The sequence below is a fragment of the Diadema antillarum genome, unplaced genomic scaffold, assembly GCF_040938485.1.
Source record: "Diadema antillarum isolate AM-2024a unplaced genomic scaffold, OU_Dant_1.0 seq00001060_RagTag, whole genome shotgun sequence".
In the NCBI taxonomy this organism is placed as follows: Eukaryota; Metazoa; Echinodermata; class Echinoidea; order Diadematoida; family Diadematidae; genus Diadema; species Diadema antillarum.
In genome coordinates this window covers 176,588-307,077 of record NW_027271887.1, presented here as the reverse complement: position 1 = coordinate 307,077, position 130,490 = coordinate 176,588, and the positions used below count along the sequence as shown (strand labels likewise).

Here is a 130,490-nt window from a genome sequence, read left to right as displayed (position 1 = left end):
TTTGTAGTTTATTTCAATTTTGTAGCCATTCAAGATACCCCTCGTCATTATGTACTTAAGGAAGTCCTAAGTTACCAAATATGACTGTTTCTGCAGAGAGAATTTTTAGGAATAAGTCTTGAATGATCAATCAGCAGTAAATCATAACATTGTCTACTACATTAGAGTGGGATGCAGAGGTACTTCGATGCCCAGCCAAATTACTCCAAGGAAATTCACTGATGTTTGCATTCCTATTTTATGGGACTGAAATGTTTGATTCAAATGATTATATTAGGAATCTTTTTTTGCTAGTGTCAGCTGCTATCCAAATAGATTTGGAATTTTGAAAATTGGTATTGATCACACATGTGGCATAAGAGCTTGAGTGATGCAAAATATACTGGAAACTCTGATACCCACATTTTTAGTTATTAAGGCCTCACTCAAATAAAACAAGTGACAGACCAAAGCGTAGGAAGTTAGTGTATCCCAGGAATCCATTATTTATTTATTTATTTATTTATTTATTATTATTGTTGTTGCTGTTATTTTGTCTGGAGAGCAAAGATCAGTCTGTTGCGTACGCAAGGGAAAACATTACATAATGAGAATAATGGTTCAGGTGTATTATCTTTTAAATCAACACATATCTGTGAGCATGTTGGTTGAGTTGGTGGGCAGTATTTCTTCATGGCATAAGGCAGGGAAGGCGTTTATCTGCACACCACCATTATTGAAAAATAGTAATTTTCAATAAGTTTCCATGAGAGAAAGTTAATTCAATATCTCTGGAAAACAATCTGAGCACTGCAACGAATGCATAGTTGACGAGAGGTGAATGTCGATTGTGACAGAACAAGGAGCAACATGTACTCTGTGATTTTATGAATTGAAAATTTGTGTGTTGTCAAAACTTATTGTATGTTTTTTTTAACACTTAACCCTGCATGTTTCCAGAATCCATCCATCACGCATGGGCACCCCAACCTTCAAAAAAATAAAGATAAACTGTTCTTGAATAAATCGACGCAAGGTCAACAACTAGGAGCAGATGTAAAGCCCAGGCAAAGTTAAGGTAACAAAAATTAATTCAGATAGAAACAGATTAAATCTTTTCCTATTTGTTTATCATGTTTTAAAAAAAAAAAAGAGGAAAGAGGAAAGAGAAAAAGCATAATCCCACAATTGTCATTTGCATGGATAATCAAATAAGGTAGTTGTGAGTGTATGAGGGCTATGCAGCACGGGTGTTGCATTAATCTTTTTGGAGCTAAACACACAAGGTGTTCTGGGCGAAGTGCAGTTTGCATCGCTGTAAATGATCTCTTGCACTACATCGTATGGATGTAACCAACTTTTATCTGAGCATTGCTTGAGTCATAAGACAGGTTTTTTTCATATTATCATTCAAACATGGCCAAAAATGGTGTTTACATCATAACAGTTACAGGTAGTTAACTGGATTATTACATTATGTACTGCAGTACATAGCAATATCCAGTATTGCACTGGCTGGGAACAGTGTTGACCAACTGCAGCTGGCTTACATGTGATACACAGAGAAATGTGTATCTTGGCTCTATTACATGTAATATGATGTTATCAGTTATATATTACATGTAGTATCACATGTTGACAATTAACTCATTAATGTTTTGTGCCGCCGCTGCACGAAGTGTAGTTTGCATAACATTAACGCATGTCCCGTGACCTGAATATGCATTTACAATGGAGCACATTCTTGACCCTGATAAGAGAGGTCACATTGTACAAGCTTTCTAGGTGCTTGTGCTACTTACTATTTACGATTCACAGTGATTGCTTCAAGAACAGGTATATATATCTTCAGCGAAAGTCAATTACTTTTAGAAAGCAGACTGTGAACAAGGAGTGTAGACGCGGAGTATGGAATGACAAAGATGTACGTTAGTAAGTTAAAAGAATGTATATCATAAATATAGATTTATCATGGTACAGTACTGGGTTTAGGTATTGCTTGTACATACTAAGATGCCATTGAAAGGCCTGAAGTGAACAATGTGTCTATCATTTATTTTATTCTTCTTCTTTTTTCTTTTTAGCTCACCTGAGCCAAAGGCTCAAGTGAGCTATTGCGATCGCCCTTCGTCCGGCGTCCGTCGTGCGTCGTGCGTCGTGCGTCGTGCGTCGTGCGTCGTCCGTCGTGCGTCGTGCGTAAACTTTTTACATTTTCATCTTCTTCTTGAAAACCCCAAGACCGATTTTCATCAAACTTGGCAGGTAGCATCCCTAGGGGGTTAGGAACTCAATTTGTTAAAATGGGCACCATGCCCCACCCAGGGGGCCCCCAGGGGGCCCAAACCCCCCAAAATTAAGGAATCTGTAAAAATCTTCTTCTCTAGAACCAGAAGTGATAGAGCTAAGTTAATACTATGAGTTAGTACATTGATGACTGTAGTTTCAAGTTTGTTCATGGCAGAATCAGGGGTGCCCCCCTTGGGACCCAGGGGAGGGGGGTGGGGAAGGGTTCTAATGGGGCCTAAATTGTACATTTTCATCTTCTTCTTGAGAACCCCATGACCCATTTTCACCAAACTTGGCAGGTAGCATCCCTAGGGGGTTAGGAACTCCATTTGTTATAATGGGCACCATGACCCACCCAGGGGGCCCCCAGGGGGCCCAAACCCCCCAAAATTAAGGAATCCGCAAAAATCTTCTTCTCTAGAACCAGAAGTGATAGAGCTAGGTTAATACTATGAGTTAGCACATTGATGACTGTAGTTTCAAGTTTGTTCATGGCAGAATCAGGGGTGCCCCCCTTGGGACCCAGGGGGGGGGGGGGGGGGTGAGGAGGGGTCCTAATGGGGCCTAAATTGTACATTTTTATCTTCTTCTTGAGAACCCCATGACCCATTTTCACCAAACTTGGCAGGTAGCATCCCTAGGGGGTTAGGATCTCAATTTGTTAAAATGGGCACCATGCCCCGCCCAGGGGGCCCCCAGGGGGCCCAAACCCCCCAAATGAAGGAATCTTTAAAATTCTTCTCTAGAATCAGAAGTTATAGAGCTGAGATAATACTATGAGTGAGTGCATTAATGACTGTAGTTTCAAGTTTGTTCATAGGAGATCCAGGGGTGCCCCTCTTGGGGGTAGGGGGGGGGGGGTGGTTGGAAGGGTCCAAATGGGGGCCTGAATTGTACATTTTCATCTTCTTCCTGAAAACCTCATGATGGATTTTTGTCAAACTTAGCAGGTAGCATCCCTAGGTGGTCAGGATCTCAATTTATCAAACTGGGCACCATGCCCCACCCAGAGGGCCCCAGGGGGCCCCAATTCCCCCAAATTAAGGAATCTTGAAAAAATTGGGCCCTTATTGTACATTTTCATCTTCCACTTGAGAATGCCTCGTCAAATTTTGGTAGAGCTGTGAATAATTTAGATTAGTGACTGCGTGAAAGGTGAACTTGCGATACTCAGGTGAGCGCTAGACCCGCGGGTCTCTTGTTTTTTTCCTTTTTGGCCATTCCATGCTGCCCCTTTGGGCTATTTATTAACAAAATAAAAAATCGTCTGGGATCTTATTTTCCCAGGTATGTTAAACCAAGAAATCAAAGTTGTAAATATTTGATGTATCCCGTTCTTTCTGGCACTGTTTATGCTGAGCCTGCTTCTTTGTTGCGGCAGACAGATGCAGTGTAACTTTAATTTCACGTAGTTATGACGTTGCTTTGGTCGTTTTTTGTTTTTTGTTTTTTGGTGTGACTATCTCTGATTTTGAGATTATACTCAAACCAACAGGCAGTTTTAAACTAGCCACAAATTCTCGAGAGGATCTAAATTCTTTACTTTAAGCTCCACTGCTGCCATTGCTCCGACCTCTACAAATAGTATGACTATTACACTCCCAACTCAAATTATTCAGATGACTTTTTGTGAAAAGACTTCTCTCCTGGGTGTCATCTACATCATTCACTCATACGGGCTGAGAGGGGTGTAAATCCACCAGTTATACTTTCTTATCTCATCTGGAAAGATGAACAAGAGAGTAAAGGTATTTGGTATACTGTAAAACATGATATATATCCGGCATAAAATTTTCACGAATTGGAGCCAATGGCCTTTCTTGCGGCACGAAATTTTTGCGAATTGCCACTGGCATTCAAGCCATATAGTGTAGACAAGAACTTTCGTCTGCATTTTAATTTCACAAATCCTAGCTCTCGCGAAATTCACGAAATTAAAATGCACTCGAACATTCCTGGTTTTACAGTACATTTTTGTATTCTGTATATGAAAGCAGTATACACAGATATGACTTGTTCTTACCTGCCAGCCAACAGCTTTGTACATGTACATGTATGTCATGTTTTGATCCGTGCAGGTTGTCTTATGATGTTTCAAACCTCTTTTCTGTACTATGTCTACATGTAATAGTGTTGTTCAGTTGATGGAAGTGTGACAGGACTTTTAGAAAGAAGTGGATGTCTGTTTAAACACCACTGCAAATGATATGTCACTGTAAAACAATATTTGCGTGATGACTTAACTCTACTTACTTTTAAGTGAGTGAAAGGTGCCCTGATATATTGATAAACATTGAAAGAAGTTCTGGGAATATTTCTGCAGTCTTATTTCTCAGCCAAGAGGCTGTACAGTTTGAATTTTCTTGTTTCGTATTATTCCTATACCACATACGAATCACATCTGAGAACCGAAAGTCACTCAGGGACCGTGTGCACATAGAGACTACTGTTTGACAAACTGAACGGACGACCACGACGTTTCGTCCAAGTTGAGCAGGAGGTGGCTTGAAATGATTGCCCCACATGTGGTGCAGTCTATGACGGCTTACTATCCTGCTCAACACACCTTGTCAAGATCCATGATGCTCGTTCAATCCCTATAATCAGATCTGTGTACATTGTACCCTTTTTTATCCCCCACCACCATAATAAAAAGTACTCCATATAACTGGGTGGTTTATTTTGTAAAGAAAAAAAAAGAAGCATTCAGTTATGTAGATACCCTGTTCTGCTCAAAGGCTGTTACGAATACTGTAAAAGTGCATGTTTTGGCACGACTAATTTTCGTGCTCGGCCCGGTAAGAAGAGTTTCACTTGTTTTTAATTCCATAGAATCAAGACGTCAACTACTAGAACATAGGCAAGCAAATATATTTGCAGGCTTTTATTTTCGCACTAGTTCCTGGTTGCGGGAAATGCGCGAAAATTTCCACACCACGCAAATTTCCACTTCTGCGGCAATATGGGATTATCATCACTATGGTGTAAGTTCAAAGTGTGGAGAAAATATGTAGTTGCCTGTTCTGTTCCTGCTATCCTTCAGTTTTAGTTGACTTTTGCCAAAAAAGAATATTAAAAGTGCCGGTCTCTCGCACACTTTGATTTGTTGTGTGACTAGTTTGTGTGAGGGTACTGATAGAGGAATGTGAATATCAGTTTAATGACTCTGTCTACAACACACACACACACATTCGTAGGAACGCACGCACGCACACACACACATATATACACAATGACTTTGTTAATACTGTCAAAACACAGATACGAGGTTTCATTATTGCAAGATGATAAATATTCCTTGTGTACATTTTTTTTAAAAAACAGGTTTGTCTACGGCACAACTCACTTAGTATAGTGAACTAAATATGGAAACACATCACAAGATTTTGTTTTTAAATGAGAGTATTTTTCTGATATAACAATCGGCGTTTCCCATGCTCCGTTACCAGATAGATAGAAAATGTATGCAAATTATTCAAAAAATAAATGCTCGCTCTCAAAATCAATTTGTATTCAACATATTATTGATACTGCTGGTCCTTCTAAGGCAAAATATGAAATATTAAACAAAAAATGCGCACAGAGCTGTATGTTTGCAAAACTTAACTCGATTTACTGGAAAAGAGGTTGCATGCAAATACCATCTCGTAGTCAATGGGAAATGATTTGATACACACAGAACTCAAACATGTGGAACATGCTGCACCTCGTCACGCCCAAAACAGACGGGTAACAGTCGCTATGTGGTGTTTGTAAATTTGGGGTCTGCAGCATGCGGTATACAGCATAACACTTATCTGCTGATTTACTGACATGATTGTAAAAAGTATGAGTGACATTATTCCGCTTTGATTGACAGATGCTTTCACTACTGTACAGATGGTAGGAATCCATTGAAAATTAGCCACTGAAACTATAAAACATTCTCTCCTTTCTCCCTGTCTCTCTCTCTCTCTCTCTTTCTCTTCTTATAAGACTTTTCATACTTTCAGATCTACCAAAAAAAAAAAAAAAAAAAAAAATGACAATTTTTAGTAAATAATTGGAGGGTTTCAGTGTGAGTGTACAAACACACATTTACAATTGCAAACATATGCTAACAAGACAACTTTCTCATCTGCCAGTGGGGAATAATGTGTAGCAAGTGTCCAGTCTTACATGTGTGTATTTATTTAGCAACCTACAGGCATCTAGTTTGACAAGTTTGAGTTTGTTTGAGTTTGAGTTTGAGTTTATTTATAACAACAACATATGTACAGGAAAGTTTGAATACATGTTTATACATCAATATTAATACATACTACATGTAACTATCTAAACGATCTAAACAAAACATATTGAATATAATCTATAATATAAAATTATAAATGATTATGTAATCTAAAACTATTAATCTAAAAAAGAGCTACAATATGGCAATGTTGTACACAATGAGGTTGCTAAAAGAACCAAGAGGTAGCACAGGTGCTAGTAGGTGTTGGTCCTTTTAAACACGTATTACATAATGAACTATTGAAATACATTTAAAAATACTGTTATAATAACATTATTAATTTGTAGTACCATTGTCTATACAGATTTAATGTGTTTTGCTAAATCACTTCGGAAATTTTTCCTGGTATTAATACTCCTTAATTTTCTTGGCAAAGCGTTCCACAATTTCACTCCTATATAAGAAAGTGAGAGTTGGCCATACATAGTTTTGCATTTTGGTAGATAAAGCAAGCCTTCTTTTTTACCCCTTGTTGAATAAGAATGTTGGATGTTTTGACAATATTCTACTAGATCATGTGGCATATTTCCCTTTGATAAATCAAATATAAATGTACAGATGTAAAGTTTATGCAGTTCAAATACATCCATTACTCCCAGTTTTTGAAATAGGGGATCAGAAGGTGTTCTGAGTGGACTGAAAGTGATAGCTCGCATGGCCATTTTCTAAGATGAAGGTAGTTTAGATAAGATTTGCATGTACACTTCAATTCCATATGTTATGTTGGACTGGATAAAGGATTTGTAAAGTAGAATAAGTGTATGTTGGGGGACACAGTGTCGTAATTTAAACAGAATACCAACCTTCCGTCTTACACATTTATTTACAGCTTGTATGTGACTTTTCCAAGTCAAATGACTATCAATGCATATTCCAACAAAAGATGCCTCATTAACTCTACTAATGACATTATCTGATAATTTCATTGTTCCTTTTACTGTAACTTCCCATTTTTTACTTTTTATAATCATATAATTTGTCTTTTTCAAATTAATTGTCACTTTATTAGAATTGCACCAGTGTTGAATTTTCCCTAAATGCAGATTGATAATCCCCATGTCAACTTCCCTCTGGCCAACACTGAATGTATGAAATATATTTGAATCGTCAGCAAATAGTCTAAAATTAAAAAATGAAGTTGAATTTGGTAGGTCGTTTATATATATTAAGAATAGCGTTGGCCCGAGAACTGATCCTTGTGGTACAACACACTTTAAGGTATTCGGACTACTGACTGTTTCCTTGTAACATATTACTTGTGATCGATTCGCAAGATAACTCTGAAACCATTGTAAAGGTTTGCCGCGATTGCCATAAAAACTCAACTTACTTAAGAGGATCTTGTGGTTTATTGTGTCGAATGCCTTTTGGAAATCAATAAATACACCAATAGTGTGTTTACCTTTATCGATAGATGTTAGAAGTGAATTCACAAGGTTGATAACAGAGAGAAAATCTGCATGGTCCAGAGTATCTCGTATTCAGCATCACTTGCACTTTTACTGCATTATGTCAGAATCTTGACACATCAACTATGCACACAACTACAATAATCTGAAACAACTCCATGTTTGATTATCAATATGAATATTTATTTCAGACTACATTCTTTACAATAGTGTCCTTCAAAAATATGAACAAGACAAGGGAAGCAGAGTTTAAGCTCTTTTATTCTGTTTGCCTTTTTTCGCATATCATCATTGCTACACAAATGTACAAACAATATTAAAGTTCACATAAATAAAAGAGGTGATATTACAAGAATGCTCCATAGTAAAAGTATAATAAACCCTGCCTATAAACATATGAATCCCTATGATGTATACATAATGCCAACATTGTCATAACCACCCAGCCATTTTACCATTCTTCGCAAGAGAATGTCCAGACTGCTACTGTGGCGCGCAACCTGTTCCGACATCTCTTGCAAACAAATTATACATGACTGCACATGGCCGTTTCAACCTGCTTCTGATGTATGAACATATATATACTTTATGCAATTTTGTATTCATATATATATTTATATGTATATGTATATATAAACAAGTGAATAAATTAAGCAGAAATATGTGAACAGGTTATGAATGTACAAAATACAAAATGGTGATTACATACAGGTCTCCATACCTCTGCCTGATGCATGTCGCACGAACCATCATATCACTCAAAATGTGGAAAATCAATTAATGCTACACTAACACCAAAAGACAGAAAATAATGGCTTCCAGTGGTCTGTTCAGCCTAATAAAATAACTTGAATACAGACATCCATGGACTAAGAATAACGCTGATGATCACCACGTCGTAATTGCATCAAAGCCAATGAACTATGGTGATTAAGAAATGCGGGTAACTACACATCCCCCAATAAAGTGAGAATTGTGAACTGTTTTCTGAACTTATGTTCAGCAAAAGCAGTGAATAGTAGTTTGGATATTTTGTAAGGATAATTACCTCCGCCAAGGAAAGAGGTTATGTTTTCATCGACATCTGTTTGTCTGTTTGCAAAATAACTCAAAAAAGTTGTAAACAGTTTGAAATGAAACTGGAAGGAAAAGTTGATAAAGACACAAGGAAAACATGATTAATTTTGACTCTGATCCAGGAATTTTTATGGATTTTTTATCTTTTGGCCGATAGGATCCATGAATTTGGGAGTTTAAACTGTGCGTATTTGAGGTTTGCATACGCGCTCTAAAGTGGGTGCTCTGCTCAGGCAGGCGCCGCCCAGCTGGAAGATGATGACCTAAACAAAAGGCTTCTATATTGGAAAATTGGGCGACTTTCAGCATGCATGTATGGGCGAAAATGAGCTGCTTGGCGGAGGTCTGCACTCTCCAAGTGCTTTTCAAGTTTGAAAGTAATTAAGTTACTAGCAATGACACAAAGCTAGGAATCAGGGTCACTTTCTAATGGATTTTGACTGTTTTCAAATAATCTGAAGCCTCACAAAGTAATGGTCACATTGCAGAAAACCTCCAGATTTTCTTCCTTACGTGGGATACGTGGGAATATAGGTGGGGTACTAACTAAACAAGAATTATAAGCATACAGGATCAATGTATAATGTCCCCCGCCCCCCCCCCCCCCTTACACTCCTACATAAGCACAATATGGTAGAGTAGTCCTGACACAACATGTAATTCATTCAACACTTGACAAATCTGATGAATTCATCAGTCATACCTAATAGCTCATCAGCCTCATCTGTGCACACTTCAAAAAAGAGCAAACAAACACACAAATCAAAAGATGAAAAAGAAGATCAATCCTGAACAGGTGACATGGAACCACCATCTACCTGCTGGAAAGGAGTAAAGTCAAGTCCTTAACCCCTCCCACACCCCTTTTCTCATTCATATCATGGGCATGGTGAACCAAACACATCTCACTTTGACACACAACCACATGCTTTCACTGGTTTTCTCCAACATCAAAAAAAGAAAAGGAAAAAGAAAAGCAATTAATACGTAACTTAGTCCTGTACATTAAAGGCACAATTCAGGACTGTTCATTTGTTCATGTTTTCTTTTCTCATAGCAAGATGCAATATGAGAACAAGTAAATCTTCACGTTTGGAACATACAGACATCATGGTTGCTGGGTCTTTAGTACAGCATGGTATTATGAAAAATAATAAATTAATTAATGAATAAAAAACAGAACTGGTACAAGATAAAGGTTAGAGATAATGATTAGGTGTGCAAATAAATTTTTCTTCAAATAGTACACATAAAACAAATTTTTATGGAAATCTATACTTTGAATTCAGAAGAGTTTTAAACATGCAAATCTTTTTGAGTATTGAAACAAAGTGAGGCACATCTGATAATGCTGAAATCCTGTCTGAACTGAAATTTGACAATATAGGGATTTAGCCGACTGCTTGAACACCAGCAAATCTGTTACCTGCACGGAGTTTTCACATCCAGAATTTGGAGCTAATAGTTCATATACCAAAGTTTGCACATCAGTGGGTAAAATGTAAACATAATAGCTATAGCCCTGCTATTGCTTTCCAGATGTGAATATAATGCAAAAAAAAAAAAATAGTTTTTTCAAACAAGTTCACTTGCAACATGTTTGAATGCAGTATGGAAAGAGTTCATTCTCTCCGTTCGATCCATCACAAGTTAGAGAGTATAGAGAAAATAAGTCAACAGATCTCTGAACATGAGCATCATGTACACACAACATGTTTATACATCTTGCTCACTAAAAATAACAAATTTCAAAGGAAACATATACTCACAACAGATATTGTTACATTGAAGTTAATACTGACAGAGTTGAAAAAATACTCTCAAAAACCAAACCCAAGTGGCAGTGAAGAGCAAAAAAATCATTTTTGTCCTTTTTTGTTGTTGTTATAAACAGAGTTCCATTAGGGAACAAATTAATGCAAAGATTCTTTGTGATAATATTCATGTGTGATATCACTGTACAACACATTCTTAGACTTCAAATCTTACTCTAAAACACAGGTTAAATAAGAAAGTACATCTGGTTCCTCTCCATCCCAGAAATGCTGTTGCTCTAACTGTCACACATATGATAATATTCCTTTGGTAATATCTCTGAGAACAGATCAACCGTGTTGAAATATTGGAACATGTCGAATATATTCTGCTCTTGAACTTTTTTTGTGGGGGGTGGTTGGGGAGGAGAGGGTAGGTTCTCTCGATATAAAAAGATAGGCTTCCAGAGAGAAAGTTGGTAACGAGCAAAACATCTGGTGTGTGACAGATTATTTCTACAAGAAGTATAGTTCAAATACTGTGCCAAATAAGTGTATCACGAGTGAAGCAATGAAAACAAAAGAATGCAAAAACCTGGCTACTTCTGAGAGGAAAAGCTGCTGCACATGTACCTCACTGTACATAGATTTTTGTTTGATATTTTAACTTGTTCAGTGTGAAAACACAACAATAAGAGGAGTGTGAAACAACAGTGCTAGTCAGTCACAATGCTAATTCATATCAGACACTTCATCCTTTGTTGCATACACACACAGACACACAAACTCACAATAGGTACATTGTTGGAGTACCCTGTTGCTTTCTCCCATAGACTAACACTCCAACAAAGTCAATTTTAACCCCCACAGTGCTGAATAAATAAACTGAAATATCAGATGAATATCCCAATAACGAGCCTCTATCTTGTTCATCCACCACCCAAACACCCATACACACACACACAAAGACAGTGTATGATGAAGCAAAAACTCTTTATAATTGCAAAACATCTGCACTTTTTTGTGTGCAGCAGTAAACAGTAATCCAGTTAGTCTCTAACCTCTTCAGTGCACCTCAACATGGGCTTGATGGTCAGGAGGACAAAGGTAGATCACATGATCTGTCATGTGACCAGCTGCAGACCTAGCTGTCCTATGGGGTGTTGCAAGAAAGTTGCAATCAATTGCAAATAATTGCTAATTTTGAAACAACCATTCTGATTGGCTCAGGGTCTGCCCTTTTAAGAAGACATGCATGCAGCAATGATTTTGATTGGCCAGTAACAATCAGTTGCAACTTGCAATCGATTGCAACTTTCTTGCAACACCCCACTAGACTGAGCAAGTATTTTGTTTGTTTGTTTGTGGAATTCTTAAAGCAATTAGGCTGTTGAAGATTAGTCCCAAGTATCCTCGGGCACATGTCTTTGGGAAATGTGTGTTGTAGCAAAATCAGCCTGTCCTCAACGGGTTAAAATCAATGGACTTTGTGTTACTTTGTTATAACAAGCTGAAACGGGGAACCGAGCTATTTATCTGCACCACTTCACGGAGATTGCTAAAAACATCACAACTAATACATAACCTAAACTAAACATCCAGCAAACTTTTTCTGGTGACCTGTCTTCACAAAAGCCTGAAAAAGTTGTCAATCATTGATTTTATGAATATATCATTCTTATCTTCTCAATGATTTCCAACATACGTTCCAAGGCTCTATGATCTTATTCACCTTATTTCAAAAAGCCTACCACAGACACAGTTACAAAGCTAGTCATCAGATAAAATAGAAGGTCATTTTTCAGGTTTAGAAGCAGGGAAGTGTGCAGGGTTCAAGTATTTTGAAACATCAGGACAATTAGAAAAGCACCACAATGACATGCTTCAAAAATCTAACAAACAAAAGTTTCAAATGTCAAAATATTCTTAAACTATGGTAACAACAAGAAAAAACAAAAACAAAACATAGCTCATTTGGGGGCTGGGCAGGGAGTGTTTGGTCAATTTCGCCTGGGCACTGCTCTGTTGCAGCTTAAGTTTTAGCGCACAGTTAAACTTCTGGTCTCTTCTCACTTGTCCTACAAAAAACACTCCAGGGCCCCGTTTTATCAAAAGATAAAATCGATTTTAAATTTCCTTACTACACATGCTGCCATAGACTTACATTTGAAATCAACTATATAATCAATTTTAACTCTTCATAAAACAGGGCCCTGGACTGAGTGACAATTTTCTGGGCTCCAATCTGATAGAGTGGAGGCAGTCGAGTTGATTTCTCCTCATTACCACATGATCACTACTCCTGAATGATGTACTCATTCCCAGCATCCACTGTCTGATGATGTGTACATCCAACAGGATGCAATCAAAGAACTCTTTGTCCTTTGATGGCCTAATTTGAAAAGCAGTCCCTCTCTTGGGCATCACTTCCAAATAAACTTATAAAAGAAATGCACCAAGACACTTAGCTAATCTCATTCTATTTTTGCACTGGGTAAAACAATACCATATCAGCCAGAAGTTTGCTTTATAAGTGTCAATGCTACACATGGTGTAGATAAGAAACTGGGTAGCTACATGCATCTCTAGTCTCTTTAAAGGCACACTGACCCAGCATTACAGTTGGCGCTGCTGGATTATTTCAATGCTTACATAGACAGCATGATCTGAACGTCTGAATAAAGCCGATTTGTACAGAGAGCATGTCGAAAACGGTAGAAATGTCAAAATCACGTTGTCTGTTGATTCGGCAGTTGTTTCCGGCTGGTTCAGCGTGCAGCAAATTATGCATTGCTATTGAACCTGTGCAAAAGATAGCACATGCGCTATCCGCCGGCGATCTACTATGATTGACAGTTAACTTGCTTTACATCGACAATCAACAGCTCCCTCTAAAATTCAGGCTCTATGTGCCTTTAATGGCCACTGGGTAAAACCATGGTCCTGTTCCAATCAAAATTCATCCATGAGCCTCATGAAAAAAAAAAACCAGAAAATAAATAAATTAAAGCAAATCAAAATTGAAATTAATATCAAATGATAACTCTCTCAGAAGAATATCTATTATCCATTCAAAAAAAATCACTTCTCATATAAAGTTAGCAGACCACTTGTCTGCTCATGAAATCTTCATGTTTTTTTCTTGAACATTCATCCCTCAATTTGCACCAGATGCTGGTCAAAATAGGAAATATTGGATACAAAGACTGAACCCTTCCTTATTTCACTGTCTGAACACATCACCTGGGAGTCTTCTCCCCTTCACTTCTGGAGGATCAATTCACACCAGAAAACTGATCTCGACAGAGGAAGCACATCTAGTCTCACAGAGAGAACAAGCTCTGGCAATCCACATAGAGCAACACGTGTGAACTCTCCCTCTTTAAACACGACTTAAATGGCGATCAAACCTGTCAGGAATACAAAATACAACCGACGACAGCATTAATGCAAAACAAAAACACATGTCAAAAGAACTGTTCCGCTGTCTGATTAAGGAGCACTTCATTTTGTGTTGTTTGTTGTAGTGTTCAGTTTTTCACAGGAGGTCGCACTTGCTTTCCTTGAGAACGCACCACTTGCGTGTTTTGTCCACACATTTTCACAGCACGTGATTACATGCTATGAGGGTTCTCCCTTTTCCGTTTCCCTTCGTGCCTGGATTTGAGGGCAAGCCATCACTCTCCGGTGAATCCACATGTTTCTTCCACTGCACACGTGAGCTTGTCCAGAAACTTGGAGTAGTTTTCATACGGTGGGATGTCCAAGCGATTGAAGCTGGGTAGGATACCAAAGGGAGATTTGTCAGTGAGGCAAGCATTTGTACAAATTGAGACAATTCTAGGCATATCATTGCTAAATCATCTTCAGATTCAGGATCAATTTAAATGAGACACTCTTGGCATCAAGTTATCAACATGCATTACTCAAGCTGGGTCTTTTTGCCCCTCACATCACTTAGTACAACCGATTCTATTATCTAACTAGAATTTGATATTTAACACTGCGGCCACACCATCTTTCATTAACTAAGTTTAAATTTTATGGTCTTTGGACATCATGCACCCTATATGAAGTCAGGTCAGTCCATTAAAAAGAACATCTAAAGTTTTATTAGCGATGTGTCTTCTTCTTTCCCAACTTGAAATTATCATATTTATATCCTACGATCTGAGGCTACCATCTTCGACATGTTAAGTCAATAATGGCAGTCTCATTGATGCATGCCTACCGCTGCATGAACCTGATTTCACAATATTGTCAGAATAAAGAAATATCTCTCAAAACTGAGTATCACTTAAGAATGAAAGAATTGAAAATAAGTCTGTGGTATTTTCTTGTTCCCAGGGATACCAGACCTGCTCATTTTCTTTACTTCATCTGATGTGGATTGTGCCCCTACAGAAATGCCCGCTCTCCTTCCCCTCCCCTTACTACGTAGATGGTCAAACTGCAAACTTACCACGTGTGGGCCTTAGGGAGGAGGTCTGTGTTTGCATCTATCAGGTGGATGGTAAAGAGTCTAGGACTCATGGCACCTGTGGAACCTGATAAAAAGGGGAGAAATTGTCTTAGTGACTGTCTGATACTGTATACATCCTGAGGTTTTAATTTGCACGAATTTCACATGTCGTGTACTATTCGCAAATTTACAAACAAGCACATTATTAACTCTGACTTTCACATGAATGAAACTTGCAGGTCTCTTTTCATTGCTGCGCTCTACGATCAAGAATTTCACCGGTCATGAAATTGTCGGGAAGTCCCCACTTTCAAAAAATTAGACTTGCAAAATGTATGGTGTATACAGTATTCAACTGTGATGTAGGGTTCTTCACACACATTAAGTGGGCTAACTGTTGATGCACAGATTTCATAGAACACTGATAGGCACATCAAAATATTCACTAATGGGTTGAAATTGGAAGCATTTGTATTGACTGCAACATCCTCTTTTTCCTAAATCTTTTGAACGCTAACAAACAAAAGATTTGTAAAAGTCACCTCTTAGAGCAATCAAAAATGTTGGGAAACTTAGTGGTAAATAATCTTGTTTCACTTGATGGCCCTTTGTTTCTCTGAATGTTTATGAAGAGGGATTTACCATGCCTGCAACTAACACACATTGAAAACACTGGACTACTGATACTTCAATGAATTTTACAGCCTGTTGCAAACACAGACAATCATTGTGATGTGGGTTTTGTTTGTTACCCTTTTAGACTAAAATCACAAATATTAGTTCTGACAACATACTGCCTACAGTGACACTTCCTGGCGGGGACATAAAAAGGGAAAGAAACAAAAAAGTTGGGAAAGATATCTACCTTGTAGAGCCTTGAATCCCTCTAGAGGGACTTTGGATGTTCCTGTGACAAACTGGAGTAGCCGCGCCCTCTTTTCCTCATCAAAAGAATCCACTGCCTGCCAGAACCATTTGACAATGCTGGTGTCTGGTGAGCAGTTCTTCAGTCTGGTGTTGGCCTTCCAGTCCTCAACATCAATCTTGCCGAGACCGTTGATGAGAAGCTGTGTGGCAAAATTATATAAAGTATTCAATGATGAGAGAGAGATGAAGGAGCATGAGGAAGATATGAGGGAGAGATGAGAGAGAGGTAGATGTAGGAACATAAGAGAGAGATAAGGGAGAGATATGGAAGAGATGAAGGAGAAACATGGAAGAGAAGAGGGAGAGATATGGGAGAGATGAGAGAAAGATGAGGAGAGATGAGGAGAGATAAAAGGCATGAGGGAAAGATGAGGGAGAGATGAGGGAGAGATGAGGGAGAAATGAGAGAGAGATGTGGGATGTGGGAGAGATATGGGAGAGATATAGGAGAGATGAGGGAGAGATGAGGGAGAGATGAGGGAGAGATGAGGGAGAGATGAGGGAGAGATGAGGGAGAGATGAGAGAGAGATGAGGGAGAGATATGGGATGTGGGAGAGATATGGGAGAGATGAGGGAGAGATATGAGGGAGAGATATGAGGGAGATGAAGGACAGATGAGAAGAGATGAGAGGAAGAGAGATCAGAGAAATACACGAATGGAGGGAACATTTGCTAATGTCATGATAATCACACAAATGCCAATTCTGTATGAGGTCTGCAACCTGAAAGACTTTCAACAGATTTTGGGCACAGCTAGAATGACAACACTTTGAAGATATATAGCATGTTATCCGCCAGACAGGCAACATGGGCTCACCTCTAGCTCCCTCTCATCAAAGGGTCTGAGCAGCCTGGGTGGGATGAGTTCATGGAAGCCCTTCTGCAGGGCCAGGAACTGGGGTTCAATCCCCCGCAGGAAGCGCCACTGGACAAAGAGTCTGTGGGCAAAGAAGAAAACATTGCTATCACATTTATGATTAACATTTTTTAATGACAACATATTCATTTGAATTAGGATACCTGGGAATATAGGCGCTAAAGAATGCAACCACACACAAAAAAGAGGCATTAGATTCAAGTCAAATAAGACAAGATAAAGCCATGACTGCTTAGTTTTAGACACATGATGGGAAAACAGAATAAAATGCCACAAATTCCATCACTTCCCTAAAATACAATGATCATAGTTTTGCTCCCAGGCTCACGAATATATGGCCATGTCTAGAGTGTTTCTGCACATTCCATGGGCAATGAATATGATGTTTTCTATACATACAACAGTGCTAACCCCAACACCAAATTTGAAATGACATGTTGATACTTCCTGGGGGACGGTGCTAGCCAATGGGGAAAAAGCATGTAAATCACCAAATAATACAGTGGAGTTTGGTTCAGAAGACGACATTCAACACCGGGCCCAACCCCAGCTAGTGGACCTTCCTCATAGTTTTGAGGTCAACCTAAATACACCACCTGACCCCACTGGTGTATTGCAAGTGCTAGTTTTGAAACAACACTAACACCAGCACTAGCACCAAGCTTGAAATCATCCATGGTCTTTGTGGCCTATTTTGCTTAGCTGGTGATATACTGTAAAGCAAACAACATTCCCGGCAAGAAATTTTCACAAATTGGAGCTGACAGCCTTTTCCATGGCATGAACTTTTTTTGTGAGTTGCCAGTGGCATCCAATTCATTATAGTGTAGACAAAAACCTTGCATGCATTTTATTTTCGCAAATCTTGGCTCTCGCGAAATTTGCAACAATAAAATGCACGCGAACATTTCTGGTTTTACAGTAAGACAGAGGGCAGACTCACTTGACATATTTCCTCTTGTTCTCCTCTGTGACTGGGATGCTGATGCCGTTGGGTTTGAGTTCATGTACCTGCATCTGTCCAAATGAGTTGTGTTCCACTGCAAAGGTGTTCTCTAACACATCCGTAATGTCGTTCTCCCTGTATTAGTATGACAATGTACACGAAACACACAATAGCATTGTTGAGTACGAGAAAACACCATCTAGGCAGGTGAATTAGGATTGGCTAATACTTGTTGACCTGTGAGGATGACAAACCTCTTCCATTGAGAAATTTTGCATAAAAGCATATTTCAATTCAACCAGATGTGATCTTGCTCTCTCATTTACAAGAGTTGAAATTAATGTAGATCCATGTTCCTCTATCACAATTTTGCAATATCTATTTAACTCATTATATCAAGACTTACTTTCTTCCTTCTCTGATGTCTTAGTTGTAGTTTACTTTCAGCATTACTTTACGAATATACAATCACAGCTGTGAACATAATTCACTGGATATATTCACTTCACTTGCTTCATTTTGCACACATGAAATTATCCTGCTCCTTACACAGTTTGATTGATATCAAAAGTTGTGCTGCAACAAATTGTTATCAAATGTCGCCCTCTGTATTTTCAAAGATCGCAACTGCCGATTTGAAATTTTTACAAACATACTGGGGAAAAAAAGAAACCATTGGGACCGGTGGATCAGCAGTTGTAATTTTCAAAAATAACAGGGGATGACAATTAACAACAATCTGTTATATCTCATCTTTCCCCCTCTGCATTTATAATCTTTTTCTGATAATAATAGTTGCTTTAGCAAACACCCCTCAACACTGAATGCACACAAACAATAATCTTTTGGATTCAAACCACATAGGGCCTACTGAACTCGGTAGCCCCTCTGTATGGGGCTTAAATCAAGAAAGAATGTTGCCTGTTGGGCAGAATCATGAGAGAATGTCGCCCTCTGTTGGCAGCTACTCACAGCATCCAGATAAGGCTGCGGTAGACCTCTGGGTCCACCGTCTCCATGTCCTCCAGGCTGACTGGCTTGCCCAACAGCTGCTTGTAGAACGGCATGGTGAAGCCCCCGTCGATGTAGTGACCATGGAAGATAGCCAGACCGATGACCCGCCCGACGAAGTGAAAGTAGGACAAGTGCTCCTGTGTGGGAGAGAGAGAGGGGAGAGAGGTGTTGACAGAATGCAAACTGAAGACGTGTCAAAGACCTACCACTCCAACTCATTCATTTCATATCCAACAAAGATTACATTTGCATTATAGTAGGGCAACATGTGGAGAAAAAATGCTGAATAAACTACCCACTAGACTGGATACAAAAGATGACGGTGCTACGTTTCAATACTGTATAAGCTGTAATTTTCGCGAGGGTTTAATTTTCCCGAATTTTGCGAATCATTGTTGTACAGCAAATTTAACAACACGTGAAAATGTTACTGTGCGTCATGGTAATAGTGCACTTGTCATAGATTCGGTGTCATTTGCAAAAGCAACATCTTGCGAAAATGTCCATGACCTCCTCATTCGCGAAAATGTCCATGTACGCGAAAATAACAGCTTATACAGTATTACACTGGTATGCACATCTGGAAGCAGCAAATTTTTCCTTGTCTCACTGATGAGTAAATGTCACAATAAACCTTAGATGGTCAACAGAAGGATGATATTCAAGAGGATGAATTCACATTCTTTGAACATGATGATAAGTCAAGGGCATCAATTACAACTTCAAGTCATCTTTCGCAAACAGAGAAAAGCTTGCCGCAGGTGACCAACGATTCTTACCGGGTTGACACCTGAATCAGGGTTGATCTGTAGGGTGTAGATGTCATCCCGTGAGTACTGGAAGAGACCGTAGTAAGGGTTCAGCATCTCGTGGGAGAGGAGGTAGAGCCACTCCCTAGTAATGCCCCCATAGTCCAGCCCCTCCTCCGACTTGAATTTGATGGCCAGCCTCTTTCTCAGGTCCTTGGGTTTTAGCTTCATGATCTGCCGGTATGACTCCTGTATGTGAAAGAGAATCATGATAGGGCCATAGTATTAATAAAGGATCCAAAGATATTACCATCAAATTTATACTTTTCACAGGAAACTCACTTTTATCATTACAAACAGTCACATAAGTGATATACTAAGGCAGGTTAACTGATAATAATAAACATGGAAACTGAAATATATGTATCAAGGGTTCCCGGCAACTGCAACATTCCATGACTACTTGCAGAAACCAGTGGGAGGTTCTGAGCTAAAATTTGACCAGCACTCTTCAGATGATCATATATATATTATGTTATCTTCAGAACCAAACTTTGTATAACCTCAGACAAGTTAAAGAAGAGGGCTACCACCCTCACAGAGAAATTTAGCAGAGTCATACCCCTGGGCAAAAACACACTTCTGTCTGTTAGAATGCTCACCTCAAAGATGTTTTCCCTGGACACCTCTATCCTGCAGTGACCGGTCTGAGGCTGGACTGTGGCCAGTTCGGCATGCAGCAGCTTGATCTTCTGGACCAGGTCCCGTTTGTATTTGGGGACCGGTGACGAGTCCATGCTATTGCCATTAACTCTGTGGGCCCCAAAAGAGAAATATGCATTATGATGTCAATTCAATAGAAGCAAGTGTCCTATCTATAATGGGAGTGCATGTACAAAACCAATGCCAGCAGTGACCGGCTTTAGAACTGCATCATACTCTTGCTTTGAATTTAGCCATTCTTGGACTGACTTTGCATCTAGCCACAATATCTGCCATTGAATATTTGGGAGGCATTTTCTGTAGAGCAAACAAACAAAAAAATAATGACTTGCCAAACTTCCCACGTCCATTCAGACACTCAGCATCACGTGTCAGGCTCAATGGTTTGAACTCATTACATTTTCCTGTAACATGATCAGGTTTATGACGAAACAAATGATCTATTCTGTTCATACTACTTGAAGAATTTGAGCCAAATGGAGAAGCTGTAAGATGAACTCTAAACTAAATGGACGGAATCTTCCACTAGAGATGTGAAAGTGGAATAAAAACATAATGGCTAAAAAAAAACTACTGGTAATTCAATAATATTTGTCTCTCACTCTCCACATTACCATTTATTACACAGCATAAATATTTCAATTGGTTGTTATTATAGGTGACAAAGGAGATTAATGAAGCAACAAAAACATGCAGTAAGTGGTACTCTTGTAGAATTCTGAGAACCAAGCTTCATAGCTGTGATATCTCACGTGAGGAGCAGCACTCAGGCATAGGACTTACTTTGAAATTGCCCTGTTGATGATGTTGGCATCTAGCCGTGGGTCGGTGAACTGCGTGGTCCTGTTGTTGTGGTCCACGAAGTAGACGACGCCCCGTTGGCAGTGTGGCGTATCTCCCAGCCGGACCGGCAGACCTCCAATGGTCGGCCTCGTTGATGTGGAGGTCGCGGGGCATCCGTGGGGGGTCGTGCCACGTGCTGACCCCTGTACTCGTGTCCAGGAAGTATTACCTGGCCCTGTGCAGTGGTTCTTTGCTCTGAAAATTTTAAAAACATGAATGACAACTCCATCATTACTGGTGATATGTCTGTACACGTGAAGACACACAACAGATTATATGCAATGCCAGCTGAGGTTAATACATTGTATAAGGTTGCACAGTGTTAAAGGGATCATTTAGTTTTGGTTGAGACCTAATTTCAGGTTTCTAAACATTTTTTTTGATGAGATAATGAGAAACCTCTTCTGAAATATGAAAGAGCATGTAATTCTATGAGGAATTCAACGTTTATTTGATGAAAAATTGGTTTTTGAAATGGCTGAGATATCCAAAAACCGAGCGATTCTAATAAAGTGTGGAACCCACATTTTATTACGATCGCTTTGCTTTTCTTTGTTTTTTGAATGTTTTCAGTCATTCTGAACCCGATTTTTCATCAAATAAACTTTGAATTCCTCTTAAAATGGTATGCTCTGTACTATTTCATAATTGTTTTTCTTGGTATTTCGCAAAAAAGTTAAAAGCCCAATTCTCATCTCCACCAATACTGTACCATCCCTTTAACACACAACTCTGTCCTGAGGCAATCTCCTACCTCAGCTGTAATATGTCTACAATAAACAGTAAAAATATTTACTTTTTGTGAGCCCCAACTTGCTTCCCTGATCATACTTTTTGTATTATATGTCAACTGTATCATTACATGTAAATGTATGTTATGTAACTGTTATTGTGATTTTCATTTGGCTGAATGAATAATAATAATAATAATAATAGCAATAATAATTATTTGATTGGCAGCCATGTCACTTCCACTTCCATTCTTAGAGCATTTCATGCTCCCACAAACATCTACATCACACTTTAATGGGGATGTAGGGGAGAAACAAAACAGTGCTGGTGGACTTACCGTAACCCTCAGGCAAGTCAATGACGCGGTGCAGGGTGGAGCGGTTCATGTAGTTACGCATCCGAGAGGACTGCCGCCGGTAGTGCCTCTCTAAGGCCTGCAGTGCTTCTTCCCCGTACACATCCCGCCGACTCGCCGCCCCAGACCGCCCCCTGGGACCCTCCTCACTACCACTGCTGTTACTAACCCCCTTTCCTCCCCCTCCCCCTTCACTGCTGGAGCTGGGTCGGCCCTGGTGGTGGTGATGGTGGTTGTGGTGGGATGCTGGGCGGTGGTGGTAGTGGTGACCGTTGGCATGGGCTGACGTTCGTGATAACGGAGCTTGTGAGTACTCTGTGGCAGGTCTATGGAGAAAAACCACAAAGCCCACAATGATGAACAAAGAAAACACTCACATATGAAAACTACATGTTTTTCACCTTAACCTGTAATTACAACAACCAGTCTATAAAAACTAGGAAACTAATTTTACGATTTACTGTGAATTTTTTTGTCATCATTTACCACGTCGGAGAATTTAATTAAAAAATCTAGATGTATGAAAACATAATACACCAATAAAAAATTGCTGAGGTTTTCATATAAAACTAAACTGACATAAATATTCCATAATGAAAATGAAAACCAGATTTCCAGACAAGGGACTACATTAGGTACCACAATCGATAGGCAAATTAAAGACAGACACAAATCATAAAGAGGAAATAAACTCAAACCTGTCTACATTAGTCAGGAAGAGAGCACATTACAGACATGAAGGAAGAAAAACTAAATGTGAATTGCTTTGAAGAGATCAAGTTTAGAAGTCCTTCAAGATGTAAAGTGGTCTCAACAGCTACGTAGTCTACAATAGGATGATATGACGGTAGTACTCGGAATCATTCATCTTCATCATACCTTGTTGGCCTATCCCACTGGGTGGTTCGTGTGAGGTGATTGACGTAGTATACTCTCCCTGAGGTGGATGTTCGCTCTTCCCATCTGAAAAAAAAGCAACGCAAGCCAGAAAAACGAAAAATTGTCAACGATCCTGGAGCACCAAAAATGATAAGGTATAAGAAACCGCAGTATATGCTGAAGTTTCCCTACAGGATAGAACATGACCTCAATAGAAAAGTATAGCCAACTTACAAAGACAATGAAGCACTTCAAACTGATTTTTTATGTTAGTTTTGAAAACCTTCAGCCACAGGGCCCTGAATCTATGCTGCACATAAAAACAAGCAAGCACAAAAGTAGCAAATGTATTGAAAGAATAGAAAACAGTCATAATTTGCTAGTTTGTTTGTTTGTTTTTTAACACTGAAGAGCCTTTATTATCACATTCATTTAAACTGAAAGGTTTGCAAATATCTTTTGACATTGATGAACGCGTCTTGCCAGACTCTTTGTGTGATCTCCTTCTCTCCTCTTATCTCTATGGATAAAAATCATTTGTGAAAACATCATGTTCAGTTCCAAAACCAACATACTCATCAGAGTTGTTAGACAGGGTTCTTCAAACACAATCTATATCTACAGCTATTCAAGAGGAAGACATGTACCTCCCTATAGATATAGAATTAATATGTAATTCCCTTCAACTTTGTACCTTCTAAAATTTGATCTTGTGCAAGTCAAGTCAAACTCAGTGAATATCAGGATTAACCTTCCCTTTAAGTTCAATGACCTCTTTGTTTATGCATGAACAGTTTACAGGAACTGCCATTTTGTGCTAGTATGGTAAAATTTTCCCACGGTGTTGCTGTCAACAATAAAAATGGCTGTACTACCACAGAAAATAAAAGCAACAAATCATGCTTCACAAATTGTGAAGATGGGGAGGCGTGTTTGAAGACAATAGTGTTGTGAAAAATCTAAAATTCTATGTTCTTTGAGACTATCAGTTGATTTCTGTAGCCTGCTCTTCCCTTTTCTAGGTAGGGGAAATGGAGGTGGGGATGTATGGTACCATGTGGCAGTATTCTCAAATCACAATGCTGGTATGATAGTACATGCTGCTTACATGATTGGCTCATCGCATTAAACTTATAACACAAGATTCACTTCCTCCTTTCAATGTGTCTGATAAATATCTTCCAGGTTTAAAACAGAAAGAAAACATAAAGTTGATTACAATGAATACAACTGTAGCTTCCCTGAAGGAACTACATGTATGTGAAATTTTCTCACGGTCTACTTGATGTACATAAATACAGTATGACACATGCTTTAGACAGAAACATACGCAAAGAAAATTATGTTCCATGTGTCTTCACAGTGAAATAACTGACGGTCCTTCTCAGTCAGTTACCCACACCAGAGGTATATTTCCATATGAAAATGATGCAAGAACATTCACTTTCGCTTTTTTTTCCTCCTATCATTCACAAACACTCCAAAGTAATCATTTCAAGGATTCTGCACACAAAGGCAACAGCATACTGCATATGCCATCTATTTTGCAAGTATAATATTTTGCAAATTAGGACATGCATGATAATTTTGCCAGAGGTTCTATTCATCATCAATCATATGAACAGAACGAGAAAGAAGTAAACGTATCATCAATTTTTTGCTTTTTTTTCAGCAGAAAAATAGGATTTCCCATTCTGGAGATGACGGTGACAAGACATTTGCTCCTGTGACAATTGCTCCGGTCTTATTTTCACCAAGGAATTAGGTTAGGGTTAGGGTTGTGATATTGTGATTTGTGGTGGTTGGTTTTAACAGCATGCAAATTTTGACGATTGGGTAAAAACATTCAGTCAAATTTTGATGACCTTTGATATTGACCTTTCATCTGTCATCTCTGTGAAACTGATAGATTGATTCATTTCTATCTCTCTAACCAAATGATATCACCATTGTACACACATAAATGAATACATGGCTAGAAAACTATAATGTTCAACTAGAGTACAGTGACCTTTGACCTTGAATTCATCACCACTATCATGTTCATGCAAAAAATTGGCTCATTATTTCTACGCTTCCGAACACAATTCCATTACCACTGAACTGTGCCTATCCATCCTCACTTTCTCTCCATGCATGGCAGAAAAAAAATCAACAATGAAAACAAGACACAAAAGAGGAAAAACAAATAATATATACAGCCAAGAGGGACAATTCTTGGTGTAAAAGGCGGTAACATCTGACAACCACCTAAGTCATTTAAGTTTTGCATATAGTGTGTCAACAAAGAGAGAAACCAATCAATAACTTCAGTAGTTTGCAGCAATTTGCCTAGAATGTCAGGCAAATTGTAATTTGATATGATAGTTAAAACAAGTGTTTCCTGTCAATCCAGCAATGGAAAGAATGAATTAAAAATGAAGTGGGTGATGGAGCCGCGCGGCACCATGAGACGGTCGGCAGTGACATCACCAGACGGTGGTGGTCACCGTGCCGTCATCTCGGTGCAACCACTTCAGGGAAGGCCGGCTCCATTTGGCACCAGTCGCTGTCTGATCATCCCTACTTCACACAGGCCAGGGTGAACACCCTTTCAGTTTGATCTCTAGCTAGCTAGCTGCTAAGCCAGCTAGCTAGCTGCTAAGCCAGCTAACAAGCACAGGGCTGTCCACAGTCAGTTTTGCAGCCCACACGGCAGTGGCGCGGGCCCGCCGTAATCCTCTCCCCACACTTGAACCGTGGGCGCCTCACGTCCCACCGGCGGTTAATGCCACTGTCCGTAGGTGTCTGCTACTTTGGCCGCAGGATTACTGCTGCTACTATGTCATAACATGTGCATGCCAACACATGAGGAAGGTGACTTGTGCATCTACAATGCAGGAACCAGAATATTCTGGTTACGGTGTGACAGAGAACTTGGGGGCCATGTGCTATAAGCACCTTACAGTATGCACAGCAAGTGTATTTCATTTCATATCCCATTTTTTGTCCTTATTTATTGTCTCTTATCCACTACAAAAATATTCATCGCTGACTGCAAAAAGGTTTTTAAAACTCATATTTGGAAGACTCTTTGTGGTTCAGGAGAGATGCTGTTGCCAAGATAGGCAAGCCAGGAGCAAATCAACAGCAACAAAAAAACAGCTCATTAATCATCCCAGATGATATTGATAAAGGCAGGATGAATGAAGAGTGACTAGACTCTGAACTATTGTGGTAAAGTGACAGTAAAAGTGAATTGATTATCAAAACAAACAAAAAATGTTTTGTATCTCATCAATAATGCAGTGTACATAGCAAAGGCCAAGCAGTATATAAAAAAAAAACCTAACATTAAAAATGAGCAATGACTTCTTGCTGCTATACAATGACAGTGTAATGTGTCATGTCTCAGTGATTCTACGGATTCAGTGCCCTTTAATACATCCCTTGATAGTACAACGTACACACAGAACTGTGTCTCAGTACCATCTGGAGTTTTCTCACTATGCTGCAACACTTCCCCGAATTTCGTCTGACGAGCACACACACACACACACACACACACACACACACACAAACACACACATACACTCACACATACATGACATGAAGGTTTTCTTCCAGCGTTCTCTAGCCAGAGGCTAGGCACCAATTCAATTTAGTGTGGCCCCAATTAGAGGCTACAGCTGTTGTTGACCTAGGGGAGCAGACAACATCTGAACATTACTGTAGCTGTCACTATTGTATGCAGGTTGATGCTTAATGTGACTTCCACAATATCTCGACCTTCTTTCGACTCATTACTGAAAATAGTGACTGGTTTTAGTCCTCAAAGGGGCTACTAGCAGGGTCCAGAATTCGGACCTACCATTCCTTTAATATCATCGAACATTTTTGGTAAACAATTGTATTACTGGTCATATCATGAACTGTTACATATTGTTGGCCATAGGCCTATAGCACTGACATCATTTTTTTTTTCTATAGATTCATGCTGAGCATGGGATGCCTATTGCAAAGAAGAATGCGAGTAAAAGTCTTTCTAGGGTATCATTTCATAAGATCATGAGTAGTTAAGATGAAAACAGTCAGTGATTGGATAAGGATTAATGCAAAGCAGCAGGCCATTCATTAAAATGTTTCACCATTTTCTTATTCTATGTAATGCTGCAACAGGAGTATTTGTTGATTTGCATACTGCATGGAATAATGATTTGGGAATGCAGCATGTAATAAAATTAGGTGATACAAGGTCGGGTGGGCACTGTGCAAATGAGGCTCAAAAACTCTCATTAAATGATTTGTGCATAGCTGTGGGCTTGTTTGTGGCCCTGCCAAAATGGCTACAACTGATTCAAATTCTGGCTGACGTGAAAAACTCTAGTGCTCTGACTGACCTATATAACAGATTATGACTTCTATTGTCTGAAGAATATTCTACTGGTAATCTCAGGGTTTGATTTTAGAAGCCATTGTTCCCTTGACTTTGTTAAACAACTTCTTTCCTCCCTGATGAGCATGATCAAACCTTTTGAATGGATCATGCTGTATATTCCCTACCATGCCAGTCAACATCTACCATGGTACTCTGGCTTACAAAACTTAGGTGGCCATTGTTGCCTTGGTCAATTGAAAAGTCCACAAAGCACTTTTCCCAAAATGGGCAGTGATCTTTACATGAAGAACTTTTCATGTAGTTTGAAGGAAAAACATGCCACCAAGCCACTGTTGTTGTGTACTTCACAGTAGTTACTATTAAGTTTTGATACTTACCAGTATAAGGTCCACGCAACTCTTGTCGGCGGGGAACCAGAAGGGCTTTAGTGGGTTATTTGTACCATGTTGTAAAGATCGATCTCCTCTACATTACGGTATCCATTTTAAACTATTTTCATTTTCAGTAAAATGTTAAAAATTATAAGTTATAACCACAAAGGCGGTATTTTACCTCATATATGGAACAAATAATTTACCCACTTTTGATTAAATGAACTTTTTATTTCACGAAAACTGAATGTTTCACTTTTATTTATGCTCAAATCTTAGAATGTGATCTAGTGCCCTTCTGGCACTCAGCTTATGATATCATCATACATCCTACGGTCTCTTGGGACTTGGCACTCATTTCACTGGACAAACTAGGTCAGAGAGATCCACTTTTGGCAGACCTTTCATCAGTTTGAAAGCAGAGTCAACTCTCCTCATAACTGTGACTAATATTTGGACTCCGGGAGAAATTTGTTTACAGCCCATTTAACTTTCTAAATTAAAGTTTGAATTGGCCGACTTGGATGAAGGTAAAAGTTACGGTATGAATGCTGTCAAAGTTAACTAACTTCCAGTTAACATAAATGCTCTTCACCACAATATTCTCTATGGTTTAGTTATTGGAAAAGTAAATAATCACCTGGCAGAGTGTCAGAGTTAGCAGACAGTGCTGGCATAGTTAGTTTTATTAATCAGGACATTAAATCTCATCTACAATGTATGACTGTTAGATTAGGAGTTAATTTGCTTCCACCAGGCATTGTAAACATACAGCCAAGCAACCACCCACTCACTATCCAGTAGTCTAGACAGTTATTACATCATCTATACATCTCCAATGACAGATCTGTTTTGTATATTGTATGTCAAACCTCATTTCTCTGTACTGGTGTGCATCAAAGTCCAAGTATTGTCTCACCGGGAAAAAAAGAATGTTTGGCTTTTTTTTCATTTTCTTTTTCATCTTCCCATAAGATGCAGGGTTCTCGCCAGGAATTTCTTCACGCTTGTCGGCATTCATGCGCGCTGTTCTGGGGGTGGGTACGGTAGGGGGGTTCCCCCTCCCGCGCGAAGCGCGGAAGCCTTCGCTAATGCTCAATACAACACAGATAAATCGCCGCTAAAATGCCACTAAATGCGACATTTTCACGGAGATGTAATGAACGTTGTGAGGGGCATATTCTCACAGAAACAATGCAGAAACTCCATACCTTTTGTTAGCGGCAGTTCCTAAATAATAAATGAAAGAGAAGTAGGTGCCGATGGTGGAGGTTCCGATTTCTTTTAGGCCTTTCCTGTTTCACTGTTGCACTAATTAGCCGTCTCTGCATCGCAACAACGCGCGCCGTGTTGCTTTCTCGCCGTCTGCTCGACCACGTGGTAGGCCTATTGCATGCAGATGCGCGAGAAGCGATCGAGAACTTTCGGGACATGGTTGCACTTTCCTTTCTGGGTATACTGCGGTAGTTTGGCCGTGACATCAAAGAGATATCATACAAAAATGTAATGATGGTCATTATTCCGAAGGTTTGTTTAATCATAAAATGAAACGATTCATGAGTACTTTGAAGGTTTGTAATCGAAAACAACAACAACACCAAAGGTCGGTACTACAGATGAATGTTCAAAATAAAACTGATTTCGTTCGAAGATTAACAAACATTTTTTCTTTTTTCTTTTCCGATCAACGAACCTTCAGAAAGGAATCTATCATCTATCATCGTGATTGCTTCAGAATAACAAACCTTCAGAATAAGAAAACACCCTTTTGGGGCCGTTGTTGTATTCCGAAATTATACTGGCAGAACATTCGAAATAACAAAACTGATTTCGTTTGGATATAAACGAATATTTTCTCCTTTATAATTTTTCTATTAACGATCATTCAGAATTAAGAATGTAGAGTATTATTTTGCCATTATTCTTTCGGAGCAACGAACCCTGAGGGTAAGAAAACTGTAACCGTTTTCATTTCTTCTTTATCGTTTTCCGATTAACGATCGTTCAGAATTAAGAATCTAAAGTATTATATCGTTATTCTTTGGCAGTAACGAACCTTCAGAGTAAAAGAAAACTGTAACCGTTTTGGGGCCGTTGTTTTATTCTGAAATTTCACTGACGGAAACGTTCGAAATAACAAAACTGATTTCGTTGTGAAATGAACGGACATTTTTTAAAATCATTTTCGGATTAACGAACTTTCAGAATAAGGAATATAGCATTATTTTTTCATTAATCTGTCGGAGTAACGAACCCTAAGAGTAAGAAAAGTGCAACTGTTTTTTGGGCAGTTTTATTCCAAATTTCACTGGCAAAACGTTCGAAATGACGCACTGATTTCGTTTTGAAATTTACGGACATTTTTCTTTATTCAATTTTCGGTTAACGAACCTTCAGAATAAAGAATCTATTATTATTTCATCATTACTACTTCTGTCGGAATAACAGACCCTTATATAGAGTACGAAAACACGCTGTTTTGTGCCATTGTTTTATTCCGAAATTTCACTGACAGAAACGTTCGAAATAACAAAACTGATTTCGTTGTGAAATGAACGGACATTTTTTCTTAATCATTTTTTGGATTAACGAACCTTCTGAATAAGGAATATAGCATTATTTTATCATTAATCTGTCGGAGTAACGAACCCTAAGAGTAAGAAAAGTGCAACTGTTTTTTGGGCAGTTTTATTCCAAATTTCACTGGCAAAACGTTCGAAATGACGCACTGATTTCGTTTTGAAATTTACGGACATTTTTCTTTATTCAATTTTCGGTTAACGAACCTTCAGAATAAAGAATCTATTGTTATTTCATCATTACTACTTCCGTCGGAATAACAGACCCTTATAGAGTACGAAAACACGCTGTTTTGTGCCGTCGTTTTATTCCGAAATTTCACTGACAGAAACGTTCGAAATAACAAAACTGATTTCGTTGTGAAATGAACGGACATTTTTTCTTAATCATTTTTTGGATTAACGAACCTTCAGAATAGGGAATCTAGCATTATTTTATCATTAATCTGTCGGAGTAACGAACCCTCAGAGTAAGAAAACTGCAACTGAGTGTTTTGGGGCAGTCGTTTTATTCCCAAATTTCACTGGCAAAACGTTTGAAATGACGCACTGATTTCGTTTTGAAATTTACGGACATTTTTCTTTATTCAATTTTCGGTTAACGAACCTTCAGAATAAAGAATCTACAATTTATTATTTCATCATTACTACTTCTGTCGGAATAACAGACCCTTAGAGTACGAAAACACGCTGTTTTGTGCCGTCGTTTTATTCCGAAATTTCACTGGCAGAACGTTCGAAATAACAAAACTGATTTCGTCGTGAAATGAACGGACATTTTTTCTTAATCATTTTTGGATTAACGAACCTTCAGAATAAAGAATCTAGCATCATTTTATCATTAATCTGTCGGAGTAACGAAAAAAAAAAAATGAATCTTGGTGGCGATAACTGATGCTGGTGTAGAGAAAAACAAAGACAGCTCGCTCAAAAGATGCTTCCTCCTTTCAGTTTATTTTCTCCCCAGTCATTCCTATCGTTCTCCTCCCATGAACCCCTGCCATGCAGGGACGATGAACAAAACAAAATGTTACCGATGCTGCAATGAAAAAAAAGAAGAAGAAAGAAACACGTCCTCAAAGCAAATTATCTACACTTTTCAAGTTGAACAAATTGATGTTCGTAATGAAGAATAAAAAAAAAACACGACCTCAAGCAGTGGGGAAACTTGATATCATGGCTTGTGGAAATTTCCATGAAATTTCCACGAAAGCCAGGTGTCAGATAAAGAATCTCGCGCGTACTGCCACCTTGCTTCAGTGGTCGTAAACAGCATGTACATAGCATGTAAACCAACTGGGAACATTGATGAATGATCATCATTTATTTTCTGCCCGTGAAGGCCCCCTAACCCACCTTTTAACAAACCCAAGCCAGAAGCGCGTGGAGCATTACGTATACGTTGAACTTGAAAGACCATCATGACAGAATTACTATAAATTTCGGCCCGGAGAAGGAAAATGGAATATTCACGAATGACGTTTACAAATCCATAGAAATTGAAAAGGCTAAAATGGAACGCATGGCTTTTAGATTTAAAAAAAAAATAACCCACTGAAACTACCAAAACCTAAATAACAATTTGCATTTGCTTACTCCATCGCAAGTTCTTTTTTCTTTTCTTTTTTTAACGAAAAATGGAGTTAATTTTCTCTCTGCGGCAATGCTTTGAACGCATCTAATTTTGCGTCATTGCCGATGGCCAGCTTCCTAAAGAATTGATACGAATCCTTTCACATATACGAAACAAAGTCTAAAGATCCTGGATCCTGGCGGTGAATTTCGTTGGTATTATAAATCCTGCTCACTATCAAAATTTAATCATCTGTTCATTGCGCCATTTTACCAACCAACTGTTCCTGAAAATTTCATCCTAATCTGTTCCCAAATTTTGACTTATTTTGCGAAAAAAGAGACAGACAGGCAGACAAACTAACAAACAAACCAAAGCAGCCAAAACAAAAAATACAACCTTTGGCGGAGGGGGGCATGCATTTCATATCGTTTGTTTTTGTGTAACCCGACAACAAGCGTGACAACAAGCGAGCACGTGTCAGCCTTTCTCAGCCTCCTTCGGCCTCCAACCCTCTCTTTCCGTCCTCTCTCTCCCTCTCACAATACACTGTACCGTTGTACACGCACAGGCGGCTGTAAGTGGCCGGCTGGGTGCTTGTGCATGTGTGTGTGGATCCCAAATCAGAGCGCATGTGAGTGAGCAAGTGTGTGATGTGGTGTGTATCAGCAGGGAGGTGAGACCTCCCTGGTATCAGCTAGTACGTCGCTCTGTTGAGCCGCGTTGTTGTGATAGGTGCGATGACTGCATGGGTAAATTTTTGCACTTGTATAAGTATGTAAACTGCTGCTGCTTTCAACATCTAGCTTCCTTTCTAGCCAGATAATAAAGACTGAAAAAGGCGAGAAATTGGTCCGAACTTAGCTCTACAAGCAAGTTACCCTTGTCGGCAAGTTCACGCGTGGTGTTACCCTTGTCGGCAAGTTTTAGCCTTGTCGGCAATTGCTTCTTCAAACCGCACGCTTGTAGGGGCCGACAAGGGTGATATACGCTGGCGAGATCCCTGAGATGGAGTCAAAATTTGATCTGAATGGTAAATGACTACTCAGACACCATACTGAATATGTTGAGGCTACACATTGTACATGTAGATATGTATTAAAACTAGGAATATTTTTATTTTGTTCAAAAAACAAAGACATACACAATGAGTAATGAGTAAAACAGTAATGAGATGTCAGAAGTTTGTTCTGAAAGTAAACATCTCATCTCAAGCTTTCATGTGATTTCAATATATGCAAGGTATACCTTTCTATGAACTGCAAATTTGGGTCTGTACAGCCAAAGACCTACCAGACGTTTTTCTTCCTTTCTGTGCAGCCTGTAAATATTCATACTACTCATTTGAAGCTTTGTTAAAAAAATAACAACAACAAAGGCTTTTGGAAATGTGTTTTGATAGTGGGTATTTAAACATGTTCCAATCATGGAAAGATTATAAATGCAACTCATCAGCTGAGCAGCATCTCATCCTCTATGCAAGAGCTTTTTGGATGAGATAAATATCACAGCATTCGTGTCCTTACCTTAAAGGACAAGTTCACCTTCATAGACATGAGGGTTGAGTGAATGCAGCAATATTAGTAGAACACATCAGTGAGAGTTTGAGCAAAATCGGACAATCCGTTAAAAAGTTATGAATTTTTGAAGTTTCTGCTCAGTCACGGCTGGATGAAAAGACTACTATAGCTTGTGATGTCACATGAGTACAACGATATAAAGAAAGAATAAAGAAAATTCAACATATTTCCATTTTTCTAGCATAACAAAAGAACACTTGACTTCTCTCTTTCAGAAGGTAGGGGAAATAATATTACCCTTAACATACGTCAGTTGCAAGTCGAAGAACTGTGTACTTTATTCAAAAAGTAAAGTTTTGTGAAATTCTCTTTTTATTTTCCTTATATAGTTGTACGCATGTGACATCATACACTGTAGTAGTCTTCTCTTCCAGCAGTGACTGCACAGATACTTAAAATATTCGTAACTTTTGAACGGATTGTCCAATTTTCCTCAAACTTTCACTGATGTGATCTACTAATATTGCTGCTTTCTCTCAATCCTTATGTATATGAAGGTGAACTTGTCCTTTAATGCTTAGTATTTGTGAGATAATTGCTGTGTTGTATTAAGATTTTAATTCGTAAATTTTCTCACTAGAAAGGCATAAAAATGCACGGAGAATGATGTGTGCCAGCCCATGTTCAGGTAACAGAGATTCAGATAAGCGGTTGCTGGATAACCGAGGTCACGCTGTACTTTCTCTTTTTAATGGTCCTCATCAGCATTGTGCTTGACAACATCTCAAACACAATGACTGAAGCATATGGCAGGCTGCGACCCAAGGAGTGGGGATGGAGACAAGCTCGTACGTTGGAAGGGGAAATATTACATCATTCGGCAGGGTGAGACTTTTGATTGAATTCTGAGAAAGAGTTCCGGCCGGACGGGATAAGGAGCTGTCTAGACAGGCTGACTTCTAGGCCACTGACTTAATCACTAAAGATGAACATGGGTGCATGGTAACTCAGATACATTATTTACTCCTGAGAATATGTTACCACACAGGGCATATGGGAAGTATTGTCTTTGGTGGTACGGAAGGCAGGGGAACAGAGGTGACTGATGCTACTAAAATCATTTACTGCTTTACGGTGGAGCCACATCAAGATCCTGATTACCATGTACTGTCGCATTAAAATGAAACAAAAAAGGCATTTTCCTTTTCTATATAAATGTGGAGAAGGCACTCATAATTAGTTGGTGACTTAAAACAGTAAGGAACTCCCCTCTGAAAAAGCCCTTACTTCGAGCAAAAACACTAAATTTGAGGAGTTGCTGGTTGGCTTCATTTTATCATGCTTTATCTTCATACTAATGATCTCATAATGACTACAGCTTTTTCTTTTTAACTACGTGTATCGAAGCACAAAACTTGTTTATATCAAGACAGAGTACATAAACTTGAAGCAAGAGGACACTTCCTACTACACGGAGAGACAGGAAACTCTTCGCAAATATGACTGAAACTAAAATCCCAGCAAATCAATCATTTGTGGATTCTGCCAGGCTCTCTGTCTCCACAAAGCTGGAGATCCATCACTTATTTGGCGACAACAAGCAAACGATGGATTAAAAGTTATGAAGGAAGCTAATGACACTATGAAAGCAATAAAATAACAGATGTAAACAGCAGGAAATATCGTGACACTACGATAACAATAAAAGCTGCACAAACTTTGCATCGACCATCCCACAATTCAAGCAAATTACTTTCACAAAGACATGATTCCTTCCTGAGTTTGAATATTTCAAGACAATTTTCAGTCTGCATTGCAGTCACTAAAAACAAAGTGGTTAACCAAGCACAAGACCTGCATGTGTGGTCCCTTGTGGAATCCAACACAGACAAAACAAAATAAAGGCAAAATTACAATACTGCCATATAACTGGCATGGACAACTACAAGGTTTTAGATGAGCACTACCAATATAACAGGTCTATATTTCATCTCAACATTAGTGGAGCCAGGAAAGCTAAAACAGAAATCTCATTGTGAACACCTTATTACATGCTTCCTTCCTGCATGGAGACAAATATACTCATGTCAAGCTAACAGAGTAAAATTAGTACATACAGCAGAACTTCTCATTGAAAATGATAATGCCCTAATTAGATTAGTGCCACACAATAATTGTAGTGAAGTCACATGAAGTAGGAAATGAAACTCTTTAATTATGATAGCATATGATAGGTATTTTCTAGCCTTGACAGAAAACCAATAAGATAGTGAGCTTATGAAATAAAACAAAACAAAACAAAACAAAACAAAAACACTCTCACAACATTCCCAACTACAAATTGAAATAAATTCTACCAAATTACAGTTCATAAACCAGAGAGAAATCAAAGCCATAGCACTTAAGATATAACTAGATAGATGAATACAGGAGATAAACTTGGAGGGGGGGGGGGGGAGGGTAACAATTAAGATACAAAAATCTTTTAGATGTTTGATCTTAATCTCCTATGAGTCCTATTCTGCATTTGTATTTAGGCCGTATGCTATAGTGCACTGTCACTTAAGCACCTTGGTAAAGTGGATAGAGCATTACACATTACTCATTGTTACCATCAACAATAAACTTCAAATACGGATGGAATACGAACGGGGGAGCAGACAAGGAGACAGATTGTACTAGGTTAGGGCGATAGATCATTACATCCGTTGGACAAAACTAGAATATTTCTTACAAATAATGAGGAAAGAGTGTTTTTATCATGTGACAGGCATGAAGATGAACAATCCCTAAACATTGTTATTAGCAATAACCAACTAATCTATCTGATATTTGCTGATTTTGCACTGTCTTAAACTTCTGTAGGGCCTTTCTCACTGTGGACTGGATTATGGGGAATACCCTTTGGGGGAAAAAAAAGGGGGAAAAGTGCATTCAACCCTTGAGACACTGTCTGACTTACAAGCACCCTCAGTAAAAGTGAATAACAATTTAGACTCTAATTGACCTTGACACATTGGCTGAGCAAATTCAGAGCATTACTAATGGACCTATTTTGTCACCGCAATCTAGGAAGTCAGCATTAAAGGTTGCACATTGTTTGGAGCATTCATCAGAGTCAGACGAACAAGTCTTGCTGAACATTTCAGATATGATGTAATGCAGAAATTGTGCTGGACATCCAGCGAATTCAATCTGTGCAAGTGTGCAACCTATGTAACTGACTGTTCTTTACCATGCGAGGTAGAAGAAAATATATTTGGTATCAAATCTACACACACTTTCTCCCACTACCCACTATACTGCATGCCCACCATGAGCCTCTTTATGAATCATGAAATATGATCTTTGTGAATATGAAATCAAGTCAGGCTGAAACAAGTAATAAAGATAGTTATAGGTTTGTCATGCCCCTCTTCCACAGAGTTTTTTGCCAATTGGTCACTCATTGAAAGCATAGTCTTTTTGTGTGTGTGTTCAGGTCACCCTCTGAAGTGTCTCATATCAGAGTCCAATGTATCTGATTTGTGTTGGTCGACTATCAGGTCAGTGCCAAACGCATCGGGTATGATCCAACGAGGCAAGATTCTCTGATGAAGGAACTTATGCTCAGAGCTTAGTTCACCATTGGACGTCATTACCAGTCACAAGTCAAGTCAGTGTCAGACAAATGTTGAGTCAATCTGATGTGTCAGATTTGTGTTATGCGGCTATCTGGCGTGTCCAGCTGACGTCCTATGACAGTCTGTTGAGTGTCCAATGAGTAACAGTCATCAGACTGGGCAACTTGGGACCAGGTCCTACAGCCTTTTTGGCAATGATATCACCATTGATAAGCCTCCGTGGAAGTCTCCAGAGCTTGTCAGCTAATATTTCATCGGAACCTACAGGAAAGCTGAAATTTTTGCATCTTGGGAATCAGGTGAAGCGTGAATAAATTAAATATCTCACACTTAAACTTGTGGAGGCGGCGTGGTATAATGGTTTCGACAGTCAAACCACAACCAGGGAGGTTGTGGGTTTGGAATCCAATCAAGGACTGTCATATTTGTCCTTCATCAAGACAATTAGCCCCTCTACCCAGGAGTATAAATCGGCACCTGTTTGGAGAAGGGCAATTACTGGTAGATGATTTTTCCAGAGAGCCATGATAGGCAGTAAGGAACGAAACCTGACCCAGAGATTGTGTCCTGCGCAGTGCGAATGCTGTACTAAAAATTGTATAACACAGGTAATCACCTACAGCTGTACGTCGTGCCCTTTAAAACATCATAAAATGTTATGAAATTGTCAGTTATACACAGCAGATATAAAGAAGCATGTTTACCCTTCAGTATCATCTGCGTTATTTTGATATTGGGTGTCAATGCCAGCCTGTAAAACCACCCTTCTAAAGTGATACACTTTTGCAAAGAATGCAAAACACACTACCTCTTTAATATACTTGCTACTCAAAATATGCAAATAATCATAGTAACATTAATTAGCGCCATGATATCCCAGACTAATCCATCAGGTAACGTCGCCTCTGATGGCGGAGAGGCAGAAACCACACACATTTCTCTGGTTTAAGGCAGGATGCAAAGATGAGTAATAATTAACATGCTCTCTTGCATGCACTGACAAAAAGTAAACCTCACCACACATGTTATTGCAATGCTACAGTTCCAGGAAAGGCATGTGCAAATTATCTCATCAAAAAGTGTGTTTAATATTTACAAGCCTATCTTTGTGAATACATTTCACTCTATTAAATCTAAAGCCATCAACGTTTGATAACACCTAACCAAAGAAAGCCATAAAGTCATAATACCATATCATTTGGAAAATACGACTGTACCGCACTTGTTCTTGGCCAAAACAAGCCATTATTGTACCCAGTTTTGAGGCCAACATCCCTGGGTTAGTTCCAACAATCACTAGTGACCTGAAAAAGGTCTGAAATATCTACAGCTTCTCTACAGATGGATTTATATCTTGGTAGAACCTCACACCCTCATGCCTAATATATCTAATCCAATCTATGGCAGCAACAACTTGTGGAGGCGTTTGCTCATCACCCGACAAATTCTCTGCAGCTATACATGAATGACTGACACTCCGAAGGTCAATCGAGTCACGCCTCGTCCTATCAGTGCCATGCTTCATTGAAGGGGAGTGATCAATGATTTAACCGCTTGTACAAGCTATGATACAAAATTACCTTGGCAACAGGTGAAGAAATCTATTAACACTTCTGGTGTTTTTCTTCTATATTGGTTCAAAGATTGCAATCAATTTATCATCATGTCAATAACACTCTCAGTATAGGTAATTTTCCAAATCCTTGTTTTTTGTTTTCCAGTTGGGCTGAAAAAAAAAAAATGTAAGAACTTGGGTGATCATATACCCCCTGCAAGTCCAGGCTCTTCTTAGTTTGCTAAACCTCAAGGCACATTTCTGATGGAACATTGAACCATCGCAGGTCATCAAACCAAGAGCTTTGGTCATGAAGTGTTGATAAAGAAGGCCTTAGTCATGTCTTATCAGAGATTTGTAACAGTATGAAAAACAATATTTTAGCTGTCCGAAACATAAATGTGCAGAAAAATATTTCTTGTAATTCTGACTACATTGCAAATTGTTGCTGTCAGAATTGTAGAACATCTAATTCATAGCCTGTTATTTGCTTGCTGTTAATTTCAGTTCACATGTCAGCAGATTTTACAACCCTATTCCTATGATGGACAGAAGTCATTTCAGATGATCATAAAACACACTTACATGAAAAGACTCTTAGGCCCGAATTCACGAAGGTGGTACAATTGAAACCATGGTTTAAACCATGGACAAAGATCATAGTTTTTTATGGGGCGTCAAGTGTCGGATGGCCTATTTCGTCGACGAAATGACTGATTTCGTAACAAAATAGGCCATGCGACATTTGGCGCCCTTAAAAAAATACAGTCTTTTAAACCATGGTTTCAAGTGTACCACCTTCGTGAATTCGGGCCATAGAATCTACTATAAATGTCAGCTGGTCTTAGGCTCACTATTAATGTAACAACATTCAAAAGCCTACAATTCAACATGCAAAGATTGACTTTGAAGATTAAGTCTCGCAATAAATTTTATAAGAGAAAAAAAAGGAAATATTTGAAATCAAAAATAATTCCACGGAGGAGTATACAAATATGTCACACATCTTGACAACACAGCTCGTATTTGGATACTTCTGCAATGCGTGGCTTTTACATTCAGCTTGGCAAATTCTAATGACTTATCCACTTGATGGCAATTTGTTCCCAATCTCATGTATTCTCAGTAGAATCCAAGGCCATGTGCACCCAAGTGCTGAACAGTCTGACACATAAATTAAACATTCCTTGTCATCTCTGTACATACATGAGCAAACTCTCTCCATATGTACCCTTGATCAACAGTCCTATTTGACGGACACGGCGTCTCCGCCTGTCAAACACGTTTACATGAAGACTCCATCACTGAATGCGAGGGAAAGGTGTGTTCCTGTAATCAGACAGTAAATTCTTCCTGTTCATCTTAAAGTGAGAGAGGAGTGTTAGTACAGGCTACACTGCAAAGCGTCTTCTCTGTCTTAATGACTTGTTCAAGATATTACCCATGTGATTTACTGTATGATGGTGGGGTGGGGGATTGAGGGTTGGGAGAGAAGTAGTGTGCTAAGATTATCTTCCACACATTTCAAGTGTAAACACATCATCTGCCCACATGATGTTAATTATCCTGAGAATCCTCACAATTCAATGGCATTCTTTTCCCCCCAATGAAGAGAGCAAGACATCATGAAACAGATTGTCCTAAGGTAAACGTAATCCGAAATGATGATAACAACCGTCTGGACTGGCTTGTAAAAACTTCCAGGAAAGTCCAATGCCACTTGGATGCTCTGTCAATAAATTTAAACACACTTTCTCACAGAGTTTCTCATAAAGTGGCAAAGGCCTGGGGCTTAGTTGTAGTGTAACAAGTAAGAAGGGGGAAAAATTACTCTGGAAGAATGGGAGTTGCTTTTTTACATAATGTATCCCACGAAAACACAAATCACATAGAGTACAGAACGTAAAATGTTCATGTATTACGCTTTGATGGCTAACAATGCACTGTACCACACAAACCCAGAAGCTAACAGCCACTTGGTATGAAATGGGACAAAAGTTGGGTCTTGTGGTCTTGGTCATTAATATCAGGTCTGCTTGGGTTATTCTACTCCATACAGCACTACCAAATGTAGTGGTAGATACTTTATAAAAGTTTTTAATCATCATGATCACTTTAAGGCTATTCATGCAGTGATGTGCTGTTGTGGCTTAGTGGTGTAGACCACTGACTAGTAATCTTGAGGTTCCTGGTTCAACTCCCCTGCCTGCAGTGGTTGTACCCCTAGGCTAGCTCTATCTTCATTGCTTGGGTCTTCTGAGGGGACTTGCAGCCATCAGTGCTGTGGTTGCTTGCTTAAAACCATTCAAGTGCTTCCTCAGTGGTCACATAAAACTAATCATTATTCAATATCTAAATCCAAATCAATTGATATCTGGCATAAGTCTGTCAATGCTGGCACAAAGACTGACGGTTCTACCCACGTCCATGCTCCCTCTTCTGTTGATGAGGAAAGTGGCAGAGATTTGGGGAATTGAGGGAGAGGTTTCTGGCATTCTTTTACAATTTAACCCTTTAACTGCCTCGTAACTGCATATCACTCGCTGTGAAGTGCAACTGGTCTGGAATATCGATGTACCAGTGTCAGCTAATACTTCAAGAGTCTTCTACTTACCATGTAGCCATGAACATTATCTGGGCACCAAGAAACATAGTACTGGTAGATGCCTGACTTATTCAGGGACACGCCAGCCATGACTCTCTCACCAGCCGTTGTTACAAGTGATGCACACAAGCTACACTACCCTGCTTGTGCAATAGGCCTGGGTGCATGAAACTGAGCAGCTTCATTGACCAGGAAAACACAAAGAAATCCATGACACTCTCAAAAAATGTCTGGAGGTTCTTACCCGTCCGGTAACTCGTTGGGATCTGACGGGAGCATGGGAAGAGGGTTGATGTTGCGCGAGTCGACCACCGCCCCACTGGCGGAGGAGCCCACCCGGTCCCGCGACGTCAGGCTGATGACAATCTGGCCACGAATGTTGTCACCATCCTCGGGTTTGTGTTTGCATAGATCAAGTCTCTGGTCTGTGAATAAGAAAGATTACACATTGATACACACACTGTGTTTGATCACAAGGTAAGTGGCTCAAATTCACCCATACAGCAGCTTTAAATGCACCATCTTTATTAAGTACTCTGACGAAAACATATCCTAAGAGCTAATACATCATACATTTCTGTCCTGCCTAATTTTGAAAGAGCTTACGTGCTAAAGTTGGCATTTTTTCTCAAACCATTTCAGTCGTGCCTTCATGTAGGCCTAATTGAAACTTCATTTCCTACATTTGTTTGCTATTGCTATAGTATACCATGCAATCAGATGAATAATAAATGGGATTTCTAAAAGATTTTTTTCTTCCTAGTATATCGAACAGATTATACATTCTTTCTTAATTACTAAGAATGCACATTTTCTTCAAGAGATAGAAGCCAGTGCAAGTCTATGCTCAATATGCTATTTTTACACAACAGGTGACCTTGCTCTAGTCCCTTGTACAGGCTCTTCCTAAGCGATGCAGTTTGACACCAATGCAAAATTAATGACCCCCTCCCCTTTCCCTGCCTACCACAATCATGACACAGTACATAGGCCGACAGGAAGTACTAGGTGTTTCAAAAAACATTTCCCACTTTTGATACTTAATAATTCATAAACTATATGTCAGATAACACTGTCATTGATATGAGTGATAGCTGAATAGTGTACAATTTTGCTGAAGGTGGTTTAGATATGAAAACATAAATCAGTTTCATGAAATCTATGATTAATTTCACAGTTAGGTTCCAGATTTTGCCCTATTTTCAACCCTCTGTACAAAACTTTCACTTTGCACAGGGGTCAATGGGTGTGTATCTGAGTGTGTGGTTAACAACCTGACAATGGTCCTGAACAATGGCCAGGGTTTGAATGCTTCATTATTAATTCATGAAAAATTCCACTCTCACAACTAGTCTTTATTCAGCCTCTGGCAGTATCTGAGTAAAGTCAAACGGCTGCCGATACCGTCGTTGAGTGGTCTCCCTACTTCTGAAAAACGAAATTACAATGAATACCTTCTGTTCTGTCGTAAACATGGTGACAGGAAGCAAAGAAAATCAATCAGAGTATACAGTTGTGTATATGGAGCCTTAAATAAATCTACTCTGTAGCAAATCACCCTGATGAAAAATGCTGCTGAACTCTTCACCAAAAATGATCTCTTTTATCGAAAAAGCGACAAATTTGTCAGACTATTAGTAGACAGTTGTATTAAAATGAAGAACTTTAGATCATTTATGCTTATTTACATCCCAGATTTCGTGATAATGTGAAGCAAAATCTGAAAATGATTGCCAGCTGGAATAAAATGTGGTGTTTGCAAGCACATGGAAGCATGTGCTTTAAAGTACTTTTTCCATGTGCATGCATTTCACCCTTAACCATGCATGAATTCAGACTAGCAGTGCCCAGGGCAATCCACATGAATTATTGATTAAGCATTCATGTGCCTGGGAGCGCGAGACTGACGCCTAGTCAACAGGTGGTTCAGGCATGTCCATTGTTCAGGGCCATTGTCAGCACACACTCACATACACATCATTGGTTCCTGTGCAAATTCATTTTTGTGCAGAGGATTAAAATTTGACCAAAATCTGAAACCTTACTACGAAATCAATTTTAGATTTAATGAAACTGATTTATGCTTTCACATCCAAATTACTTTCAACAAAATTGTACACTTTTCAGCTATTATTCATATCAATGACACTTTTATCGGATGAATAGTTTTTGGACTATTAATGATCAAAAGTGGGAAATGTTTTTTGAAACACCTAGTATGGAGACCCTTCACATCAAATATAGAAACTAAGTGATGTAATGCATCCTTCTTATGACAAACTGGTTGCAGAGTAAGTGCCAGCCCACTGGGTTTATCTGGTCAGACTTTTTCTTGGCACGCTTCAGGCAACGCGCTAACGTCTCTTCACGACAAACTTTTCTCTATGGATGACATGCACAATGGCTTCACCAATGTGAAGATGGAAGGAAATTGACCTGCTCTGGGTGTGTTTCGGCACTCTTGCAAGAATAGAGTTAAAGGGATTGTATAGTATTGGTGGAGATGAGAATTGGGCTTTTAACTTTTTGTGAGATACCAAGAAACTGAAATAGTACAGAGCATACCACTTTAAAAGAAATTCAAAGTTTATTTGACGAATCGGTTTTGGAATCGCTGAGACATCCAAAAACAAAGTAAAACGAAGCAATCCTAATAAAAGATGGGTCCCGCTTTTTATCAGGAATGCTTTTTGGATATCTCAACCATTTTAAAACCGATTTTCATCAAATAAATGTTGGATCCCTCTCGGAATTATATGCTCTTTCCTATTTCATGAGAGGTTTCTCATCTAACCAAAAAATATTAGAAACCTGAAATTATGTCTCAACCAAAACTATACCCTCCCTTTAATAATAGTGATAATGCTCTCCTAATTCAGCATCACATGACTGGAAAGGCTGCCAACTGTTTGATATTTAACCCACCTCTCCTTAGTATAGATGATTTCAGCTTTAATCTAAAAGACAAGGGAAGGTACTGTAAAAGTGGTTTCTTTCGCGTACAGAAACTTTCGCGGTTTCCATCGGTGCCGACTTTTTCGCGTGTGTTTAAATTCACGGTTGGCAAAATCTGTGAATTCACAGTTGGCAAAAACTGTTTTATTTTGCACATGAAAAACCAAACTATAATCCAAATATTGTTTTATTTATCAAATAGAAATTAAAATTTAACGCAGGCTTACCTAAAATCCTGTCTCTCGAGAACTTTATAACATGCTTGTACCTATTGCGCGGTACGCTGTGTGGGTTTTGTTGACCATCAATACTCTCAATGCGCGGAATCTTTGTGCGTGCATGTGCGCAATAGCGTTGTAACAAGCAGCGAGTTCAAAACATTTTCGCGTGATGTTAAATTCGCGGTTCAACCTCAAAGTGCGAAAATAAAACCACCGCGAAAGAAACCACTTTTACAGTAGTAGCCATAATTTCTCGACAATGGTCGGAACTTTGCGCCCCTCCCAAACATCCCCTCCCATTCCTCGATCTTCAAGCCCTTTCGCAGTCCCCCCCCCCCCCCCCCTTACCCCCAGCTCTAACCCACTCCCAATTGATTCCCCCCAGCGGGCTGGGTGAGCCGCAGCGGATGACGCCACGTATGCCATGCCAGTGGTTCCTGCCCCCGGATGGAGCAAGCAAGGCAGACGAGGGATTAACTTACATCCTGTGTCTTTGAGTCGCTGGATGGCGTGCGCCAGTATTTTGACGCAGCCCAGAAAGCCGGCACCCTGCTTCTTGTGGATCTTCCGGTGGTTCCACACGCTCAGCGTGATGCTGTCATTCAGGCTGAGAAATCTGAAGCAGTGAAAACAAAGGATAAGAGAAACATAGATCAGGAAATACCCATCTCTTGTCTACATTAAAGGTATCAGTTCTCTTCACAAATCATCCTCCTTTCAATCTCACTTATCAGAATATTGGATTATGTATGAAAATATCATTCACAAAAACATCTATACTTTTATTGATATCTATTTATCATTTTGTGTATGAGGAGAAAGAGAACTTCCTGAATGTGATTCTTTGACACCTACAGGCATTTTGCATTTACTTGCAACATGATTTATCTTTCACACAAATAATTCTTATCATAATTTGAGTAGTACTACATCATTCCATTCACTTTCAGCTACAATAATCAAGTACTTTGACAACAAACCATTTATAAAATGAACTGGAAAAAAAAAACATGAAAAAATGAAATAACAATCCACATCTGACAAATGTATGACCTGTTTATCAAGATGTATTGAGGTGAAATATTCACATGATCTACAGCCAAAAGAGTTCTTACAGTCCTAGTTTAATCTATGGGGAGTTATTATACAGCAAGATATTTTCACAGCATGAAATTTTGGTGAATTGGAGCCGACAGCCTTTTCGCCGCATAAAATTTTCATGTGTTGTCACTGGCATTCAACGCATAGTGTAGACAAAGACTTTCATGTGCATTTTAATTCATGAATCTTAGCTCTTGCGAAAATCATGAAATTAAAATGTATGCGAACATTCCTTTATTTACAGTAGGCCTATATGGAAAATGTTCTCGAGCTTTTCATGATTGAAAATATGCCAGATGACAAATCCATAAAATTGATTTTATATGTAATAAACAGTGTGTTAAATGTGTATTACAGTATCTATTGAAGGAATGCATGTTATTATCAAGCCTGTTTTTTTCTGTGCTCGAATTCCAGAGTACATAGCGTATAATCAAGTGTAATCCACACAAGCGAGGGTCAAATGTCAAGTCTTCATTTTTTATTCTCAAAATGATAATGGTTCCCATATTGTCGAATTGAAGTCTAGTTTCTGCGATATAGACAAAATATCACATTGTTTTATACGGTAGACCTACTGGCTGCGATTTCTTTACCCATTTGTTTTACTGGATCCACATATTTCCTACCACAGAAGCCGATTTATTGGGCTAATGCATGCTAATGGCACATGGTTGACAAATTTGCTTCAGATTAAAGAATGACAGAGCCAGGTGGAGGAGCAGTGTAATAGAATTGTTGATGGACCGCGCGGGTCAGGCATCGGTCACTTCACAATTGACCACATCCCATCCCTCCAGAGAGAAGACTCAACTCCTGACCGCCTCGCCTCGCCTTGCACAGACACCAAGAATTGAGAATTGATCGCCATCTCTCCTGTCAGCTAGCCAGCGGGGCACGCATGACGGTGAGGGTGTGAAATTGTTGGTGACACAGAGAGTGGTGGCAAGTTATGGAGGGCAAAGTGAGTTTTATGGGGCTAGCAAGTGGCGCTGCTAGATACATTACGGTGGCAGGCGGCTGGCCACAGAGATTGAAACAGAAAGCTTTACAGCTTGCCTGAATGTCTAGTGGGATAGCCTCATACCAGACCTGTGGACCCCATACTCTTGCATTGCCTATTCAGTTCAAAAGTTTAATATCAAATGCATAATTCTCTGCAGTCTCTATAATATTTTTAACCTTGGTGGGCTCCACAAAGACTTCCCATGGGGCTGATTGTGGCCCCTTTTATGAGTTCTTAAATATACATTTCCGATTAGAGCAAACCTTTTAGAAAGCAGGGATCTCCTGTGAAAAGTTTATAATTTCACTCAAAGTGAGAACAGATGGGAAAACTATTCTTCCCCACATATGTTCATATCATACTATCATCCATCTTTTAATACAGCAAACAAGACACACTGAAAGAAATGTATACTTGTACAGTGTACATATTTGTACCAGTGTATAATATCTTTTAGATCCACCTTTAAAAATCTCTATCAAGTTTGCATACTGGTACGTAAACAGAAGTGCTGTTGTTGTCAAAGCAATCTCATTAATACCTGCAATAGAGCGCATAACTTCTCTACGGCACGGAGCATGGGTACAAAGGAGAGATTCTTGTTTCTTTTTAATCTCTAACACCTCCTTGAATGGAGTAAACTACAAATCATTAACAATGTAACATAGTCACACTGACAACCAAACACAAGTTTAAGGACAAGTTCACCTTTAGAGACATGTGGACTGAGTGAATGCAGCAATATTAATAGAACACATCAGCAATAGTTTGAGGAAAATCGGACAATCCGTTCAAAAGTTATGAATTTTTGTAGTTTCTGCCTAGTCACTGCTGGATGAGAAGACTACTACACCTTGTGATGTCACATAATGTGTACAACGATATAAAGAAAGTATTGAAGGAAAATTCAAGATATTTTCACTTTTCTCGCATAACAAAAGAACGCTTGACTTCCCTCTTTCAGAAGGCAGGGGGATAATATCACCCTTACCATACGCCGGTGACAAGTTGAGAAAATGTGCACCTTTTTCAAAAAGTACAATTTTGTGAAATTCTCTTTATATTTTCCTTATATCGTTTTACGCATGTGACATCATACACTCTAGTAGTCTTCTCATACAGCAGTGACTATGCAGATACTTTAAAAATTCATAACTTTTGAACGGATTGTCCAATTTCCCCCAAACTTTCACTGATGTGCTCTACAAATATTGCTGCATTCACTCAATCCACATGTATATGAAGGTGGACTTGTCCTTTAAGTAATACATTGCTATGACATCACTGTGAAATATTTGTCCTGTCCGATACTTCCAATACTGATTTTTCCAATAAACATCAGCTTCAGTAGAAAGTGCATGTCAACCTTTAATCTTGAGTGAAAGTCAGACAAATTCTAATCAACTTGTTTTTTGATGTGGAAAAAATTTTTGACAAACAATAACATTACATAATTTGATAATCACATGACCATACATTCCAGTTTCTTAAGTGAAGATAATAAGAATAACTGTTAAGCCTATCACTGTCAAATACATACAAATGACCTCTATATTGCCCTTCTTAACTCTATCACATACCCTTATTTTTGCAGCATATAATAGCCTTTATTTCCTCTTTGACTGGTTTAGTCATGTCTGAACGCAGTGAATTCTTTTTTTATCGGTCTCTTTTTATCTCTGTCCCCACTCCTCCGATATAAGTTGTCTCTCCCACTTTCACACAAGAAAATACAAGATGAAATATGACATTACTCTGGGCAATTTGTCCAGCTTTCCGCCGCCCGGGCACTTGGCCCAGACAGGCTAGCAAGAGTTTTCAGAGGCAGGGCACAGATTTTGCCACGCTTTCCTGTATTGATTTCTTAATGGCTCGACATGTCCTCTTACGCATCAATGCTAGCCACATAGGCATGCCCCCTGTCTAGACCAGAGGCGAGGGCGCAAGCCCCTGGGTTAATTGGCCCTACAGACAGAGGGGACCCAGGACAAAACCACTCTTCCCTAGGTACCAGGACAGATTAGACCTCATCAAGGACAGCGGCTGAGCGGAGAAACCTAATTCTCACAAGATATACTTTTTGAGAACATCAAATGAAAACTTTTAGCAAAGCCCAGGGTCCTGTTTCATAAAACTTGTTATCAGTGACAACTGCTACATTTCTGTGACAAATATGCTCTTAGCCAATCAGATGCAAGGATTTCAGTAGCTTATAACAACTATGACAACTTGTCACGTACAACAAGTTTTATGAAATGGGGCCCCGGGCATACATGTAATGAAAATGCACCTTTACTGCCTCACATCAAATGTCTTGTTTGGTTTTTTTTAACCTCAATCTTGAACCTCCATGGATTTGCAAGGTGTCTGTCTCTTTTATTAGCTGCATACAGCTGTTAAGTCATCTTCCATCAGAATGTATGTGCCTGTTCAACCACATTACATTATAAAGTATACATGACTGACTCGCCAAAAGAGGGATTTCTACCCCGCCCTGAAATCCTACGGTCTTTATGTAGCTGTATTGACTGTGTAGTGCGCAGACTAGGAAGTAGGCCTACATTCATCACTCAATATACAACTTAATTAAGGGCATTTAACAGTCTGCAATCATAGTCTATAGCCATGTGATGGGACATACAATTGTAGTGGTTTTTCTTGGTCAAATGTTGGTAAGTTACTGGTACTTCTTATTTCTATACGCTTGGAATGAACTGTACATATAATACACTTGGAATGGACTGTATACAGAGAACTGTTATGCTGTCAATTTTGTGGTTTTATTTTCCAAAACTCCGTATATTTTTTAAATGAAATAAACAACTCGCAAAGATATTGCCTAACGTAACACAATGCACTCTATAGAGAGTAACACAATGCACTCTATAGAGAGTATCAAAGTGCGATGTAATAGCCATTGAAACTGTTTTTAAACAGCTTCACCTGGCTCGAGTGTTTAAAGCCCAATGCCCAGTATGCCCACTGTGTGACCTGAGCCTGCGAGCTGGTGCAAGCTGTATGGGGCACCTAGTGTCCCATGGCCTACTTTATTGCAAAATCAGTCATTTCATAATGAGATGTTGTCATTTCATAATGACATGACATTTCGTCGACGAAATGATCATTTCATTTCGTTAACAAAGTGGTCATTTCATCGACGAAATGACTGACGAAATGACTGATTTCGTAATGAAGTACGTAGGCCATGTGACACTTGCCGCCCCATATGGTTGCAACCCATGCTATTTAACAAGATACTGTAACATAATCACTTTACTCTATTATTTCCAAGGAGGGAAATCACAAACTTTTCTCCTGAAAAAAAAGATAAATTTCTCATTCTATCGACATGGTTCTCAAGCAAGAATTCAACCAACCATGATATTGTCAAAATTACATTGTACAAGTCCCCCAATTTGGGAAATATCATTGTCGTAAGACATATGGCTCATACAGTATATGCATTAGAGTAACAGTGCCGGGATTACATAGTAAAAATTTGACACCACTTTGTGCATTCCTCCACCACAATGAAGTGATTGAGCTTATGCTTTCCCAGACAATAATGTGCAACTGTATTTGAGGAAATAGCTTCAAATTAAGCTGAAACATTCAAGAAATACTGGCATAGCTGGTATGTAGAGGACAAAGAACTTCTTCACTGTCTGGTCCATGCATTATCCATACAAATAATGTGTACAGGAGATTAAAAAAAAAATAAGAGAGAAAAAGAAAAATACAATGTATATTGAGCTCTCTGCTACATGTAGCTTGTTGTATGTCTTACTACAAGGTTGAGTAATATATCAGATTTATATTTCATCCATCCAATATTCCTTCTCTGACCTGCCTTTGATTTTACGCCTCCTTATTCATCAATCACGGGATATATGATGGACATAATGAAATCACAATACAAGTGTCATCCTTGAATTAACACTCGCTCACAAGATATGGTCAATCTAAAGCAAAACAAAGCAAAACAAAACAAAAAAAAAAAAGAAGCAATCTTGAAAGCCGTGCATCCATTGCCCCCCCCCCCCCACCACTACCACCACCTTATAAATTCACAAATCTTTCCTCCCTCAGTAGGCCATGATAACTGTTGGCATACAATTTGCAGCAACATTCGTTCTCCTGTTGCATTCCTTGTGACTTCTTCTACCCCCTCTCTGTCTTTTCTCTCCTCTCCTCCACTCATCTTGCCCCTGGAGCCTCCACTCGCTGCCCCCTCCCTAATTAGTCTCACCCCAGACAGTATGCCCAGCCTCCTCATTTAGGCTTGGCTTAGTGGACAAGATTCCCCTTTTCCTGAATTGGTTCCTGAATGGCTCATCGCTGATAAACCCAATTTAGCATCTTTCTCATCTCTTTCTCTTCTTCTCTCTCCCTCTTTCTATCTAGAAATCAAAAAGAAGAAGAAAAAAAAAGCTAGAACTTTGAGCAGCTGGGCTGGAAAGTCGCGTTCACACGCAGCTCTTCCGAGACGTGCAACTAATTATGTCCCAACAAGATTGCGTCGACAATTAAAAACGGTCAGATTTGATTTTACGGCAGGCATCAAGACGTTTTTCATTTAGTCTGTGTGTCTGTATGTCTGTCTGCCTCCTCCATCTCTCTCTCTCTCTCTCTCTCTCTCTCTCTCTCATCTCCATTGTCACATCCTTAATGTGTAAGACCTGCAAAGACTGATAAATTCTGAATCTGTAAATGAACAGAACGACATCAGTCTGTAGTAGCACACCCCGCTTGCGCTGTCATTAATTACATTGCCAAGCTTCGCATCTGTGTGTGCGTGTGTGTGTGTGTGTTTGTATGCATGTGTGCAGTCAGGATTGGCTCCTGGGAAATCAATGGCTGGCAGAGTTTAAGGCATGCTCAACCCTCAAACAGATGGTCCTCGGAGCCGTAAAATCACCCACAGCAATCACAGAAATGCACGCGACCTGAATGTACATTTGTAAGAGATTAGCAATTACGGCATTTCCAATTACCTCCTGTTTGATTGCAAAAACTTTAAATCACCTGATGGCTGCCCATGGGGAAATTGCATGCAAGTTTCTGTCATGCATGGAATTTTCCAAGCTCAGACTATTTTCATCCATAACTGATCTCGAGAAGGAAAAAGGTGGTTAAGGACCTTTCCAACATCTTATAAAATGCTTCCATGAAACAAATCGAGATAATCAAAATGGGAAAAAAAACAACATTCAACTATGTATAATAAAACCCAAGAATGACAACAATGAAAAAAACATAAACCAACATCTCATTGCACAATAGTAACCTTCCATACTGTAAAACCAGAAATGTTCCTGTGCATTTTAATCATGTGAGTTTTGTAAGAGCCACAATTTGCGAAATTAAAATGCACACTAAAGATTTTGTCTACACGATATGCACTGAATGCCAGTGGCAATTCGCGAAAACTCCATGCCACAAAAATTTCTTGCTTGACAGTATATAATGCAGTGGTAGCAATGACCAGTTAGCTCACATGATTTAATGTTAAACTGACCCGAGTTACTGTACATATACAGGATCTACAATGTATCTCTCCTCAATTCCTCTATGATGAAAGTGTCGCTAACTTCAAATTTTACCCCAAAACATTTGAACTTTATTTCAAACTTCATCCCAAAATATTCAATGACTGTTGGAAGGCGTTGCTCAAAGAATGTCAAAGATATCCTACCATTACTTTTCTTATTAAAATGATACATATTCGATTCCTTCTTGAAAGCAAATCAAAATTGAGTCATATTGAGGTCTCTTTGGAGGACAAAACAAATGTCCATGCAAGTAGATAGAGTGCCAAACTCAATGTCTTACTCATATTCAAACCCAATGAAACATTGTCATTTTATCTTCTTCTATTTAAATTTGTGGTCAAAACACTTGTAATCTCTTGCTTTCAGTCCATCAACCTCAAGCAAATCATTTTTCTGGGGAAGAGAAATTCTCACACTTGTTACTCATCGTTGTAAGAAGCAGTTGCAATAAGAAAAGAGTAAACACCCTTTAACAGACTCAAGTACAAATGCTACACGAATACATTTCTACTGCTTTTGTTATTTTCGTATGAGGCAACAGCACAGGTGACATCCAATACGTTTAAAATATCGAACTTTGCCGACAAATCTGTAGGATTCCTTCTGTCAAACTTAGCAAGCTCTGCCTGGAAGCATACTTGTTCAATTTTACTGTTGCACAGATTCAGGATTTCTCAGTTCATCTCTTCCATTGTTCTTGAGCTGTGGATTAAATGACACTAAACTGCTCCCTTTGCATCTAAAGCCCTGTGTTAACAGACCTTACTGGGACATCGGGACAACGTCTGGAGAATAAAATTCCTCTAAAATCCCAATAAAACCGAAGGAGAGAGCAAGGGGCTCCATTTTAATGGACGGGTTGTCAGGGTAGTATTATGGTAATGTCAGGGTAATGATAGGCTAGAATATGACATAAGTTACACCATGGCAATGCCTGAGCAACATCTTGCAGGGACCATTTTAATCAAAAGGGTGAAAAAAGATTACCCTGACGTTACCTGGACCTTGCCACAGTAACTCTAGTTTGAAAGGCTCTGTTACAGTGGGGCTTCACTTTGTGAATTTGGCACACTATAAATTTCCAGTTTCATTCTCCTTCAACAAGAGACTTACTTTTCACATTATAGGATCTACAATTCAAAGGGGCATTCCAGATCATTTTCATAATTTCACATCATGTAATAAGTACATAAATCGACAGCTCCATGTATAAATTTGTGGAAATCATTGTGGTCCTTGAGCAGAGAAACCAATACTCTGAAAATCTTAAACAAATTACACTGAACAATGTTGATGACATACTGTAGGAGCCTCACATATTTCAGAACTCATCATTCTGCATCAATTTGCCCGCACATGTAACACCAGCTTCCGATATCAGATTCAATAAGATAAAATATGTCTATGGGCATGAACAAGGAAATAAATTTCATTAATTGATATTTGAAGTACCAGTAGATAGAGTATATCAGATTTCCCTTGCATGCGCATCAAAGGTAGATGTCTGACTGCAAAAATAAAATATCTACAATCACTTTTTCATCCTACATAAAGAACAAAGACAAATTAACTCACTCTGTGAAATCACAGATGGTATGAGTAATGATATAGCACCTGCCAGCATACACTTCAGCACATAGTGTAATAGCTATTTAAAAGCAACACCAGAACTTCGCTCACCAGACAAACTTCTTAATATGATAAACTTTTCCAGCCATCACCATCCAAAGACTACCCCGCCACTCATTTCATTTATCTCAATGTCATTATCAGTAACTTACATGTATAACTTTACACCCACTACCACAATACCGACTCAAATCATATTACCCCAGCATCGCTTCGTAGATGACACATTATATATCTGAAGAATACATAACAGAGGGAAAGCTGTTCAAATGTAATCCATCTTTAAAACCCTCATGAAAAGCGGGTCAACCATTTGATGCAGGCTGGTGCCAACGGTCCACTGATTAATCACACTCCGCTGCGTATTATGTGTGAACACACCCCCACTCCGTCTCGCAGCCCAGCCCTCTCTCCTCGTAAGGAAATCCAATAGGGAAATGCTGTTAGCCCACACTTCCTGTGCGGCCCGTTCAGACCCTGCGCTGACGTCTGGCCAGGAATCGTGTTCCGCAGCACCCCACACATAAACATTCCAACCAGACGCTGAGATCTACATCTTCAAGCTTGACTAAAAAGGAGCCATGTCTGGAACTGACCCGTGGGATACCAGCTACTATACAAATTGTACACTAGTCACTCTCATTTCTACCACAGTCATTAGAGCTCTACGATCTCTCTATGCTGTTAAATTTCTCTTCTCAAATACGTCATTCAGTTTGGCAGGCTAAAATGATGAATTATGATGAGAGTGATAATCAAGTTTTCTTTCTTGGTATTTAAAGAAAGGGCAAGTTTTGTCTCCCCCTCTTGCCATCTGGAATGAAAAGCATAAAAGGGATTCTGTATGACCCGACAATATCTTTGATATGCCGACTTCAAAACAAGTTTTATGACACAGACAATGGGGACAGCATATGTCTTGAAATGTGAAACAAAATATAGGTAAAATTAGAAGAAAATGAATTGGTAACTGATCTCCTTTATAGGATGGTGGCAAGTCTCAGTGACTAAACTTTTGTATAGCAGAAGAGTGATGATGACATTAATTAAATGTATTTCTATGGGGGGGGGGGGGTTCTCACAATGGATTTTCACATTCATTTCATTGCTCTGAGCCTTGTCCAACAGAAGAACGAAAATGGCTGCTTAAAAATCTATGCTTCATGTCAGAAGACACACACCACAGGTCAGATGCAGAGATGCATCAAAACATGGAAAAAATCTGTTACACTTGTTACATTGCCATTTGTGTTGTCTTCTGACCAAGCTCATTCTGGGCATATGATGCCTTGACACTGGGAGAGAGTATATTAAACAATGGCTGACAGTGTGAGACAAGAAGAGACAAAGAGAGACAACGCAAAACAAGGCTTTCATACAGTGACAAAACCACAGGGGATCTTTTTGCCACAGTCTTTGACACCAAAGATGAAGGTGAAAGTCCAATGATACTCCACAACCAAGGGTGTCATCTCCCTGCCAAACCAAAGGCATGCACCATCTGCAGAGGTTTTTTTAATCATTTTGCTCAGTTTCAGCACAAAGTTGCAAACTAAATTATCTTGGTGAGCAGTTTTGAGGCCCACATGACTTTTATCTCATGCAACACAATCACCTAACTGACTTCTCGAGTGGGAATGTCAAATGCAGGAGATCACTTCCACGAGTGTCCATCTCCTAAAACTTTGAAAACCTCTAAACTATGACATGCAGGAACACAAACACACATCAAATGTCAAAGCACAGATACCAAACAAGCATCATCCTTGTGAGCAAAAGTCCCTTATCGTCTTATTCCACGCCACACAGAGCCATCGTGTATTTGTCGTGGGACACAAGTCCATCAGGCAAATTGCCCGCCCTCTCTCTCCCCCTGGTCGTCTCCCCCTTCAAGAGACTCTTGGCTGGAAGCATGGAGAAAAACAATCAATCATTTCACGGGGGCAGAGATAAGAAAAATGGAGGAAATGGATCTTCAATCAAAGATATGATCATCCCCTCCCCATGATATATATCAAGAAGAATGCTTTTCCAGCAGAGACAAAGGAGAGAATCATCCCTCCCATCCTTGCCCCCTTCCAAACACCCAGTCAATCAGTCTATGAGGGATTAGGAGCGTGGCAAGTCGTAAATAGCGCGCGGGCACTGCTCCGTGGCGCAGTGTGTCTCCTGCGAGTCATCCACATCATGCGTTTTCACTCCGACGAGACCTCGTCTGGATTAACACGATCCCAACCCGTTCAGCCCCCACTGACGTTGTGATGCAGCAAAGTAGTGGATTTAGAACCCAACAAACTTGCACTCTTTTCTTACGCTTTGGGCCTCCTTTGCAGCTCCTTGTTTTTTCCGACATCAACAATTCATACAGAGAGACACTTCTGACATAACAGACATATATTTATGCTGTTTTTTAATCCAAATTATGTCATGTCACCCATGACTCCCACAAAGTTGTTTTGCATGACAACAATGCAGCAACTTGAGCAAATTTTCAGAAAAAACAAAACAAAGGAAACCAGAAAAATAAAAGGATGTGGAGTTTATTTGATATTGGCAGATCATCTTACAAATTATGGCATCCTAAAAATTGCATAAAATAGACTTACAGCAGAAAGAACAGTTTTAATCTAAACTTTGCTCAAAGGAAACAACAGAAGCATTGCCCACGACAGGAATGTCAATTCACTTCTTTTTTTTAAATGAAGAAAATCTTTATTTTTCAATATCCTTTCTTATTTTCACTTAAGCTCAGTTGAATTACAAAAAGGGAAAACTTACATTGCTGCTGAAAGAGCAACTTTTTAGTTATTGTAATCTCACTGCAATTTCGAATTCCAACTACTATCCTCTTTTAATGCAACACTGCAGTATAAGCCTCAGAATATGATATCCCAAGGCCTCATTCCCACTATCAAAGTATGATGAGAGGTCATCCCTGATTCCATCTTAATAGATGCCAATGTCCTTGTGGTTGTCAAAAGATACCTGAGGGCAAGTTAGAAGATAATTAGCCCAGAGGTCATGGCAGTGTATCTTCTATTCCTCCTCATCATCTTTGCAGGTGCTCCAGCATTGGGAAGACCATATAGCGAACCCAAGAATGCCAGGAAATCAGTCTTCCACCACCAATGGGTCTGCACGTGCACATCACTGCAGCCCCATTAGCCTTGGTTCCCATGGCAACAGCATCACCTGAGACTACCTCATATGTTAACATTGGTATGGCATTACATGTAAATGTATGTAGACAAGGAAAGTTGCAGTGTGAAAATGAACAAGGAATGCCGCTCAACCAGTCCTCTGAACTGCTTTCAAATCAATCCTTGGTGGTGGCTTTGTTGTTCGTCATTCTTTTCTTTTTTTTTCCCCAGGAGGAGAATGGGGCCACAGCTATTCACAGAGTCATACTTAGACATCTTTGATTTCAAGAGGTCAGATTTGCACCGAGAGAAGAAAGGTTATCCGACAGCTGATTCTCTTCTGAAAGGAATGTTGTCAGAATACAAAAGTAGCCCTCAGCGGGCAAATAATGGCCAATGCGCCCAGCCATGGCACAGAACAATTGTTATTTATACAATTTGTACATAGGGATGCATTTGAATAATTAAAACGCTCGCTGAAGGAATGCAAGGCCAGGGAAAGAATGATGTTGCGAGTGAACTACTGAGACTTTAACTCCATTTTACAAATACGGTCCAAGGTCCGTCCCTGTCTGCACAGCTCTGGACTGCACCAAAGCTGTTGTCACTGAGCGGAGTCACTACCCTAATCCAAATTACCCTGCTTTAGGCTACAAGGACCTGCTGACTTGTTCACAGTCTCACAAGTCTGTTTGGCACCAGACGGCTAATTCCTGCTCATATCTTAAGGGGTCAGTGGTATGAAGTTTGCTCAGTGCCAGGAAAGATTATCTCAAGCCATTCTTGTGTTGCTTAGTTTCCAAGAGGGAAAATTGGGAAAATTAAGCTTCACTGACCCTACCACACTTACAGGAAACATTCTACAAAACTTGTATGGCATGTTCCAGTCATTCTAAATAACCTCAAACGGGACCTTTAAACATTTCATTTGTTCTATATCCATTTTTTTAAAGACTCAGAACATACAAATGAATGATTGCGCTTGTGATTTTTACTGAGTTTTCAGATAGGAAGTCTTTTTTTTTTTTCATCATTCTATATCAAGTGCAAATTGCCACACAAAATCATCACAGCAACAAGGAAACTTTTCATGATGAGACCTACCAGGTCATATGAGTCAAATTTATGCTCTGGAATTGCATCTGACAACAGTAAACTACATTTACTCTCATCGCTCTCTTAACTTCATATCTTGCTTACTACCAAACTCCATTTAAAACTTGCTTGACAACACAAAAACAAGCAAAGAAACACAGAAGAACAAAAGACCTCAACATCTGGCCTGGAAACTCGAGTCATTAGGTCATGCACAGTTGGTGTGTGCACACTGTTACGGCTGCATTATGCTCACACAATGTACAGACATACTGTCAATACGAAGCAGCTGCAGTTTAGTCCTATCGCGACGCAATTAAACAGAAACCAATAATTAATCAAATCATGTGGGGCTTACCTACAAGTGTAATTAAAATGAGTAAAATGAGAGAATATCAACTTCAATTGTATATCCCCACTGGCTTGACTTCTGTTAAAATACTTTGGGTGGTACTTTCATGTTGATGCCATGCAAACGAAAGGCTAAGATACAAAAGGTACAATATTGAACAGACAACATATCTGAATACCTTTTCAATGCAGACTGGGTGAACGAGGACCCACAAGTAATTCAATCTCTAAAAACCTCTCCTCTTTGTTCCATGACAAGTATAAAAATCACAGGGTCTCATGACAGTCTCAGGGTGTTCAAACACACACACAAAAAATTATACTAGAACGGTATAGCTATGCTAAAACAGAATAGCTATACAATGAATTGATACGTCTGAACGCTGACTGACAAAACAATGTATAACGAAACGACGGTCAGAGCATCGTTTCGAATTAGAATTCGATAACGAATCAGCATTCCATTGTGCGTCTGAATGTATGGCAACCATAGAACAGTATAACTGGGCGGGGCTTAATGGGAGCGCACATGAAAGGTGACCCCATAGCTGTCACTCATGACCATAACAGCATGCGCAGTGGGAAATTGCACATCTATACTATGTTTTCCAGAACGGTCGAGATTAGCGTCTAAATGGTCTGACGGCTATACAATGATTCTTTATACGTTGTTTCTTTATCAAGCTTTGACATAAACTGGCTTGCATCTGAAGAGGGGATCTATGTTCATTGTTGCATAACCACCATATCACCTGCAGAAAAGAAAGACCCATAAATTTCTCTAGCTCAAGAGGATCAACCAACCCAAGGAGTAGAGGATAAGTAGTGTACCCTTGGTACCTTCAGATAGAGACTGGAAGTATACTGTAACCACATTTTCACCACTGACTTTGGACAGTTCACTTACAGATCGTAGTGCTGGTTCCACTTGGGGTCCAGGGTGCTCTTGCAGAAATCTGTGGAGTGGCACTGTCCGGAGCCATCCACGACCACTTTGGCAAAGGGATCCGGTAATCCTGCAATGGAGAAGAACAGAACAGAGATACACAGAAAGAAAAAAAATATATTATACATGAGCATATGGAATGTAGACATACATTGATTTTACTGGCCAGTTTATTATAGGATGTTTTCCAAGAGCCCAACTTTGAACAGAGTGGAGTGTCATATGGCACTTAATATCACTCATTATTTTGCAACAGTTTTTAAAAACTAGTTTAAAAGAAATATTTTAACTAAAGATAAAAAAGAAAAAGGAAGATATATGGTGTTATAGGTGAAAGATTTGATGGCATTTATAAGCAATATGGAGCCCACATCCTACAAGCTTTGCTTTTTAGTGGGTTCCTCATATTACACGTTAATTATATGTCCATATACATTTGTGCATTATTGATTCAAACTGACTATTGTGTGAAAAACATTTCTGCTTCAAATCAAATGGAATATAAAACTTGTAGGAAATGTGGAATATGGAACATGAATTTAAAAAAAAAAAATGTAATGTATAAAGACATGATGTTTCTAACTGATGTATTACAGCTCTACACATCATAAACAAGTGCCCGTATTGCAAAATTTATTTTTGTTTCTCTATCTTTCTCTCTCTCCCTCCTTTCCCACCCCTTCTCTCTCTCCCCCTCTTTCTCTCTCTCTCTCTCTCTCTCTTGTAATCTCTTCTCCCCAAAACAGTCAAGAATGTGTAGTTACTGTGGATTATTAATGTCCTGATGGTGTATGTTTATCATGCGCACTCGTTTACTTGATGATGTAGACAATGAGTGTGAACGAAGCAGGTACTGGTACTCGAAACCAGGGGAAGCATGGCTCCACAGGTCTCAGTGTACCCAGTCTCCTCCGTGGTGTGCCAGTGACCTCCATGTGTTGCCACACATTTTGTATCCCTGATACACAAACATCAGACTGTCTGGGCATTTGGGCTCATTAAAGTTACACTTCCAGCGATGCTATTTTGTTGGTGAAAATTAAGGTAAACTGTATCTTAATGTATTTTCCCACAGATACTTTTGGTCTGAGCTAGTAAAAAGTAGTCTAGTTCAGAAACACCTTTTCCAGAATGAGCAAGAATCTGTAGTACTAAGAGCTTCAACACCATATTTTAGATCACATTTGCATGATCTGGGGGTTATATGATATTCTTAACCTTTCTTTTAAACTTAATTTCTCTAGTAAGATGTTCATAGACTTCAACTTGTCCATATTAAAAGGTAAGATTACTGCATTCCACATCAATATACTAGTTCAATGGCGCAGGAATGGGCTCATATCTTTTGTCAAAACCTACGGAGAAGTAAGTACTACAAAACAAGACTTTGTTTTGCTGCAAAGAGAGAGATAGATATAGGTTATATGGTATATATACATTTTTTTTATTGTTTTTTTTTTGCATTTGAGACTCTTCATTAAAGATCAAAAGAACTTATTCACCATTAACTACTGCTCTCATCACGTCTTGGATTATGTTTTATGGATGATTACTTCATCGTTGGCAACTGGTTAGAGATATCTATTTGGCTACATCCTGGTGCCCCTTTAATATCATCAACCATCCAGGCGACCGGCTCCATTGAAAGAGAAAGACGGGTATGCATTCGGAAGTGTTTCCTTATTCTTGGAGCCAGCAAGCGTCCATTTTTCTCTCATATCTCCCTCTTCATTTCCTTCCTACCCTACACCAGATATTTGATAGCCTGCAAACAAGACTTTTATGGGAGTATTGGCTTTCTGAGAGAATATTACTCTCAAACTGTGTTCTTCAATCTTAAAATGTCAAAACTAGTTATGCAGGAATATGCAAGAATGAAGTATTTTTTTTCTATCACTGTAGCTTGAAAAGACTACTTTTCCATCATTTCAAACAAATATTGAATCATCATACTTAGACAACAAGAGAATAATATGTTTTAATGACACCTAACCCCTAAAAGACAGATAGTGTGAATAGAAGAGATATACAGAATAATCTCTAGACATCCTTGCAAATCACAGACATCACATAACTAAGGGAAAGCTGTGAAATCCATGTGATATCAAAAGCAACATAGTGATGGCTACCACCACTTTGAAAATCAATAAAGCAATTAACAAGTTGCCCTTCAGTATATGGAACAGCCTTCCTCGCATGGATGTGGCCATCATGGTGTGTGTGTAAAAGCCAACATGTCATTAAATATGGAATGTAAAACCTGTTCCCTTTTTTCCCAGGCAAAACATTTTCAGTCGATTGATGGCTTCAAGCATATTTGGGGTATTCATTGGAATATCATTTAGATTGTAGGCTATCTTCCTTCCCATGCACCAATTCCTTTGCATTCCTGTCAATGCAATGTATTTATCAGAATATTGGACATAAATTTTACAAAGATACCAAACAACATGAATTAGATACCAAACGAATAAAGCCAATTTATGTTTGAAAATTCCACTGTTCTATGGATGAACTACCCTGTTTTGTAATCCCTCTCGAATGAAAAAGAACACCAAAAAAAAAAAAAAAAATGAAAATTGATAAATTGTATATCACGTATGTTCATGCATACACACAAACATATGTGCCTGCTGTATAACTGTATGTCACATCACAGCAAAATATTCATTTGATGTCAAATGACACTGTTTTTATTGCTACCCTCCTCTTTTCATGAATTCACAATTTCCACATCTCATTACACATTCTGCATGGTGCAAAGGAAACACAATTTATTCAACACATCCTGTGAATGTACAATGTCAGTCTCACCCAACAGCATCTGCTTTATCTTCAATAAACACACACCAACACACACACACACACACACACACATTCATATACACCAAAAGAGCCTCACATACACCAAAGGGGGACAACAGAACAATTGCAGACGCAATACGCGTCAGTGTCTGAGAACTCGACAACGAACAATAAGAATCCTCGGCTGGAGCCGTTCGGTTTTGTGTGATTGGCTCTTGTTTGTCATGTTTCAAATAATGAAATATATAAGAAAAAAATTTTGATTCATTAGCTCCCTGTCATCCTCTGTGTTTATACCAGCGACGACCTCAAAACAAGAGCGGCTCCAGCGTCACATGACTCACAACTCGGCATGACTGCACACAGACAACACGCCAGCATAGCGGGGATTGCAGGCCGGCAGACGAGAGGAAATATGAAGAATTTCCCTGCTCTCTGAATCGTACCATTTGTATTTAAACGCTTGTGCCGACCCTTCAGTTTCTACCATCAACCCGGAATTACTTTCATAATCAGCTGCTTCTCCTCTGCTGGCCAAGAAGTTGTCACCCATACAGGTTCACGAATTTAATAAATCAGGAACAAAAAAATTAAGATGAACGTTTGGCAAGGCTCTGGGTATAGTGCGGTGTTAAGTGTGTGTGTGTGTTTGTGCGTGCATGTCTTGGGAATGGGTTTTACACTAAACATGATATACTACCATTTTTTTTATTTGTTGTGCCATTTTCATTCTATTTGTTACAATGAAAAACGAAATATGTCTCTCGATTATTACTTTTGTTAATTTTTATTTCCAAGTGCAGAAATGTTACCTACAGAATTTTTATTACTTCATACAGAAATACCAATTTGAATTGCTGTTTTTAGCATCATTTGAATGGAAGTTAATAAATATTACAGAAGAAAAAAATGGTCAATATTTTTTTTACGTAATAGATTGTAACTTGCAAACTCCCTAGCAGTTTTTATATCAATTTTGAACTGAAAATTGGCTGCCATGCACCTTGATATCACCTCCGACATCAAGTAAAAGTAACTTGATGCCCTGTTTCAATATTGTCTAAGGCATAATTTTGTCTAGTATGAGTCCAGCTGAAACTGTCCAATTTACATATTTTTTATACAATGATAGAGGAATGGAAATTATGCAATGACTAATAAAGCCAAAAAAAAGAGACAAATTATCAATTAAAAGATGATAAAAATGAGGGAGTAAAATATGTAAAGAATGATGACAAAGAAAAAGATACAGAAATATTACCACACATGCATAGGCATGTGAAGAAAGAAGGAATTACACAACAGTGTGAGACATCAAAACTAATCCTCTAATGACTGGACACTGGCTTTAAAAAAAAAAAGAATAGCTCTAGGAACAATCCTTGATCAGTACCAAACCTACAGCGAAATTTGACATGCATTATTGTGATGTCAAAGTTCATCATCACACAAACTTTATCGAAAATTAAGCTCACTTGTAACTAAGGGCATGTCTCTTCAGACATGTGTATAAAATGGAAAATATGTGACAAATACATGAAATATGTCTGGCACTTGTTGAAACATTATCATTCAGTCATCAACCAAAGTTTGTTTGACGCAAAGACAGCTTTACATTGTAATGTTACTTTCAAAATTATATCAGTCTGAGAAAAAGGTCCTGAACACTATAGCCTTCTCGATTAAAAAGCAAAGTCACACTGATTTCTAAAGTACATGTGTAGCCCCTGAATTCAAATGCATTATCATGTATTTTCTCTGATGGGGGCCCTGCTGTGGCTTACTGAGAGCAGCTTGTGGTTTCACATTAATAAATCTTTGAAAACTCTGTTGGATGATTGATATGAATGATTTCAGGATTAATCAAGAGAATATGACAGAAAAATAATTTACAACGGATAATCTATCAGAAGGGAATTCCACTGCTCTGTAGCCTATGCACAGGTTTCAGAACTTTTGAAAAGGCCTTTTGCAACAGGTAACTAACCCTCCCCCTATTAAAACATTGCCACACTCTATTGAGAAAGATTATCATAAAACACATAACCATGAGGTCGAGGTTAAGAGTTCAACAAAAACTCCACAAAGACCCTCATGGTCTAATTGAAGACTTGGTAACACTAATCTCTCTCACCAGATATATTCCCACATATGCACATGTCCCAACAGGCAACTTCTAGAGCATGCAGTCTTCAACAGGCTTTTGTGGTTGAAGCCATGTAACATTACACATCAAACCAACATACTGGTAAACCACTGTCTAACACCTCCCCAAGTGAACAACCAGTCAACACCAGTATGTGTCATCCGTGCTCCCAAAATTCTGCCATCTCCTAAGAAGAAACTCTGCAGGTTTACATCAGTCTGGATATTTACATCCTGCGCCGCAAACAGGAGAAAATGCAGTTTTGTTTATTCCCTCATGCTAATCTAGGCTGCTTTCAGTTGGATGTCTGCCATAGCAAAGTGGCGGCATGGCACGACGACAGCTGTGCCGTTCTCTCTCTCTTCCCGTCTGACCGGGTCTTCCCCTTTAGCTCTCCCGCTCCAGCGTCTCCCTCTATTCCTGCTCTCAGAAGTCTGCAAGCCGCAAGATGTCTTAATTCAACCTTTTCTTTGCCAAATCAATCCGATAGATTAGAGCCAATAACCTTCTTCTAACCGCCCCCTCCCCCTAGCACACACTTTCTCCCTTGCCATTCCCCCAACTTTGTTGCTAAATTGGAGTCTCACCAAACAATGTCAGTCCCAATACAAAGATACTGTCTGGCTTTTCCTCACCGAAGAAAACAACAAAAATGAGTCTTGCGGGTAGAGAGCGAGAGCGAGCGACAATCTGCCCTCATTGGAAGACCAGACCTGTCTGACAGGGGGAGGAAGGGTGGAGCCGACTCGCTCCAAGGAGATCCCTTTTGTGGCGGAGAGCGCAGAAGTCGGAGACATGGAAGGGTCGATGAAGGGAACGGAAGCAGTAGAGAGAGCTTCAGAGGAAGAAAAACGAGTCGGTAAAATAGCTTGGTGGGGCGGATTGCAGTTGATTCCGTGAGTCAGGAAGAACTAATGAGAGTGGGAGACAGGTGGATAATCTGATTTTAGGGCAAATTCCTAAAAAACGGCTAATCATGGATGATATCTCCGTCTGATCTTCAGAAATCACAAAAGCATAGATCTCTCTCTCTCTTGCTGCAGTCTAAGGGGGTGAGTGTGGAATATTGGCAATGTCAAATGGATTAGGCATTGCTCACTGAAGTACTTGTTGCGCACTAATCTCATATGTCCTCGTTCAAGAACCAGATAGGAGATGGCTAGAGACCCATTTAAGAAACTGCATACAGAAGGACATCACAGAAACTATGTCTCCCACTTTTCTGACAGAACATACTGAAAAGGGCTTGAACTTTTTAAAGAGTACCGGTATGTACCTATTCATTTCACTTGTCCAAGAGTAAGTTGAAGTTTTCCTTCACAAGCAAACAAGTGGGAGTTTTGCACCCTTTAAAGATACTGTGCAATGGAGAGCTGGCTGAAATGTTACATCAATTGACCTTTTTAAAATGTTCAATTCACTCTTGCTGATGTGGGCAATCTGCACCAGGAGCAGAAAGAAAGGGGCTTTATTGTCTAAATCTTACTTCAGATGATTCATTGTGTGTTTGTCTGCACATGTTTGCTTAAAACAAAAACCAATCCACAAAACGATTTCTCATGATTTCTCTAAAGTTTCCTACTTAAAATTAATCTCTAAAAATTTGTATGCTTATAATAATTTGAAACACAAAGATAGTTCATGACAGTCAATTACGAGTGGAACCTGCTGCCCCAAGTGAAAAAAAAAAAGTTTACAAAATGTACTGTAGGAAAAACATTGCTGAAGGACAAAGCCAGTACATCGCTGAGTTTCTAGAAGGTTAAGTGTTCTAGAAGTGACTGCCTTCAATATGTTACACTGACTATGCTCTTTGATGCACTCACATATTATCCGGTCTGCTTTACATGAAAAAATGATGCTAAAATATGTGTTTTGCACAGCCCATTGTACCAATTGCCAGAGCCAGAATGAGAGTGAGAACAAATAGGCCTACGTCTTTTAGCAACCCATCGAACAAATGTACTATTAACATGCTGTATCCAAACTTCATCCAACAATATGTCAGCATGGCTAAGAAATATTACATGTGTGCGCTGCATATAGTAGGCCTACTTTGTCAGACTTTCTAAGGCTGCAACAGATTCATGTCCAGCAAGACCCATGCACTATGCACTGTAAATCGTTCTCACAAGTAGGATGTTTCACACCAATTAATTGCTTGCTATGGGTGGGATTTCACAGAGCACGCGAACGATTTGCGAAGGACGCGAATGACAAAATCCAACATTCGGAAAAGTTTTTCTCCGAATGTGTTCCGACAATGAAGCCGAAAACTATTCTTGCGCAATTTGCCCTAAGTTTCCACGATGTATGTGCGAATGTCGTGTGTATCATTGCTAAAGTACAGCATGTTACGTACACGAAGAACACGCGACAGGAATGCGAACAACGAAAAATGTTCAATAATCATGGGAGAAAATGTACCCAAGGAGAGGTGGAAGCTGTCTTAAGTTGATTTTTTTTTTCTTTCCTCTATTCTCCTTTCTTTTTCTCTCATTTCTCTATCGTGTGCTTGCCTACATTTTTTTTTTTTCCTAGGACCTATCTCCACTAGTAAAGCATTTCATTATTTTTTTTTGCAGTTCCTCCAACACATAATCTCTATATGCAGTTCAAATGAAATTTTGCATACTTTAGATTAATATTAAGTGTATTTTGCGATTTTTTTTTCGTATATCAAACATGTCTTTTTCTTTGGTAGTCTTTAATTTCTTTTGTTACTGTAGTTGTTAATGATTGTTTGATGTTTAGATGTATGGTACGATTTTTATTTGTAGAAAACGTATAGGTCATACATCCCCAAACGTGCGCCAAACGTTCGTGAGAATGTCTCAAAAGGTACGCGAACAGTTTGCGATTACGTCGTAAAATGATCGGAAAAACTTCGCAGATTTCGCATAACATACGCGAGACATTCTCCAAAGTTTCGGAGTCTATTTGGGGTTTCACGAACATTTTGCGAACATCGCGCGTGTCTTGCGAAGATCTTGCGCATATGACGAGGCTTTAAAGACACTTTCGAGAACAATTCACGAGCAAATCACGACCAAGTGTGCGGAAAAGGTTCGCAAAAAATTTCAAACTTTTTTGAAATCATCGCCGAAGTAAAAACGACATTCGCGAACAATTGACGACGCTTCCGAACCCTCACGTTCGTTTGGCGATCTTTTGCAGACTAAAATACGAATGCTGGATTTTGCCATTCGCGTCCTTCGCAAATCGTTCGCGTGCTCCGTGAAATCCCACCCTAAGGACCACAACTCTTTGCTAGACTGATTGAAATACATGTACACCTGAGGCATTTCATAGTTTATTTCCATGCTGTTGAAATGAAGGGGGTTTCACAAGAGCTTTGAATAATAAAGTTGTCAAGTTTTGATAAAGAGTTGAAATAACACCCTGCAAACCAACTTGCTTTCTCTCTGAGCAAACCTGAACTCATTGTTGAAGTGGTTAAAGGAGACCTCCGGATGATTTTCAGATTTTTACATTTGAACAACTATAAATTAATTATACTGAGGACAGAGTTTCAGAATTTATGATAATCGGGATAAAGAATAAGAATATTTTCGAAATTTATGACAAATTGTCATGAACAAGGATGATGACATGGCAGGGTCACCATAAGAATGCATGTATTGGGGCTCAAGGAAGCAGAACAAAAGAAGAAGACATGCATAGATTAAACACAGGTGAACTTGCAAGCAAGTGGTATTGTAATGGAATTACACTGCTACATTTCTGAAATACAAGTTGTATGTGAACCTCCTATAGATGTCATCATCCTTAGTGTAATTTGTTTAAGGTTTATCAAAGTATTGTTTCTCTGCTCAAGAACCACAATAAATTCCACATATCTATACATGGAGCTAATGATTTATGTACTACATGATGTGAAATTATGAAAATCGTCTGGAATGTCCCTTTAACATTTGTGCATATCAGTACCTACAGTACAATGTACATTGTAACTGCCTTTCAACTGCATTGTCACTTGCCTGCACTACACTGTACAGGCCTACGAGGAAAATTCGCTGTTACATGTATTTTGGTTTGGTTTTTTTTTTAATACACTGTAAGTGTGTATGGGGGAGGAGAAGTTTACAGTGATACATTTGAAAGGGATATTATGTCTTGCAGATGTAAATTTAATGATGCTGAGCCCAGTTTGACTTCTCAATGCCAAGCTGCGAAGCGGCTGAACCTTCATGAGAAGATTTCCATGTCAGCTGGAGTCCACTAGCCATCTATGGGATACACATCAAGCTACTCACAATGAAAAGAGTTTGTACTGTAACTGCGGTTCCTTATGACAAAATACTGACACATCACAGATGCTCATGTCATGACCTTGTCAAATGGTGTATAAACTGTTATTTCGCTAACTCGTAATCATCATCAGGATTATAAATTCAGCCAGAAATGAAAGACACTGTCATTTTGTGATCATGCTCCCAAGACTGATCCCCAAGTAAGATTGCTCAGGTTTGTTTAGAAAATGCACATGTAGGCCCACACTGTATGTTCTCAAGAAGTATCATAGCAAAAATGACTACCTACCATAGTTTGTATTTTGCTATTATGTTGCCATTTACCCCACACTTGATACTGTATACAAATGTAAGCTATAGGCCTATTTGGCTGGTGCAAAGTGGTAGTATTGTATATTTCTCAACAACAGGTATTTGAAAGAAAAAAAAAGACAGAAAAAAAGGAGCAAAGTCTACAATGTGCATTCTTCAAGTAGCTCTGGTGAGAGCTTAATATAACTTTACAATATCAATGAAGTACTTTTTATGAACAAAATATGAGAAACAAATATCTTTTAAAACATCACACGTAGGTCATGTTTTTGCTCAAAATTAAAACATGCCAGCTGTATGTAATAACTGTCCGTCAAACTCATCCCAGTGCACTGTATCATGTATGATATCTGTCACAAATTTGCATTACACTATGTCATGTACATGTACACTACATAATCCTTCAAAGTGACAGTGCAGATTCATTTAATTTGAATAGGCTTTACATGTAAAATCATGCGTTACATGTCCAGACATTTCTTCAGATTGCACAGTGGACGCCCTGCCAAAGCTGTTCTATGATTCCCTCGTAAAAATTCATGATTAATGGACCGGCACCTGGCTGACATAGTAGTGCCTTCATCAAGAGATACATGTGTAAACTGAACTTGTTATCTTAAATGCTAAACTTGTTTACATTATCTTTCACCTGGCATGAAAACCAAGAAATTTTACTGGTGCAGACAGTTTTCTTGAAACACAATGTGTTCTGTGAAGAAAGTCATTAAAAAAATAGGGTTGCACTACATTGAAGCATACTGTAGGCTCATTGACAGTTTATTAAAAACAGAAAACACACGAATAAGGACAATGTATGAGATGAGTACATTGTTATAAAAAGCCTTGGTGGCATAGAGGCACATCTATTACTGAATTAAGGCATCTGAAACTTCTGTAAGCTGTATTTAATCTCCTTTGAACAAAAGTGTCAAATACATTAGACCTTGAAAAGATGATACATACTGATCATTCCACCAAGAAATTCAGATCTGCTGCTGACAAAACAACAAAATAACAAAATACTAGCCCTTGTGATTTAGATACAGAATCTCACTTCAAAGGATAATATTTCTCATTAGGCCTATGATAAAACACTGTGTCAATATAAATCTATTCAAAAAGAGTGTCACTGCAAGGACAGATAATGTTTACAATACAAATTCAGTTGATAATTTAAAAGGGTAATCTTTTTGAATAGTCATGCACATATCTTTCCATATTATAAATTTCAGATGGTGATCCTGAGGGGCTTAAAACATAATAGGGCAGTTTCCTATCGAGTAAATTGTGGCACTCTGCCAAAGAGAGTAGTACCTAATGTCCAAGTGAAATACCTTGTACAGTTAGTTACAAAAGTTGGAGGGAATCAATGTAGGTCCTACCAGAAGTTTAATGTCAAATGTTCTCAATCATGAGAGAAAGTGAAACTATAAAGCATAATCACGCATCCTTTCAGAGTAAAAACATGAGTGTATATAAAGGTACAAACACATACAACCTGTATGCACAAATATATGGGCACGATATTATCACATTTAATCGTTCAAAAGCAAAAATCTTATTGCTACATTGGTCAAAATCAACTGATATTAGCATTTCACCTACTGTACAGTAGTTGATTTCTTTCTGCACATCACTGAGATTATCATGTTTCCCGACAAATTTAGCCATGATATTTCAGTTCATCAATGGGCAATCCTGTGAACAGCTACGAGGGACAGAAAAAAACTCAAGAATGTTGCACCGGTGGTCGCTATAGACGCTTTAGTACCATTTGAAAAGATTCCATTTCTATGTGTCATAGCAGTACCAAGTTGTGCACACACACACACACACACACACACACACACACACACACACACACACACACAGAGAGAGTGTGTGACTGCATGAAGACACCCTTGGGGACATTTTGTTTTTTTTTAAATAGAGAATATTAAAAGTTTAAAATTCTGGGAGACCTTATCTGCTCTGGTGCAGACAGTTCAAGTTGCAGCCGGGAGACTGGCCGTGCCCAGAAGCCAGGCTGCCTGTCTTGGCTCAGCCACTCGTAATGATCAATCAACTTCCTGTCTACCCAGGGGCAGAAAGAGAGAGTTTTTCAGGCAATTGCAAAGAGCCCACTATCCAGCGTATGACTTCACAAAGCTGCTTTTAACACCCCGCCCCATCACACACATACACATACACATTCAAAAAAACACACACATACATATTCATACACACATACAGCTGCTTGTTTGCTGTTATCTCACCTCTAATGGTCACAAGCAGGACAAGCACACATGTAACATAACCCACAATTTTAAAGCAACACTACATTTACAAAGTGTCGCCACAAAAAGAGGAATGCATTTTGTTACTTAATATGTTATTTGCTTTTTAAGCAGGCCTACAGTATAAGAGACAGAGGTCTTCACTCACAATAAGGCTGAAATGCTGATAAACATTTAGCAATAAAACAATGAATATACTTGTGTTTGTGCATTCTTTTATTAGTGTCACATCTTTTATAAATCCACTTTACTTTTATTTCTTATTTGCAATGGAGTGCAAGCACCAGTTACCTGTTCAGCTGTTGCTATATTATCATCATTTTTTATCATATTTATCACTGTCACTACTGTGTCTACCAGTTGCAACTTAAAGTGACATAAGTACAGTATTTATGCAAGGAATTCTGTATGGGAATGAATGTTTAGGAAAATGGTTTTCATCTTTCAGAGTACTACTCAACTGGAAAGAAAACAGCCTTCTGTTCTACCCAATATCTCTGAACATAAAATAAGACAATTACAAGTAGCTTCAGAATGTAGACCCTACATGTAGGCCTACCATTACATGCCATCTTTTATTTCGCCACACGCAGTGCTGCCGACTGTGGCTGGTTTCAAGCATGATGCTATGCAGACTTTTGACGTGGAGGGTGTCATGTGACCTACATTCCCCTGCTCTAGCTTTCTTTTTCTCCCTTTATTTTCCTTCTTCTTTTCAAACAGTTGTTGATAGTCATCCAGGCTGCAGACTGAAAACAGGACATTTGTAAAGCGTCAGCCTGAGCCACGGGCCTCGTAAATCTCAGCCCTTGTGCTGCGCAGTGAAAGAGCCGACTGTAGCTCAGTCATGAACCCACTATGCACAGAGTTCCTCCTGCTGGGTTCCTATCCATCTAGGGGGAGCATTACCCTCTCCTGGACCCTCTCTCAGTCCTGCAGGACTCCTGCATCACTGCTTGGCAAGCTCTGGATCCTGATCAGGGGAGACATTATTACCTCCTTGAGGATCATTTCAATGACAGGAAGGTCCAGGAAATCATGGGCAGTGATGCAATGGACACTGCTTCCTGAAGAGAGTTTTAAAAATTGTTCTACTTTCCACACGGCTCTTCCAATTCGGAAAGCTACAATCATCTTTGTGACATCAAACAAATATCACAAGATGATGCTGACCTTGCACACATCACAGTAGATCGATAATTTTTCTTTTATCAGTCATACAAGCTAGGATGAGATGGCCTACGCGCAGTACCCATCTGACCACAGTAATCATCTTTCTACAGTCATTGCTTGACATACATCATGGAAACACTATGGTAATGAGGACAAGACATTACATTCCTATTAAAGGGGTCTGAGTTCCAAGCTTGCAAATCATAAATTAAAGGCATAATTTTCCATTTGCAGATGAAACAAAAACCCAGCATTAGTGCCTCAAAATAGTTCTAAAATATGACTTAGGGATAGAAACAACCACTGTAAAAATTTGAACCAGTATAATCAATGTTAAATATTGTTAAATATACAAAATGTGAACAATAGTTATAATAAAAATGTTTCCACTCTAAACCATCTACAGTTATGGTGTAATGAGAAAAATAGTGATATCTCCTTATGTTTTAGGCTTTATTGCAAAAATTGTATATGGTAGGATGTTTTGTGATACAAATGACCTACACAAATATGCATCAAAAGTGATATCTTTAACATTTTATAAATTACTGCTCCCAAAGGTAAACGGGACCTTTAAGATACTGTATCTGTTTGCACTCATAAAGTCTTTGCATATCATTTCACACCATAGGTATTGAAACATTAATCACTGGCAATCTACCCCCCCCCCCCCCCCCCCCAACACAGCCCTGCCTATTCTTGTTACCAGTGAGCTTGCTGACTCTGGAATTCAAGGGGGAAAAACCCATGGGTCTCTTCCTGGAATCGCCATCTTGCACTGCGCATCCAGAGCAAGCAATGACCCGGACCTCTCAACATCCTGTAAACCAGTACATATCCACTGTACTGCGCAAGTTTAGGAATAACATTTTCACTGGAAATACCATTCAACATGTTTATGTACCTTCGGGAGAACAATTAGCCAAGATAACGAGTCAGACATCCAAACAATGTAGGTTTAGTGAACAATATGTCTTGCCAACCATCAAGCCCGACTACAAGTGTGCTTGTATTTTAACCCGTTAAGGACAAGTCCCGAGTATACTCGGGCAGGTGTCTATGGGAAATGCGTGTTGTAGCAAAATCAAACCTTCCTCAACGGGTTAATGCACTTCCTTAAAAAAAAAATAGGCAAATAGAAGTATTGGCACAATCATACACTGTAGGTCATACATGCACAGTAAATCTTTTCTGAATTTACCCTGTACATTCACATTAAAATGAATGGGACCTTTGTACTTTCTCAAAGGCAAAATAACTTTAGGACAGAATATATTTCTTGAATGCACTGGAACAGGAAACATCAAAGTCATGTTACAATATACTAGTACCTCTTTCTATTAAAGACCCAACATATTTTGTTCATGAGGGTTCTTGGTAAATTAATGAAGGTTGAGACCATGCATACTGCATGTTTTGACACATTTCGATCTTTCTCAGCACACAAGACTTTGCAAATGACATTTTGGTCTACATAGTCTGAGGTAAAGTTTATATGAACAGCTAAATGCATTATTCCATTATCACATTTTTGCCATAACAAGCATGAATAAGAAACATTTGCACACAAGTTCAAGCAAAGGATAGGTAGGAGAACACACATACAGACTCTGAAGGACTAAAGCAGTTACCCATAACTCTGGGTCTGCCCAATATTTACTCTTCTTTCACCAGCTATTGTAGCTGCTAGCATTATTCTACCACCCAAGGAAATATCTCTAGCAACGCAGGAGTCAGTTTACCCCAGACAGGTGCTATTTGCTCAGCAAAGAGCAGTGGTACATGATAGCAGAGTCAAACAAATATCCCGACTTTGGTGCACTTGTCAAGCATCCCGAGCTGGTCTGGCATTACGAAGCCCATACAAACACACCTACTACTCCATCTGTACAGCACCACACATACCTTCAATAGTTAAAACACACCAGCCTATAGCAACCTCTTTTCTAATTGGTGTTTTCTTTGCATGAATATGCAGGCAATGTATGGATACAGGTTGTAATAACTCGCACACCAGCAGTAATAGAGATTCATACTTACGAAAGAAATCCTTCTTGCAGATGTTCTTAGCACACAGGACTGCAAAATGAAAAGGAAAAGAGGAGATGACATTGCATTAAAAATAAATCATTATGCCAAATACCAACAAATTCATAGTTCATATCTTTGCATACAACGTGACTTATAAAGGAACAGAGAGACAGAAAAAAGAACATACTGTTATGAAAGTTGCTGCAAAGTATCCACAGGGATATCAACCTCTTTTCACTTCTACCTAACCAATCATACAACATTGGCATCACAATGTAGTTCAGTCAAACACCCACTTTAATGTTGATTATACTTGTATCATGCATGTATGCATGATACAATCCTTCATGTCTAAGTGATTATATGGTAAAGAAAGAGTGATATTGAAAGAGAATGAGCAGGAGACCAAGGCATATTATTTTTCCTCATCAACACTGTGTAAATGCTTGCAAACACTGACTGCAGTACAAGTACAAGTATGTACAAGCACAGGTTGAAAAGTTCGTCTGAATTTTAAACAACCATGGCCGAGTTCAATGTCTCATGATGGAAAACACACAGCTAGGCCCAGCAAAGTATATTGACAATGCACAATAGTTTGCAAAACACTGCAACATTCCACCCTCTAAACCTGCTGTTACCATACTACATTCCCATCTTCAGAAAACATGTGCTAGTATTCTGTTACTCCATCAACACTCTATCTATGGTCTCTGTATCACAATACACGTAGGTCTAATTATTGTACTGTGTGAAGTGAAGGCTAAGTGAAGGCAAACTTTAAAACCAATAGGGCCTCCATGTCATGTTTACAATCTACAGGGAAGGGATGATACACTTTCACTTGTAAACAATGTAAGTGCAAGTAACCCCTCTCCTCTATCTATCCAGGATATCCTTTACATGGACACCTGTGCCAATAGAGCCTCCGCCTGGCACACAACCACTGCACACATACAGGGGTCATCTGGAGTTCAAGGTAACATCCTTGACCTGCCATGACCCCTTCTCCTCATTTCATTTTCAAGTTTCAGGAGTCTGCTGTCTCTTCTCCTTACAGCCTCTGTTGGTTGCTGCACACCACAAACCACATTGATATGTATGCCTGTCATGGCAGGCTGTCTACCATGTTTAAAGGGGAGGTTGTCCCATTTATTAGACATTGTTAAATATGGTTATTGACTAGTTTAAGAACATACATGTATCATAGAAACATGCATACACACACAGGCTGGTAAAAATGGTAAGAATCAGACATACTATCAAAGCAAAAATTTACTATCTAATGATCTTAAAAGAGGCCATATTGAACTGACATGCTGCCCTACATGAACATGATGCCTAACATCACACTCACATGAAACAGATAAGAACCATTAAACCAGCTTACTATTGTATTCAATGTATCTATTTGTGACCTAAAAAGAGAATGTTCTCTGCAGAGATATCCTGAATGCTGTTGACAGTGTTGTGCAGATGTAGCTGACCAGTAAATATTTAAGCAGAATCACTGAAATGTTTGACAAATTATGATCATAACCTCATATGAGCAAAGATCCAACAGGCATTTCAAAAGAGTCACCTTGGTCATGTAACCATGATGCAATAGTGTAAAACAGTCACCATTTGTTTTGTTAAATAAATAAAGTTACAAACAAAAACATTGACTACTGTACTTTGGCTATTGGCCTACATCACATAGATCAGTCAGGCTAGCCGTAAGGCATAAAGTTCGACATTGTGCATAACAATTAGTGAAGGAAAGACAAGTCTCACTACAAGTATGATCTCTGAGAAAACAAAACAAAACAAAACAAGCCCGGCTCTATTCTCTGTCAGAGGGCAAGTTCCACAGTGGAGTACAACAGCCTTTAAGAATGCAGAGAACAATGAAATTGTGTTCTTTGCACAGTTCACTAACGGCAGTAGCAACTGCTGCCTTGCCTGCAACTGCTGAGTTCTGAGATCACATTCAAGCTAGAATGCACACAGCTGGCAGCCACCCAGCCAGCTAGATCCCCTTCCACAATCAATGCCAGGTGACTCCTGCAAGTGTTTGGGGTCAACCAATAAGCCAGTTCGGGGTTCCAGTTTGAGCATGAGCAGAAAAAGGTCATTTGTACCGAGAGACAGGTTGGTTTTTAATTTCACCGAGATAACCGTCTGTAATGCTGTGATTATTCATGGAATCCTTATAAATGGTGCCTGCCAGTATATCCACCTGACAGCAAGCCTAGTATTTGGCAATGTTAACAGAAAAAGTTTGTTAATATATTCAAAACAGCACAATGAAATAGATGCTTCCCAAAGTGTTGATTGACGAAACATTCCGGTCACTTCATCTACACAGGTTCATTCTTTGTGAGAATACGAGTTCCATAAATTGCTATGTTGGGCAAGCTGCTGCATTATGTTGCTTTGAAATGAGTGAAGTGCCTAACCAACTGAGAAAAATGAAAGGTCATTTGTACCCGTGTGCACATGAGCTATCTCCGAACTGGCTTATTCACAGCCTTCTGGAAGTGTTATAGATCTTGACTGGCTGTACAGGATTTCATAAAGTTTAGCAATTTTCAATCATTTTTTTCTATTAAAAAAAGAGAGAAGGAAATGGGTGGATTCTGGCATAAAAAATGATTGGCAAAGATGCAATATAGGACTTAAAATTCATTTGTGAACTTTTCAATGGGCTATCAGCTGTAATTCTCTAAGTGATAGTTCAGAGCAAGTGGATACACACACTGATTCTGTACATTAAATAATCAAATCCCAAGCTAGTGATATACAGTATACAAATGTACACTTGATATCCACTTAATCAAGCTCCCCAACTGACCGTACATGAAATTCCATCTTGGCCAAAATACCGCACACACACAACAATGCTGCACACTGGCACTAGTCCGACAGTCACAGACCAGTAAAAATCACTGTTGGACAAATAACTTTTTCAGAGGTGGACAAGTAAAAAAATGAAAAATTGGGTACCTACTGGTCCAACGGACAGGTAGGACCAGTAAAAAAAAAATGGGTTAGTGTGCTGCCCTGACAACATCTTTGGCTGCTACCAGCCAGTGCACACAAACTCCACAAGAAGTACAAACATATACATTGCACAACTGTAAACTACTTCGCAGTTGTGAAAACTGCACACAGCCTCATCTGCACATTTTATATGCAGTGTAGGCCTGGGTTTTGTGTAGGCCTAAAAGTGCTCCCAGTGGTGGACCCTGATATCCAACAGCTGCATAGAGGACAGTGGGGAGGCCTCACATTCAGTAACAACAGAAGGCTGTAAAAAGGCACATTCTATGATACACTGGGCACAAACCCAAACCATGTGACTTATCCGTGACTGTAATACTTCACGGTGGTTGCATACAACGATTTGTGTACAGAAATAGTGTAAAAGCTTGGGGGTGAATGCTTTGCCATGCGCTTTGCATATGATTAGACTGAAGGTCTTAAGAATCAATACAACAGAAAAGATAAATTGAATGTATTAAAGAATGATGCATGTCATCCAATTCCACACTAATCTTTAAATCAAAGTGAAATAATGATTTTATGGCAGCTGTGCAGATTTTTGAAAATAAACACGATTGTATATATGATCTGTATAATGATTTTTTTTTTTTTTAGTCGAAAGTGAAATATCTAAAACATTACCTGAAGTTCTTTCTTCATACAGAACATAGTTTGTGATGTCAGTGCAAAACCTTCTCTTTCTACATGTATGGTGTCCAAATGCCTTCAAAGGGTTTTAGATGCCACCATGATAATCCTAAGGTTCCCTTCTCTTTCATAAGAGACTTCGAGAATAAAATGTCTGTACATAATAACAGATAGTTTTATGAGAAGTACAGATTATAGGCAGTAACAAAAAAATCTTTACAAAACATCTACAGATACTTTCCTACTGGTTTGTTGTGGTACAAGTGGTGCACCAAGTGGTACCCGGGGTACCGTTATACCACAGGGTACTGGGCTGTATTGCGCCATCTCGTATTCATCAGGATGTACATTTATGTGCTGCCATCATGGGGGTCAAAATTTTAGCAGACTGCGATAATGATCCCAATGCCAATTGTATTCAGTGTTACGAAGTTTTTGACCTTACTGTAAAAGTGGATATTTCCGCGTGCTCAACCGGGTAAAAAGAGTTTCATGTGTTTTTAATTCCGCGGAATCAAGACATCAACTACTGAAACATATTGCAAGCAAAAATATTCATGTGCTTTTATTTTTGCGCTAGTTTCTGGTTGTGCAAAATGTGCAAAAATTACATGCTCTTTCATATTTGATTAGTAGGTTTTTTATTATCTCATCTAAAACAGTTAGAAACCTGAAGCCAGGTCTCAAACAAACTATACTATCCCTTTAAAGATGCCTTCTTTCATACAACTGTTAAAGTGTATCCATATTACACTGACATAAAAATTAGCAATTAATTAGCAAGATTAGAATGAGCCAATTTGGTACCTCGATGAGCCCAGTTTTTTCAGCAGCATACAATTAAGACTTGGAGAGATTGATAATACACTGTACGTGTACATATCACAAAAACTTCCTCTTACCGTGCAACTGACTACAATGTACAGAGGAGAGAACAGAACCAGAACATCACTTCAAACCTCTTCTCCTCATTCAACATTAAAAACTTCATCATTTCTACTGATTTATGCTGCCAACTATACAACAATTGTATATCATTCTATGGAAAGATCTTTACATTGGTATCAGTTTGCCGCCAGTGAATTTTTATACTTTCCCCAATCTCAACTTGGTCTTGTTTTTGTCATACTACACAAGACTGTACATGCGCGCATCTCTCCCAAATAGACAGTAATGAAAAAATATGAGCAATCAAGAATAAATAACCCTTTCTTCTTTTTTGGAGGGAAATGGGATGAAGGAGTGGGGGGGGGGGGGATACATCATCGGCAAGACAAGATTCTTTGTTATGATTCATTATTTCTCTCGACTGGAAGATTTGCTGAGGAGTAGAAGGCTGCTCCGTGTATCAAAAGATCAAACAGAATTGCAGCCAATGACAGGAGTCATTTGACGAGGTGCCGCTGAGGCTGGTCTGCAGATGAGTCTAATTGCTATGACAATGGAGTGATATTGACTAAATTGGGCAGACGAATCAAAGCGATGGGCGACGGGAGATTATCCGCCAGCCTGGATTCTGGCTCCCGATGCAAATATGATGACAAAAGCACTTAGGTCTGGTAGTAACTTTCAACTTGGCACACGGATTCGACGGTATCCATTTGGAAATGATCTTGCCGAAAGAGGAAAAAGGTGTACTTTTTTGGAATAGGCAAAGGAGTTCAACTCAACAATATATGTGAACTGGGGTAACCTTACTGACATGTGGTTGATACTGAAATTTTCATGAAATACACCCATGTACAATGTATGCACTGCAATACATCCTGTACTATAAAGTGTACTTTTATGAAATTCCTATTACAAGTAGTGCTTTTTAAATACCAAAAAATAGAGAAATCAATAACATCTCATTCTAAAAATCTGCAAAGCAGATATCAACAAATTTCAATTTGATATTATATGACTAGAACAGTACGTTTGTAACCATTAGCATTATCATGCCTACTAATACACAATGTATGTGCTTTTTCATCAAAAAGCTTTCTCCTGCACCTGTAATGCTCTGCACCATGAAAGGGGTTTATGCTCCAGCACATTTTAAAAGATGTGGGCATCTCCTCTTTGCCAGACATTTCTTACTTTGTCTGCATTTGTTCTGATACCATGCCAAGGAGTTTGGTACAGTAGGAAAAGCTTTCAAATTTCTAAAGGGGCGATCACACATCGCCGATTAGGTGGCGGTTCATGGCAGTTCGGCAATTCGCCGTGCTCCGCCAAAGACCGTGTTCACACCGTACACAAACCCTGGTCATCCGCCATTAACCCCGAGAACTGCGGGGAACAGCCAGAAAAATTAAACATGTTTAATTTTTCATGGCAGTCTTGGCGGTTTGAAATGGACCGTGTTCAAGATGCCATTCACCGTGTAAAGAACGGCATCCTCCGTGTTTGCACCGCAAGATCCGTAATAATACCGTATTAACACAGCCATAACTTTTCATGCAAAAACAAATGTTGAACTTAAAAGAGAATAATGCCTCCAGCGACACTTCGTGGCGGAGCAATAAAAAATGGGGGAAAACAGCAAACAGCAACAGGAACCCCCCCCCCCAGATATACATAGCATAGCCAAAAAAGCCCAGCCTGATTAGGGTTAAGAGAGTAGAGGGAAAAGCGATGTTGAAACTTGAAAATAAATTACACCATAATCATGTTACGTGAACCTGGAAACAAACAGGAAATTATGTAGATATGCTGTACATTCTTCTTTGATATGTATGTCTTTTTATTGACTGTTGTTAGAGATTTATGAAAACTTAATGAAGAAAGAGAAAAAAAGAGATGTTGAAACAAGCAAGTACTTGTACATCACTTGATATATAAACCTCCAAATGAACAGGAAACTTTCTTAACTACTGTAAAAGTGGATATTTTCGTGTGACTAATTTTTCGCGCTTTGCCGGGTGAGAAGAGTTTCGCATTTTTAATTCCACGGAATCAAGACACCAAGTACACGAACATACGGCAAGCAAAAATATTTGCGTGCTTTTATTTTCGTGCTGGTTTCTGGTTGCGCGAAATGCACGAAAATTTCAATTTTACAGTATGTTGGATTCTGCTTTGACATGTACGTCTGTTTAATGACAGTGAATACAGATATTTTAAAAGTTAAAAGAGAGGGAAAAAAGCATGTTGAAACTTGAAGACAATTGCTTATTGCATCACTTATGTCAATCTGTATACACAGGGGGTTATAACGTTTCATGATTTCTTTTAAATTGTGTTTATCTAACAAAGCTAACAAAACTATCTAACAAAGCAATACACTCCTTGTAACCCATTGAAAACGAGTGAAAGGGCTCTGATTGCATCTACAATTTGTAACTACAGGGGCTTGGTATGGACTCCTCCACCTTTTGGGAGATCCGTGTTACTACCGCGCCAATTTGCGTTAGCAACGTGTTCAAAACGTGTTGAGAACGTAGTCACATCGCCATCGTCGGGACACGGTTCACGGCGGAACCGCCATCTAAACCGCCGATGTGTGATCACCCCTCAAAAGTTACGTATTTAGTTCTCACATCTCATACAGACATCAACATGATTTTCCTATTCTATGTATCTCTCCGCAGTCCAATAATCCTAAGCAGCAAAATCCAATGCTACAGCACAATGCACTGTACAACTGGACGGGCAGAAGCTACAAGCAAGCAAGCAGCCATCTGCTGGTCACGCTCTAATAGTCAGTCCACAGCCAAAGCTGTGAGAGAGCCAGGATGGTCCAGGCATGTACACTATCAAGAGCAAAGATGGGAGAAGAATGGAGTGGACCCGAGCTAAAAAGTGCAAAGGAGAACAAAAGATGCAAGTTTGGAAAGAGATGGGCATTAGAGAAGAAAAGCTTCTTATTTTGTGGAGCTCCGCTCAATGCTGTCAGCTGCTTTCAAGCACACATCATATAAGGATGGCATTCAGAACTGTCCAGATAAAACAGATAATCCTGGACAATTAACACTCACGCTCTTTAGAGGCCAAATAGGGTCTTTATGTTCTGAAGCAATTTAATACTATCAATCTCTTTGCATGTACGGACATGTACCTAAACATGAACCCTTTCATCTAATGTAGACTTGTAAAATTGATTTGCACTGCATGCTTTGCCACAAGTCAATGTAGGTGCTCTGAATGCAGAAGTTTAGCATGTCCCTTGATCAGGGGCAGAAATATTGCCGGAGCAAGTGATACACAGTGGTAAATCAATTACTAGGATGCCTACGTGTTAGGTCGCATTACAAGCAATGCAATAGGAGCAACCACAGTCAGCTGGCAGCTCTGGATCTTGCAAAATGATTTAGACTCTTGCAAGTGGAGGCCCAAGCTGTGTCATACTCATTGTAGTAAGGGGACCATCACTTCCGTATTCAAGCTTCCCCAACATCATTTCTGCATTATCATGAGGCCAAAATCTGTCTCACTGTTATCATTATCTTCCAAAAGGCACCACTTCCAAAATATGTCTGTTGAGTTATGATGAAACTATAGCAGGTGTATGTGGCCATGGCAACTGGTATGCCTCAGTACATCACATTATTTTCATTATTCTTCCAATATGCCTATAGTATAGTACATCTTGACAATATGAGACAGTTTCGTAAGATTTTGTCAAAAATGGCCGGCTAACACATTTTCTAAAACAACACGCTCAACTTTTTTTCAGGATGGCTGCTAGCTTTTTTCTTTCTTTCTTTCTTTTTTTTTTTTTCCTTTTTTTTTTTTTTTGAATGGGCCCAACAATGGAAAAAGTTGATGTGGGAGTCTAAGATATACAATTTGTTGTGTGATCTTTTCCTGCTTTACAAAAATAAACCAACATTTTTTTGAGGCAACCATATTTTTTTTACATTTTTCTCCACTTTAAACAAAAGAAAAAATGGCATCCATTTCAAGAAGCATTTCTGGAGGAAAGAAGTTGCAACACACAGTATAGACATACAAGTATCAGAAGAAATATTAATTAGGAATCTATGCGTTGTAAGCAATTGCCTGCTTCTGTTTACAAAAAAAAAAAAAAAGGGAAGGTGAACCTGAGTAAGGTTAAAAAGGGCATGGGAAAAACCTTTGTTCATACATATTTGGCTTTACTTTTGATAGAAACACATGCCATTGACAAATTAGCATGACTTTGATTGCCGTAACTTTAGATAAAGACGAAGAAGTTAAAAAAAAAACGGTATTTGAGAATATTACTGAGTATTTCATACAGTAAATTCTTGCTCAACTTATTAACTGCTTGAGTGTTCTAATGATATGCATACAAGTGCACATTCAAAGCTCATTGCTTTTAAATAATAAAGTAATCATCAATAAGTACTGCATAATCTGTCACAGTAGGTATAGACTACAATGTACATGTACATAATATGTGTAGCTATTTTATCAAGCGAGTGGGTACAAGCAGGGTCCAAAGATACCCTGAACTACATTGCTCTACATTTTACCTTACAACGATCCATCAAGTGATGTATTATGTTAATATGGCATCAACCCCGGCAAAAGAGTGTTCAAATGTTGTCCTTCAGTGGAGTCGTTCCAAGGCATTTTTGAGATGAAAATAGTTGTGATATCCAAGATGCAAAATGTTCATGAGTGGTGTACAACAGTGGAAACAAAGCTCTCGGTTGGAAGCACCCTTCACGACTATTTGACCTCACATCGAGTGCACGCTAAATATTAATGCTGGTAAAATCATACAAAATGCTGGCATTCAAAATTGTGAAACACACGTTATACCTCGTCATACACAGGCAAGAATGTACAGAGCTCTGTCTGATTTTCCAAGAGGCTCCCTGAAAACTTCACTATTTTCTTCCAATGCCTCGGCAAAAGTGGAATACAAAAGTCTCCCTGATTTGGGAATTACTAGGGTCTTTTGCAATGCATGCTGAAGAATATTGTGAAGAATCTCTCTGATTATTCTTCTCATGGGCCTACTATACACAAAAACATTCATCACTATTAATGAATTTATGCAACTGTTTCAGTCAAATGAACAAAAACATTTCAAACATGCTTTTCTGCTTTGATCTCATCGTCACTGCAGACGGGCAGCTTGGGTAAAAACAAGATGATGCTTTGAGAAATCAAAAACTACAGTACATGTGCAGGAGATATTAACTCCATTACATGTAAATCACGAAAAATACATGTGCAGTTGTTGAGTATGTGTGGAAATCACCACTCGAGCATTTTCATTTGCGATATGCACGTACACATGTAATGTACTTTACATGAGAAAACAAATATTTTGGCAGGTTAATTGTGATTTGTAATCTAATTTTCCCCATTTTCAGATATTAATATTTTAGAGTACACATGGACAGTAATGGTAGACAACATGTATGTTTCACCATTAAGCAAGGTTTCATGCATGTTCAAAAGTGTCCACTTCAGTAATCATCAATTTTGTAAAAGAAAATTTATTTTGTTTCCCATTGTGTTACTCCCCATCATTATTGTTTATTCAAAGGCAGTTGAGTATGAAAGGCACCTCAGCCAAATAAGGCAAAATTTATAGAAACGGTTCTTTTGTCAGTGACGATGCACGATTACGCAATCATCATTGTCCAAACATCTGAACATATCATTAAGATGCACGTACGTGTAATCAGGTGGAGGTGGTGATGATGGGAGCAAAGAAAGACCTTCATTTTCAGTCCATGTGTGTAGTACAAGTAGGTACATGCTCTTAACATTCCTGATTTTAATGTGTGAATGCTGACATGCCTCGATGTACAGGGTCATAAACCATGGCATACTGTAAAACAAGAAAGTTTCTGTGTGCATTTTCAATTTTGTGAATTTCATGAGAGCCAAGATTCACAAAAGTAAAATGCACTCAAAAGTTCTTGTCTACACTATACATGTAAATGCATTGAATGCCAGTGGCAAATTCGTGAAAATTTCATCCTGAGGAAAAGGCCGTCAACTCTGATTCGCAAAAATTTCATACCGCAAAGCATGCAAACGTGTACTGTGCATGCTACCACACAATCTTATTCATTTGATTATGACCTTAAAATGACACTTACTGATATTTTTGTGAGCACTACAGACATCTATTATCACATGTTTCAGCTTCTCAACAATGTCATTGTGAGTGAACTATGGGCATCAAAAAAGATGTTTGAAGATCGCATACTACTATTTCCAAGTCGCTTACTCCCCAGCCACTGCGTTGTGCCGGGCCACATACACTTGTGTAAGGGCAGCCCACTGTATCAGGATCGTACACGAGTAGTACATTATGATATAGGCATGTGCAATTTGTGGAATCCTCTGCTCTTAATGCCAGCTTCAATACGATTGTGAAATATTGTCGAATGGCATAGAAGGTTCATTAATTGTGGAATGTCAGACGAAATCAGCGTTTTTCTGCAAAGTCTTTGGAAGGGAAATTGCTATGTTCTCTTGAGCAGTTCAAAGAAACTTGGGAGTGTGGTCGCCATGCCACTCATCAAATTGAATTTAGAGTTAACTGATGTCACATGAACGCCAACCCTGTAGAAATATATGTACTTTGCAGCACTAGCAACGCATCCCTTGCCCTCAGGGAGAGGGCGCCCTTCAATTTCTCAGGCTGCATGACGCCATATATAGGGTCTAGCGTATTGGTAGGTCCCTAATTGCGCGATTTCTGTACGCATCTGAAAATATTAGAACTGTAACGGCAATACGGTAATTTCATTATTGATTGCCAAATCTGGTTTGCAATTGTATCGTTGAGAAGCTGAAACATGTCAGGTTATTGTTACACTTACAATATGTTACATTTCTGTAACCTAGTAAAATATCAATACTATAGACGTCTAGTCTAACGACTTCCTAACCGCACCAGCGACCCCAACCTGTACCGAGTTGGGGTGGCATGGCAGCCCTATGGGCTTAGTGTGGCTATCGAAGAACCGCGTGATATGGCTTAGCATTTTGGTGACCAGAGACCAAGATACAGGGTTTTACACTGAAATTCGCAGCCATACTGTTAGATAAGATACTTACAATCAGAGCCGCTGAAAACAATTTACAATATGATCTGTTTTAAGAGCTCAGTGAAAGATTTTATCTGAGGTTTTAGTCCCTCCGCACTTCGTATCGTACATACTGTAAGTACCGTACAACTTACACAGCGCATGCGCTAACGGCCTTGCTGTCGATCGGGTATGGATAAAACGTAGCACATATTATAATACACAATGTATGCGTGTGGAAAAAAAAACAGGACGGCTAGCTGAGAACTGAAATGAATATTCATTCGCGCATGCGCAGATCATTTTATTTACGTGATCTGTTCACAATGGCGATTCGCATCTCGCGGAGATGGTCTCAAAGATGATGACGACTAATCTTGTTTTCGGAGGTAATTGAGGGATACACAGTTGCCTATAATATTCAACAATATGGCATTACAACATGTGACTTTTCGTTGCGAATCCAAGTGTCGTTTTGAATGATGAGTTGTTTGCTGAATTGCAAGCATTGCAGTGCACTGCCACTTGATTACTTCACTAAATAGTAGTAAATTGCATGTACAAGTCGTCGGGGCGCTGTTAGTGTTACTGGTTACAGCGCCCCGCGCCGGGGTTAACGACTTCCTAACGTTAAAGTGTCATTGTCACTGACACTATTTTACTAATAATGTCAGTAATGACTGTTAAAATGTATAATCTAATTGTTACACTACTAAATTTTACAGACAGTTTTGTACATGGGGCATGGCCCCTATAAAAAAAACCCAACCCTACTGTCGTAGTGTCATAATGATGTTTCCTCATTACAGTAACTCAATCTCTTACCAAGACACAATTTCGGGATTTGAGAATACCGCACATCATGCAGCACTCCAAAGTTACAGATTAGTTATACCAGACAGGAGTCCACAACCTCCTCCCTTGGTACTACACAAAACAACAGCAAAATTCCTCTGTGCTTTTGCACTACACTGCACTGCACTGCTGCACCGCCGCCGCACGACGCGACGAAGCGTTGGTGAATGTTGTACCCAGCGCAGTGCGCTGTATCTAGCAATACAAGAATGGTGCCACAATTCACAACGAGGTATTTAGCAAAGCATTATAAACGGCTTATTCTCATACAGAAATGAGAAGAAAACAAACACTCTCCCATCAGATAGTTACTATTACCTGTAAGCCGCAGCTTCATTGGCCCTTCACGCCGAACCGATGGATTTGGCATGATGAATCCGTGTTTTTCAGACGTCAAGTAACCATAGATCGGCGATCGGCATTTAACGCTGACATTCCCCAGTTGCAAGCCGCAGGTTGCAATATGTACACAGTACGTATTTTGTACTCGTTACAATAGTACACACACCCAGTGCATGCAGTGACGGTCACAGTGACTGTAGTATGTTGTGGTGGTATGGTTTAGTGAAAGAGAAGCGTACGTGCGTTCGTCCGTACAGCGAGCCGGTATGTGCAGTGGGTGTGTGTGTCATGGTGTGTGTACAAATGCGCGATGTTGATGCATGTGTGGTACATGAGATAACCCTTTCAAGCCAGCTGATTGAATGCATTCGCCAGTACACAGTGTAGGCGATAACCTTGCGGTGTGTAAAGTGGCGTCTGATTACGAGTCGCGCGCGAGCGTTCATGCGCGCGCTGAGGGAGACGCTGGCTACGCATGCTGTGTTCGTCCTTCGGTTGCCAAATGAATAGGTTCAGAACCTCTTTACACAGCCTGACTCGACCCCGAAACCCTTTACAAGGTCATCGACAGAATACATGCTGGACATTCTTTCAACGATGAAGTACTAAGTACACTTCGTATGTTCATTCAGATCATGGCTCAGTGCTATATAAATCGATCAACAGTACATGACAGAACGAATAGATAGATCAATAATGAAATAAATTATGATATTGATGTGGATTTTTTTTAAATGATATATGATTTTCCTTCTGACGTCGGATGTCATCTGAATGATACCTTATATCTACTGAAAGAGAGGAGGAAAAGGAGGAGAGGGAAAAAGTAACAATTTTTCGAGATGGGTTAAGTCATTGCACATTATCAAAGCCACAATTGTATAGGTGATGTAATCTCACAAGGTGAGTTGTTGTGTACCCAAGGTACTCTCATAGCATGTGCTGAATCATGATTGCTGTAGGCCTATTATCGTTATTACTATGATCGCATTTATTATATGATTGTTGTGCATGAATATCGTCATTGCAGTTGTAATTATCATCGTTGTTAATATTATAGTTGCCATTACCAATAGGACCTACAATTATCATTTGAATCAAAATGTTCATCATTACCAATCATTGTTAGGGATTTAAACTTACATTTGGCATAAAAGGACCGTAGTAGATGATATTGACAATAGGGCCTAATCAGAGCTCAGTGAACATTCACTTGGCATAAAAAAAAAGAAAATATCCAGATTTCGATCACACTGGCTTGTAGGCCTACATAATTAGATATTGTGTGAGTATAAGAAAGACCCAAGTCCATTCAAGATAATTTGAGAAAAAACAACAAAACTAATAATTTCATAAATAACATAATTACAAATAAAATTACAGTGTTTTAAAAACCGATCCTAGGTCTGATTTGATTGATTTGATTTGATTTGAATTTATTTGCACTTTGTGTCAACAAGTACAAGAAACAAACATAACTGAGTTACGATGGTTACCCAATAACATTTTGTCTATTTTTTTGACGTACAAAAAGAAAATAATCAACACACATATTCTAATAACATACATTTGCAACAAATGGTAAATAAGTAGTAGCCATGCATATAAGAATATTAAGTGATGGAGCCTAAATTAGAAACACAGCTTGTATTACTTAGGCCCCGAAAAGTATGTCACATCATAGTAAAACCGTGAATCAAACACACAACAACAACAGAGTATATTTACCAAAATGGTAAGAAGAACTACAACAACACTGGAACTGAAGATTAATGGTACAAAATATACAGTACAATGTATCGCTCTTCTCAGAGCCGTTCGTTATAGCGCCCTCGTGTGGTAGCCTACGAGTATTGATCACACTCTAGCCGTCTTTGCACTGAGTACTGTATGACCGTATTATACCAGTCTTTGCCAGCAAGGGGGAAAATGTTATGTTTCAGCAACGAAACATGCGACTTTTATCATGTTAGAGTTCCAAGCTTAAAATCAGCTTACTTCGTTTCAGTTATGACAAGATACAATGAGATATTTTGTGTGATTGGTGCATATTCTTAGTTTTGGGAGTTTTTTTGTTGTTGCAAGGATCCAGAAGAATCTGTAAAAAAAAAACCAAGAAAACAAGAAAAAGAAAAAGAAAATCTATATAATAAATAGATATATCCAAAAAACAAAACAGAACAATATTTTCATAAGAAATGCTGGATTTTGTAATATTGTTATACATTAACTGCGCCTTATACACCTACATCAAACTTCCAGGCAGTGCTCATTACTTTTTTTCAAGTTCTTTTTAAAATAACCCTGTATGTTTATGCCCAAAGAGGGTTCTCTCCTAAGCATTAGGCCTATATCTACAGGCTCAGCGGATCCTCCATAAGAGCTCTATTTACGGCACTGGTTGCAGAGCTACGTATAGCGCCCTCTTTTGACTTTACACAGCGTTAACTTTCTCATTCAATTTCATTATTGGGTTATCCAGCAAGTTCCTCATGGTGTGCATGTTTCGTTATTTAATTATCATGGAAATAGGCCGATACTGAAATTGCCTTAACTTATACTATTTCAGATGTTCCACCACTGAATTCATCAAGAGCAAGAAAAAGAAAATTATAATGTTTTAAATCTTTTGGTGGCGTCCCTCCCCCCAAAAAAAAATGTCCTCCCAAATGCCCTGACATGATAGCGGACACATCAGCAGCATAAAAGATTTGCAACAAGTTTATAGCTACAAAATAATGGGAGGTTATGTTTAATGATACAGCTTTTCAACAGTGAGATCTTTTGCTAATCATTGCAATTTTATTTTGGTATACTGTGTGCATTCTTGGGTCAGGAAACGTATTGATAACATTGCGACTTATTCACTTGAAAATATTGACGTACACATTGTAGCAACTGAATAATATGCATTCTGTCACCTTAATTGACATTTGCAAATAGCGTGGAAATTCAATTCAATTCAATCATAGTTTATTTCCAATGAACGAAAATCAAAACATGGTACAAAGTATACATGTCATGAAATGATATTGTTCAAACATTTGCAAAAGATTCATGTATAGATACGAGATAAATGCATCACGTATAAAACTAATTACCTATCAAAACAAAACACATTGTCGTACACTTTTTTTCTTTTTCTTTTTTAGCAGACAGCTTCCTTTCCAAAAGTGAACAGCTGTAATATATAATGCAATTTTGTTGAACTGCAGGCAAATACTCTGACGTGATAGACAGTCAAACCTGTCTATAGCGGCCACCCAAGGGAGATGTTATTGACAAGTGACCGCTATCAGGGTCTTTAACATTATATCTATTTCTTTTGGGGGAGTTGTTTTTAGTGGTAGTATACGGCTGATGACCGCTACACACATGTGGCCGCTAGGGCAGGTTTGACATTAAAGGTTTCTGATTTAAATATTATTCAAGTAGTAGTAATTATGTTTAAACAATATATTCATGATCAACTTCCATCATATTTCAAAAACATGTTTAGGTTAATACTTTTGTCCATTCGTACCCTACTCTTATATGTAGAAATTTCCATCTTTTGAATCCCAAAGTATTAGTGACACATAAATCTATCAGACATTCGGGTCCGGACATTTGGAATAATCTCTCGGACAACATACAGTCTTGCTCAAGTATCTATTCTTTGAAAGCTTCACTAAAACGGTATTTGATACAATTATATTCTCCCCACTCATTACGTTAAGATGATAAATACTTGTGGTGAATGATTGTTATTTTTTCAATCTCTATTTTCTTCCTTCAACTGCATCTCGCACTCACACCTGCAACTGCACTGCACCCACCTGATCACTTATAATTTCCTCCAAGAGAGTTGTGTCGTTGGATAGTCCTTTTATGAGACCCCATTCATTTCAAGCTAAATCGCTTACGATGGAGGTCTCCTGCATTTTATTATCTCTGTTATTTAGTGAAAATACTGTATATTTTATTTTATGTTTCTGTAAATGCATACTGCCCAATGCAATCACTTATGTGTATCTATTTGTGTACTGTTATCGATTTATTTCACTGCACTTGATATTCTTTGTCTTTGTTCTTTTGAAAATTGTATTCAATTTTGTATCTGATTGAATGCGGAAATAACAAATCAAATCAAATTAAATCAAAACAAGGACCGCGGAATGCTTTTCATTGTGTGTACGTGTTTGTGTGTGTGTGTAGGGGGGGGGGGGAGGGGATATCAAGGGAAATGGTAAGGGGTTCGTCAATCCGAACATATTAAATCAAGATTCGTTATTCGGAAGGTTGGTTGATCCAAAAATGAAATATAGGGTTTGTTTTTCCGAAGGTTCGTCAATCCGAAACCAAATAAAATTCGTTATGCGAAAGGTTCATTGAGTTTCTTTAATCCGAATATGAACTATGGTGGCAAATTATCTGTGAAGAAGCTGGCGGGGGGTGGGGAGTCATCGTTTCTATCTAGTAGACATGAGGGTCTGATGGAGGGGCTGATCCATCATGACAAGGGAAGCACGCAGGATCTTTTCAAAGGGAATGATCATAATAAAGCACACTTGTGTGTGTGTGTGTGTGTGTGTGTGTGTGTGTGTGTGTGTGTGTGTGTGTGTGTGTGTGTGTGTGTGTGTGCGTGTGTGTATTTGCCTTTGACTCATCTCTTGCATTTATTGTTATATCATATCACGCGGGTTCACCCTGATGATAATCTAACGAAGAGGGGGAAAGGATGCCATACGGAGGAGGAAATGGGGTGAAAATATACTCCTTTTGTTATCAATAACAATTACAGATTATGGTTTTATTCCAGTTTCGTCGATAGAAGTATCTGTATCGAGTGTGTTTGTGTATATGTTTAAACATGTCTGTGGTGTATGTATGCGGGTGTGAGTGTGTGCGTGTTTTTTATTGAGTAATGTTATACTATTTTGTCCCGAATTAGAGGTTCATTATTCATTTTCGGAATCACGAACCTTCGGAAATACGAACCGTATGTATTTCGTTTTCGGATTAACGAACCTTCGGAATAACGAACCTTTATCTATTCTCAGACTAACGAACCTTCGGCATAACAAATTTCATTTCACTTTCGGATCAATAAACCTTCGGAATAACGCACTTCATTTCATTTTCGGATTAACCAACCTTCGAAATAACCAACCTTCGGAATAACGAGCCTTCGGAATAACGAACCTTCGTAATGAAGAACCTTCGGAATAACGAACTGCAAGTGTAACCGAGTTTATTATGGATAATTCGCCTGTCAAATCGACACTGCAGACAAAGACTAAAATGAAATTATTGAAAACTATGGCTACAGATCAAAACACACGAAAGTAAAAGGCAAATAATCATAGGAGCAAAACCCCCAACAACAGAAACAACAAACCAAACAAAAAAGAATGCAGACCGCAGAGACGTGTGTCCATGTCAGTATTGTGTATTGTGTCATAATGTGTGTATGTGTGTATTATAAAGTGTGTGTGTGCTGAGTGTGTATATATGTGTATAGTATGTGTATATGTTTCTTATTGTGCATTTGTGCTCTTGTCTTGCTTGATGTGAGCAATGCACGGATCTATTCTTTTTTTCTTCTTTTTTTTTGCTCTCATCACTCTTGGATATTTATGATTATATGCTATATCGTACAATATCTATCAAATCAAAGTGTTACAATGATAATTCTATTTCAACCAAAAAAAAAAGTCAAATTGGAACATATAAATTGTCCTGTCACAGAATAATCATATAATAATAACACTAAGGCAAGAAGATTGAGCAAACACCACTGCATTTTCTGAAACGCCTGCAAATTATTCAGTTTGTGCATCAAATTGTTCATTATTATAGTACTCCGTGCACAGTATCCTTGCATGAAGGAAAACGTATATTAGTAATATCATTTTCATGAAATGTACAAGTTATAGATCTCCTTTCGTATATAAGCATATAAATATAATCCACTGTTGAATAACTGACACCCAATTCAATGATAACAAAGTAATATATTTTTAGCTGTTAGTAACATACACACTGTAAGTAATCTAATCCCGAATGAGTACGTTTTACTTCAGATCACCTACTATGTCAGCGTATACCACTACTACTACTACTACTACTACTACTACTACTACAACAACAACAACAACTACTACTACTACTACTACTACTACTACTACTACAGTACTACTTAGGCCTACGGTGCATTGACAGGTATAGACCTAATTGATTTTTGTATATTTTACTGAAACCTGTCCAAAATTGCACCCGGTCCGTTTATTGTTACCTATAGTTGTACAGGCATCATTCTGTCGCATCATACTTGCATAAAAAGGAAATTAGACCACAAATTTGATGATTTCTTCATATCACATGCGCCTACTTAATCCCCTCTACTCTAGCCATTCCAATTTCGTACAACTCTTGTGGAAGTTATGGGAGGGTCCTCAATGCAAGTAAACACACAACTGTGAGAGTCGTATTGTGAATCAAAGTTCCTTGAACAATGTCCTATAACGCTGCTACAAAACAAAAACAAAAACACAAACAAAAACAAAAACCCAAAGCACGTTTGGAGACTGATACAACTTCCATCCTACAAAACTGAAAATTTTATGCCTAGTTCAGGGGATCACTCGTTATGCTACTTTAAAATAATAATGTTTTGAGAGTCATTAAAGAGTCATACGCTCATGTCGGGTAGAAAAGTAGGCGTTGTCGGTCGGGCCTGCGAATCGGTGCATCCGCCCACCGTGCGAACAGACGGAAATGTCAGTGACCTCATTTTGTTTACAATGATTTTCGGAACAAATTATTTAAAGATATCTTTGCATAATATAAATCTCAATAAACAAATAAATAAAATAATTTAATTGGTTTTCAAATATTGTTTTATTTTCTAAATGGCTCAGATATTTTGTAAATGATGATATTTGAAATGGGAATGCGCCCGATTCTATGATCGCTAGCTGTATACAGTTGCCAATTTCATTCGTGTGGATGCAAACATGGCGGACGAGTTGAGTTTTGGTAAGTATTGCACATGATTTTGTAGGTATATAGGTCCATGAAAGGCATGCTCTACAGCCGAACACGAAATTGCTAATGCTGTTTCGTGAGTTATATCTCTACAAATTTTCGAATTTTGCGACCCACGTAAGGTGTAAGTAAAATTCTATGCTGATTTTAACATGTTTACTCCGTTTGATTTTTCAGGTTCCGTTCCCCCGTACTATCGTGAAGTGTATGATATCGTTTGCCCGGAACAAGATCGCATAGACCGCGATTTATTCGTCAAGATTCTCATCAAGTCAAGCTTGCCCAAGCAGACACTTAGTACGGTAAGATTTGAAATTGAGACTTCCCAATATTCCATGAATGAATTTCAATGAATTTTTATCATATGATTCTAAATATTGAGGATTTAAATTGTAAATAAGTTGTATTGAAACAAGCTGCTACAATAGTACAAGCAAAGACCTTGACCTGGATGCTGGAAGACATCGTCCGTAACCGTAGCTAGAGTCTAGAGAATCTGAAGTCGAGTGAAGACGATGATGATGGGCTGCATTCAGCTCAGCCAGTCATAGTACATACAATAGAAAAAAAAGTAAGACTTAAAAAGAGCGAGAGGCGCTAGTGTACTTTTGCACCTGTTTTTCAAATGATTTCCAAACATGCACAAACTCACCCTAGATTCTATTTCTAGTTATTCAGTTCAGTAACCTAAAATAAAATGGACATTTAGTTGTTAAGTTTTAACGCTTTTAGTAGTTACAAGTGTCGAAAAATCATTGGAAAATCTCAATTGCTTAAATCTCTGCTCTGTACACAAGCACAGTACGAATATGTTCGGCGCATGCACTAAGGGTCGATCATTTTGTCTGAATGCAGCGACACAGCGGCTTTTTAATTTATATGGTCAGGGCTACCGGAGCATTTTCAAAGGTGGGGGGCCCACTTCCGGGTTTCGTGAGCTACGAAGCAAAAAAAAAAAAAAAGGGCCTTCAGCGCAACTTCTGGGTTTCTTCAGCTGACAAGCAAAAAAAAAAAAAAAAAGGTCTTCAGCTCATCTTTCTCCTTCCACTCCGCGCTCACACTTCAAGGTCTCTACAATTCTTTCTAGTGCACTTACGCACTTCCGGGGTAAAAAAAGTGGGGAGTCCAAAGTGATGACACCTTATGTGTTCCTTTGTATGGTGCAAAAAAAAATGGGGGGGGGGGGATGTTGTTGGAAAGCTTAAAAAATTTTTACCCTTTTCCCCGGCCAAGTTCTCAGCTTCAAAGCGGTTGAGCGCCACATATCTTTCTCCTTCTTTTCTATCTTTCCATCTTTCATTTTCAGGTAGAATCTATTCTTAAATTTCCCTTTACTGTCTATCAATCATTTCTTTGTGGTTTTCCTCTTGTCTAACTTTCTCAATAATTTCCTATCTAACTGTCATTCTGCGTGACTTTTCTTTGTTTCCTTCATGGGTTGTTTTTTTCCCTCCAACTACAAGGGTCTTCCTTTCTATCCTCTCCTATATCTTTTTCTTATGTGTCATTCTAATGAATCCTCTCCTTTATTTCCTTTTCAACCTGTGTAATTCTATCTTTCCATCCTATTCATTTTTGCTTTCATCCAGTTTTGCTTCATCTCTCATTCTATTATTCTACCTAGTGCTTTTTTTTTGTTTTCAATCTGGATTTTTTCTTCGCTTTTCTCTTTTCTTTTCAAACATATCCATCCCCCTTGCTTTCCTTTATAATGCAAGTTTCTCTTCTTTCTGTCCTTCCATTATCTTTTAAGTGTTTTCTTTATCTTGTAAACCCTTTAATTTTTTCCAGGTGTGACTTTTTAATTTCTTTTCTTTCATGTCCTTCCCCCCCCCCTTTTCCTAACCTTTCCCCTTATATTCTTTCACCCTTGTCTTATAACTACATTTTTCACAATCTTATTTCATTTACACGTTTTTTGTTTTTGTCAATCTTTTATTTTTCTTTCTCTTTTCATTCACACACACACACACACACACACGCACACACATGCACACACAACACGAACAACCCCAATCCTCAATCAATTGCTACTACGACTCGGTACAAGCTGAGAGAAAAGCGGAAAAAAGTACATTGTATTATCTTTTCAAAGACACCATAGGAGAACTCACCCTGATCGCTATGAGATAGCTACGTTCAGATCAATCGCCGCGCTCGCTGCTATGCTGCCGTGAACGTGTTTTGTACACTGTGCTGCGCTGTCTGTTCCTAGTATGCAACGCAATTATCGCAGAGCGAGTAGCTGTGATCAACATATTCCGAGAAGAGTGAAAGTGTCAAAACGTCAAAAATTCCATTTCTACTGAACTTGAATCTCACTCAGATGCAAATATTCAAGGCTGTTGGATATTTAGAGTGAGTTTGTGCATGTTTGGAGATCAATTGACAAATAAGTGCGAAAGTACGCTAGCGCCGAGCAAGATTTACATAAATTAAGATTTACCTCATGTTCATGAACTGTTGCATTGTTGGAATGTTTGGGAGTGAGAAAGGCAATCATGCCAGGGTTTAACGTGTTAGGGACCACACACAGTTTTGACCTCAAAATGTCTCAAACAAGTTTACAGTTAATTGATATTTTGGGTTTCAGAATTGTGTGTATTGTGTATATTCTCACATTGATCGTCTTCTCTATAGGCCTCGTAATGGCTGCTCTTGTCATTGCAATGCAACTTTGACCATAAGTAATGAAACTGTAAATACCACTTCAAGATTCACTCACTACTATTAAATGGCACCACCCGTGCCAAGGTTTTACTGTGCACCAAAGTGTATAGGTTTCTAAACATGTAGCGGGAGGTCAAATTTCGGATAGTGTTGTGGTGGAATCATGGGTGGCTGGTGGTACTCATCGGCTGATTGCATGATCACGAGTATGCGCGTCTGCCTGGCGGAGAAGCATATTCTGCTGAAATTAGCCCACAAGTTTGTAATGAATTGTCAGGGTATGCAGGCAAATATAGTCCTTCTTTGTGTATGTCTTTAAAAGGGACTGTCCTGTACTGGTTGAGGTGGGGATTCATGTTTTGAACATTCCTAAATGAGATAATGAGAAACCTTGTATTAAATATGAAAGAGCATGTAATTTTAAGAAGGATGCAACATTTATTTGATGAAAGTTGGTTTTCAAATGGGTGAGATATCCAAAAAAGTAAAAGACAACAGGCCACGCCTTTTATTAGGATCTCTTTGTTTCACCTTGTTTTGGATATCTCAGCCATTTCAAAACCGATTTTCATCAAATAAACTTTTGATACCCCTTAGAATTGCATGCTCTTTGACATCTCATAGAGTGGTTTCTGAATATCTCGCAAAACGTTCAAAGCTAAATCCTCACCTCGACCAGAACTGTACACACCCTATTAATAGTGTTGTGCATGTATGTGTTTCTGTGTGTTTGGTGGGGAAGTACGGTACGGTACTTAGTAGTTTTAACACCAGCATAGTCATAACCCTTTGAATTTGTTCTTGGTGGGCAATAAAGTCTGATGTTCCTGTGTAGAAAGTTACTGGTAGCATGTATCACTGGCCTTTCTGACAGAGACAGCTGCATGGTGAGTGATGATTGCACTTTGAGTCATTTTAAAGATTAATTCCCACCATGCCATGTCAGTTTACTGCCAGGGGAGTTTCATGGATATTGATATTCCCTGCCCAGTATTATTTTAATGTCTTGTATACAGGTAGTTTCTCTTTATTTGATGAGCATGACTTGGCACTTCATGGGTAACATTGAACAAGGCAATTTGATCATTACTTTAATGTTTAGTATTAAAATGTTAGTTGATTATTTTTAGCAGTTCTGAGTTGCAGTGTTGTATCTCTCAGATCGATGTCGGAAAATTGAGCTTAGTATGATTCACAAGTAGAGTTTATTTAGGCCTTGCACTGGGACATCATCCATCCACTTTGAAGGAGAAAGGAACTCTAGAACTGGACATGGAGGCATACAAATTGTAGCTTCAAATGGTACATATGCAGTACGTTGTACCTGTCTTCAGATTTCCAATAAGTACACGTTTATCTGTGATTGATATTGATCAACCAACAAATGTCCAGGTGACTCAAATTTTGATTCATTATGAGAAGCATAATTCTAGCTTTTCAAGCAACAGAGTTTACGATATCTAACGTACATGTACATGTTGTGTGCTAGTAATGATGGCTGGGGTGAGTGAGAAGGGGACTTTGCAGAAATGTGTTAGTGAGCAGTGAGTAATTTTCTTACCAGCGTACTTATCATGGCTGGTAGAGATCTGGCTCTGTCAGAGCTGAAGGAAGTGAGTAATTTTGTAGACTGCCGACATCTCTTACATGTAAGTGTTCCAGTATGTATTGCACCTTATTGCCGAATTGCTACACAGTGATCTGTAGATGCTGTACAAACCTGAGACATGTACTAGGTGGTACAAAAAACATTTCCCACTTTTTATCCTTAATAGTTCAAAAACTATATATGTCAGAATACACTGACATTGATATGAGTAAAAGCTGAATAGTGTACAATTTTGTTGGGGGTAATTTAAAATGAACGCATAAATCAGTTTAATTTTGAAGTTAGGGTTCAGGTTGTGCTCTATTTTAAACCTTCTGTACAAAACTTTATCTTTGCATTTGGGGTCATTGGTATGTGTGGGAGTGTGTAGTTAACACCTAGACAATGGTCCTGTGACAATGACCAGGGTTTAAATGCTTTATTATTTATTCATGAGGAATTCCACTAGAATCGCAGGTAGTCTTTAGTCATCCTGAAATGTAGTGTGTACAAGCAAACATATGCTTACTTTTTTCATGTGCATGCATTTTACCCGTGTGCCCAAGGCAATCCATAATGAATTATTAATAAAGCATTCATGTGCCTTTTGAGCAAGAGACCGGAATCCTACTGTAGTCAGCAGAGCTCTGAACAGGTGGTATTCATGTCCATTGTTCAAGGTCATTGTAAGCACATCCTCACTTACACATCATTGGTTCTTGTGTAAAGTTCAAATTTTGTACAGAGGGTTAAAAATACTGTAAAACTGTAAAAAATGTTTTCTTGCGACTAATTTTTCATGCTTGGCCGGGTAAGAAGAGTTTCGCGTGTTTTTAATTCCGCGGAATCAAGACATCCCACACAGGAACTATGGCAAGCAAAAAAATGTTCGCGTGCTTTTATTTTCGCGCTAGTTTCTGGTTGCGCGAAATGCGCGAAAATTTCCACTTTTACAGTAGAGTAAAATCTGAAATCTGAAGTTTGAATATCAAGTCAATGGCATCACTCTTTGTAAAAATTTGAAGGTGAAATTGGACGGTATCATTGTCTTCATGAGTGAACTTAATGAAAATTTGTGTTTGCTCTAAAGCTTGAGAAAATATTTGCTTATTACCATTAAATTTACATGCTTCATGTCATAAAGTCTGTCACATTCTATTCACACTGAAGTTTACTGTGTGGTACATGCATCCATATCCTATGAACACGTCAGACTTGCATGCCCAGCCTGACATTTGTTGATTACTACAGCTGTATATAATTTAGGAGTTCTGGACCCCGTTTTATCAAAAGATAAAATTGAATTTAAATTTCCTTACCACACAGGCTACCATAGACTTACAGTTGAAATCAACTATATAATCAGTTTTAACTCTTCATAAAACAGGGCCCTGTTGTTTTATGAAGTGCTACAACTATACCTTGTCTGTGAGAGAGCAGTTATGCAACACAAAATATGAAACCAGTATGGCTTCAGCCAACGTGCGTCATCAAATGAATCAGTGATTACATAGATGTCTGGCCACGAACAGAAAATGAATAGAGATTGTACTAATCCCCCTAAGCCCTGTATGTGTATGCCCCCATGGCCTTCCTGTTGGACTGAGGCCCATGGTAATGTCTGAGTGGGCTTGCTAACTAACTTTTACATGTTTGTCAGTCAAGTTCGGAAGAAATGACTGAATGCTGATGGATATACACTGTACTTGGCAAGTTGTAGCAAAGTGTAGGGCACATGATGATGATGATGATCCACAGCATTTGTAAAGCGCCACATATCTGTCATAGAATCATTCAAATGCGCAGACTCCCCCAAGAGAGCTAGCAGGGTTATGCAAGGTTATGCCAGCTAACATGATCTTACAGAACATTTAATAACCACGATAAGTGAGACCTGTAATCTTATACAAAGATCAGGGTTGTCCACCAAGTGATGACAAATTTAGTGAATTGAAATGTGAGAACAGAACAAAGTGCGTATTACATCATAACTTTATTTTCTTGTTGCTGTCCATCGAACAAAGCTTGCCTTATGAAACGACTGAATGAACTTGTACAATCTGGAGGTAGAGCTAATATAATGTGTATTTTAGTGTTGTGAATGCTCTTTTGAATAGTAGAGTTACACTGTGCTAGCCTCTGTAGATAGTTAGGGAGGTCAGAGAATAGGAAGTTGCAATGGTTTCAGGAAGCACATCACAGGAAATGAAGGACACTGTACAATGGTTTACCACAGCATCAGACTCTGGTTCACTGAGATCAAAATAAACAAATCACACCAAACAAACAATCATGGCATCCTTATGGTTGATTGTGATGAATTAATCTCAGTTTATTCAAATAATGTGCAGTTTGCTTTAAGCAGGGCATCAAACTTCTGTAGCTACCGTATGGGATGTTTATTTGTTATAACATGTGTGATTTGGTATGGCAAGGTATGATTCCTATGAAATGAAATTGAGCAGAACTGTAAGAATGGTCCCTACCGAGATTTAAACTTTGGAAGAGTTTCCATACATTTACACTACAATGTATTCCACAGTTACAGTGTATGTTAGCAGTTTTACAGGAAAAGACATCTTACCAGACATGTATGAAGCATGTTCAACCTTTTTCAAAAGCTTTTCATTTTTTTCTTTGTGTGTGTGCACAAGATTCAATACATTTGCTATTTCCTTCTCCATTAGAGCAGTTTTGAATCTCTAAAGATGTGCTCTACGGCTTTCATTCTGCCAGATACAAATTGACTCAATTTTAAGTTAAAGACCAATCTGTGTGCAAATTTAATTTGCTGTAAGAAATAAAGTTAATTAAATTTTACAAGTAAACACAATCTAAACAGGATGAAATAAGGTACATTATACAATAAACCACTGCAGCAATTAAGTTCCACATGCTTCCAAAGAAACAGTGATGTCTGTCACAACTGCATGGAATGCAGATTAGATGAGGCTGGGATGTTAAAACGTTCAAACTTCCAGGTGGTTGTGCCAGAAAATTAGGGGGGAAAGTCGTTTATTTGGCCGATGATTTTGCAGCTGCAATTCTTCCTGATTAAGAGCAATTTCCATCACCATGTTTTATGCCCTTGTTTGTTTCCTCTCTGTGCTTCTTGCAGATATGGGATGCCGTAGACAGCAAACAGGGTTACATCTCAAGAGGAGGCCTTTACAAAGCTCTTGCCCTCACAGCCTTGGCCCAGCAAGGGAAGACACCCAATGTCAAACTCTTGGAGAACTTCTCCGGTCAAGGTACTCTACCTTCATCATCTCAATTCAACTGAGTCATTGCCTTAGTATATAATGAAAAACGTAATAAAAAATGAATGAATGATATTGATAATGACAATGTTAATTTATTAGTGGAAAAATGAGCAAAAAAAACAGTGGGATTCCATTGGGATTCGAACCTGAGACCTCCGGATTGCTAGCCCGTTGCTCTGCCGACTGAGCTATAGAAAGCCCTAGTACAGTGTTCGCCCTGGGAACCCTTAATTCTCAATGCTGGAATGGTCAGAAGCTATAGCAGTGTGTATGGGTGTGACAACGCGCACACACTTAAACCCGACATGATATATGATTAATTGTAATATTTCATATCAGACATACACTTGTATACTCTATTTCAATTAGTTACCGGTACATAATTGTTCATTTCAGTACTGCCTGAGTCATGACGAGGGCAAACTTATTGAAGAACTGAGTCCTGTTTGTGTGTGTGCGAGGGTGTGTGAATGTGTATGTGTATGTATGTTTGTTTAATCTTGTGAACAACCAATATGAACTGCATGAGCAGAGTCAGAAAGCATATGGTTTTTATAAGCTCACAAAAGAGAAAACCTAATTTGATTTGTTGTTGGAAATGTATGCTCAATCCAGAACTGCCCAAGCCGTCTCTTGGTGACCTCACCGACTTGAAGACCCTCAGTCAGCAATTTAGGAGAGAGCGGGCCCCCAACATCCTCAACTACAATTATGAGGAGCTTTGTGCCATGGACGAGGTCAAGGTGGAACTCATCCCAGAGAAGAAAGGTCTGCTCCTCAAACATGTGGAGTATGAGGTCACGAGTAGAGTAAGTGCTCCAATCTTGACTTCTTAAAGGGTGTGTACAGTTCTGGTCGAGGTGAAGATTTAGCTTTTAACGTTTTGCGAGATATTCAGAAACCACTCTATGAGATGTCAAAGAGCATGCAGTTCTAAGGGGTATCAAAAGTTTATTTGATGAAAATCGGTTTTGAAATGGCTGAGATATCCTAAAACAAGGTGAAACAAAGAGATCCTAATAAAGTTGTGGCATATCGCCTTTTATTATTAGCACTTTTTTGGATATCTCAGCCATTTGAAAACCAATTTTCATCAAATGAACGTTGAATCCTTCTTAAAATTACATGCTCTAGTCTTTCATATTTCATAAGAGGCTTTTCATTATCTCACTTAGGAATGTTCAAAACATGAATCCCTACCTCAACCTGTACTGTACAGTCCCTTTAACTTTGCATCAAATTCTTTCTTCCCTTGGGGATGGAGAGTGGTGATTGTTGTCTGAATTTTTTTTTTTTTTTCACAGAAAACAGTAACAGAAATTTTGTGCTTTTTTTTTTCTTTGCTCTATCACTTGAAGAATTAGAAGTTTCCCCTTGAATTTTTTGCTTGAAAATGTCTGTGAAGGTGATATGTCATGTCCAGGAGCAACCAGGAAGCAATGTTATTAACAAGTTACTTGTTTGTCCATGAGCATTAAACTGTGCCTGATTTAAAGAAACGGAAACTGTGATGCTTATTGTACACAGTTCCCATCCTTTACTACCTCTCTTTGCTTTGTTTTTAGAATCCTGAGTAGCATGTTTTTGCTTCTGCTATGAATGTATCATATATGGATCATAAAATAACCATTTGCTTAATGTGCTGAATAACAGGGCATCAAAAACTTAGGGTCAGGTTACCATAGAGCTGTTAATAGAAATCTTATCATGTTGAGTCTAGGAGGATGAAACGATAGACAGACCCTCCTAGTAGAAATGTTGCTTGTATCAATGAATTGTAGAGAAACACACAGATGTGAATCTTTGGACATTGTGATTCCGGGATGTGGAATAGTTTTGAACTGTTTGCTTGATGTGCTAAATGTCAGGGCATCAGAAAATTATGGTCAGGTTACCATAGAGCTATATGACTACTAGAAATCTGATCACGTTGAGTTCAAGAGTAGAGAATGAGAGAAAGACCCAATGATTGGATACAAGGCTTGCAGCCTCACATGCGAGAGGTCAGTGGGCAAAGTAGAGCAGCAGACAGACCTGCATTTGGTAAAAGAGGAAATCGAACATAAACCAGAGAGGTCACACTTATGAATAAATGGTAGAGAAACAGACAGATGTAAATCAGTGGACATCATGATGTGGGATAGCCCTTCTTCCTGTAGCAGTTTCCAATAAAATCTTATCATCTTGAATTGTTTCCTGCAAAGCTCCTTGTATCTGATTGTGGGTCCATGGTGTACCAGAAGTGCAAATTCTAACCCTGATTGGCGCATGTGTCTTGTGTCAACTTTTCAGATGTACAAAACAACGGTATTCCGGCGATACAGTGACTTCGCGGCCGTCAGCGAAATGTTAATCAACTGCTACCCGTACAGAATGGTGCCCCGTCTTCCTCCCAAAAAGATGATTGGAGGTGAGTAAATGATTTATTGCGAGCAAATGCCACAGGGAATAATTTCCCTGGTACGGCAGAGCAGTTTGTTATGCCTTCTTGAATGACTGCTTTACAACATGTTCTTTGTGTAGCAATTTCATTACATAGAGTGGTATACCATAATGTTCAAAATTTGTCCATCAGCTTAAATTGCCATTCCCATTTCGAGAAGGGAAATTTATCCCATGTCTTGCTATGAGTATATGATAAAGAGCAATACTTGATTTGACATTCACCATCGGGAGAGTTATGAGTTGATGACGCTAGTACCTCATCTACTTTCATAATTGATTGTGATCCTCGTCAGTCTTTAATGGCATTATTTGTTATTTTGAGAGAGGTAATGTTCATATTTCTGAACAGATTATGATGAAAGCTTTCACTATTTTTTTTTTCTGAACAGGGAGCAGAGTTTCCCCATATCTTTAATACATAATTTTTCAAAGTTGCTCATACACCTTTAGATTTCAGAGCTAGTTCCTGAGTAAGTTCTTACGAATATTTTCTTGTTCCTCACACAGCAAATCGCGAGTTCATTGAACAGCGGAGAAGAGCTCTGGTGCGATTTCTGACCCTGGTAGTGAGACACCCCACATTCCACCGCAGCGAGATTGTTCGCTACTTCCTGACCTTCACAGGATCAGTAAGTGATACACATGAGATGATCACACAGACATAGAGAAAATGAGTTCACTTATATCTCAATACATAACCCATTCTTTTTATTCTCCATGAAATTTTTAAAAGTATGCTATAAGTATGAAGTTTTGCAACTGATTGACATATTGTCCTTCATTGATGTAAATAAGCTCTGATTATTTAATATTTTTAGTAGCCATGATTTAAAAAAAAAAAAATCATTGGGATACATATTTATGTTGGACTAGAACCATGAGTATGTATGCCTGTGATTCTTTTGTTTGTTTTTCTTTATCGTGGCTACTACCAATACTAAACTACTGAGTAATGTTTGTTTGTTTTTGTTTTTTTTGACGTACATGAATGACAATTTGCCAATCAGTTGCAATTTTAACACAACTCAGTGCAAGAATTTATGAGTATAAAGTTCGTGGAGTTTGACTTATTACTCTGTAAATGTACATGGCTATAAATAATTTGGTTTTTACATTTATGTTCACTTATTAATGACAGGTAGTGTGCATTGATGATATATGTGTAGTTTTGAGTGTACAATCTAATATGCTTCAAATCCATTGCTCAAGCCCTTTTCAAAACCAGTGCACCAGTGAATATAATGGCCTATTATGATCAGACGTCTGAAACCGTTACTGAATTGTTTGCTGGGTTTCATGTCCTCTCGTTTGGTCTGAGTAATTCCATCCCATTATGCTGCTGATTATTTTTGCAGGACATGCAGCACAGAATAAAGGAACAATTCAGAGGTATACCAGATGAGTTTGTTACAAGTAAATTAGCAGCCCAAGCAAAGGTATGTCATCTTGAGATTGAACACCAGGGCCCCATTTCATAAAACTTGTTATCAGTGACAACTGCCACATTTCTATGACAAATTTGCTCTCAGCCAATCAGATGCAAGGATTTCAGTAGCTTGTAACAACTATGACAACTTGTCACTGATAACAAGTTTTATGAAACGGGTCCCAGGATGGATATTAGAAAATTACTTTGATATTACACAGTTATGTGTTATTACAGAATAAGTAAGAAGCTGAAATACTCACATGTTGTGCTGTGGCTGATTTTTTGTCACCCTCTTTACAAATGTATTTGTAAGATTGCAACTGCTGATCTACATTGTAACAAACATGTTAAGAATCAGCCAAAGGGCAATTCCACGGTAACTGACGTTACACGTAAGGATTTTCATGAAATTGTTTACCTTGTAGTTTTGTGAATGAAAGCACCTTGGGCTTGCAATTAGCATTGATGAATAAGTTCATGAGAATGAAGAAATAGGTGGAAAGTTTTTCTCTCAAACTGCATTTCTTATCACATAGCAAGTGAAAATGTGTCGGTAACTGACGTTACGGAAAAAGGACATAGGAAATTATGGTGTAGATGTAAATGGAAATATCTCATGTCCCTGACTTTTAGCCTTTATGTGTTCAATATGGCAATACACCTAGGTTCTTAGGAACAGGTGTGCAAAATAATGTGCACTTTAGTTGTCTCCTTTTACCACCATGCCAATTTCAGTGAAGGCATGACGGTAACTGACGTTACGTAACTGACGTTACACTTACATTTGCCATAGGGTTTACACAGGCAAAATCATGATTGGGAATAGCTATGTGATATTTCATAATTCTGACCATTCAGAATGATTTGGTTGATATGGAGTCATACCTTAGTTCATCAGTCATAAATACACAATGAAATGAAACAGTAGTCCATTTTCTTTGTGTTCTATGAAAACTTAAAGGTAAACATGTCAGTAACTGACGTTACGTAACTGACGTTACACATACTTTGCCGTGGGGTTTACAGAGAACTAATTTATTTAACAGGTTATTATACTGCTGCAATGTACCAGTGACAATCCCAGGCAACTACAGCAACAAATTAAAACAAAATCTGAAGACACAAGTAATATTGGGTGGGCCCTTAGGGGGCACCCCCCCCCCCCCCCCCCCATGCAATAGCACAGTTGGGCAAAAATAATGTAAATGCACAAGAGGATATTTCTTGACATTTGTCTGAATATTTAATTTTTATTCAACATTTATGATTACACAGAGCCATTAATAGATTAAGCAGTTCCAAGTATGAATATATGGACATGGCTAAGGGCTTTTTTGTTTGTTTGTTTGTTTGTTTGTTTTTTAATGAACAGGAAAGTTTTTATCTACATAGAGTGCTCCACCCATAATACCTTGTAGTACTACACAAAACATGGATATTTCTGTGCTTGAAAAAAATATCAAAATATCTTCCAGGTCATGGGGAAAAAAAACATGTATCAACTCATAAATATGCATAAATATGTATGAAATCTATTGTGATATATTTCTCCTTCTTTTCTTTATTTTACTCCTGATGATCTCCATCATCAATTGATTTAAATGAAAAGTGTTGCACTTTTAATATTTCTCTGTGAAGAAGAAAAATAAATGCTTTTTTGGTCAAAAGAGCATTATTGTTTTACTCCTAGCTTGAAGTAATTTAACTGTTTTTCTTTTCCTTTTCACTGATATATCACGACTTGCAAATCCATTCGAGATACCAAGAAATCGGACTTTGCAACGAAAGAATGCTAAAATCAATATAAAAAACTCTTCCTGTTCATAATTATCATGTGTTGTATTACAAAATGTCCCTGCATGAATAGAATAAAGTAATCAACAAATAAACACTGTATGAACAATTTTTTTAAAACCCTATAGAATCCTCTCTCACTTTGAGCAACATCAGTGTTAAGTTTCAAACAATAATGAGTACATGCCTGACGTACACAAGATGAGCCATGTTAACTACACCACACATTTAAGTGCAAGAGAAGAAATATCTGTTTGTGCATTTGCCTTGTGGTAGAAACCTTGACTAAGCTTCCTGAAAAAAAAAGAAAAATGCCAGCAAAAGCAAACATTGGTGAAGATTGTTAAACTGTTGGTATACAGCTGTGCAGAAGGTTGTTTGTTTGTTTGTTTTTTTGTAGAAAATGTGGTTAACATGCAATCATGTCACTGATTAGGCCTACAAACTTTGGTAGCTTTATCATCCTGTAGGACTGGGAATGTACTAATTTGAGTGCATATATACTGCATGTGGCAAACTAAACTTCCAGATGATTTAACCTTAAACTTGTGCTGAATCAAAAATCGAAAGCTCAAGCCCCCCCCCCAAAAAAAAAGATAATCATGGTAAATGAATGAATAAATGAATTTAGAAATAAAATAAAATTTAAAAAAAATATCCATGGACATACCATGGTAATGACATCATTTCCTATGAAAGGGATTGCTGCTCTTTGTTGTAAGTTGGCTTCCCAGATGTATTGAAATGGCCAAAAGTCAAAAAAATTGCCTCAGTTATAATTACTGTCATGGTAACTGACGTTACATACTCGTGTATGACGTTTCGGTAACTGACGTTACACATTTTGTAGTGTTCATTTTGACTCTCCAGTATGCCAAGTATCCTTATTTCTGGTATTAAAATAAAGGCATATGGGCATACATTAGAAATCCCAAGTTACATCATACAGCTCACTTCCTTTGATGAATAAACTTAAAAATTCCTTGTTTTTGGTAACTGACGTTACATCCATCATTATCAAAGTAATTAACAGTTTTTATCAAATTCTTTAAAGCTACCAGCTTTTTTTTCTATCGTGTGGTAAAAGACTTCTCTGGTAACTGCATACATATGAAAGATTGTTGCTTAGAGTACTAATAAAGTGGATATACAGAGAGTAAGTTATGCGACAATACACTCTTTTCACCATTGAGTTATAGCATATTTTGGCAGCCATTTTGAAAATCAAAATGGCCGCTTTTATTGAAAAACATAATGATTCTTAAAACTTCAACTCAAGTACTGTCTGCAAATGTATGGTGTTTGAAACAAATATCATTTTGAATTTTTGGCACCTGTGTCCTAGTTACCGTGGAATTGCCCCAAAGCACATCTTCGCCCCTCTACATTTATAATCTCTTTCTTCCTTTCAATGAGCCTTGTCCACCTTGGACTACTTAACCCTAACTAGGCTCGACGTTTCGCGCAATGTATCGCTAACGTGAAAAGCTATCGCCGCAACGTTTCATGACTTTTTTCTCTCGAGTCTCCCGCATCTTTTGACACCAAATTTGTGATGCCCGGGCCCGCGGTTCCGAAGTTGCGCATGAATATGTACGTGCATGTCAGACCAAAAATTGCTCAAAAACGTGAATTCGTGTACAATTTCAATGCAAACTGTGCTTACAGGCAAATTTCATAAAAGCATGATTATTTGGGGGTTTTGTTGATTAAAATCAATTAATAACATGTTTTCTTGTTCGGAACAATGTCGCGGACAAGTTTCATTGAAAAAACAATGAAAAACATAAAGTCGAAAAAACAAATACATAAGAAATTCAGAAAACAATAAAATACTTAAGAAATTTTTTCAGGTGGCACAATTTTTTTCTCTTACATTTGCTCAGGACACAAAGAATATTTACACAAAAAAATGTGCCCACTTTGAGCTTTATTTAGGGATTTATACCAAACTGTCTGATTTCATGCATCATTATGCATAAATTAGCATAATTGAGCATAAATGATAATATTTTTAACATTTAACTTCATGGTACTTTAGATTACATCATAGGCAATGTGTGTGCGAATTTTCGACGCGATCGCGCGGTTGACGGCCGAGATCTGAAGGGGGGGCCTGAGAGGCCCCCCCCCCCCCCCCCCCCCCGGCCGTATGATCTACCTAAATAGCCCGGCCTAGTTAGGGTTAACATAACAACATAACATTTGATGTATCCAAATAAAATTTGGCATATAACACATTTATGAGTTGGCAAAGCTGTGCCTATCAACTTGTGAGCACACATGCTTAAGGTCAAAGGTCACAGGTCCAGGGCAGATTTTAAATTTCACTCGTTTCCCCCTTATCTCTGTATGCCTGAAGGTATTTTCATGAAAATTCAATAGTTTATAGATGTATTACCAGTTAAAGATTCTATAGGAAAGTTGTGGTCCATAGAGTCAAAGGTAAAAGCTCGAGTGAAAAAGCTAAAATTTCACTTTTCCTCCATATCTGGGAAATAGCTAAAGGTATCTTTATGAAATTTTGTATGTATACATGTAATGCCTGATAATGATTCTTTTGGGAAGTTTTGGGTCATGAAGTCAAAAGTCAAGCTAGAATGCTAAAATTACACAACTTATTGGGGAAATTACACTTTTTCCTCCAAACATTGGAAGTGATTCTGTGTATGCACTCAATCAAGAATGGATTATGCAAACATGCATTACCACACAATGATTCTGTAGGGAAAGCATTGGGTCATGGAATCAAATGTGTAGTGAAAATGCTAAAATTTCACTATCCCTTTTTTTCATGTGTTGAAAATGGCTCAATGTATTATCAGGAATTAGAGTATACTGTAAAGGTGGATATTTTCGCGTGACTAATTTTTCGCGCTTGGCCGGGTCGGAAGAGTTTCGCGTGTTTTTAATTCCGCGGAATCAAGACATCACGCACAGGCACGTATGGCAAGCAAAAATATTTGCATGCTTTTATTTTCGTGCTAGTTTCTGGTTGCGCGAAATGTGCGAAAATTTCCACTTTTACAGTGTTGTTACCCAATAGTGATTATTTGCCAATCATGTGAAACTGTCATTTCACATTAGAAAGATGTACTGCACAGTAAACCTATTTGGAGAATGATGTGGTGTAGTGGAGGCATTCCAGTCACCATAGAAACATTTCTTGTTTCTTTCTTAGAGTGTTGGTAAGACTTACATTGCGTGTATTTCACGTAATGAATGACAGGAAAACAAGTTTAGCACCTTACCTAAAAGATGAGAATGTCAGAATGAGGCAAGACAAAAGTTAAATAGGAGGACGCATTTGATGTGATGATGTTCCCAATGGATGTGTTAGATGTGCCTACTTTTGTTTCACACTATAGGATCTGGTCCCCATGGACACTCAAATTCAGTTCGGGAATAGCAAAGAGCAGATCAAGAACCTCTTCTACAGCATGAGTCTTGTCAAAGGCTACGTGGACCAAATGTCACTAAGAGCAGCAGGTAAGCATAGGCCATGAAGTCTGAGTTTTGATCTGTTAACCCATTGAGGACAAGTCCCAAGTACACTCAGTCTATTGTCTATGGGAAATGCGTGTTGTATCAAAATCAGCCTGTCCTCAATGGGTTAATGTAGCAAGTCATGGGGGGAATCTGCTCCAGAAGTTAATATTTTGTCATCATGACATTTTCACCTCTGTATTTACTGCATATTTCATATAGGAAAAAGATAAGATACAACAGGATAAATTTATGAAATCTTTGCAAAATCAGAAATTAGTATTTTGTTGTCATCACATTTTCACCTCTGAATTTACTGCATATCTTGTAACAAAGAAGATAATATAGAAATTCATGAAATCTTAAATTTGCAGAATCACATAGAATCACATAGTATGCTATTTTGGAGAGAAATACAGACTTCAATCTTCTTACATGTGTTGTCAATTTAAGAATAAACCAGCAGCGTGTTTGTAGTAGTAGTAACATTGATGATAATAACAGCAAAAGAGCAGCCAATGTGGAGCTGTTTTGATTATCAATATTATCACTGCTGAAAATCTTCTTGAACTTCCTCCAAGGGAATGCAAGTGATATGCTGTCCTTTGCCAAGGAGCTGAGCAGCCTTGGAGGGGAATCCCAGCCGGCCTCGGCCTGGGCCATGGGCCACAACGACGCCTGGCCCAACATCAAGACGGGTCTCAAATCAGTGGCCGTGGAGTTTGCTGCCCTCTCAGAGAAATGCATGACTCAGGTTTGTAAGGCTCTCGTTTTCTCTGCCAGCAGTCACCATTTTCAGTACATGTTTCCATATCATATATTCCATTGTAATTATTAGTGTACCAAGATGGTCACCCTTAAAGAGTAACAGTCTAAATAAGCTCATTATTAGTAGTATATGAGTAGGTTGCTGTAGATAACCATGCCAACATAATGAATGCACTCTTACTGATGAACTTGGCCTACACCTAATGTTGTACCTGAAAGTGATAGCATTTCACTGTACTTCTGGTATGTGGTATGTGTTCTTAAATGGAGAGAGAAGAGAGGGAGAAAAATTGCACTAGGGATAATGCACTATACATATTTATTAAGTTAGCTTTTGAGGAGGTCTCAAATGCGTGCAAAATTGTTTGGTGCTTGCTTTCATAATCACACTAGTAATGTGTGGTCAATTCATTGGATTGAAGTACATTGCAACACAATCTAGAGTTGAAACACTCAAAACAGGTCCTGTCAATAATATATCTTCAGCATATCATCCCCATGGAAATTCCCTTTCTACATACATGCCTGTTAGTGTTAGGATGAGTCACTAGAGGGAGGTGATCTGTTTCAAGCTGGCTTATTGAGAAGAGTAATATCAATCAAACTTTAACTCTTTATGTGCCATGTTCGCACGTCCCACTCCGTCGACGGCGTGCCAACTTTGCATATTCCGCTCAAACGCACTAATCCGCTTAAACGATCGATAAATCGCCTATTCCCGTGGTACAATGAAAGTTTTTCTCGCGCTTTTGTTCCTTTTACATACAGCGTGCATTCTATGTGGTGATTGACTATCAAGCGGTGTTCCCAACTAAATTTGCGTGAAAATTCTAAGTTCCTCTCACGGTTTCATGTGCAAAAGCCATGCCTTTACAGTAATGTAGCAACTGGTCATTCAAAAATTAAATAGAAATAGATTTGTCATACAATTTATATCAAAGCAAAGCTTGGCATTCTTCTTCAACTTTGCTCACTATCATATCCAGCTCGACAGAAATTTGTAGAAGTTATATAGATTGGAAAAACAGAATTCTTTCTCAAAGCATGACTACCTTCGTGTCTCAGAATAATGTGGCACACAGGGTGTTTCCACCATTGCAAATAAAGAGTTAAATGAAGTCAGACATGAAATGGGGATGTGAAATGTCGAAATATCTCTCAATATCACTTTCTATTTCTAGCATATTGCACTATTCTAACAAAGTTTTGTTTTTGTTTCTGCTTTTCTTATATATTAGGGAAAGAGATTAGCTGATGATGTGTCTGAGAAATTCTGGCTATTCTTGGATCTTCTTCAAGCGTACAAGGTACTTTGGATAATGTTTTCCCTATTTATAGAACAGGTGGAGGAAATCGTGCAATCCCATAGGTTTACGGCCATGCATCCATTTTTACTGGCATTATCTTTGATATCAAATAATCACTGTCATCACTGGCGATAGACACTGTAAACATGCTATCGTGCTCTTGTAGCAAAAGAGTTCGCCCACTAGACGCAGACTTTTTCTGCAGGTACTCTCACACCGATGTATAGGTGAACTTTATCTGATCATGCTACAAAAACATTTGACATATCTTTGTAGTACCATTGATAATTTTTATGCTTAAAGTTTCCATTTACCCTCCAAAATTTCACACGTCTGGATATGGCATTGTAAGCCTGTGTCCATTGTAAGCATTATGGCATTATAAGCATTATGACATTATAAGCCCACGATTGATATGACATTATAAGCCCATATCTAAGCCCCTGGTGCATCAGACTAATTGTGATCAAAACTTTGCCAAATAGATGTTGCTAGTATGAATAAATATGGCCAATGTCATAATCTTAATTGTTTGCAAGGACAGATAAATTGGTTGTAAGTCGGTGGTATGTAAGAAAAGTCATTTATGTGATGAAAATTTGACAGATGATAGCAGAGCTAAACCAGCATGATTTTATCATATTTACTATGCTTCATGTTCATTTAAACAAGGAAAGTGAGCTTTTGAAATTAAAGATATGATTTTCAGAAATTTTATGAAGCAGGTTTTGCGGATACCATTTCTCCAATTCTAAACCAATATGATATGTTTATTGTATTCTGAATGTTTGTGAGTGTGTGTTTGTGTGTGCGAGTGTCTAAAAATGTATTTGGTCTGCAGAGGTTGACTGCTCTGAGATTGGTTTGATTGTTGACTTGTACCATTTTTCTCTCATCCCCAGGATCTGTGTGAGAGGCACGAGAAGGGAGTCCTACGAGACCACCAGAACGCTCTCCAGAAGATGGCTGCCATCAAGAAGAAGAAGATGTCTGCCACGATCAGGGGTGGAGAGTACGTCAGCGAGGTGGAGCAGCTGGAGTCTAGAATCATTGAGGTATGCGGAGAGATGATGTCTTTCATGTCAAGCAATTTCCATGTAATGGCATTTGATGTTGTTGAAATCACTTCACTTCTTCATTTCATTTATGCCACTTGCATAATTGGTTTACAAAATTTGCATAAAAAACACCCCCCCCCCCAAAAAAAAAAAAAAAAAAAAAAGATAGGCAAACAAACACAAATTAGAATGCATGGTATCAAATATGATAGTGGTGGAATAATGAGAAGTACAAGAATAGGCTTATCGAAAATGATCCCTAAACATTTATCGTGATGTAAATATGTGTAATCATTTATAATCATTTGTAAAAATCTTAAATCATACATCATAAATCACAGTTGTAAAGTCCTAGAAAGTCACACATATCATGTTTATTATTAACCTTGGATATCGTCGAATGATAGATGTGGTTTTCAAACATACATGAACAAATGTAGTGATCACTTACACTATAACTAGTAGTAATGTCATGTCTAGAATTAGACATCTGTCAGTTGAATGAATGCTTCCTTTAAAACAAATAGCATACGAGCAGAACATGCTGAATCCAATCTAAAAAGGTCGATTTGTCACATTTGGAGTGTACATTATTTTTTGTTTGTTTGTTTAATGACCTGAAAATGCAATTCTAGGTGCCATTTGAATATCTTTGGAAGTGTGATGATGATCCATTATCTGGCGTGTCACAAATTCAGTCTATCATCAACGATACCATTTCATTCTGTAACACAAATATGTGCAAATCATCAGGCATACTTATTTTTGGAATCATGCTTAGTCTATCTCCTTATAGAGTATCCTAAGTTGGTTTTGATTTCTTTGAAAATGCTTGTAGTAACCAGATTTATAGCTTTGAAGTTAGGAAGTGCGAGTTGCATTTGGTTCATGACAACAGTTTTGATTAAATTCAGGATTTGCTTGCATGATTTATGCAGGGAAATATGAATATGATGTCGAGCTTCTACAGAAAAAATCACCATAAAATGTGATCAATATATGTATATATACGATATATATATAAATGTATGTATGTATATATATATATATATATATATGTGTGTGTGTGTGTGTGTGTGTGTGTGTGTGTGTTTGTGGTTTTTTTTTTTGTGTGTTTTTTTTTAACACTTGTAGAGGGAAAAAAGAAATTTGCTAGGCTACTAGAAAATCTTGAGTGTGCCCCAGCTTGACCATTTCCGTATCATTCATTCTTTGTCTTCTCAATGGAGAGTGGGACATTTCTTAGTTTAATTCCCAACTGTGGTCTATTGACAATCTGCAATTAGACATGGGTCGTGACGCCATTTTCCTCTCATTTGTTTCCCGCAGCAAGAGAGTCAGATCATGACGATGGAGAACAGGAACTTCTTCTCGCTACACTGCCTTCAGATGGAGACCCAGCTCATCCACGCCAACATCCCCCTCATCGCTGACGTCATGCAGACCTTTGCCGAGGCAGAAGTCAACAGCCACAAAGAGGTGAGTTCAGCAAAGTTTGAATGAACTCGGAGGTCGCTCTCGTTTCATCTGCTCAGCCCTTGATTTGTCTACCCACACTGGAGGCTTTTCCCTCCCGCCAAGTTCAGCTCAAAATATCAAAATCAAAATCCATTTGACATCTTGCGATCTTTTTGTGTGTGTGTCTGTTCTTCATCCATGCTTGCTCTTCAGTTTCTGATATAATACAGTGGACTTAGTACATCCAAATCTGGATAAACGAAAAACAAGAAGGGATGCTAGCAGCACTGGAGTAATTTGAAGAGGTTTGATTATGTCTTGTGCCATGTTGCGGCCTCTCTTTGTGATTATACTACTAAGAATCACTTTGTAACTTCAAAGAGACCATTATGTGTCATTCATTGCAGCATTATTACATAGCTACTCAGACCATGCATCTCACATATGAGTTTGACAGTGTTTCAAGATATCATCACGCATGATTTTATTTTTATTTTTATGCCTCCGCCATGAAGTGGTGCCGGAGGCATTATGTTTTCGGGTTGTCTGTCCGTCCTTCCGTCCGTCCGTCCTTCCGTCCGTCCTTCTGTCCGTCCGTAATGAATTTTGTGGACAGCGTAAATAAAAAACCCTTTGAGGTATCCTAATGATACTTGGCATGTATGTGTATTAGGGGGTGAAGTTGTGAACTTTTGAGTGCACATGCTCAAGGTCAAAGGTCAAAAGATCAAGGTCAAATGCTTAGAATTTCACTACTTCCCCCATATCTATGCAATGCCTGAAGATATTTTCTTGAAACTTATTGTATACATGTATTACCCGATTAAGATTCTCTGTTGAAAGTTTGGGGTCATGAGGTCAAAGGTCAAAGGTCAAAAGGTCAAATAAAAATGTTGAAATTTCACTTTTTTTCTCCTTATCTTTTAAATTGTAGGTATCTTCATGGAACATAGTATATATGCATGTACTGACTGGCAGTGATTATCTAAGTAATTTGGGGTTCATGGGGTCAAAGATCAAGGGCAACACTTTAAAATCTTACTTTTTTCGTCATACATGTATAATTATGCAATATGTCAGCAGGATTATTGTCCCCGCCGAACGAGTTCGAGCAGGGGACTATGAAACGGGCTCCGTACGTGTGTGTGTCCGTGTGTCCGTCCGTGTGTCCGTCCGTCCGTCCGTCCGTCCGTCCGTCCGTGTGTCCGTGTGTGCGTCCGTGTGTGATCAAAATCTTCAATTTGCTACTTCTCTGTCATTTATGAGCCAATTTTGATTCTGTTTGCTTTATATGATAGCACTACATGGGAGCTTTGAAACTTCTACACAGAATTTCAGTCGTGACCTTTGACCTTGACCTTTGACCTATATTGTACATTTTGCTACAAAATGCTACTCCTTCGCCATTTCTAACCCGATTTCGATTCCGTTTGCTTTATGTGATGGCACTAGGTGAGGGCTTCAAAACTTCTACACAGAATTTTGACCTTTCACTTCTTTGACCTTTGACCTTGATTTTTGACCTGTATTGTACATTTTGCTACAAAATGCTACTCCTTCGCCATTTCTAACCCGATTTCGATTCCGTTTGCTTTATGTGATGGCACTAGGTGAGGGCTTCAAAACTTCTACACAGAATTTTGACCTTTGACTTCTTTGACCTTTGACCTTGATTTTTTGACCTATATTGTACATTTTGCTACAAAATGCTACTCCTTCGCCATTTCTAACCCGATTTCGATTCCGTTTGCTTTATGTGATGGCACTAGGTGAGGGCTTCAAAACTTCTACACAGAATTTTGACCTTTGACTTCTTTGACCTTTGACCTTGATTTTTGACCTATATTGTACATTTTGCTACGAAATGCTACTCCTTCGCCATTTTTAACCCGATTTCGATTCCGTTTACTTTATATGATGGCACTAGTTGAGGGCTTCAAAACTTCTACACAGAATTTTGACCTTTGACTTCTTTGACCTTTGACCTTGATTTTTGACCTATATTGTGCATTTTGCTACAGAATGCTACTCCTTCGCCATTTCTAACCTGATTTCGATTCCGTTTGCTTTATGTGATAGCACTAGGTGAGGGCTTCAAAACTTCAACACAGAATTTTGACCTTTGTCTTCTTTGACCTTTGACCTTGATTTTTGACCTATATTGTACATTGGCTACAAAATGCTACTCCTTCGCCATTTCTAACCCAATTTCGATTCCATTTGCTTTATGTGATGGCACTAGGTGAGGGCTTCAAAACTTCTACACAGAATTTTGACCTTTGACTTCTTTGACCTTTGACCTTGATTTTTTACCTATATTGCACATTTTGTTACAAAATGCTACTTCCGGCGGGGACATATGTTACGCACCGCGTAATTTCTACTTTTCCTTATGTTTTTTTTAAACTTGGTGTATGCATTTATTACCCAATAGAGATTCTCTGGAAAGTTTTTTTTTTTTTAGCCATAAAGGTCGAAGGTCAAAAGGTCAAAGGTCAGGTGAAAGTGCTGAACTTACTTCCTCCATATCTTGGAAGTGGCTCAAGTTATCTTGAAACTTAGTACATATTTATGCATGTTCGGCCTGACAGTGATTCTCATATGAATTTTAGATGAAAATGGTAACAATTTACTATTCAATACAGAAATTGCACTTTCTCTCCATACCTTGAAAATTAAGTTAAAGTCCTTAAATCCCCAAATACGTGCTCTCCTATTCATCCAATTAAACCTAGGTCAAGGAAGGTGAACATTCAACACATTTGTGACATCTCATATGTCATTTTGATATTTTGCAAATTTTGTGAAAATGTAATCACACATTGTCCACATGTACTGGAGACCTATTAGGAGAATCATGCATCATGGTGGAGGCATACCAGTCGCCTTAGCGACATTTCTAGTTTTTTTTTGTGTACACCATTTATCAAAGACTCAGATGAAAACGTACAGAGTTTTGTGTGGACCCAATTTTTTTTTGTTAAAGGAGGTGAACTGTCTAGGATCATTTATCTGGATATAATTTGCTTCAAGTGTTTTTTTCTTTGACATTGTTCTCATGCCACTCCACTCTTCTGTGATCTTTTTATTTTTGTTTGCTTACAAGCAACATCAGATATAAGTGGTCTGTGAAACTTAACAAATCTACTGAATGCTGAAGACAATAATTTGATCTTGGTGACGTACTGTAAAGTAATTCTATTCTAGAAAGGCAGCTTTAAATGATTTCAAACATAACCAAAGAAAAAGAAAAAAAAAATGTCCATTGCCCATCAATTTATAGAAGTCTTTTGTAATCAGTTTTGAGTCCCATGAATTTGTATGAGCTTGTGGTTTATCACTCTGTTCAACATGATTTCTTTTTGTTTTCTTTACCCATTTTGATCAAGAAAGCACCATATATATATATATATATATATACATAATATATACAAAAAATTTAAAGCTTAAAAGCAATATTATTCATTCTGGCTTCTACAAGCATTTTCCTACAATTGTGCCAAATTACCATTGCCGTGCAGCCGCAAACCCACCATCTATATCACCTGTATTTGATGCCATTGATGCCGCTCATTGTGTCATGTCCATCATCTCTGTTCTGTCACGTTCACAGCTACATCAGGTTTGGCAGGACAATCTAGACAAGGTCTTGAAGCACATGTCGCCATCATCGTCCAACTCATCATCGACCGCCGCAACGTTATGATAATTCACCCCACCACCGCATCTCTCTCTCTCTCCCTGTAGAAAAAAAAAAGAAAAGAAAAAAGAAAAAAATCCAGGCAAAAGCAAGAAGAAAAAAGATGAATGGAAAGAGATTGAAGAATGAATGAAATGGAAAATGAAATGGATGAGCCATGCATGAAGCAACTGGAGTGGCAGTGAGAAGATACGATGCAAGGTTGATGGCTTGGCGCCACCAGGTGTTGATAATGATATTCTTGTATCGCTCGGTGTGTGAATTAAAGAAAGGAGTCATTTTCAATCACCTTTTTTTTTGTTTGTTTGAATATTTGTTCTCAATTTTCTGAGACGCACCCCGCATGTGTAGAATGATCCAGTATGATTTGACGTGGTTGTAAATCCACAAATCAGTTTTGTTACCATCCCTGACATAGGAGTGAAAAGGTGAGTGCACCTCCAGCAATTAAATTTTTTTCATGATGCAATCATCGCGAGGGTGATCGTAAATATAAATGAAATAATTTCGTAGGACAGACATGCTGGATTAGGTTCCAGGATTTTAAATTGCAAAGGTTATGTTGCTGTTGATAATACCAGTGAAGCTTCTCAACCCACCTGACACCATTAGTCAAGGTGTATATTGTAGGACATTACTACAGCTCATTTGGACTTTACATGATTCTCAAGCAGTCATTTCAATCAGAACACAGATTTAGTCACAAGATATGGAGACGTACTGAGTGCTTGCCACCACCGTGTTTCAATGTGGACTAGGACAATGGAAGTTGCCAAATGAGTTACATTACTTGCCCTTTTAGTACTGCACCGTCTGATACAGTCAAGATTTTCTTTTTGTTTTTTGTTTTTTTTTCCAGAGTATATTACCTTCCAGTCTGAACCCCAAACAGAGAGTCTACCTACCACAAGTAGAATTATGTCTTTCATAGCAGAGTATTAGTAAATATTCAAAATGTTTTTATTGTTTGTTTGTTTGTTTTTTCATTTCATACTTGAATAGAAATATTGCTTTAAACCCAAATTTGATGTCTCCAATATTTGACAGGTTACTTTCATTGGAGAGTAAACACTTGTATTTGTCCATACTTATTCTTTATTCATTTATTTATTTATCTATTTTTCATTTTATTTTATTTATTTATAGCTTTTTCTTTAGTCACTTTGGCATCTCTGAGCCCCATTGGTCTGATGCTGGATCTTGTTTACTTGTAACAAGTTTTGCCCCATGCCAAGAAGAAAGTGTGGACAGCATGTTATACATATGAAATATGTTCTATATATAAAATATAGAACAAGCTTCCTTGCAATGATTTCTTGTTAGCAAATTCTCTTCTAGGGCTCAGTGTTCTCATCAAACCTTGAGTGTATGAGAAGGAGTTCCTGTCTGTTATGAATTCGAGAGGAATCCATATTTGAGAGTTATGGAAGGCTGTATTGGTAGATTGTGCAGGATGAATTTGCCATTTTCGTGAATTATACTTTTATATACATCTTACACTGCCAAAGATGTACATTAAGAGAATTTGTTGAAGTTTTCAAACCTCATGCCTTTGCTGAATTCTGTTTCCCTGTGTGTACCAACCTTAGGAGAACAGAAAGTGAAAAACCATGCATTCCCTCTGCCTGTGGGAGTATATGTCTTGACCTGTTTGTGTCTGTTTAAGTTTGTCTCTGTTTTTTGATAGAGTTTAAAGCTGATTAATAGATATGAGGAGTAGCCTAAGGGAGTACTTGATAAGGATGTTGGTTGTGAGCCAGAATAGTATCTGCATCCAATATATATATTTTTTCTTCTTCTTCTTAAGGGGATCCTTGTGCTTTGGCAGAGATGTGAGCCTCTGAGAGTGCTACAAGTAGAAAATCAAAATCCTGGCGTTTGAATGATGTGGTAGTGTTAGGCATAGATGGAGCTGAGCAGGGTATTTTGTACCCGCATGGTGAAAAGTGACCTTGTGCACATCGGATGCAAATTCAGGTGATTTTAATGCCGTCTTTTCCTGGGATACCCAACATGCCAGTTGACATCTTACACATTACCAGTAGTCTGCGTCTTGGATAGAATCTGCCACCGTAAACAAATTTGACACACTTCTTAGTCTCTTCAAATTATGTTCCTCATTAGGTACAGTTCAGGAGAAATGTAGCTTAGGACTTCGATTGAAACTTAACTATGATTTGCTGTTGAGTAGATGATGAAACACATCAAAGTGCATTTCATTGAAATGTTTGTCCAAAGTGTAGCATGTCCCCGTGTGCTGAAGTAGATTGCTGTCAGGCTCAGTGTTCCAAGAGTCTATCGAAGAAAGGCTGAGAAAGTCATTCTGCCGTTAGTTCTGTCTTTGTAAGGTAGCCAGGTTGGGAAGAATTAATGAGGTTAATAGCCGTCCGTAAATTGCTTCAGTCATATTCTGTGTTTAGGAAGTGAATGGTTAGAAAGTGGAAAGGAAAAAAATGTTTAGCACATGCACTTCCTAATTAATCATCACTGAATTTTACAAAGCGTTGTCTTGTACATCACTAGCCAGTACACTTTATTGAATGTTGCTACTTAAAGCCAGCTAGAGATACAAGCATTTGAGAAATGCCAGTATTCTGTGGTTACCACGTAAATGTCCACCAAGTCAAATAATTGTAGATATACCGGCACACACACTCACATTATATCTCTCACACACACACCAAATATGCCTAAAAATTATATTACCACACTTACAGTGTACAAGAAAGGGGAGTGGCTAAGAGATCATTAAATTCTGAAGCATCATGTTTTCAGAACCAACAGACTGAAGTGGGAAGTTGTACATGCATTTATTCTCATTAGTAATAATGAAATAGCACACTAAACTTCCTTTTTTTTTGCAAGGTAAGGTAGCGTGATATTATAAACACTGCCAGGGATCTATGTTATGGAAAGTAGAAAGTTCCTTGTTTGTGTGAAGTTAAAGCTGAAGTATACATTTACTGTACAAATCTACTTTTGCTTTACTTCCGGATGTGGCAACCAGCTACAATTTCACAAGATGATTTTATTATATCAAATGATTTGGCAGATGAACTGCAGACATAGACTTCCTCTAAGCCTCAATATAATATGTTTGGCTATCTTTAATGCATTGGTCACAATACAAAGTTTGCTGCAGACAACCACATCGGTTGGTGGATGCATTGCTCAACATCATGCCTTAGACTTTCCCCTGGCATTAAGCCAAGTTGTGAATCCTTTACCTTCCACAAACCTTGCCAATATCTGTCCAGTGTAGGCACAACCATTGACCCAATTTTGCAATCTAAGTTTCACAACCATTTATTTATTTTTTATTTTTTGTATGTCAAAAGGACAATTCATTCTCGAATGCAATGTCTACCTCATCTTACTGAGGCTGTGCTGAGAGGGCCATATCCTGCTTGTTGCGAAGGAGATTTACTAGAACAAAACACACCCACTATTACAATAAAAACAAAACAAAGCCCTGTACCATCAGACTTTTTCAAAACAGCCCCCTTAATCCCAATAGATTGCAAGGCAGCTTTCAATAGGAATAAAAAGACAAAAGTAAGAACCACTTCACTGACCTGTGGATCATATACAGATCCACTTACACCTTTTCTCAATGCCAGCACTTGTGACGATACCTACGAGTATGGGGAAGCCTTTTTTCAGAATATTTTGATATGCAAACACAGTGTTGCGTGATTGGCAAAGTTGAGTTACCAAGGGATAGAGTTGCATTGTCCAGGTACTCAATTGTGTTTGATCACAGTTTTTTTATTGTGATGCAGTCATCCTTTGTTGTGCTCAGTACGTGTATGCATCAACAGGGTGAAAATCTTGTGCCTTACTTCTTTTCATGAAAGCTACACCAGGGCCCCGTTGCAAGAAAGTTGCAATCAATTGCAAATAATTGCTAATTTTGAAACAACCATTCTGATTGGCTCAGGGTCTGCCCTATTAAGAAGACATGCATGCAACAATGATTTTGATTGGCCAGTGACAATCAGTTGCAAGTTGCGTTTAAACGCAACGTTTCTAGCAACGGGGCCCAGAGCAAAATGTCCCTCCACCCTTTTACTTCTAATCACTAGCTAGTGTCAAGCTGTATTGAATAGGAAAGGGTGCTTTTTATTTTATAGATTGAGAAAGTCGTACTGTTTGTGGATGCATGTTGACTTGCTGAACTTACATTTTATATTCCACAAATTTTGCCAGTCAGGACTTGTAAGACAATTTTGAGAGTTGTTTGATTTGTGACCAAAAAACAACAAGGATGAGATAAAAAGAAAAAAAATAGCAGTTTCCATAATCAAGAGGGAAATAGTGCAACTTTCCATTTCGGAGACAAAGGAGACAAAATGTTTTACATTTTTGCCACTTGGAGGCAAAACTTTGGCATATTCTTGATTTTGTGAGTACCAGTTGAGACACAGAATTTGCAAGAAAGAAACCACGGCAAAACATGTTTTGTATACAGTAGTTTCGACATATTTCACATTCATTGAAATACATGAAAACAAATCACATATTTATGAACAATTTTTATTATGTCCATGCCACTTGAGACAGACAGTAATATCACACCTTGAACTTTTCTATCCCTGTAAATTGTGGGTACAGGCAGAACATTATCACACTTTCAGATTTATTAAAATTGTGAAAGCTGTCTAGAAAAGAGCTCTGAAATTTCTTTATCATGTGAAGTGTCACCTCCAAGCTGAGAACAATACACATAGTATGTCTTGAATTGTGGAAGACTGCACACCCAGAGAAAGCTAACACAAAATACCACCTACATCCTTGGCAGGGCAACTTATTTTGAAAGTGACTTCATGTTGTTGCTACAGCAGTGGAGGAAGTAGTAGAAATGAGATGCCAGCCCAATTCACATGCAAAGATTAAGACCATAATTGATATCAGAGTTCAAGTGAAGCAAAAATATTTAAGAGAGTTTTTTGGTTTGTATTGCAATTATTGCATCTCATCTTGTTACACAAATCACTTACATGCACATACCATGTGAGACTCGGTTCATGTTCTAAATTTATGAAACTGTGGTAACATGCATTACAGTTGTTTTCTAATCTTCATATGAACTATTTATTTAGACCACACATTCTATTTATATGTGGAAGTTTATGCAATGAGATGGTAGAAATCGATAAATGAAAAAAAAAAATCTTGTGAAATGTTTATTTTTTCACTCATACACTTGATATCACATTTACCATAGTGTGTGCATATGCCGTTTACATGCCACATATGTTCAGTTAATTGTAAGTAGTATGTACTAGAAATCTGACGTGCGTGAATGTGTATACGTTACGATAGATATGTAGAGAACTTCCTCATTAGAAAGCACAGGGGTATTGAATGTAAACACCTTACATTGATGTTGCATATTATTGTAGACTGAGAATTACTCAATACCTTCATAAGAGCTATATGCTTATCTGACTATCAGTTTGATTGTGGTGAGCAAGCAAATGAACGCCAATTTTTGTGCAATGTCATCCTAACTGTTTATTTGCATGGCACCAGCATGGTCTGTTAGGCTGTCTAGACCACATTTCCTTATTTTAATTTTAGTTTAGGGTTACTTCATCCCGTGTCATACAGTTTCTAGATCAGTCCTAGTCCAACGCTTACACTGATGCTTACATACGTCAAAATGTATTGTATGCACAGGCTGGTTTCACTTCTTATGTTTCCACCTTTGTACAACGTGTGATAATTGGAGGGGTCCACATCATGTACAAGTGTACTTCTCCTACGTACAAAGAAGGTTTGCAATGATATCTGTAATTGTTTCTTTGCCTTCAGCATGTGGTGAATCATTTGTTGAAGTTTCTGTGTTTGTTCTGTTACCATGCCAAAGATGGTTCAGTTTGAAATGTGATCTTTGCTTAGTCTCCAATCCAAGGCCCACCAGGAAATAGATTATGCCTTTGTCCCTTTGTTGAAGATCAAAACTACATGTCGTCATGTGGCTGTAGTTTAGGTACTTCTCAATGTCGCAAAGGAAGGTCTATCCCTTTCTCGATATTCCCCTTGATATTGGTTTACCAAGGTATGAGTTAAAAAAGGGGAGGGATTGGATTTGCCATCTTGTTTGATCGCATACTGAATGCTTACCTCAAGTATGGTGATGCAATGATAAAAGCTGTGAATGATAGCATCTGTGAATAGCTTTTTTTTATGAACAGAGATATGAAAACTGAAATCCTATTTGTCATTGTGACATTTATTTCAATGTTGAAGGACTATCTAAAGATGCCTTCATGCTGTAGAGATGTCTCTATTGTAAACCTTCCTTAAAAGTAGATAGCAAGATGCTATATATTGTACACCTACATCTGAGTCATGCTGTAGGGCCCTTTCATTATTTTGCACTATACATGCATGTTATAATGATTCATCTTGATTTTATACTGTTACTTTTTTTTTTTGGTCATAGTGCAGATAGGATTTTCAAAATTTTTGTCATTAGTTTGTGTGCCCACAAATGTTATATCTCCACTGTTTTGATTTCTAGTGTCACATCTCTTGTTGTAGTGAGAAACACTAGTGAGAAACACTGACAACTAAGCTTGTCAAAATGTCTCCTGAAGAATTCATCTCAGCTCATTTGTTTAAGTGAACACACTGGAGGTAATTGTCGTGAAATATACACATACCTTTTGACAGAAAGCTGATTCCTATTACATGTACATCCCACAGTGACATAGATTTAGTCATGGATTTATTGAAGCTCTCTCTCTCTCTTGAACTGAAATCAGTAAGCACAAATGTGGAACTGCTGTCGTCTTGTCTTTTTTTTTTCCTTAATGCTTTTCATCTGCTGCGTAACATGTACAGTGGACCGAGGGGAAAGACAATCTAGATGATAGAGACAGCAAAGAAAAATGGTTAACAATGGTTGCATACCTGCTTAATGATGCATTCTTCACGGACTCTTGCTGAAAATATCGCCCACTCAATGCTGCATGGGCTAAGATGATGTTGGTACATTATGGCTGAAACCCTGACTGTGGGAAGTTCAAAATCTTGTCTGTTCTGTGATTTTCTTAGATACTTTGACCTCAGAGCTATACAGGTTTGCTCTTAGTACTTCAGCTTGTTCCAAATATCTTTAATAAACAGATGAGCATAAATTTCCAAAAGTATCGGAAAGCTCTGAAACCTTTTTGTCTAAAAGAAATGAAAATCCCTCTTGTGTTTTTCCACTTGTGCAATGGAACCTGTTAGAGGTGCAGCTTGTGGCACCTTTCTTTTTTCTCTTTAAAGGGATTGTACAGTTTTGGTTGAGACCTAATTTCAGGTTTCTAACATTCTTTGGTGAGATAATGAGAAGCCTCTTAAGAAATATGAAAGAGCGTGTAATTCTATGAGGAATTTGACGTTTATTTGATGAAAATTAGTTTTGAAATGGTTGAGGTATCCAATAATGAGCGATTCTTATAAAGTGTGGGAGCCACACTTTATTACGAGCGCTTTGTTTTACTTTGTTTTTGGATGTTTCAGTCATTCCAAACCCGATTTTCATCGAATAAACTTTGAATTCCTCTTAAAATGGTATGCTCTGTACTATATCATAAGTGTTTTCTTGGTATCTCGCAGAAAGTTAAAAGCCCAATTCTCATCTCCACCAATACTGTACCATCCCTTTAAACAACTGCTTGTGAACCCTTTCTGAGCCAGGGACTTTGAACAGTGTGTACAATGCTATGGGGTTTTCTGAGCCAATCAGCAGGCAAGGCACACAAGTTAACCCTTTGTGTGTTTTGAGTGCTGATTGGCACATGTGATCAGAAGATCATGTGATTATGTGATCAAAATGATTTCAGGTCACTTTGTCATTTGAATACAATGCTCTGTCATGTAGAAAGGGAGCAACTTTGGCATGTAAGGGAAGGGTGGGGCCCAAGAGAACAGGGCCCTGAAGGGCTGGGCCCCATAGGGTGTGGCTCATGCAAAGACACGAGAATGGAGGCTGAAATTCCTTGTGATGAGGTTCCTACCCGCCGTTACCCTGCTCCCTCCCTCCTGTAGGTTGGATGTCCATGTAGACATACATTGTACAGTAACTCTGGGTATTCACAGGTATGCCAAAATATAGCTCCACTTTGTATGTCCCTGTACTTCTGACTGTGGCCACTAAGGGAGCGTTTCATCAACGAGTTCGTCGGAGGTTTTCACCGACAAATTTGCTATCAGCCAATCAGAGGCAAGGATTTCAGTAGCTTTTAACAGTTGTCAGTGTAAATCACTGACAAAAAGTTTCATGAAACATCGGGTGGGTTAGTCTCATCTGAGACTGATACTTTATATATGAGGGCTTGGTTTGGTGCATGCAGGTTAGGTAGAGAATACCAGGTTGGAAACAGTTCTTTGTTCAGCTTTAATTTCTCTGCATGTTGTTGGTTTTTTTATGTTACATGATGTCATATTTACATTTTTTTTTATAGTGAAGTATTGTATGATTTGATACTCTTGCCAGTAGAGCAAAAGAATATTATGTGATCATTACTGGCAATAGCTGCCATATTATGTCATGGGCTGCTTGAGCTAGGTAATGTAACCTATCAATTTGATATGTTGTGCTGAATCAGCGTAATTACCTAAGAGAGAAGATAACAAAAGCAAAAATTCATCACATTGTGTAACATATACCATTTCACCCCAACCCTGTCAATTACATGCAATTGATCAATTCATCGTAAATGGTGTGTACAAAGCCTGGCCATTATATATATAAAAAACATAATGCAGAATATTACTTGTGTGGATGCTGATATAAAAGTTGTTATTGTTGTTTGTCTATTTTTTTTTTCTTGTTTAATAATTTGTCATAGTATGACACACCAGGCAAGGTGATTAACTCTGGTAGTCTTCATATTTTTCTTTGTTATTCCCAAGTGAAATTAAACTGACACACACTTTCAGAGTGACTTTCAGAATGAAAAATGCCATTCTGAAAGGTCAGGAGAAATAGTGCAACATGGACATGCCAAAATACTGCTGAAGTGTGTTAGTAGAGCAATCAGTAGATGAGTGGGTATACAAATAATTCACATCAGGGAGGGCATTAACAAGAATTACCCACCCAAGGTACCTTTTGAGCATGCCCAAAGGAACAAATGAGTTACTATACTAATGCCCAAACAAAAATAATGTGTCTTAATTGCTTATAAAATGATGAAGCAGATCCTTACTGGCTAAAGTGTGTCAACTGTAGGCATTTTAAATCCTACAGCAGCTATTTTCCGAAGTAAATAAAATGATGAAATCTAGCCCACTTACCATCGTGTGAAAGTGCTGATGACCGGGCATTGTACTTTCCTAATGACTGGTCATTAGCAAAATTATGAGTTAGGCAGTATAAATGCCTGGTCACATGTACGCTCTCAACCAATTATTTGATTAGAATCAAGACATCAAGACAATATATGACTTTCATCTTTCTCACTTTGGGGCACACGGGGCACACGATGGTTTGGAGCTAGATGTTATAGCCATTAGACCAACAGTGTGCATCTGATAAAACAAAAAGTACTTCACAAATACAGCAGTGTGAGGTCAGTAATTACAATAATAATCTTTTGTCTGGTAATGGTAATGCGGTTGGAGATAGAAAGTCTAGAGTTTGGGGAATTTTCATATCCAAATTAATCAGAAGCAGTCCCGATAAATGAAACTACAAATACCATTATTTATATGGCAGTTATAGTAAGTGCTCATCTACTCAAAGGCTTCCTCTAGTGGCCATTAAAGCTTTATTACCTCAAGCTCTTTGATTGTTGATAAAACCAGTCCTCCTTTGTGGAAACCAATTATGAGACCACAGCATCCATCAATCTGTCAATTTTCATGGCGGATTGTGTTGCAATGATTTTATGTTTTGATGCTGAAGGTAGAGAAATGTATTTGGTATATATATCTAGTGAAGTTATTTCAAGTTTGTGATGTTAGAACCATTTCCCCAGAGTGTCATTAAGTTGAACAGACCGCTTATACATTTGTCCATGATGTTGTTTGTGCATGATTTGTATTTCACTGACAATTTTTGCAATCATCCCTCTTAAATTGTGTCTTAATTATGTTTTAATTGTATTTTACAGAAATCCTTCATCTTTTCATTTCTCCTTACCAATATGACACCTTCAGTTTCATGTGCTTGAAATGCATATAACACACAACCTTTTCTTTTTATCTCTACCAAGATATATACTTCAAATTGCATGTTTTCGAACTCTATTTCACGGCCTTTTCATTTAATGCCTCCCTATCTCATTATATTTTTCATATTTTATTTTCTTGAACTGCATTTCATAAACTTTTCTTTTTATCTTTGTGTAGAAAATCGATCACCAGTCATGTAGTCTTGCAATGCAACTTATATTATGTCCTCACTGATATGAATTGTACAGTGTCATGTAAATAGTGTATTTCTAAAGAATACAGATGTTTTATTGACTACTTTTGTAATTGATTGTTGTAATGATGCATATTCCTTCAGACTCTGTCACTTGTCTATAACAGACAATTTCCAACAGCATTGTAAATCAGGGGCTGCCTGTGCCCTTATGTGTATGGCAAAAGCTGTGTACAGAGTAAGCTTGTGAAATACTCATAGAGATATTATTTCAATAAAAATAACCACACAAAATTCAACAAAATGTGTTTGTGACTGTGTTTGGAGATTCTGTGATTTCTTGTCGTTAGATATATTAAGCCATTTTATGTGCTGCAATGCCTTGAAATTTGTTGGCTTATTGTTAAGGACTATCAAAGTTTATGAGAGAAAAGAACGATCAACCTGTAAACTCAAGATAACAAACTGTAATAGATATGTGAGATTTGAATTAATTTAAATTCAGTTATCTTTGCACTCTAAATGGCTTTGTTAAAACTCGAAACAGAGTTACATACAGCTTTGATTAGTCTGAACGGTTTACTTTGGTTGGTATGATGACATGAAGAACCAAAATTCCCTGAGGCGATCAAAATTCTGTGATATTAGTATTAATACGTCTACAATTTGAGAGAAAATATTTGTAAATTGTTGCTAGTATAGCTTGTACTCAAAAGTACTCTTCTACGAGCGAATGCAACTTGTGATGTAGAACGAAAAGGAATTTATCCTTGCTATTAGCTTG

The 130,490-nt window shown here is 38.4% G+C and overlaps 2 protein-coding genes across 2 annotated transcripts; one reads left to right on the top strand and one right to left on the bottom strand.

Moving 5' to 3' along the window:
- Positions 1-13,833: 13,833 nt before the first annotated feature.
- On the bottom strand, positions 13,834-87,622 carry LOC139743246 (E3 ubiquitin-protein ligase SMURF2-like). The gene is given in 18 exon segments (XM_071653743.1): positions 13,834-14,555; positions 15,241-15,325; positions 16,106-16,307; positions 16,986-17,106; positions 17,989-18,126; positions 18,964-19,142; positions 19,785-20,003; positions 20,417-20,567; positions 21,261-21,400; positions 21,402-21,485; positions 21,487-21,515; positions 22,390-22,733; positions 23,287-23,370; positions 41,735-41,915; positions 45,149-45,282; positions 59,448-59,556; positions 74,513-74,551; positions 87,319-87,622. Coding segments are annotated over 18 exon segments (2,391 nt in total). The 5' UTR covers positions 87,371-87,622; the 3' UTR covers positions 13,834-14,455.
- Positions 87,623-94,338: 6,716 nt separating this feature from the next.
- LOC139743237 (sorting nexin-8-like) lies at positions 94,339-119,424 on the top strand. The gene is made up of 13 exons (XM_071653731.1): positions 94,339-94,362; positions 94,549-94,673; positions 101,748-101,880; positions 102,508-102,701; positions 104,185-104,302; positions 104,845-104,966; positions 105,693-105,773; positions 110,929-111,049; positions 111,628-111,800; positions 113,053-113,121; positions 114,024-114,176; positions 115,509-115,658; positions 119,251-119,424. The coding sequence occupies exons 1-13, from the start codon at positions 94,341-94,343 to the stop codon at positions 119,341-119,343; spliced, it is 1,554 nt and encodes a 517-aa protein (XP_071509832.1). The 5' UTR covers positions 94,339-94,340; the 3' UTR covers positions 119,344-119,424.
- The last annotated feature ends 11,066 nt before the right edge of the window (positions 119,425-130,490 follow it).

Excerpts from the sequence above, each read along its gene's own strand:
- LOC139743237 (XM_071653731.1), top strand. The coding sequence starts at position 94,341 with ATGGCGGACGAGTTGAGTTTTG. Across the intron at positions 111,050-111,627 it reads AATGTCACTAAGAGCAGCAG|GGAATGCAAGTGATATGCTG; the intron begins GTAAGCATAGGC and ends ACTTCCTCCAAG. Across the intron at positions 114,177-115,508 it reads TGGAGTCTAGAATCATTGAG|CAAGAGAGTCAGATCATGAC; the intron begins GTATGCGGAGAG and ends TGTTTCCCGCAG.